The sequence below is a fragment of the Armigeres subalbatus genome, unplaced genomic scaffold (assembly GCF_024139115.2).
Source record: "Armigeres subalbatus isolate Guangzhou_Male unplaced genomic scaffold, GZ_Asu_2 Contig1234, whole genome shotgun sequence".
Taxonomy (NCBI): domain Eukaryota; kingdom Metazoa; phylum Arthropoda; class Insecta; order Diptera; family Culicidae; genus Armigeres; species Armigeres subalbatus.
In genome coordinates, this window is record NW_026941995.1 from 106,275 (window position 1) to 250,453 (window position 144,179).

General features: G+C 42.6%; 2 protein-coding genes across 6 annotated transcripts; both read right to left on the bottom strand.

The window, feature by feature from the left end:
- Positions 1–16,370: 16,370 nt before the first annotated feature.
- LOC134202475 (DDB1- and CUL4-associated factor 5-like) lies at positions 16,371–98,121 on the bottom strand. Its single transcript, XM_062677464.1, is given in 7 exon segments — positions 16,371–17,682; positions 17,685–18,071; positions 31,317–33,034; positions 33,102–33,282; positions 80,500–80,897; positions 81,204–81,869; positions 97,977–98,121. Coding segments are annotated over 5 exon segments (3,048 nt in total). The 5' UTR covers positions 80,714–80,897; positions 81,204–81,869; positions 97,977–98,121; the 3' UTR covers positions 16,371–17,134.
- Positions 98,122–101,789: 3,668 nt separating this feature from the next.
- Positions 101,790–140,551, bottom strand: LOC134202466 (solute carrier family 52, riboflavin transporter, member 3-B-like). Of its 5 annotated transcripts, none has more exons than XM_062677448.1 (6): positions 140,398–140,551; positions 140,070–140,271; positions 138,781–139,164; positions 129,570–130,182; positions 118,058–119,237; positions 101,790–102,394 (listed from the first exon to the last, which is right to left on the bottom strand). In XM_062677448.1, the coding sequence occupies exons 4-6, from the start codon at positions 129,830–129,832 to the stop codon at positions 102,200–102,202; spliced, it is 1,638 nt and encodes a 545-aa protein (XP_062533432.1). In that variant the 5' UTR covers positions 129,833–130,182; positions 138,781–139,164; positions 140,070–140,271; positions 140,398–140,551; the 3' UTR covers positions 101,790–102,199. The 5 variants fall into 5 exon arrangements, with proteins under 5 accessions (XP_062533432.1, XP_062533434.1, XP_062533436.1 ...); XM_062677450.1 differs by having other exon boundaries at positions 140,066–140,271; XM_062677452.1 differs by having other exon boundaries at positions 140,070–140,257; positions 140,398–140,545.
- Positions 140,552–144,179: the final 3,628 nt, after the last annotated feature.

Genomic DNA, 144,179 nt, shown 5'->3' on the forward strand with positions numbered 1-144,179 from the left:
TGAGGAAAAATTAAGTTAGAAAAAAAAAACCTCAGTAATAACTTGTTTTTTTTTTTTAACTTACTAACTATTATCACAGAGTCAACAGATTTTGAATAAGTGGATTTCCTGACATTACACAGGAAGTTTCAAATTTGTTCACATTTTTTTCTATGAATTCATCAATTCTATCAATTTTAGCCAAACGATGGAGCTCGTCTGTAGGAAAGTATGGATTCAGGTTGTGTATCATCTTTAAGATTTTATTCTGCATCCGCTGGATCCGTTTCCGATGACTAGCTGCACAATCACGCCAAGCCGGAGCGCCGTAAACGAGGATAGCCCGAAATATTGTTTTGTATAGTAACATTTTGTTGTTCAATCGCAATCTCGAACGCCGGTTTATCAAGGGATATAAGCATCGAATGAGTTTACCGCATTTTTGAATGCTGTGGTTCACGTGTTTGTCGAATATAAGTTTTTGTCGTAGTTCACTCCGAGGTATTTGACTTCGTTGCTCCAGGAACTAATACTCCTCCGGCAGTTATTTGTCTTGACGGAAGATGTTTTTGTGCTCGTTTCTTGGTGAAGAATATTGCTTGTGTTTTAGTAGGGTTTACCTTAATACGCCATTTTCTTTGGAATTCTTCCAGAGAATTTTCAGCTGCTTGTAGATGAGTGGTTATGATCTCCGGATCTTTATCGACCACCAGGTACCCTGTATCGTCGGCGAAGAAAGTATATACCACTCCATCAATCATAACGATATCCGAAGTAAACACGTTGTACAGGGTTGGACTGAGCACCGACCCTTGCGGCACACCAAAAGGAACGACGTACTCATTGGATAGACTACCATTTACCGATACTTTAAACGTTCTACCTTTGAGGAAGGAGTATAACATCTTGACAAGATATATAGGACATCTGCTCCGATGAAGTTTATACACTAGAGCCTCATGCCACACGGAGTCGTAGGCCTTTTCTATGTCGAGAAGCACCATTCCTGCCGACTTTTGTTCGCAAAAGCATTACGAATGGTTTTGAAACCCTCATCAACTGGTGTGTTGTGGAATGGCCGCTTTTAAATCCAAATTGTTCATTTGGAATCAATCCACTTGTCTCAAGGTGTCGGTTCAATCTGTTGAGGATCACTCGTTCCAAAATTTTGCTCATAGTGTTGAGTAAACTGATAGGCCTATAATTTCCTGGGTCTGTTACGTCTTTGTTGGGCTTTGCTATGGGAATGACAGTAGCACATTTCCAAGCCTCTGGAAAGTACGACAATTTGATACAAGCATTCACTAACCTTGTCAAGAAGACGATTCCCTTGCGTGAGAAGTTCTTGAGCACGATGTTGCGTACACCATCCTTCCCCGGTGATTTCTTCGCTTTTAGCTGGTGGATAATGGTACGAACTTCTTTGGGTTTGGCGTATGTGCTACCATCGTTGTTTAGGTCCTGGTGACGAGAAATCTCCTGTACGGCCTCCTCTACAGCTACATTGGTAGCGTAATCACCTGGCAGTGTACTGCCGTTCTACACATAATTGTCCCATGTTACCTTTGATGAAAAAAAAACAAAGTCGAGTCAAATTGTCCCACTCATTTCAGAATCGAATGGATCTTGAAATTTAACAAATATTTTTGGGATGTTATGAGCGTAGGCAACTATATTTCCAGGGCATAAAACGAATCACTACTTATTTAAACAATTTTAAGTCTCAATTATCATCAAACAACAACTTCATTTGTTCAGTGGGACAAATTGACTCGAGTTTAAGATTTTTCATCAAAGGTAACGTGGGACAATTATGCGTAGAACGGCAGTGTATTCAAGTGAGCGTTGACAAACTTTTCGGCTAGTATACCGGCTTTCCCTACAGGTGAGACGATAAGGGACTCGCCGACTTTGAGGGGAGGATTATATTTACACTTGTTACGCAAAAGTTTGCTGATCTTCCAGAATTTGTTGCTTCCGGATTCTAGGTCTTCAACCATATCGCCGAAATTCCGGAATCTATGTTCTGCTACTTCCTGTTGGATCCTTCGAGTAAGAGCGGATACGATCATACCGATCATCGGGTCTCTTCTTCTGTAATACTGACGTCTTCGAGTATTCCTAAGTTTGATGAGTTGCTTTAGGGATTCTGGTAATGTTGGCTGATGTTGTTGAATGTTAACAAGAGGAACAGCCAAGGCCTCGGCATCAGTGATAGTATCTGTCAAAAACTCGATTGCTTCATTGATTTCAGCAGGACGTCGATGTTAGAGATCATTCCATTTGCAGACAGATCAATCCTATCGTCCATGATTCGCCGAAATCTTGACCAGTCTGCGCGATTATAGCTTCGGTGTTGGTGTACATTAGGGTTGTAAGGTGTTTCAGCGTCAATCGTGAAGGTTACTGGCAGATGGTCTGAAGATAAATCATGCACAACTTTCGGCAACGATATGTTGAATCTGTTGTTGGACAAGGTCAAGTCTAGTGTGGATGGTTTTCCTCTGCCGGTGGGAATAAAGGTGTGTGAGTCGGGAGCGTGGATAGTTGTGCCGGTATTTCGCGCAGATAGGAACAATTCTTTTCCGGCTTTGTTGGCTTTTAAGCAGTTCCAGGCCCGATGACGTGCATTGAAGTCGCCGATGACGTACACTGGATCAGCTGAAAAGAGCAATTTACGTATGTCTTTTCGGAATTGTTCAATTTGTTGTCTACTAGACCCGCCTGGATAGTACGCGGCAATAATATGTATAGGAGTCCTAGATGATTGGACAATGACGCCAACTGCTTCAATAGATTTGACATCCAAGTAATCAATTTGTTCATATGAGATCCCTTTGCGCACCACAATCATCACACCCCCTCCTCGTTCTGCTCTATCTGGGCTTCTATCCAGTCGTATGCAAGAAAATAATCCATGTGAAATAGACATGTTTGATGACAACCAAGTTTCCGTTATTATTGTCAGGTCTATGTGAAATCATGAAGTCGAACAATTCGGGAGCTTTGTTTCGCAGGGACCTCCCATTCCAGTTCAAAACATTGAGTGTAGACAGATTATCCATCGCACACATATTTTGCCATCAGTTCCGAAAGAGCGAGAAATTGCATAGCTTTGCTGCTACATACTGAAAGCCTAGAGTAGAGCTCACGAGCTAGGCTTAGAAATTCGGACAAGGTAAATAGATCCGAGTTTTGACCTTTGGCTTCACCTGCTACCACTTGCGAAAAATAAACACCCGGCTGGACCGTAGCTGGCGAAGGGCGCCCTCGTTGGACGGAAACTGACGAAGCAGTTTGGCGAGCGCGTGCTTGTTGTTTCTTTTCCTCGAGCTGTTTAATGTAGGACAGTCTTACTGGACATCCTCTGAAGCTGGCCGTGTGGTTTCGGCTACAATTCGCGCATTTGATCAAATTACGGTCACCGTTTCCTTGATCCGATGGAGCACATTGTTCTTTCACTTTCTTCAGGATTGTACAGTTCTTCGTGAGATGCAGTTCCCACATTTCACACACTTTGGTTGGAGATTGCAGTGGCTCATTCCATGACCAAACTGCTGGCATCGGAAGCATTGGGCGACGTCAGTAACCTTCTTCGAATACGGCCGCCAGTTGACGATAACGTTGGATAGCGAACGAACTTTTCGTAGGTCCTGAAGCTTGTATGTTCCACGTTTGAATGAAACAACGTACAAGGTATTATTGCCAGATGTTGACGCATGTAGCAATTTGATACTCTCTGGGGCAACGTTGAGGGATTTCAACTCTGTTGTCACCTCTTCGGCGCTGACGATAGCAGGCAGACCAGATAAGACGAATCTGATAGGATTTTCCCTCGGAAGCCTGTGTGTGTAGAAGCGCACGTCTTTTTCCTTGAAGTGTGAGATGAACGAGTCGAAAATGTTTTCGGTATTCACTGTGAGTTGTATCCCTTCACGGCCTACACGTTGCAGGTACTCAATTTTGCTGATGGATAGCGACATAGCAATGGCGTTGATTTCGGTCACACTTATGTCATGTACGTAGATGGGCGGACAGCGTACTTTTTTACCGGTTGGAGGAGATTGGTGGTGCGCTCCAGTTACTTCCATATGCTGACTGCCATTATCCGCCAGCATTTGAAACTCATTATGGGTAGAAATACCTGCAATCGTCGATGTTGTTTCCCCCACATGCACTGCAGGCGAGACATTGTATTGTACGCTTTGTAGAGGTGAAGCTATTCCATTGTTCTCGATCATCGAGTTCAGATGCACGGCAGATTTTGGATTCAATTTTTTAGCTTTGTCGTAATTCTTGCGAATTACTATTTTTGTGGGACCACTCGAACCCGTCGCATCCTTATGGGAAGAGTCAGGGCGCTCGTGCGGTAATTTACCCAGTTTCGGTTGAATTGACTTTGATTTAATAACTTTAAGTAGGATACGATTGCAAACGATGTTGACACGGTGGCAACTTGCAACGAACTCCTCGTGCGCTGGTGAACTGGATACGGTGGATGAAATTGTTTGCAATGGTTTCTGCAAGTCGTCTTTCCACATTATTTATTTATTTATCATCAGACTAAGGCCGGAGTGGCCTGTGCTGCACATAAAAGACTTCTCCATTCAGCTCGGTTCAAGGCTGCACTTCGCCAACCACGCAGTCTGCGGAGGGTCCGCAAGTCGTCCTCCACCTGATCGATCCACCTTGCCCGCTGTGCACCTCGCCTTCTTGTTCCCGTCGGATCGTTGTCGAGAACCATTTTCACCGGATTACTGTCCGACATTCTGGCTACGTGCCCGGCCCACCGCAGTCTTCCGATTTTTGCGGTGTGAACGATGGATGGTTCTCCCAACAGCTGATGCAACTCGTGGTTCATTCGCCTCCTCCACGTACCGTCCGCCATCTGCACCCCACCATAGATGGTACGCAACACTTTCCTTTCGAAAACTCCCAGTGCGCGTTGGTCCTCCACGAGCATCGTCCAGGTCTCGTGTCCGTAGAGAACTACCGGTCTTATAAGCGTTTTGTAGATAGTCAGTTTGGTACGGCGGCGAACTCTATTCGATCGGAGCGTCTTGCGGAGTCCAAAGTACGTACGATTTCCAGCCACTATGCGTCTCCGAATTTCTCTGCTGGTATCGTTATCGGCGGTCACCAGTGAGCCCAAGTACACGAATTCTTCAACCACCTCGATTTCGTCACCACCGATAGAAACTCGTGGTGGGTGGCTCACATTGACCTCTCTTGAGCCTCTTCCTATCATGTACTTCGTCTTCGACGTGTTGATGACTAGTCCAATCCGTTTAGCTTCGATTTTCAGTCTGATGTAGGCTTCCTCCATCCTCTCAAAGTTACGTGCCATGATATCAATGTCGTCGGCGAAGCCAAATAACTGGACGGACTTCGTGAAAATCGTACCACTCGTGTCAATCCCTGCCCTTCGTATTACTCCCTCCAAAGCGATGTTGAATAGCAGACACGAAAGACCATCACCTTGCCGTAACCCTCTACGGGTTTCGAAGGGACTCGAGAATGCCCCAGAAACTCGAACTACGCACATCACCCGATCCATCGTCGCCTTGATCAACCGTATCAGTTTATCCGGAAATCCGTTTTCGTGCATTAGCTGCCATAGCTGGTCCCGATCGATTGTATCATATGCGGCTTTGAAGTCGATAAATAGATGATGTGTGGGCACGTTGTATTCGCGGCATTTCTGCAATACCTGACGTATGGCGAACACCTGGTCTGTGGTAGAGCGTTCACCCATAAATCTCGCCTGGTACTGCCCCACGAGCTCTCTTGCAATCGGTGTTAGTCGGCGGCATAAAATTTGGGAGAGTACCTTGTAGGTGGCGGTCAGCAATGTGATTGCGCGGGAGTTGCTACAATCCAGCTTATCGCCCTTTTGTAGATGGGACACACGACACCTTCCATCCACTCCCGCGACAAAACCTCATCCTCCCAAACCTTGGTAATCACCCAGTGCAGTGCTCTAGCCAGTGCCTCACCACAGTGTTTAAAGAGCTCTCCTGGTAGTTGGTCAACTCCAGGGGCTTTGTTGTTTTCAGCCGGCCGATCTCCTCCTGGATTTCCTGGAGATTCGGAGCCGGAAGTCGCATGTCCTGCGCGCGTGCTCCTAGGTTCATTACCATACCGCCACCGTTGTCTGCCATATCGCCATTCAGGTGCTCTTCATAGTGCTGCCGCCACCTTTGGATCACCTCACGCTCGTTCGTAAGAAGGTTCCCGTTTATGTCCTTACACATATCGGGCTGTGGCACGTGGCCCTTACGTGAACGGTTCAACTTCTCATAAAACTTTCGTGCGTTATTAGCGCGGTACAGTTCCTCCGTCTCTTCACGGTCTCGATCTTCCTGCTGGCGCTTTTCCTCCGGAAAATCGAGTTTTGTCTGTTCCGCGCCCGTTTGTATCGTGCCTCGTTCGCCCTCGTGCGGTGTTGCAGCAATCTCGCCCATGCTGCATTCTTCTCCTCAACTAACTGCTCACATTCGCCGTCATACCAGTCGTTTCTCTGATCCGGAGCCACCGTGCCTAGTGCAGCGGTTGCGGTGCTTCCAATGGCGGATCGAATATCTCCAGCCATCTTCAAGAGATGCTGCGCCTAGCTGCTCTTCCGTTGGGAGTGCCACTTCCAGCTGCTGCGCGTAGTCTTGGGCTAGTCTACCGTCTTGTAGCCGCCCAATGTTTAGCCGCGGCGGACGACTCCGACGCGTGTTGATCACCGTCGAGAGTTTTGAGCGCAGACATACTGCGACGAGGTAGTGGTCGGATTCAATATTCGCACTGCGGTAAGTGCGTACGTTCGTGATGTCGGAGAAGAATTTACCGTCGATTAGAACGTGGTCGATTTGGTTTTCCGTTACTTGATTAGGTGATTTCCATGTGGCCTTGTGGATATTCTTACGGGTGAAGAAAGTGCTTCGGACTACCATTCCGCGGGAGGCTGCAAAGTTTATGCATCGTTGGCCGTTGTCGTTCGATACGGTATGCAGACTATCCGGTCCGATGACCGGTCTATACATTTCCTCCCTTCCTACCTGAGCGTTCATGTCACCGATAACGATTTTGACGTCCCGCAGTGGGCATCCGTCGTATGTCTGCTCCAGCTGCGCATAGAACGCTTCTTTCTCGTCGTCGGATCTCCCTTCGTGTGGGCAGTGCACGTTGATGATGCTATAGTTGAAGAAACGGCCTTTTATCCTCAGCTTGCACATCCTTGCGTTGATTGGCTGCCACCCAATCACGCGTTGGCGCATCTTTCCCAGCACTATGAAGCCGGTTCCCAGCTCGTTGGTGGTGCCACAACTTTGGTAGAAGGTAGCCGCTCGATGCCCGCTTTTCCACACTTTCTGTCCTGTCCAGCAGATTTCCTGCAGCGCTACGACATCGAAGTTGCGGGGATGTAATTCATCGTAGATTATCCTGTCGCAACCTGCGAAGCCAAGCGACTTGCAGTTCCATGTTCCAAGCTTCCAATCGTGATCCTTTATTCGTCGCCTGAGTCGTTGCCGATTGTATCGAGTCGTATTATCTTCTATGTTGTTCGTAATGGTTGTTTTTAAAGGCGGCTTATTGGGCCTACGCAAACCTCCTGTCTCGTCGGAGGGCCGTCGTGTCAGGGCTGTTTAGCGTCCCACCTAACACCAGGACTTGGGCTTGTGCGCTTTGAGCGGCACACGGTCGCTTTGGCGGAGCCTACTTGCAGATTCATGCAGCTTTTTAAAGAGGTTTAACAGGGCCCACTGTCAAACTCCACCACATCCTAGGCAGGCGCCACAACTCGCAGATGGCCTGGGGAGGGATCGTCAAGCCCTTGGACATAGTCCCTGCTGCCCCTCGTCTTTCCACATCAACTGCGTAAATCAATCTGTAACCACCCGTGATGCTATCGCAAACTGCTCTCAACTTTTCTGGATGTGCTGTGCATGCACGAAAATGATGAGTAATGCCAATTTTCGCCAGGCAATATCATCCACTAACAATGCCTTTGAAGCCATTAGTGTTGAGCATAGCAAAGCACTAACCGAGCTAAGACAGGAGCCAAAATAAACACCATTCTACAACAAATCCCAACCGCACTGCACGAACGACCTAGGTCCTAGACGAAAAAGTAGCACTTCAACTTCGAACAATTGCAAACGTTCTTGAATTGAGGAAGAATCGACACTTGTTGTGTTCAACCAAACCATAGGTACCAAAGAACCAGAACCTGATGCTACAATACCACTGGCTAACAGGATTTTAAAGGAAGACATGCTTTGGTTGTACCTATCTGGCTTCGATCCCAACGCTTCGTAGGATGACAAACGAGGCTTAGTGCAACGAAATCTGAACACCACCGAAACTATAGACGTTCGAAAGTTGGCTCCAAAAGGTAAAAATCTTGAAGACCTCTCTTTTGAATCGTTTAAAGTTGGAGTTGGTTTGCAGTTAAGGACTTAGCCCTGCTGCCATCCACATGGCAAAAAGGAATCACTTCCCGCGACTTCGAATTTCATCCCCGACCAACTTTTCAATTTCGACCGTTCCAATAATGATACACCGCGAAACACACTGTTCTTTCCGTCAAACTCTACTTCCTGTTTCCAATCGACACACAATTTAATTAAACCAACCGATCACAGCCTTTCTAATCGCGAATGTACGTACAACCGACCAAATCTTTCAATCACAGTGTACCACTAAAATGTAAGAGGGCTTCGAACCAAAACGAACGAACTGTTCACTGCCCTTTCTGCTTCCGATTACGATATAATCGCCCTCACAGAAACATGGCTCAACGATACAGTGATGAATTTCGAACTAACCGATCAGTATGTGATCTATCGGTGCGATCGAAATCCTACTTCGAGCCAACATCTTCGTGTTACGATATTAATTGTTGGGGATTACAACTTGCCTATTCTTCGATGGTGTTTCGATGACGACGTTGGATGCTTTATTCCAATAAATGCATCCTCCGAGCAAGAGCTATCATTACTCGAAAATATAGTTTCGTCTGGTTTGCAACAGAAAAACTACCTAACTAACGACAACGAAAGGCTACTGGACTGAGCATTTGTAAGCGGATCTGGAAGTTGCGAAATAATTCAACCCCCTCTGCCTCTTATGAATGTAGATCGTCATCACCAGCCGTTTGTGGCGGTTTTTGAAATTGTACACGCTACTTTTGATACTGACGGGTTGAGTGTATCATATGTTTTTGCCCGATGCAATTATGAGGAATTGAATATTGAGATCTCGCAAGTGAATTGGCCCGAGATTTTGAACTTAGATACTTTAGACGAAGCTGTAGATCGATTCTATAGTGAATTAAATTGTATTTTACAACGAAACGTGCAAAGGAAGCGGCAAACGATGAGGCTGAAAAATAAACAACCTTGGTGGAACAGAGAGTTGCGGAATTTGCGGAATCGACTACGAAAGGCGCGCAGGAGATTTTTTCAATCGAGAGATGATGACCGTAAGGCACTGGTGCGGGATTTAGAATGCCGATTTAATTCATTGAACGCATCACGCTTTCGCTCATATATTTCTCGGCTGGAGAGTAACATGAAGGATGACCCGAAGCAGTTTTGGACATACTTGCGAAACCGTACATCCTCAAACAGTGAACTATCTTGGTGAAACGTCTTCAACGCTGATCGAGTCAGCAAGTCTATTCTAGTCGTTCTTTCAAAGCGTGTTAAGTAATAACTCACCACCTTTGGTTGAAGCGTACCTGAACGGACTGCAGACCCACGATCTTAACCTAGCTGCAACAACTTTCACGGAATTAGATGTCCGGAAGAAACTTCGTGATGTCGACGGCTCCAAAGGACCATTTGAAGATGGCATCACCATTATTCATCAAAGAGTGCTCCGATTCACTTGCTCTACCGGCTGCACTGCTTTTCAATCGCTCAATCGTAGAGAAAACTTTCCCTTCGACTTGGAAAAGATCTTCAATAACTTCCATTCATAAATCCGGAAATGTGCACGACGTTCAGAACTATAGGGGAATCTCTATTTTCAGCTGCCTCGCCAAAGTTTTTGAAAGTATGATTCTGGATTTTATTTACCCAGCAGTTCAACACATCATAGTTACCGAACAACATGGATTTATTAAGTAACGGTCGACTACTACGAATCTTATGAGTTATGTGTCTATGCTAATCGATAGTATAAAAAAGCGAAAACAAATCGATTCTGTGTGTGTGGACTTTTCGAAGGCTTTCGATCGAGTTCCTCATCAACTTGCGGTGGAGAAACTCAGAAGAATCGGCTTCCCTGACTGGTTAGTCACTTGGATCGCTTCATACCTCGCCAACCGTTATGCATCTGTAAAACTCGGGACAGTCAGATCGGTTCTTTCCGTATTACGTCCGGAGTGCGGCAAGGAAGCCACCATGGGCCCCTACTTTTTGTGAACGGTTTATGCAATCTTCAAAATTAATGTATGCCGACGACTTGAAAATGTTTCGAGCCGTAACGTCGCTGGTGGATTGTTGCGCATTGCAAGCCGATGTTGATAAACTTTCGGACTGGTGTGACAGAAATGGAATGACGGCGAATGTAAACAAATGTAACAATCACGTTCACACGTCTGCGCTCTCCAATAATTTTCGAATACACTATATTTGAATCGAGTCTCGCTCGTCAAAGATCTTGGTGTTTCACTGGACAGTAAACTTCGTTTTAGTGAGCACATCTCAACCACAATAGCTAAAGCTTTTGTCATATTGGGCCTTATGGAGCGCAACACCCGAAATTTCAGCAATATTTACTGCCTCAGGACGTTGTATACATCGCTGGTTCGCAGTATTCTGGAGTATGGCGTAGTCGTATGGGCACCGTATCACGCAACGCAAATAGCTAGAATCGAACATGTTCAGAGAGCTTTCATCAGATTTGCGCTACGAAGGCTTCCCTTGCGTAGTAGACGTGAGCTGCCTCCATATGAGCACCGCTGCACTGTGGTCGGATATCATGAAATCATGGCATTAATAAATAACTCCTAAGGGTTGCCTCATAGAAGTTTGGTGTCTTCCTCAAAGTTGTTGCATGATAAGTAGGCCTTCATATGGTGATAAAAATATAGTTCGGAACTCTAACGCTAGGGCGGCGCTTCAGCTAACTTTTTATATGAGCATGACAGGATGATGGTGTCTTCAGCAAAAATCAAGAATTCAGTATTTTGAGCAACTCTTGAGAAGGAACTATCTTTGAAAAGGCTTTTGATTCAGAGATACAATGCATTTTATGTAAAAAATGTGAATTTTATTATTTTTAGTTTAATTTTGTATCTATGTGAAATATTTGAGTCTTCCTACATTGAGGAGTAGGAGAATGCTTCTTGGGAAGATCCATTAATTACGTAACGCTAAAATTGGACTTTTTCAACCCCCCCTCCCCCCTATGTCACACTTTTTGTATGAAGCTTCCGAAAATTTTGTATGGATCGTCACACTTCCTTCAACCCCCCCTCCCCCCTCTAAGCGTTACGTAATTTGTGGATGTTCCCCTTCAGAGGCTTTTCGTATTCGACACTCTGCAGAACAACATCGACTGTCCTTATCTCTTGGCGAAACTCCTGCCCCCGAAAGAACAGTAAGGAGAGCAAACTTTTTCCGACGCCCTGCACACCGTACATTGTATGAATGCTTTAATGTCATCAGTCATTTATACGATTTAAATTTAAGTAAACGGATGTTCAAGTCGCGTATTAGTTCTTAAGCTTTTCAGTCTGTACGATGGATAACATAGTCGAAGAATGTAAATAAATATATAAATAAATAAATATAGCGCTCGAGGGAGCGATTAGGAGAGCTGGGGTGCAAAGAGGCGGTACCATTAACACAAGATCCCATATGCTCCTGGGATTTGCGGACGATATCGATATTATCGGGGGCAGCAGGGACTATGTCCAAGGGCTTGACGATCCCTCCCCAGGCCATCTGCGAGTTGTGGGGCTTGCCTAGGATGTGGTGGGGTTTGACAGTGGGCCCTGTTAAACCTCTATAAAAAGCTGCATGTATCCGCAAGTAGGCCCCACCAAAGCGACCGTGTGCCGCTCAAAGCGCACAAGCCCAAGTCCTGGTGTTAGGTGGGACGCTAAACAGCCCTGACACGACGGCCCTCCGACGAGACAGGAGGTTTGCGCTGGCCCAATAAGCCGCCTAGAAAACCAATCATTACGAACAATATAAGAGATAATGCGACTCGATATAATCGGCAAAGACCTGGGCGACGAATACAGGATCACGATTGGAAGCTTGGAACATGGAATTGCAAGTCGCTAGGTTTCGCAGGTTGCGACAGGATGATCTACGATGAATTACATCCCCGCAACTTCGACGTCGTGGCGCTGCAGGAGATTTGCTGGACAGGACAGAAAGTGTGGAAAAGCGGGCATCGAGCGGCTACCTTCTACCAAAGCTGTGGCACCACCAACGAGCTGGGAACCGGCTTCATAGTGCTGGGTAAGATGCGCCAACGCGTGATTGGGTGGCAGCCAATCAACGCAAGGATGTGCAAGCTGAGGATTAAAGGCCGTTTCTTCAACTATAGCATCATCAACGTGCACTGCCCACACGAAGGGAGACCCGACGACGAGAAAGAAGCGTTCTACGCACAGCTGGAGCAGACATACGATGGATGCCCACTGCGGGACGTTAAAATCGTCATCGGTGACATGAACGCACAGGTAGGAAGGGAGGAAATGTATAGACCGGTCATCGGACCGGATAGTCTGCACACCGTATCGAATGACAACGGCCAACGATGCATAAACTTCGCAGCCTCCCGCGGAATGGTAGTCCGAAGCACCTTCTTTCCCCGCAAAAATATCCACAAGGCCACATGGAGATCCCCTAACCAAGAAACGGAAAACCAAATCGACCACGTTCTAATTGACGGTAAATTCTTCTCCGACATCACGAACGTCCGCACTTACCGCAGTGCGAATATTGAATCCGACCACTACCTCGTTGCAGTATGCCTGCGCTCAAAACTCTCGACGGTGTACAACACGCGTCGAAGTCGGACGCCGCGGCTTAACATTGGGCGGCTACAAGATGATAGACTAGCCCAAGAATACGCGCAGCAGCTGGAAGTGGCACTTCCAACGGAAGAGCAGCTAGGCGCAGCGTCTCTTGAAGATGGCTGGAGAGATATTCGATCCGCCATTGGTAGCACCGCAACCGCTGCACTTGGCACGGTGCCCTCGGATCAGAGAAACGACTGGTATGACGGCGAATGTGAGCAGTTAGTGGAAGAGAAGAATGCAGCATGGGCGAGATTGCTGCAACACCGCACGAGGGCGAACGAGGCACGATATAAACAGGCGCGGAACAGACAAAACTCGATTTTCCGGAGGAAAAAGCGCCAGCAGGAAGATCGAGACCGTGAAGAAACGGAGCAACTGTACCGCGCTAATAACACACGAAAGTTCTATGAGAAGTTAAACCGTTCACGTAAGGGCCACGTGCCACAGCCTGATATGTGTAAGGACATAAACGGACACCTTCTTACGAACGAGCGTGAGGTGATCCAAAGGTGGCGGCAGCACTACGAAGAACACCTGAATAGCGATGTGGCAGACGAAGATGGCGGTATGGTGATGGACCTGGGAGAACGCGCGCAGGACATAATTCTACCGGCTCCGGATCTCCAGGAAATCCAGGAGGAGATTGGCCGGCTGAAGAACAACAAAGCCCCTGGGGTTGACCAACTACCAGGAGAGCTATTTAAACACGGTGGTGAGGCACTGGCTAGAGCGCTGCACTGGGTCATTACCAAGATTTGGGAGGAGGAAGTTTTGCCGCAGGAGTGGATGGAAGGTGTCGTGTGTCCCATCTACAAAAGGGCGATAAGCTGGATTGTAGCAACTACCGCGCAATCACATTGCTGAACGCCGCCTACAAGGTACTCTCCCAAATTTTATGCCGTCGACTAGCACCAACTGCAAGGGAGTTCGTGGGGCAGTACCAGGCGGGTTTTATGGGCGAACGCTCCACCACGGACCAGGTGTTCGCCATTCGCCAAGTACTGCAGAAATGCCGCGAATACAACGTGCCCACACATCATCTATTCATCGACTTCAAAGCCGCATATGATACAATCGATCGGGACCAGCTATGGCAGCTAATGCACGAACACGGTTTTCCGGATAAACTGACACGGTTGATCAAAGCGACGATGGATCGGGTGATGTGCGTAGTTCGAGTTTCAGGGGCATTCTCGAGTCCCTTCGAAACCCGCAGGTGACGTCACGCAGGTTACGGCAAGGTGATGGTCTTTCGTGTTTGCTATTCAACATCGCTTTGGAAGGGGTAATACGAAGAGCAGGTATTAACACGAGTGGTACAATTTTCAATAAGTCCGTCCAGCTATTTGGTTTCGCCGACGACATAGATATTATGGCACGTAACTTTGAGAAGATGGAGGAAGCCTACATCAGACTGAAGAGGGAAGCTAAGCGGATCGGATTAGTCATCAACACGTCGAAGACGAAGTACATGATAGGAAGAGGTTCAAGAGAAGACAATGTGAGCCACCCACCGCGAGTTTGCATCGGTGGTGACGAAATCGAGGTGGTAGAAGAATTTGTGTACTTGGGCTCACTGGTGACTGCCGAAAATGACACCAGCAGAGAAATTCGGAGACGCATAGTGGCTGGAAATCGTACGTACTTTGGACTCCGCAAGACGCTCCGATCGAATAGAGTTCGCCGCCGTACCAAACTGACAATCTACAAAACGCTAATTAGACCGGTAGTCCTCTACGGACACGAGACCTGGACGATGCTCGTGGAGGACCAACGCGCACTTGGAGTTTTCGAAAGGAAAGTGCTGCGTACCATCTATGGTGGGGTGCAGATGGCGGACGGTACGTGGAGGAGGCGAATGAACCACGAATTGCATCAGCTGTTGGGAGAACCATCCATCGTTCACACCGCGAAAATCGGACGACTGCGATGGGCCGGGCACGTAGCCAGAATGTCGGACAGTAACCCGGTGAAAATGGTTCTCGACAACGATCCGACGGGCACAAGAAGGCGAGGTGCGCAGCGGGCAAGGTGGATCGATCAGAAGATGACTTGCGGACCCTCCGTAGACTGCGTGGTTGGCGACGTGTAGCCATGGACCGAGCCGAATGGAGAAGACTCTTATATACCGCACAGGCCACTTCGGCCTTAGTCTGATTAAATAATAAATAATCGATATTATCGGGATTGATCGCCGTACCGTAGAAGAGGCTTTTGTGCATTTTAAGAGGGACACAACGAGGATTGGACTCACGATCAATACCAGCAAAGCGAAGTACATGGTCGCTGGCAATCAACGTGGGTTCATTAGTGGTGGTGGAAGCAAAATGGTGCTGGATGGTGAAAAATTTGTAGTGGTAGAAGAATTTGTGTATCTTGGAACATTAGTGACATGCGATAATGATGTTACCCGCGAGGTGAAAAGGCGTATTGCAGCGGCAAATAGGGCTTATTACGGACTTCGTAACCAGCTTAAGTCCCGTAGTCTGCAAACGGAAACAAAACTGTATACTGTATACTACTACGCTGTATACTACTCTGATTCTTCCGGTGGCTTTATACGGCCATGAAACATGGACGTTAAAGAAGGCTGATCGGAGAGCTTTCGAAGTGTTTAAGCGTAAGGAGCTGCGAACAATACTCGGCGGTAAACAGGAGAACGGTATCTGGCGGCGTCGCATGAACCACGAATTGTACCAGGTGTATAAAGGGCTGGATATTATTAAGCTTATTCAACACGGCAGACTACGGTGGGCTGGTCACGTTGTTCGTATGCCGGAAAAACGTCAAGTGAAGATAATATTTAGTAGAGAACCCGGAAGAGGCCGCAGGCTTCGTGGAAGGCCGCGTACACGATGGCTTTTTGCAGTTGAAGAGGACCTGAGGGCGCTCAATGTTCAGGGCGACTGGAAGCGATTGGCCCAGGATCGAGTCCAGTGGAAAAGGATACTCCATTTGCCCATCAAGTATCAAGTAAGTAAGAATAATAAAATAAACTTAAGTCAACTTTAAAGACGCATAATACTATTTCTCAATAAGATCAAGAAAAACAAAGTCCGGTAACAATTTCTAAGATAAAGAGGTGATAAACCTTAAAGTATATTTTTATTTCAATCATTTTTTTTTGTAATATGACGCCGCTCACATCATGTGTGGCTTATCGTCCGTGTGCTGTATAGGATGCTTGCATTGAATACACCTGTTTCATTCACATTTTGTCTCCAGTATTAGTTTATAACTTGTGTTATTTGTTGCTCGGGAATCCGGTTACACACTAAATCGAATAGTTTCGCATTTTGTGTTATTCTGTAAACCACACACATTACACATACAAAGTTTGATTAGCTGTGGTTGATTAATTTACAGCATTGATAGTATGCAGTTTATTTCAGTAATCTAACGCGCAATTGTAGGAATTCAATGTATGTTGGGTTATTCTTTAACCCCGGGGTTATTGCGCGGTTATGAATGTTGGCTATTTAACAGTTCTGCTTATGCTTGCGACGAAATAGTTATGTTTGGAAGTGGGTTGCTATCAAGGTCTATGTGCTGCTGATTAGGTTCCCGATATAGTCTATTGGAGTTTGGTGAACAGTCTATTTCTGCACCTGGTTTCCTAAAGAGTTTATCATATGCTTGAGGATTATCACTTAAAAACACATCGTAAATGTTAGTCTCTTCTTCTTATTATTATTACATTTTCATGATTTCTTAATCATTATGCTCTACTCGGCGAGAAATTGTCCAAAGAATTTTATTCTTATGCAACTTATCGTGAAATGTTCAGTTTTGTAACTTTTCTCATATCGCAGTTATTTGATGGTACTTGCTGAAACAAACATACCTTCGATTGATACACGAAAAATATGAAACAACGAAATTAACGATATATTTTCGGAAATTGAGTTGAAGGCAAGACGCTGAACCAAAATTTAATCTACCAGAGCTTCCTTAACTTACGATATCAAACCGAAATGGGAAGTTTCTTACTATGATAAAACACGAATTCTAACTTAAAAGAGCACTACCACTCTATCTAAATACTTTCGAAACAAAAAAAAATCACGTAACGGCGGTCGTGCGTACGTAGAACAAATCCAGCCAGTACAGTGTCCCCCCTCACTCGCTATCCGAGTCATCACAGAAGTTCTTGCGGTAGCTTTTCCGAACCCGGGCCACCTTTTGCTGGAACAGTTTGGTGCCCAAATCGGTAATTCCGTTGTTGCCGTTGTTGGCCGCTTGGCTGCCACCACTCGTACTGCTGGTGCCGGGCAGGTAATTACCATTACTGCTACCGCTTTCGCCGCCGGGGGTTCCCCCGGGAAGTGATTTCGCCGCCGACGGAAGCCCTCCGTTGGTCGACACGGAACTGCACGGTCCGGTGGCGATTCCACTGTCCGGCGTTTGATTCAGCAGTTCGCGGTTGTAGTCCGGGAATTTTCGAACGCTGCCGGAACCCGATGCTGCTGGCTGGTCCTGATTGAGATTACTAGAACCGGCCATCAGCTTTTTCTTGTTGATGAAATAGTCCATGAAGCTGTCGTTACTCGAAGAACAGTCATAATCGTAACTGCTGGACAGGCGCGAGTTGGACCGACTAGAGTACGTATGATCGTAGCCTTGGTTATACGACGAAGAGGACTCGTTGTGGTCCTGTGTAGTAGGGTGGAGCTTTGCGCATGGTGGGCCTGTTTCTGGCCGGCTCCATTGGAGCCATTCTGGATTGTTGCTGCGTCGGTGCTTACGTTTCTATTGATTAGGATAGTACTTGATCTACTGCTATTGTTATTACTAGTGCGATTAGTATTATTGTTGTTGCTATTATTATTGTGGTTCACGTAACTGGTGTTGTTGTTGCTGTGGTCTAGGATGTTGTTATCGTTGTGATCTACGGCGAGGATCGCAGTCGAGTTCGATGGGACTTCGAAGTGGTTGATTGGAGATGTAATCACTCGAAGCATGTTGTCCGGTGAGGTGGGATGTTCCGGAATCGATGGGTCATCGTCGGAATCGTCATCGTCGTCGTTCGTGGCCGACGCCAGGTGAAACAGCAAGTCTAGAAATGAGAAATATGGAAAATGAAATGGTTACCAACTAAATCAATGTAAACGAATGATCACTGTTCTTTACACTACATAAGTAAAGCAAGCGTGGACAAAATAACCTATTGAAATAGGTAGTTCTATAGAAAATTCTATAGGAACAGCAGGGACTATTTCCAAGGACTGAACGTTCCCTTCGCAGGCCACAGGGCTTGCCAGTAATGTGGTGGGGTTTTACAATTGGCTCTGTTAAACTTCTGCTTAAAAATAACTGCATGTATACGCTCATGTTAAGTCATGCGCACAAGCCCAAGTTAGGTGAGATACTAAACAGACCTGACGCGACGGCCCTTTGGCGAGACAGCAGGTTTGCGCGGCCCCATAAACAACAACGATAATTAGCACTAACTACGTAGGGGTGATCGGGGCAATATGGGCCACCTAAGGAAATCGTTCCGAAAAGCGCCGAAAAACTCAAAAAAACATCGTTTAAATGTAGTTGACTTATACTAGAGAATGTTACCTTTCATATTACTCCGATGAATGACGAAAAATGCGTTTGAAAATTGTTGGAATGCACTTTTGAAAAAGTATTGATTTCAATGTGTGTTCCCGACTATACGGGGCAATATGAGCCACCATTTGGGGCAGTATGGGCCACCCATCCAAAACCTTTATTTAGGTGAAAAAAGTATCGTAATATGGAAGAATATGATATTCCTGCAACAGTTGTGAGTATTCCATACCAAATAAAATTAAAAAATCGCACAACCGCGGACTGAACAGATTTGTCACTCTTCACCGTTTGAACAGCCACATTTCAATTGGTCAATGGTCATTTTTTCTGTTTCAATCGCAGTAATGCGCTGTTGTAATTTTTCCGTAATGAAATTGACATATATGATAATATTCTTGTATTTGACTACTGAAATTTGAACTTGTTCGCATTTTAGGGCCTGATATCTTGCTCTGTGCAGGTATGCCCATATTGCCCCATAGAGACCGGTTTTGGGAAAAAAAAGTTTTATGATAAATTCAGATTTGTATCAATACAAACATGTGTGCACAATATTCAATTTTAATTTATCTTTTGATTGTGGTGTATTTTTGATCTGTATTTTAATCAGTTTTGTGTCAAAACCTTATTTATAAACTTCAAATCTTACAATAATTTTGCCTCTGCAGCGAAAATTTACATTTTCAAGTGTATTTTCATGTTTGAATTGAATTTTAATGCGGTTTTCACGTTGATGCATATGTGGAGCATCCTCTTATAGATCATATAACTTTTACATGATAAAACTTGTCAATAAGCTCAAAATGAGGGTGGCTCATATTGCCCCGTATGTTCATATTGCCCCTACTGCCCCTACTAGCTTATCACCCAAAATGAGCAGTTGAAATGAGGATAATAAAGGTACGTTAAATTATGATCGATTTAAACATATATTAGAATGACTGAATCCCAGATGAAGTGAAATATTTTCAATACAATCTAATTGAATTTTTATTCATCGGAAGTGAACTAGCCTTGGGCTAAAAACCCTTTAATAAAGATTTTAATAATAACAATAATTTTTATTTATCGCTAAAAAGAAATTAACCTGGTCACAATTTGGAACCGAAAAAAAGACCCTTGCAAACATTTCGTATTCTCACTTTTTCACGTAAGAACTAATTCCGCGAACAAGATTATCAAGATTAGCAACTATCTTATTTTCTGGAATGCCAGCAAGTAGACAAAATATCTTCTGTTCATCATTTGACCTCGTTTTAAAAAAAAAACTATGAAACTTGGGTGACTATTTATGAACTGTGCAGTCTGTGCCTCATACTGCACAGGACCATTTAAGCCTGGTTTTGTTACTCTTGTGTTTTAAATGAAGCCGGATTCTTTATTTCCCGAAACTCATAACCAAATTTCCGAGGCGTTATACTACCGTTATCTTGGATTCAGGATCTTACAGTATTGTTACATCCTCAAGAGATTCAGCGTTCTAAGATGTTCCGTAATTTCTTTGAGTGCTTGAATATCATAAAGCAGACTATGACAATATAAGACATAAGCCATGTAGATTCAACTGAAAGGCAATTTTTAGAGTGAAGGTAATATTGAATCTTCCGTTGATGTCTTCTATAACATCATTTTTGATATTATTATTGACGAGGTTCCAAAAAGAAGAAAACGACGAAGCGTAAATTCAAAATATCCAATTTGGTACAATACTGCCGTTATATACATAGATGTCCCATGTATATAGGGAATCCCAGCAAACATTGAACAAATATGTGTATAACGGCAGAATAGGCTAATAAAAAAAAAATTAAAGAATGGCAAACAAAAATTACGTAAAACTTTACCACCTAGACCGAATGAAAATTGCGATCAATTAAAATTAGCAATTGGGTCCTAAAATGAAGAATCGATATTCGATTTTCTATCAGGGAACGATGAAGGTAATCATTCTAAACGTGTCAGTTTTTCTTTAGACTCAAAAATCGAAAAGAACATTGTTTAATTTGAAATTGAAAATTAGATGAAAAATGCTTCCTCGACATTTTCGGTCATGTTTGACGTACGGATTCAAACGCACTAGCAAAACACCGCAGGGCACTTGACTCAACTTTTGACAGTTAATATATGGGGCTGACGTTTTGGGCTGATGGTTCATTCGTTCTGAAATGTTGCACAGGCCAAAATTTGCCTTAAAATGTCTTAAACACAAAAATATTATTTTACTGATTTAGAATTTTACCAGAATTTTTATAACAACGGTACAAGTATTCTTGACCGATGCACTATTGTTTGCAACCATAAACGAGGTAGGGCTTTAGGACCCAATTGATGTAGCATTTGAAGAACATAATACGAAAACAGAGAACGAAATAAAGTCATGTCCAAAGAATTTCTTCAATTTCACTGTTTTTCAACATGGTGAAGTATAGAAAGTATATTTTAAAATGCTTTTAAAATGTTATTAACAGTGATATGTTGAAAAATTTTTAAATACATAGGGTTAGAATTTTGAAAAACTGCATGTTAGGCTCCTTAACTACACATGTTTTTTTAATCAAATTAATTCAACTTTCGTGTTACCTATATAAAAGTATATTAAATTTCTAACCCAAAAAAATGAAAAAAATTCGGCTAAAATGTGTTTTAACGTTTAAATAAGCATTTTAAAATTGACGTCCTATATCCCTTGCTGGGTGAAATAGAAAAGCATCAGCCGACCCCCATTTTGTTTTCTCGCTTTTGTCAGGGCCAATATCACACCACTACATTAAAAACTTTAAAATACAATACAATCACAAATACAATCACAAATACATTAACTATAGTCTATGTGTGTCAATTCTTCTGGTCGGTGAAAAATCAATGAGCATAGATAGAAGGTGAGGAAGAAGACCAAATGCAAGTGTATTAGTGGATACTAGAAAATGTAAACAGCAAATGGTGACGTACATATTTGCACGGCTTCTTATGGGAGCTCGTTCGAATGTAGTAGTGAAAGGTTTTTCGCCATACACGAAAGGCACGCACACAGTGTATGGATTTCCATACCTTAGTATTTATTTTCATTGGTGAAAAATGATGTGAAGAACCGGCGGAGGACATCTCGCGTCAAGTGGAAAAGCTTTTGACTAGCCGAATTATGAAATTCTTGTGTGATTGATAAAGATGTTCTGTACAAATATCAATACGGTTTTCGTGAAGGCTGTGGAACAGCAACTGCTATCACCGAGCTCTTTGATGCGTTGACTGGTGAAACTGATCGGAAAAAGATTGTGGGCGGATTATTCATTGATTTAAAGAAAGCGTTTGACACTACCGTGCGGGACCGAAATCCGTACAGCACCGAAATCCGTCCACCTCATGAGATATCAATAAATCAAAATGGGTTAAAGATAATTAATGTAGAAATAATTTATCTTATCCTGTTCAGATACTTGGCAGTAAGCTTTTAAGAAATTGAAATGGAAAAAAGGCATTGAAATTAAAACAAAAAAAATCAAAAACAAATCTCCACCCACCAAACGCGTTGTTTTGGCCGCCATATTGTTTTCGGGTAGAGCATAATTGCACCAAAAGTAACTGTGATTTAATTGCTAATTGCGAATCATTACATAAGATAAGCGGCATACAAATCGAAGGGATCGCTTCTAATGGTGCGTATCGAACTGTTTACGGTGGTAGTTTAGTCAATCAGACTGCTTCAATTTAAATATTTAGTTAATAAATAGATGTACGGATTTTGATCCTTTGATTCTAAATCCGTCCATGGTGGACGGATTTCGAGTCATGAGTAGTTGATTTTATTCATTATTTTATCATATTTTTCGTAGTTTTTAATGAGTAAATGTGAAACACTTCAAAAGTAGAAGCCTTCATGCTCCTGTGTCAATGACAAACGTTTTATTTACACTCGACTCCTTTTTTCTAATGACTTTTTCATATACTAAGGTGCTTAAGTGTACGGATTTCGATGCCCCACGGTATAGACCATAAAATTTTATTAGATAAACTTGATCGTTATGGAATAAGAGGTGTTTTGCCAACGATTTGATCAAGAGTTATCTATCAGATAGGAAGCAGTTTGTTGTAATAAATGGTGTTCGCAGTAGTTTACGATCAATTGAAATAGGAGTCCCTCAGGGCAGTAATATAGGACCCCTACTTTTCTTGATATTTATCAACGATTTGGGTAATTTAAAACTTCGTGGAATTCCCCGACTTTTTGCTGATGACACGGCATTGTTTTACCCTCATCACAATGTGGAATCAATAGTGGAAGACATTAAATCAGACCTGGGGAGTCTCATAGAGTATTTTAATGGTAATATGCTTTCTTTGAATTTGACAAAGACAAAGTACATGGTTTTCCACTCACCACGGAAAAAATATTGCAGCATTCGGATCCATCCATCGGAAATTTTCGTATAGAAAAAGTTTCATCCTTTCAATACTTGGGGCTTTACTTAGACCAGACCCTTGCCTTTCATGGGACAAGCACATACAACATGTAGCATGTAAAGTATCTTCGCTATGTGGACTTATGAGAAGAGTCCGCTCTTTTGTGCCTCCTGAAGCCCTGTTGCGATTTTATTATGCGTGCATTCATTCTATACTGCAATATCTCATTATTGTTTGGGGTCATGCTGCTAAGTCAAAACTTAAAAAGATTCAAACATTACAAAACAGATGTTGAAAGTGATTTTTAACTTGCCTTTATTATCCTCTACCGTTTCGCTTTATACTAGTTTACGGCACAGAATTATTCCTATCATCGGGTTACGTTATTCTCAAACGATCATATATGTGCATAACGCTTTATACAACTCGAAGTTTCATCACAATATCGTATTTTCGACAGCTTTCAGAGCACTAGAAATGCTAATGGGCTATTGAGAAGCAATGCTTCCACGAACATAGGTCTTGTGCGCATCACATACCACGGTCCATCCAAATATAATGCACTTCCAACAGATTTGAAATCAATAACAAATAACATCATTTTTAAAAACAAGTTGAAGCAGTATGTAATTAGGAATGTAAACGAATTTCTCTTCTAATCGTGTCGACCGTTTGCGAATGCGGGTTTTCTAGCACTTGCTAGTTTTTCCCTGCATCTTATGTTAATTGTAGTTTAATAGTATGTATAATTAAATAAAGCCACATCGTTATCATTTTGTTGTAATATAGTTTTTGATTTTGTTTCGGGAATCCCTTCAAAGGAGCTAAGTTCCACTGGGATTCACCTTAATTCATGATAGTAGTTTCTACCCCGCGTTTTAATTTGTTTGTTAGTAAGTGTCCATTACCAGGGGGCTCAGAATGTGAGCTCTTTGGTATGGGGGTCAAAGGAGGGTATTAAAAAAAACAAAAATAAAGTGGAAATCAAACATCTATTGAAAACACGCTGCAAACCATGGAGAGCACTACGCAGTCCATAGTTTGTGCGACGAAAAGGAAGTCATTAGGTTACTTCGCAGTTGTCGGGGTTGTGCGTTGATGTTTATTTTTCAACTTCAAGTGTTGATATTTCAATGAATTTTTATTGCTGAAAGTTGAAACTCGGTGACATCTAAGAACTCCATAAAATGTAGCATCTGTGAGAAACGTTGATACAGTTGATACACGTTGATACAGTGAGGAGGAACGTGGGGAGGGGAAACTGATTTTTTTACCACGTTGATGGCCGACAGGGTACCCGTGTTCCCATAAATTGATATTTTCATAACTTTAACAATTTTCAACCGATTTAGATAATTTTGACTGTTTTGGAAACAGAAACTCATATACTTTTTACCCATTGTCAAGGTTTACAGCTTTTGTCATGGTTATACAAGAAATCTTTGAAGTAAGTTGAAGTTCACAGTATATATTCTGGGTCTCCAAAAACCCCTGGAGTAAGGCCTCAGTCATCCAAAAAAAATCCTAGGATAAGATCTTATGATCTTCTATGCTAACGTAACCAAAGGTCTATCGTGCAAAATCAAAAACGGTACAAGCTCTTTATGGTGCTTAGCATATAATGCTTTCACAGTATATGTTGCGGGTCATCCAATGACCTCTTCTTAAAACATGTTTGCATTCCAAGTAGTTCTTGTTGCTGTCATTGATTCCAGGTAGTCTACGAACTCCATACAGTCAAGGTCTTCGGATCAATCTCCGTAATGGAGGCAGTTAACGAAGAATAAACAAGTTTTGTGACCCCTTCTTGATATATGTTTGTTTTCCAAGTAGTTCTTGTTGTTGTCGTTGGTTCCAGGTAGTCTACGAACTCAATAGATTCAAGGTCTGTGGATCAACCTCCGTAATGGAGGCAGTTATTGAATAATAAACAAGTTGTGTGACTCCTTCTTGGTATATGTTTGTATTCCATGTGGTTCTTGTTGTTGTCGTGAGTTCCAAGTAGTCTACGAACTCCATACCGTCAAGATCTTCGGATCAATCAGCGTAATGGAGGCAGTTATCGAAGATTAAACAAGTAGCGTGACCCTTTCTTGGTATATGTTTGTATTCCAAGTAGTTCTTGTTGTTGTCGTGGGCTCCAGGTAGTCTACGAACTCCATAGAGTCAAGGTCGGTGGATCAACCTCCGTAACGGATGCAGTTATTGAAGAACAACTGGGAGGGATGGAAGGTAGCGGTTTTCCTCCAATTTTTTTTCCGAACTTAATCTATCACATGTTGTGCATATGCATAATCGAGTTTCAGACATAGTAATTAATTTTTACTCCAGGTGGCTCAATACCCGGAACATAGGCAATTATCTTTGAATGTAATGAAAGGCAATCTCGCTTCGCTTATGTGGTCGGGTTGGGATCTGACGACCAACTGGCACAATCTCACACAACCCTACTTCATCGGGCGCCGTTGGTGATGAAGCACGTGTGTAGGAGCCAGATAATACCAAATACTCATCCTACTTGGTTGGCATTGTACAAAAACATATATGAGAGAGTTAGTTCTGAGAATGTATTGCGAGAGTTCGGCTACATGCCCGGTGCTGTGAATTTGGTTTCATCAGTACCCGCTAAGCTGCGGAGGACGACGGAGGTCCTTCGTAGCTTAGTAGGGAAAGCACCTGTCTAGCGTACTGGTTTCGTGGGATCAAACCCTACCGAAGTTCTGTAGATCAATCTCCGTAATGGAGGCAGTTATCGAAGAATAAACAAGTAGTTCTTGTTGTTGTCTTGAGCTCCAGGTAGTCTATGAAATAGAGTCAAGGTCAGTGGATCAACCTCCTCCACCTCCAACCTGGGAGTGACAAAATCGGGTCAACCTCATCTGAGTGAATGTACGCATTCCTAGTAGTTTTTGTTTTTGCCATGGTACTCCATATAGGAATGATCTGCAGATCAACCCACGAACGGAAGGCTATTGGTATATGTTTGCATTTCAAGTAGGTCAAGTTGTTGTCATTAGCTCTGGGCAGTTATTGAAGAATAAAACCTCATCTTGATATATTAGCATTCCAAGTAGTTATTGTTGTCTTCTTGTTGTTGGTTCCAGGTGGTATACAAACTTCATTCATATAACTAATATGAAGTTGTCTATTCTTTGAGCTTGAGCTTGAGCTTGAGCTTGAGCTTGATTGACTGCTCGTAGTTGCTACTCCATTATGACCAGATCAGCTGTTCTTGCACAAGGAACCAACAGATGTTTGCTTGGGACTAGCACACATCTTCAATGTGCAAGTACTGGTGATCTCATTTGATAGGTCATACTGGCGCCTGCCACGTCAGAATGCAAGTCAATGTAGGGAAGGGGGAGGAAATGATGATGCAATCACTGCCCACTGCAAGCCGAATATACCTCTGCACTTGCCACGAGTTCATGCGGAATTTGTTGGAATTTTTGGGTTAGGTTGGAGAGGCAGAGGTCCGTCTTGGTTAACGAGCTGCCAATGTGATAGATAGGAGAAGGTAACTGATGGAATTTCTAATTGGATGTAGGAAACGAGCTGCATAGTTCATTTCCAATTCTAGCAGATTACTGTTAGAATACTCAAGTTGAAGGTATAGGAATAGTAATGGAAACGGTATGGAAGTCCATTTCCAGTTCTAGCGATTGCTAGAACATGAGAAATACAGAGAAAGATACAAAGTAGGAGAATGGAACGGACCTGGGATTGAACCCACGACCTCCTGCGTATGAGGCAGAAGCAGTAGCCATATGACTACCAAGCCCTCTCTATAACTAATATGAAGTTGTCTATTCTTTGGAAATGCAAAATGTAAATAAATTGGAACGATACTTTACGCCGAGAACGTGAGGGAAAAACGAACTAATATTGCAAAGATCATGTACCATATTAAAATTAGATTAAGGACGCTCCTCACGGAATCCAAGTTTCAAAGTGCTCGCGTTTTCGGGGGCACACCAATTGATACGGAGGCGGCGCACAACTGTCATTTTTGTTGATTTACCTTTGCTGCGTCGCAGCATGTGTGAAATAATAAAAATGACAGTTGTGCATTGCTTCCGTATCGAGTGGTGTGCCCCCGAAAACGCGAGCACTTTGAAACTTGGATTCCGTAAGGAGTGACCTTAAAGACCCTCTAGATATTCGTGTAAGCCTAGAAGTATTACTCCATAAATTTCTAGGATGACCATTGGCATATGCCATTAACGCATTTTATTCATGGACCCCAAAGGCATGTACCATTTTTTTTTTATTCTTTATTTGAGTGATTTTTAAGTAAAGTACAAAGTTCATCACTATGTACCAAATTTAAAACAGGCTGATATATCTCTGGTGTAGATCCTAATGCCTTACTTCAGGGTTTTCTTGGATGACCATGAACATTTGAAATGGGTGCATTCTATTCTACGTACCATAAAGGGCATGCATAACTATTCAAATAGGCCGAGTTCAAGTGTTCTCTTGGATACCCATGAACATATGCAATGAAAGCGGTATATTATATGTACCACAAGGGGCATATACCACTTTTGAAACAATCCGAAAGGTATCTGGTTACGTGTGAAGATCCTGAGGCCTATTATAGCGTTTTCTTGGAAGAACATAAACATATGCAATAGACGTATTCTATTCTATGTACCACAAAGGGCATGTACCACTTTTGAAACAAGCCAAAAGATCTCTGGGTACCCATGCAGATTTAAAGACCTTTTCCAGGGTTTTCTTGGATGACCATGAGCCTATGCAGTGGACGCAATCTATTCTACGTACCACAAAGGGCATGTAACACTTTTGAAAAAATCTGAAAGATCTTTGGTTACGCGTGTAGATCTTAAGGCCTTTTCCAGGGTTTCCTTGGATGACCATGAACATATGCGATGAAGGCGCCAGAGGACTTATCCGAGAGATTTCTTCGATAGCGCAGAACGTAGTGATCACATTTGATTTCAAGATGCGCAAAGAGCATGTACCACTTTTGAGACAAGTCCATAGACCCATGGTTACGAGTGTAGACCTTAAGGCCTTACTCCAGAGATTTCTTGGATGACTCGGAACATATACTGTGGACGCATTCTATGCTAACTACCACAAAGAGCATGTACCGTATATGAATTTGCATAATATGCCTTCGGTTACGCGAGTAGATCTTTAGGCTTTACTCCAGAGATTTCTCGGATGACTAAGACCTGGTTTCAGGGATTTTTGCATTACCCGAAGCATATACTATTAACACCTTCAATTCTAAGAAGCGCAAAGAGCTTGTAGCATATTTGAAACTGGTTGAATGGCCTTTGGTTACGCGTATAGACTCTTAAGCCTTACTTCAAAAATTTCTTGTATAACCATGGGCATAAGCAGTAAACCTTGACAATGGGCAAAAAGTATATGAGTTTCTGGTCGCATAAGGGTTAATCAGATCATGGTGAACGATATTCTAAACGTTTTAAAAAACTTAGATACATCTAAAGGCCCTGGTCCTGACGGTATTCCACCGATATTTATGAAGAGTTTGGCTAAAGAGCTGACGGCGCCTTTGTTTTGGCTAGTCAGATTGTCATTGGAATTCGGAAATTTTCCCAGGGTATGGAAAAGCTCCTATCTTGTGCCCGAGCTTGTGCCCATCTTCAAATCAGGTAAAAAATCTGACATTCGTAATTACCGTGGAATAGCCATTATCACTTGCGTTTCCAAACTTTTTGAATCCATTATCAATGAAAAATTATGTTCACAACTTAAAAACAGAATTACGAATACGCAGCATGGATTTTTCATAGGTCGCTCTACCGCTACAAATTTAATAGAATTTATTGATTATTCTCTCAATCCGATGGAAGCTACATGGAAGCTCTATACACTGACTTTGACAAGGCGTTTGATCGCATTGGCATTCTAATTGCTAAAAAAATGGAATTCAGCCAGGACTCCTTAGATGGCGTGAATCTTATCCTCACAGACCTGCTAGCCTAGGATTTAACCTAATCATACCTGTACCATAAAAATGGAATTGAAATCCTGGGAAGCACAAAGGTTGATGACAGGTTGGTTGCCGAAAAGTGTGCTCAATCAAAGAGATTTATAATTTCCAATGTTAAAGTAACCGAAACGCTCTTGGAGCTCAGCAAGAGAGCTCTTTGCACCTTTACTGGCCTAATAACCGGACACTGCCAGAGCAGATATCACTTGAAAAATATTGGTCCGGTTCAGAATGATATTTGTCGTTTCTGTAACATGGAACGTAAAACCTCGGAACATTTGATTTGCAGTTGTGATGCATTGTACAAGGGTAGATCTAAATTTGTAAATAGTGGCTTTATGCAACCAGGAGATATTTGGACTGCAAATTCTGAAAAGGTAGTGGTATACCGGACTGGGAAAATACGCGTCACCACTGGTAAAACTAGTTAACCACCATCCTCCTCTGCTGGTTCCTCTACACCAAAAGTTAGAAAACTATGTCGATACCTCCTCCGCTGCATTCTTCTATGATTTCAGAAAAGCTGATCATCGCAGTATTTCAAATCTCATATCTAGTTTAGACTGGGGTAATATTCTGGACCATGACGACGTCGACCGCGCAGCTGAAACGTTCTCTCATGTACTGTCATATATCGTTGACAGACATGTTCCCAAAATAGTGAAGCATAACCCTCCCCACGCACCGTGGCAAACAAGTGGTCTGCGACGACTGAAGTCGTATAAAAGAGCAGCGTTAAGAAAGTTCTCAAAGTACCGTACATTGTCACTGAAACGGCACTACGCACAAATCAATCAGGAATACAAACGGACTGCCAAAAGTTGCTTCTCGCAGTATCAGCGTGGACTGCCAAGGAAGCTGAAAACATATCCTAAAAAGTTCTGGAAGTACGTAAAAGAGCAACGTAATGAATCTGGCCTTTCTTCGCGAATGACGCTTAACGGAAGTTTGGCGTCTAATTCTCAGGAGATCAGTAGATTGTTGAAAGACTGTTGATGAAAAATTCGCCAGTGTTTTCAGCAATGAAAGATTATCAGAAGACCAAATACGAAATGCTATGAGCTCCGTTCCTATCTCTGGCCAAGCTACGAACGTGGTTGATATCAATGTTGGAATAGTTCGCGAAGCTGCATTGAAACTGAAAACATCTTACAACCCCGGACCAGATGGAATTCCTTCCGTATTTCTGAAAACGCACATCGATGGCTTTATCACTCCGTTACTCCATGTTTTCCAACTTTCGATTACGTCAGGAATTTTTCCGTCTTGTTGGAAGATAGCGCACATGTTCCCTGTTCATATGAAAGCTAACAGACGGGATGTTGCAAATTACCGTGGTATCACCTCATTGTCTGCTGTTGACAAGTTATTCGAGCTAGCCATCATGGAACCTCACTCGCCTATTGTAAACCATACATTAGTGACGACCAACATGGATTCATGCCCGGTCGTTCCACTGCCACAAATCTTTTGTGCCTTACCTCCTACATCAAGAGCAACATGGTGGATCGCAGTCAAACGGACGTGATCTATACCGACCTAACAGCAGCCTTTGACAAATTGAATCACCACATAGCTATTGCTAAACTGGATCGCCTCGGAATCAATGTTTCTCTCTTGCGATGGTTTCGGTCGTATTTTACCGGTCGCAGCCTTACCGTGGGTATTGGAGATCATCAGTCGAACAATTTTGTCGCTACCTCAGGCATTCCTCAGGGTAGTCACCTGAGACCACTGATATTTCTGATCTATTTCAACGACGCCATTCGGACAATCAAGGGATTCGATTGGTAATAAAATCTCGAAAATCCATCGGAGGCTAAACGAGCTATGAGCGTTTGAAATCTCGCCTAATTTCGTAACGGTCTCGAGTTTGGAAATTTTCATTTTACACCCTGTGTCCGAGTCTTCCCCTTAGACGTAGCTTACGTTAAAATGATTTAAATAACTAGAATACAGTAACATCCTGATTTTATCACCCCTGGTAAATTTTAAATTGATAAAACAGGGTATGTGACAAAATCAGAAAAAAATATTTTAAATTTTTTAATTCATTTCACAAATATGAATCATTTTATGCCTTGGAAAGGCAAAAAGCGTGAACGGTATCCGTTATTTCTTGTAGAAAATGCTTACAGAATGTTTGCGGTATTATTTACAAAAATAAAAAGAATGACCAAAATTTTCAAAAATTTTTGGGGTGACAAAATCGGGGTCGGAAACGTGATAAAATCGGGGAGTGACAAAGTCGGGTCAATACTATATTGGTGGTGACCAGTTTGCCCCGGGTTTTCCTTATGCCCATCTCGTCCCCTATATGTTAAAAACGTTAAAAACACGCAGAATACTCACTTCTTCCATTTCCAGTCAGTCCTGTACTCGTGCTGGGTGTATCCATCCCGGAATAGGTACCGCTATTGCTTGCATGAATGGCCGCACTTCGCCCGGCATTGCACAACCCACTCGGACCAGCTCCGTTATTATACGCACTTCCACTGGTACCCACCGTACTGTTACTACTCGCTCCCGGAAACCCGCGCGACGTTGACGGTAAACTACTCAACGCTTCAATGCTCAACTTAAGCTTTTTAGCCGCCGGATGCTGCTGCTCGCTGTCCTCCGCATCATCATCATCATCCGAGCTCGTTTCCTCTACGCGTGTGCTGGTGTTCGAAGTGGATGACGGCGTTCCTTTCGATTTCCGCCGAAACGTCCGATACACCGCCAAGTTTAGATTTGTGGTCTGGAGTCGACGTTTCTTGGTTGATTTTGGAACTTCAGAATCGCTGGTCTGCTCGTGTGATACCGGGCGTTTATTATACTTGCTGGTACTGAGTCGACGATTCCGTTTGCCGATTCCTTTCCTTGTGGTGCGCAACGCTCCCAAGCCCGGTCGCTTGGGCTGATTCCGTAATCCGTACTTGGCCTTCGTAATCGTACGGCGATTTGGGGTCCGTGTGTTCGCCGTTTTCAACGCCAGTCGTTTCAATCGGTTGCGCTTTGTAGCAATCAGATATGCAATCCTGTTGCGATACTTTGTCCGTTGTGTTACGTCCCCTCTTCTGCTTGTGTGCTGACCCCGTAGTGGAATATAGTTCTGAACCGACTCGGTATCAGACGTCTGCGTTGTATCGGGACGGGACGATTCGTTCTCATCCGAACTGTGCTCCGAGGTTTGGTCCGATGTTTCGGTATTCCACCCCTCGATTTCTTGCTGAACTAAATAGTCAAAAAATGCCATCATTCTAGGATCTTCCATCGTCGATTGATGACTGTAGTCATGAGTCATATTCAGGGAAATGTACTCTTCGTTGGTAAACACCTCCCTCGGATTATCGGGACCAGTGGCTTCCTCGGTCAAATTCCCGCGCCACGCGTTCAACTCAAATGGAGTCCACAACTTAACGATTTTCTCCACCCCGGACGATGCAATCAAGCACTTTTGTGGATTGTACCGCACTTGATTAACGATCGACCGATGTCCATAGAGAACCATCTGATTCTGATCAACCCACTGGTCGGTATCGGTCACATCACAATCTGTAACTCGCCAAACGTACAAATTGAAATCATCCGATCCGGACAGCACGTACTGATCGTTTTCCCCGGCGAAGCAACAACTCTTCATCGTGCAGGAATTATAATAGTCCTGATGGTAAAACTGACAAATCGGTTCCGCTGAACCCGTGGAATACAGAATGGGTGGTAGACGCCTCCTCAGTGCCAACACCTGCGTCCCCAAACTGTTGAACCGAACACTCATGCAGCTCTGGGCGGCATTCTCCCCACCGTACCGAATGGTGGGCAGCTTCGGAGATCGCAAATCCCACAGCGCTGCACCCTCTTTGGCGTTGGCCGTCACGATGAAGCCCGCATCGAAGGGATGGTGCATGACGGCATGGTACGGCGAGCGGCAGCGCGAAACGCACATCACATCCGAACTGTCCCGCAGGTCGAAGATCAGTATCTTGCCGTCCTCGCCGGCCGTGGCAAAGATGTTATCATTAGAGGGATCGATTGATAGGCCGTACACCGGTTTGCTGTGAAGATATACGTCTACGGATTCGCGTCTGAAAATTGAGTTTATCTTTGTTAGCGGATGGATACGTTGACCAATTGAAGGCATGCAATACTAACGTCTGAGTGTCGTGAACGATCACAACGTCATCGTTGCCTCCGGAGAAGATCCGATTGTTGCGAGAATCGAGACCCAGGCAGAATATGTTGCTCAAATGTTGTTTGTTCATAGAAGTTGGAAACTCCTTCTCCAGGATGGCTTTGTCCACGTGCCATAGCAGCACACGTCGGTCGTCCCCACCTGGAATGGAAGAACAAAATGGGATTAGATGTTTTGTAACTTTCATGATTTCAAGGTAGTATGCATGTTTTTCTTCCTTCCCGTTTTTTGTTTTGCTATTCTCGAGGAATACGGGATGGAAAGTACGGTTAGCAAAAATAAATAAAATTCCTACATCATGCTAAAGAGGCTTCATTCTTCGATGCTGGCACAATGCAATATTATTTGCTTGTTAGTTACGCAATACCCGCGGCCATAGCTATCACAATCAGCCTCCTCATTTGAAATTCTCAAAATTTTAAAATTATTAATCTCGAATGTGATACATCTTTTGGTTCAGGTTAGCTGCGTTACCTGCACTGTGATTTTGCAGCACGCTCAAACGCCGGGCACTTCGAACCCCCCATGGGGTGCTTGCTGTTCACAGCTTCGATGAAGCAAATCAAACAATTGGGAGGGTTCGTGCAGCATTGTGCCTTATGTCCCTCCAATCCGCAGCGTCGGCAGAGCTTGCTTCTGTCAGGGCCTTCGCAGTCCCATTGCTTGTGCCCCGATTCCAGGCACTTGAAGCTAACTTCGAGTTTCTCGTATATGCCCACAGGGCACACCGACCATCGCACATTGACGCTCCTTAACTTGACTACCTTGGAGTCGTCCACTGCAGATAGCCGAACCAATGCTACCTGCGTCCCTGCCGGACCTTTCCGTAGTCGTTTCCACTTCCCTCTGTTGCCGTAGTGCCGTGACGAGCTCTTCGACTTCGGTGATCTCGTCCAGGTCTTTAACCCTTAGATTCACCTCCGTCGTGAGTGCCCTCACCTTGACCGTCTCGCCTAGGACTTCCTCCGCCAACTTCTTGTTGGCGGTGCCTTTTGCGAGACGCCCCGTTTCAGCACGAGGATCATCTCGCCCGTCCGGGTACGTCTTATTCGACGTACGCCGGCGCCGAGTTCACCGAGCTTGACGTCACTCTTCATCGCCTTCAAGACGTCCGAATACTTAGCCTCGTCCATCCTGATGACGAGGGCATCGCCCCTGAAGCGATTGGCGCCTACCCTAGACTTCTTGCTACCCTCATACCCCTGGGCCTTCTTTTAGGCCCTTGACATCTTCGGTTTCCTCTTGTTTTTTACCAGGGTCCAGGAGGCGTCATCCCCCTCTATTTCCCTGGTCTGGGCGGCTAAGAGCTCTCAACCTGCCGTAACCCCTTACCACCGTCTTTCCTGGGTGGACGGACCTTTCCAGGTTCTCCCTCCCCCGGTTTTAGAGGTACCTGGCAGGGGTTCAGCTTCCCAGCCCCACTACACTTGTTCGGGGTAGTAACCCTCCGCGTTTTGGAGCGGCCCCCAGGGAGCTCATCCCCTGGAGAATGTCTCCCCCGTTTTTGTGTTTGCTGCGTTGGAGCAGTCACCCCCGACGTGCCCGCGAATACTTGAGCCTCAGTCTGGGTAGAGTTTGGCACCACCGTCTTCGTTGGTACGTCCTCGGTCGATTAGACCTTGACCGAGCTCGCGAATCCTTAGGGCTCAGTCTGGGTAGACCTCGACTCCACGGATTTCACGGGTTCGCACTTGGCCGTCCCGCCGCCCTCTCCAGCTTGGGGTCCGACTTTCTAAGTTTCAGCAGGCTTCTCTTGGAGGTCCTTACTGATATTATGCTTCGATGACGCAAAGTCGATGATGGCGTCCAGCCGTTCCGCCGCCACCTCGAAGGCCGAAATCCCATCGCGTTTGCGGTTCATCTCCCTCACAAGCTATGGGCCGTCTATAACCTCTAACTGCGTAGCCGGGTAGAAGGTTAAGTGGCCCACGCTGGCGCTGCGCACCGAGCTGCTGACTATTGTCTCTGGCCTCCTAGGCGGAGACCTGAACACCCACCTCTTGCGAAGGGGTTGTCGCCTACACTACTACCACTATTTGAAGAATTCACTTGGTTTTCCATTTTGATCCCACGAGTTGCTCGGGAAAAGAGGTCCACCACGCCAGAGCCCAGCATGACGCGGTAAGGGACAATTACTGTGCCCAGGAACCCCACAGGCTCCGTTAAAGGCCTAGCTCATTATTTCACGGGTCGCATAACGCCTTGGGATTATGAGTTAGGGACGATGGTCCCCTTGGTCGTATCCCCTCACTCTAGTTGATGTCAGAAGGACAACAGTGCCCAGGCTGCACTACCAGCTATATACAAAACCCTTAGCTGACGGTCGATTGTTGAAAAAAACGTGTAGTAGGCTCCGCTTTAAACGGAAGCATATTTTCACGAGTGACAGTTTTTTTCAGTGCGCATCTAGAATAAAAAATATCAATTATATGAAGAAACATACATCTGTGTACCACGTGGCTTAAAATCTGAATTATTAACATCTACATGAGTCTCCGGCGTGTCTCCATGTATCGTGTCCATGATGAAGAAACGTCGGAAAACGTCGTGCAAAACTCCAAAAAGAAAGTGAATTAATAGCCCCGTTATGGCTGTTCGACGCTGATTGATATCTGCTGATAAATTACCGAAAATGTGGTATCTTTATGGGTACCACGTGTTTATTAGAATCCTGCAGCTGATTGGTGACGAAGGAAGTTATTGAAGTGGTTTATGCATGTGAATGCACTGCGGAAATGGCAACAGCAGCTCCCATGCACTAACAGAAACTGGAACCTCCACAGCTACGAGCCCCATAAAAAAAATCAGAAGGGTTATATACAAGATACGACCGCCCGACGTAAACTACGTAGAACAGATTATAAGATAATTCATTTGATTGCCTATGTCACTGGTTTGAGCATGAGCTTAGAGTGATTCAAATTTTGACCTTTTTGGCTCCCTTATGCTTGAACGATAACATTTGCTATTCTAATGAACCTCCTAATTTTTTAACTGAATTGGTTGCATGGGCGTAGCCAAGGGGGGGCAGGGGGAGCCGTCGCCCCCCCCCCCCCTAAATAGTGGAAAGATTGCACGGGTACTGTAATGAATTCCCTTAAACATGTGCACTTTACGATCCAATCATATACAGAAATAGGTGGTTGAAATTCAAAAGATTCCCAAAACTTATTAGGGCATCCAGGAGCCATAATATATGAAAGTTCAAAACAACTCGAAACATTTCGGACTCAAAAATTCTCCTTGAAATCCTTCTAGAAGCTCCCCTGGGAACTTCTGAATTCCTCCGGAAAGTAATCCACAAATTCCTCTGAAAATCGTTCGAAAATCCTTCTCATGTAATTGTAATTCCTCCTTATCTAGAAACCCCCACTATTTTTTTTAAGGAAATTCACGAGGAAATTCCTTGAAGATTTGTTTTCTTCTCTCCAATATTTACTTCTAGATATTTCTTCGGTTATTCTCTCTTCAGGAAAAATCCGGCATTTCCTTCAGGCATGCATTCGAGAGTTCCGTCAAGAATACATACGGAATTTCTTCCCAAAATTCTACCAGAAGTTTCTTCAAAAATTTATGACGGAAATCCTCCGATTTATCTCCATAATTTCACTTGTAAATCTATAAGAAATTCCTTCGGAAATTCCTCTAGAAACTTCTCCGGGCATTCCTCTCGGAACTCTTCCTTTAATTCCTCAGGGATTACTTCCAGGAAACTTTCCGGGAATACCTCCATACATTCAATTGCGAAATCATCTAGCATTCCAATCTGGAATTCTTTTCGCAATTACTTCAGAATATTCTTCAAGAAATCCTCTAGAAATATCTTCATGAATTTCTGCTGGAATTCGTCCAAGTATTTCCCCAGAAATTCTTACAGGTATTTTTTCGGGAGTTTCTTCAGGTACTTCTCCAGGAATTTTCTCGGGAGATTTTCGCGGAAGTGTACTGGAATACCTTCCGGACTTCACTCGGAATTTACTCGGATATCTGCCAAGAGTTTCCAGAAATTTCTTCGGAACAATCCGCAGGGATTTTCTTCAGCAATTCATCTGGGAATACTTTCAGGATTTCATCTGGGAATTTCTGCATTAATTCCCCTGGTATTTTTCTGGGATTTCCTTCAGATATTTTTTTGGAAATTCCTTTAGGAACTTCTCTAAGAATTATTTCAGGACTTCCATGTGGGAATTCCTCCGGAAGTGCTTGTGGGAGTTCCTCCGGGAGTTCTTCCAGGAGTTTTTCCAAGAAATTCTCCGGCAATACCTGCAGGAACTTTACAGGGAATTCCTGGACCATATTTGGCAGGAATTTCACGGGAAATGGGATTTCGGAAGTTCCTTCAGAAATATTTTTCCAGTTCCACCAGTAGTTCCTTCGGGAATTCAATCAGGCTTTGTTCCAGGAATGCATTTAGCATTTCTTTAGGCATTTATCTACAAATTCCTCCAAAAGTTCCTCGGAGAATTTCTCTGGGAGTTCTTAGAGGAAGTCCTTCGGGAGGTTCTTTCAAGAATTCTTCCAGGAGTTCCTCCTGGAATTCTTACGTAAGTTCCTTTGGGAGTTCATCCTAGAATTCTTACGAGAGTTCCTCCAGGATTTCCTCCGGAAATTCCTCTGATAATTTCTCCGGAAATTCCTATAGAAAATCCCCCGGGAGTTCCTCCGGAAATTACTCTGGGAGTTCCTCCGGGAGTTCTTTTTCAGAGAAACACCCGGAGAAACTGCAGGTGAAACTCCCGGAGGGATTCTCGTAGAAACTGCTGGTGGATCTCCCGGAGGAATTCCCGAAGGAACTGCCGGAGGAGCTCCCGTAAGAACTCCCGGAGGAATTTCAGGAGGAACTCCTAGAAGAATTCCTAGAGGACCTCCCGGATGAGCTCCCAGAGAAACTATCGGAAGAACTTCTGGAGGAATTTCCAGCTTAATTTCTGAAGAAAGCCTAAATGATTTCCTGAAAAAAGCCTGAATAATTTCCTGGAATAGCTTCTGGTGGAACTCCCGGAGGAATTTCCGGAGAAACTCCCGGATGAATTGCTGGTGGAATTCCCGGAGGAACTCTCGAAGGAATTTTCAGGAAGAATTTCTGAAGAAACTCCCGGGAGAATTTTCAAAGGAACCCCGGGGAAACTACCAGAAGCATTCTCGGAAACAAGAGAATTCATCTTATAGACAAATCTCGTCTAGCTGAAACCTTTGTTGGGGTTTGTTGCTGGACCATTATCATCATCAGAGGACCTCCCGGAGAATTCCCGGAGGAGCTCGCAAAGAAATTCTCAGAGGAGCTTCTGGTGGAAAATCTATATAAATTCCTGAAGAAGCCTAAATAAATTCCAATTCTGCCGAAATTCCGGGAAGAATTTTCAGAGGAACTGCCGATAGAACTACCGGAATTATTTCTCGAAGGAAATCCTAGCGAAATTGGAAATGCCGGTGGAACTCCTGGAAGAATTCCAGGAGGAATTTTCGGAGAAACTCCTGGAGGATCTCCCAGTGGAAATCTTGAAGTTTCCACCGGAATTCTTTCAGGATTTCATTGCGGTATAATTCCTGTATAAATTTCCGGTGGAATTCCTGGAGAAATTCTTTGAAATTTTCACAAGAAATTATTCGAAACAATTCACGGAAAATTTTATGGAATTTACAAAAGAAATTCGAAGATTTTTCGTGAAATTCTCAGGAATGTTTACTGGCAATTCTGCGGAATTTCCACGGAATATTCTTATTCTTAAAAATTATGGGAAACAGCACGAAATTATTTGAATTATTGCAGAGAATTCTGCAGAACTTATAAAGAAGTTCGTGAAGATTTTCTTGGAGTAAATAATGGTGGAATTTACGGATCAATTCCCGGCAAAATTTATGGTGGAATTCCTGAAGACTTTGCCGAATAAGTTGCTGGAGGCATTCCTAAAGAATCCCTGATAGAATTTCGGATAGAATGCCAGGAGCAATTGTCGAAGGAATTCCTGGAGAAAGCTTGCATATTGATTTTTCTGCCTATTTTATAATAAATATTATTTCAGAGAGGATTTGTTTAGAAATTCAGATGTATGGTTCTTGTTTTCTTAAACTTATTGAAGAATGCAGGGATTTTATAATAATTGTTATAGCCGATTTTATATTCTTTCTGAATACTAAGTTCGTTATTATTTTTCTCACTTTATTTAAAAATATCTGATGAGCAATAAATCCGCATTTTTAAATCCATTATTGTTTCGATTTGGTTTGGATTTGGTTTCATGTGTTAATATTCATGTGTTTTTATAAAACTACAGTAACCGGTCGCTAACTGGGCTAAAAGCACAGTCCAGTTAGCGAATGCTGCTCGCTAACTGGGCTGACCTGTCAAATGCTGATGGACACCGAGGGTGATGTCGATGCAATGTTATGAATTGCTTTTTCAAAACAATAAAAATATGCAACACGAATCATTTGTCAATTGGGCTAATCTAACCAAATGCAAACAATAATAATTTAATGTAATACTGCCCTTATTCGCATAAACGTCCCATGTCAGTTTTTTTCAACTTGAGAAATATGACATTGAATTTTATAAACTCGTTTTACATGGAGAAATACAAAAAAAATTTATAAATTGGTAAAACCATCAATCTTTCTGAAAATTTGGCATAATACTCTTCATCTGTATACATTGATATGGAACTATTAAATGGACTATAGCTATATTTATTTTATGTGCAAAAGTGTGTCAAAGTCTGGGATGTGACTGTTATGCGAATAGATAGTACATACTAAAAGACCTCACGCCTTGTTTGTTATGTTGCTTTAAGGTCACTCCTGACGGAATCCAAGTTCCAAAGTGCTCGCGTTTTCGGGGGCACACCACTCGATTCAGAGGCGGCGCACAACTGTCATTTTTGTTGATTTAGCTTTGCTGCGTCGCAGCATGCATGAAATAATAAAAATGACAGTTGTGCGTTGCTTCCGTATCGAGTGGTGTGCCCCCGAAAACGCGAGCACTTTTAAACTTGGATTCCGTCAGGAGTGACCTTAAAATTATTCATGTAAAAGACGATGAGTTAGTCTATCTCGATTTTATTCAAACAACTAGTTAAGTCAGCAATTGGGCATTTTGAGTGATTTTTCTAGATTAGTTTTAAACAGCTCCCGCGTACCAAAATTCTTTAAATTTTGAATTGAAAATGTCATTTATAACCACAGAAAAATATTGTAGATCCAGTTGATAACCGAACATTTCCGAATGTTGCAACTGCATCGCGAGTAGTGCGAATCTATGCCATAGTCGTGCCCCATCATGCGCACCACTCGCTATGCAGTTGCGACGTCCGGAAATAATGAGAGAAAATGCGATTAAAGTAAAAAAAAAGTTAATGAATCAGTGGAATGGTTCACATTCTGAATTTTAATTGTGACCATGTTCAGTCAAATTTCAACTACCGAGATTATTGATACAACTGATCCGGGTTTAATATGTGGGTACTTCTTATAGTTTGAAAGATTTAACGGTAGATAATGAAGTGGGTGCGATTTATTACGATGCCATCGTAAATTACTCTGCTTTTAAAAGGTCTTCCATATTTCTGAAGATTATTATTATGAACAATATTATTTGAAATAACTGAATTAAAATAATAATTGGTTTACGCCCAATTCCCATGTTAGTCGAGAATCAATTATATTCACTCGTCTCCCTTTTGCATGCCCCTTGTTAGTTTTGACAATTAAATGTCAAACTACTTTTGACGTCTACTTTTGACGGTTGGCTGCTTTTTAACTGGGCTGTAGCCCAGTTAGCGAACGCCCAGTTAAAAAGCAGCCCAGTTAAAGAGCGCCCAGTTAGCGAATGGTTACTGTACTATAAAACTACGATTTAGAAAAAAGTTGGCCCCCCCCTTCTCGAAATCCTGGCTACGCCTATGATTGGTTGTAATTTGACTGAGCACGAGCTGTTGATACTTGAATGGAAATTACTATAGAAATAGCCCCTTATATGATCATTTTGTGTGGCGGCCCAACCCGAAGACTTCATAGAATATTTCCTAATATGTAAGACAGTCATTTTTCCGAAGCGATCGGATTGTTGCTCATTATTAATATTTATGTAATCCTTTTACGTGTTAAATTGATTTTCCCACGATTCAGTATTTCGCGAGTATGTTCTGCACCGATCGCGCACCAATTACCGTCGACACTCTACATCTCGATATATCTCCCTATGTCCCTTTTCTCCGTCCCTACGAACTACATACATTTTTGCTTTTTGCATCTCGATAACCTCCCTATCTTGGTATCTCTATCTCGATGTGTTCTGATGTTGTTTTATTCAGGATTCACTCTCTCTATGTCGATATATTCAAGTTTCTAGGCTACTAGACAACCTTGGGGCAATGATAAACACATCAAACAGAAGAAATGACATTTGGTGTTTTACCGTTTTTCATAGCAACGAGCTTTTTTCCATCTACTACCCTTTTTAATTCCTCAATCTCTCCTTATCACGATGGTCCCTTCAATATAGATATGTGGAGAGGCGACTGTAATTAACTTTTTGCAATTCCTGATCATAATATCTGGTTTACAGTTCATTGTTGAGTCATAAAACGGCCTACTTTTCCATACCAACGAAATGGGTGCTTTAAGGTCACTCCTGACGGAATCCAAGTTTCAAAGTGCTCGCGCTTTCGGTGGCACACCACTCGATACGGAAGCAACGCACAACTGACGCAGCAAAGCGAAATCAACAAAAATGACAGTTGTGCGCCACCTCCGTATCGAGTGGTGTGCCCCCGAAAACGCGAGTACTTTGAATCTTGGATTCCGTCAGGAGTGACCTTAATGAACGTTATCAAATCAAATGGGTTGCATAATATTCATTATAACACTCATTTGGCTAACATCAGAACAGTACTTGTCATAAGACGAGTTTATACAATCCCATTGAATTCCACCACTTAATTGTATCTTGACAGATACGTATTTCGACCTCAACAGTAAGGCCGTCTTCAGTGTCTCGTACTTGACTCGACTTGAAGAAAATGATCGCAGCTTACACTATTTATACTATGCGTAGGTATAATAATTTATCTATTTCCAAGCTCTCAGCAACATCAAGTTTCCACGGAGAAGACACATTTCTTAAAATTTTAATGTTTGATGTCGTAATTGAATGATTTTCCTGATATACATGTTTAGCTACCTTAGACCTAAACTCATAATGTTTTATAATGTTAGTCTAGGATTGCCTTTTAACATAAACCTGTTTATGCATTTAGAGGGATTACAATGAAAATTGGAAGTATAATTATGTCCATCAGTGTAAGCTTTAAATCAAGACAAAATTTTCAAAACGACTTATCTGCTTTTGTAAACAAAGATTCAAACGACGATTTGACGAATCTGATAGCTCTCCCACGCAAAGCAACACCACCATTAGGTAGGTGAAGGTTTCCGCTACCTGTTGATGGTGTTGTTTTGTGTGGGAGAGCTATCAGATTCGTCAAATCGTCGTTTGAATCTTTGTTTACAAAAGCAGATAAGTCGTTTTGAAAATTTTGTCTTGAAATAATTATTAGCAAGGGCGAGCATGTCCAGCACCTAAAGCACTTTTTCATAAATATTACTCTTTTGCTTCGACCGCGGTCATGGCTTTGGTTCTCTTGTTCTAGTTTTTTTGCGAATCACCACACAAAAGTAGAGCGCAAGAACCAACCGCACCATATGGCGGCAGTAACGAAACCCTAAATTTTTAATGGGTTTCTGAAGAATTGGGATTTTCAATGTTTTCACGTTAATATTCAATAGTTCCAATGGGCATAAAAAATTGCTGGAGAATTTCCGATTCGATTGATAATAAAATCTCGAAAATCCATCGAAAGATAAAGGAGCTATTAGCGTTTGAAATCTATCCTAATTTCGTGACGGTCTCGAATTTGGAAATTTCCGTTTTACACCCTGTATCCGAGTCTTCCCCTTAGACGTAGTTTACGTCAAAAATCACAGTCGACAAACATTGGCCGTAGTTGGGCATTGCGATAACGGTGTCAAATGAAGCAAAGGTGGATGAGAAATCGTAAAACTCCAGAATATTTTTGATCTTTTGCATATCCCTGGCCCTTCCTATTCAACATCGGAGATCTTCAGATAGTGGACGAACAAAATTGGTGAGCTCGTTCCAGTTCTTTGTCATTTTGTCTCTCAATCCTTCAACAATTTATGAACGCTCAAAATTTAATACTAAATACGTACAGGGCATCGTTTACTGCTTTTGCCGCGGATATTGTTGGAGTCCCAGATATCCGGTTCAAGCTTTAGTTAGTAACGGTGTTTATACCGTGAAACCCGATGGTTTTCTTCTCGCGATCCTCTACATAAGAGGAATAAAACGCGTAGAGAGTAGTGATTAAAACTATATTTCGCGACACATTAAAACGGTACAAAACTAACTTATGTACGAGACGTAAGGATCTGTTCAAATATTACGTAACGCAATAGGGGGTGGGGGGTTGTTTGATTTTTGTTACGATTTGTTACACAAAATATGGGGGGTGGGTGTCCTTCGGAATATTGTTACGTAACAAATTAATTGCACAGAGAAAAAAAAAATAAAAATGTTAAAAAATGTCTATTTTCTTTAAAGTATAGAATAAAATGTTTTATGCATATGATAAATTATTGTAACGTGTTTTAAATCCTACCGAAAATCTTTTTTTTTTCAAAAATCTATTTGTTACGCGTTACGCATAGGGGGGGTAGTTCTGAAAATTGTTACAGATTGTTACGAGGGGGTGGGGGGTTCTCAAAAACGACGTTTTTCGCGTTACGTAATATTTGAACAGACCCTAAACAAAACTGAAACTACATACAAAACAAATACAACGACAACCACATTGAAATCTCATTGATGCGCATCTCCAGCATCACACAGTGACAGCTACCCGAGCAAAAATGAATAACTAATTGATAACAACTTCTATTATCCGGTTATTAGACATTTTGATAACTGAACTTGTTATCATTTTGGCTGAATTAACAGCCAACATAACAAAAATGATACCAGAATTTTGTTCCTTGATTAACTGAATGAAAACAAATTAAGTTATCACTGATACCAAGTTGATAACACATTTTGTTATACATGTTATTTACTCAAATAACAAATTTTGTTACCATTTAGTTATCAGCCATCACTGTTTTATCGACCAAAATAGTTAAATCTTCTTTGCCGACTTCGTTACGCATTGAAAAAAAATGTTGGCATGTACTGGGCTCGAACTTGAATCGAGTGATTGTACGGCGTCGTCTCTTGGCACTCATCCAATTACGCTTTCTTGAGGAGCAGAAGAGATGATCACTACGCTTTCTACAATCTTGCATTTACTGAAGACTATTTATAATCAAATCATAATGCCATGACTATTTTATGTAAATAACAGTCGGCTGGACATATGCTGCCTAGTGAGAGCACAGCGGCGTGCAGGGTACCGAATGGTTCGCTGCGATAAGGTTGTCTGCAACATCTCCCCTCTCAATACAGGTGGTAGGGATCGAACCTATTTGGCGGTCTTCGTACTCGAGAAGAGCGCCTTGGAGGATCTACCACCGGTTCCATTTCCATAGCAGATTCGAATCGACCGATGTTGACGTTGCTTATGATGTTGACGGCTCGTTTCGTGGCGTGGACGAAACACAAGCCGGCAAGGGACTTGAGACTGACACCGATGATGGAGCAGAGGCGTTCCGAACAGGCGAAGATGCCAGAGTGCCGGCTGATTCATTTGGAAGATTCCAAGCACCAAATAGGATATCGAGCGGCAATAAATACTGGCGAGAACTGGCTTGATTAGTGGATTGGTTTTGCGTCGTTTCAGCGTCAAGACGACTCCGTAGCTGATTGATATGGCAGTGCAGCATTCGTTGATTAACAATCCACACGTTGTACATCACGTCTCCGATTCTCTCAACTACTTTACCGGCAACCCACTTCCAACCGTTACGACCATGTAGCTTGGCGTAGAAGAGGTCATTCCGGCTGAAGAATCTGAGTTGCTTACGGTCGGCTGGCATTTGCACTGATGTTCGTACCGACGGAGGACGCAGAAGTTCGAGACACGTGCGGATTTTTCGTCCAAACATGACCTCGGATGGCGACTTCTGGTCGGGTAGTCCCCGATTAGGCGTGCTCTGGTACGTCAGCAAGAAAATGTCCAGTGCTTGCTGTATCGATCCTCTTCCCTCTCGAATTTTCTTCACAGATCTCTTGAAAGTGTCCACGAACCGCTCCGCTTGGCCATTCGATTGTGGATGGAAAGGAGCCGTTGTCAGGTGTTCGATGCCGTTAGAGGCGCAGAAATCGGCGAATTCGGCACTAGTGAACTGGGTACCGTTGTCACTGACCAGTGTTGTTGGCATACCCAGTCTAGCAAACAATCCGCGAAGGATATTAATGGTCACTGCCGATGTGATACGGTTGGTTTGAACGATCTCTGGCCACTTTGAGAACGAGTCTACAGCGATGAGGTAGTACTCGCCTTCGATCGGACCGGCGTAGTCAATGTGGACACGTTGCCACGGAACTGTTGGATTTGGCCATGGCACCGGTAGAGAATGAGGAGGTGATTTGGCCACTGATGCACATTATTTACATGTCTTCACGAAGTTCACGATGTCAGCATCAAAACTGGGCTAGTAGACATAACTCCTGGCAAGGGCTTTCATTCGCTGCATGCCGGGATGACCACGATGAAGTTGCTCAAGGCATCGCTTGCGGTGTAGCGATGAAATGACGAGCCGTTCGGCAAACAAGATGCACCCATCTACAACGGAGAGCGATTCCTGTCTGGATTGGAACCGTTTGATGTCGGACCCCGGAAGTTTGGACTGGGGCCAACCGTGTTAAACGTGGTGGAAGACAGTTCGGAGCAGAGGATCTGCTTGGGTGCTTTGCGCGACGGCTCTGAAATTGAGAGGCAAAACTTTAACCGTATTAGACACTACTGACCTAAGGCCCTCTTCCAAGTTGAGGCTCGCGATGACGTAATCCTCGTCGGGCTTGACATGTTGGTTAATCAATCGCGAGAGCAGGTCTGCATTTCCAAACTTGTGAGTTGGCACATACTCGATATCGAAGTCGTAGAGAAGCAAGTTCAAAGCGAAGCGTTGGAGGCGATTGGCAGTATACACTGGTATTTCCTTCTTGGAACTGAAAATTCGTAGCAGAGGCTGATGGTCGGTTTGCAGTCGGAAGTGCCGCTTGTGAAAGTGAAAGTGAAAGTCGGAAGTGCCGGAAGTGAAACTTCGTTTACAGCGAAGACGATGGCCAAACCTTCTCGATCCGGCTGACTATACCCTTGCTCGGCTTTCGTGAGTGCTCTAGACGCATGCTGGACGACCTTGACTGTGCCGTCGGGGAACTTGTGACTGATCGTTGCTCCGAGCCCGACAGAAGAAGCGTCGGCGGACACTATGATCTCCCGCTTAGGATCGTAATGAGTAAGGAGTAGATCCGAGGAAAGAATTCGCTTGAATTGCTCAAACGCTGTTTGGCACTCTGCAGTCCATTGGAATTTCGCTTCAGCTTTGAGGAGATTGTCGAGCGGATACCGTAGCTTGCGCATATTGGGGACGAACTTGCCATAATAGTTGATGGCCCCCAAAAACGAACGCGTTTCAGACACATTTGTGGGAGGTGGCAGCTTCATAATTGCCTCGATCTTAGACGTAACCCGCGAGCATCGATGACGTGGCCTACGTACTTCACTTATTGCTTGCGAAATGTGCACTTTTCAGAACGAATTGTGAAGCCGAAACCTTGAATTCGCTTCAGAGCAGCCCGTAGATTGCGATCGTGTTCTTCCTCCGTTCTTCCGCCGATTATGACATCATCCAAATAGCCGGAAGTGCACTCTAAGCCGGCTAGCATCGTGTCGATGACTTGCTGAAACGCCCCAGGAGCGATCTTCACACCGGGAGGCAGACGATTGTAGAAATAGAGACCCCGATGCGTGTTGATCGTGAGCAACCTACGGTGCTGCTTATCAACCTCCACTTGCAAGAAGGCATCAGACAAATCAATCTTGCTGAAAACCTTACAATTAGCCAGCTTGGCGAAAATATCATCCGGAAGGGGAAGCGGATACTGGTTTGGCTGAAGCGCTGCATTCAACCCTGTGGAATAGTCTCCGCAAATTCGAATGGAACCATTGGCTTTACGGACGACAACGATTGGAGCGGCCCACTCTGAATATTCGACCGGGGTGATGATATTTAGCTTCTCTAGGCGGTCGAGCTCAAGATCTACGGCGTCGTACATAGCGTATGCAACCGGACGTTTCGGGACGAAAACGGGTCGAATGTTTTCTTTCAGCTCTAACTTCACTTTCGTTTTGCTGCACAAGCCGAGTTGCTCGCTGAACACGTTGGGGAAAGTCGACTTGAGAGCAGCGGTAGGCAACGAAGATCCGGTCACTTGACAGCAGAAGGTGTCCATGGGTACGGACCAGAGGTTGAAAACATCGACTAAATCAGCACCGAGTAGATGCAACTGGTTCTCAGTAACACGTATTCGTTCACGTCGCGTAATTTCTCCGATGGTAACGTTGCACTCGAATTCCCCAGCGAGCAACAAGACATTTCCGGAAGCAGTCTTGGCTTTTACTGTTGCCGGCGTTAGGGCAGGACTCCCTATTTTCTGCCAACTCTCCCTGCTGATGACAGTGATGGCGGAAGCGGTGTCGAGTTGCAGCCGAATTTTTAAATCCGAAAAGACCAACGGAGACGAATCTACGTCGCTGCTGCACACTGCACATGTCGACCATAACCACCTTGGTTGATATTACCCGTTTCCTGCGTTTGTTTCCTGGTTTCCGGGACTTAGCACTATCACAGTATCCTTCGCGGTGTCCAAATTGGCCGCAATCGGAGCATTTGTGGTTTTTATAACTGCAGTCCCGAATATAATGCAATGCACCGCAGAGCCAACACGGATAACTAGGCTTCTTGGCGGCGGCACCGGAAGAACGCTTTGGTCGTACGGAGATGGAGATTCAATCATCGCGCTGTCGTGCTTGAGGTTGAAAAGGCGCTGACACTCCTCGGAGAGCTGTTCTAATGTGACGTCATTGTTGTCCTCTATTTTAGTGAGGAGTCGGGTACGGATCTCGACGTCATTCTCCGATTTTAGGCCGCACACGTAGACCAAGCACTTGAACTGCTCTTCTGTGAGCTTCCCCAGTTCGAACTCGACGCAAGCTTTGTTCACTCTGCAGGCGAACGCTACATGATCCTCGGTAGGATTCTTCGCAATTTGCAGACATCTGTATCGGCGGCTGATCACCGATTCTTTAGCTCCGAACAAGCTTTTCAGCTTGTCCACTATCTGCATGAAAGTAAACTCCTTTGGGAATTTAAGAAGAATGTAGCTCACGTACCTTTCATGCTCCGATAAGCCCAGTTTGCGCATGAGCAGACGAACTTTTGCCTCGCCGTCCAGCCTTGCAGCATCCTTTTCGAAAAGGTCGTCGTATCGCGAGTACCAAGCTGCGAAAGTGGAATTACTTTCGGCTTCATACCGAAATTCCTTGATATTGCTGGCCAAAGAGTCAAGGATCTGTTCCGGGTTGGGTGGCACTTGCACTTTTATCGACGATGAAATACTCCGAAGAAACTGTTGCTGCTGTTCTTCGGCCTGCTGCTGCCTCTGTACAAGCTGTACCATCAGCTGTTGATGTTGCAACGGACTTTGTGCTTGTGACTGTTGGCTCTGGGCAATCGTCTGTTGCACCATTTGCATTAACTGCTGCATAAACATCTCGGTACTAACCTGGGCTTGCGGTTCGTGGGGTGGGGTGTATGAGTTGTGAGAAAAATCCAACTTCGTTAGCGGCTATAATTCGGATTTGCACTGAATTGATAATATATCCCATTCCCTGCACTTTCTGGAGAAGACTTTCTTACTTCAGATGTGAATCCTTTTTGTGGTACTGGTCTTCGTAACAAAAAAGGCACCATTACAGAGCATGAGATTTGATCAAATTATTCGTAGTACTACTTGATCAACACCCCCAGCTGGGTGAGGGATAGAGGATGACGCACACACACACACTTAGCTGGCGGTCGATTGTCATCGGGAGACCCGTGGAAGCGTGAGATTGGAACTTGTGAGGACCAGAGCCGTGTAGGTCGTTCCTTCCCAGATGTCATCTCACCATTTCGCAGCCCGTGTGTGTATGTGTGTGCGCAAACTAATCTCTCTAATTTTTCAGGCACTTATCCTTAACCGATTTGCTAGCAACAAGTTGCATTTTTTACAAAAAAAAATTCACTCATTTTTAGGCACTTACTCCCAACCGATTTGCCGACCGCAACAAGTTGCATTCGACGCAGCATCCTGTCCCATTGTTTCCTATTGACTGTTGATAACAATAATTTTTCTAATATGCTACGTTGAGACAAGGCAAGACTACCATTCCGAGGGAGGCTGCAAAGTTTATGCATCGTTGGCCGTTGTCGTTCGATACGGTATGCAGACTATCCGGTCCGATGACCGGTCTATACATTTCCTCCCTTCCTACCTAAGCGTTCATGTCACCGATGACCATCATGATGTCCCGCAGTGGGCATCCATCGTATGTCTGCACCAGCTGTGCATAGAACGCTTCTTTCTCGTCGTCGGGTCTCCCTTCGTGTGGGCAGTGCACGTTGATGATGCTATAGTTGAAGAAACGGCCTTTTATCCTCAGCTTGCACATCCTTGCGTTGATTGGCTGCTACCCAATCACACGTTGGCGCATCTTACGCAGCACTATGAAGCCGGTTCCCAGCTCGTTTGTGGTGCCAAAAGAATCTACGTGTCTTGGAGGGACTCGAACCCTCAACCTCTTACTCTCTAGAAAGACGTGATAACCCCTACACAACAAGACCGCATTTGCCGTGCCAAGGCAACACGAAGAGAGTGTGATAGCTGGAGCGCAGGAGAACATGGATAGAAACGATATGCGGAGGTTTTAGGCAACTGTCAATGGCGCGCGGCATAAGACTGTGCCAGTGCCCGCCATGTGCAATGATCGTGGGTGACTATGATGGCAGCCAGGTGGAAGGAGCATCTCAAAAAATGGTTGAACGGTGTGAATGAAGGTGTATTAAGAAGCAGGATGGACATAGTCGGCGACGGTCAAGCTGTGGAATCACCAACGCTGGACGAGGTTATGAAACGAGCTGAAAAACAGTAAAGCTGCTGGGAAGGACGAGATCCCGGTCGAGCTTCTCAAACACGGAAGTGAGCAGCTGCATCGATCAATCCACCACATTATCCAGAAAATATGGGAGGATGAAGAACTGCCTGCCGGCTGGTTGGATGGCCTCATATGCCCAATCTATAAGAAAGGGCATAGACTATGCCAATTACAGAGGGATCACTTCTCTGAACACGGCGTTCAAAATTCAGTCGCCCATCCTGTTTAACAGGGCTGCAAAATGGTGGGTTGACATCAAGGAAGGAGCGCCCAACAGAGCTCTGGTCCCCACAAGTCCCTATCTCACGCTTCCACGGGTCGTCCGATGACAAAAGACAGCCAGCTAAGGGTTGTGTACTTAGCTGGTAGTGCAGCCTGGGCACTGTTGGCCTTCTGACATCAGCTAGAGTGAGAAGGTACGCCTCGAGCGTCTGTTCACCAGGAGGTGCGGCTCAAACATCGTCTGCCTGGTACCCAGCGGCTGATTAACGAAATGCTGTATCGCGTCAGCTATACCTAAGGTGGCAGCCCCATCATCGCGATGTAGGTAACGCGACCCCGGTAAGGTAGCTTACTGAAGCCTCTCAAATACCACAAAAAATGGAGATAGAAGAAAAAGAGAACGTTATTTTTGGCAACCGACCCGGCAACGAAATAAGGACTATGATTGGAAACTCGGTACCTGGAATGTCAGGACCCTAAATGAACCTGGACGAGTGAGCCTTCTGGCTCGCGAACTGCAGAAGGTTGGAGTGAACGTGGCCGCTATTCAAGAAGTCCGATGGCCCAGATCCGGAGAACGTGAATTCCGATCCGTGGACCACACGACCAACACTGCATGCAGGTATAACATCTATCACAGCGGCGGCGGAAAAGCAGAGCATGGAGTTGGTTTCGTAGTGATGGGCAAGCAGATGAAGCGAGTGATGCGGTGGAAACTCATTAGCGAACGAATCTGTGTGTTGAGGATACGGGGCAAATTCTTCAATTACAGTCTAATCAACGTTTACGCACCGACAAACGATAAATCCGACGACGTGAAGGACACGTTTTATGAATGTCTTGATAAAGCCTATGGAGAGTGCCCAAAGCATGACGTGAAAACTGTTATCGGAGACGCTAACGCTCAGGTCGGTAGAGAGGACTTTTTTCGTCCCATAATCGGTAGGGAGAGCCTTCACTCCGCTACCAATGACAACGGCCTACGGCTAGTAAATTTTGCTGCTGCCAGAGGGATGGCCATCAGTAGCACCTACTTTGCACGAAAGAACATCCGAAAGCACACCTGGAGACACCCAAATGGTGAAACTTGCAACCAGATAGACCATGTTCTGGTGGATGGGCGCCATTTCTCGGATGTCATCGATGTGCGGACATTCAGAGGGCCGAACATTGACTCTGATCACTACCTCGTAGTCAGTAAAATTCGATCACGGTTGTCAACTGTATCGAACGAAAGATCACAGCGAACGATGCGTTACAATATCCAGCGATTGTCGGCGGAAGGAGTATCGGCTGAGTACCGCCAGAAGCTCGACGAACGGATAAGTGCAATCAACGTTAGCGACAACATCAACGATCTATGGGAGTCGATCCATGGAGCGGTGAGCACAACAGCACGAGAAGTGGTAGGCACTGCACAGAGGCGACCCAGGACGGGTTGGTTCGATGTGGAGTGTAAGAGAGTGACAGACGAGAAGAACGTTGCCAGAAGCCGGATGTTGGTGTCAGGTACCCGATCGAATAGAGATCGGTACAAGGAAGCAAGAGCAGCCGAAAAACGAACCCACCGCAGGAAGAAAAAAGAGTACGAAGAACAAGTGATTAGTGAGGCACAGGAAAAAATGGAGCAGAACGATATGCGGAGGATTTATGAGTCTGTCAATGGCGTGCGGAGAAAGACAGCGCCATCTCCCGTCATGTGCAACGACCAACAAGGGAATTTGCTGACAGATAAAACTGAAGTGGCTGCCAGGTGGAAGCAACACTTCGAGACTTTGTTGAATGGAGGAAGTGAGGGTGCATCGGTGAACAGAATAAATATTAGCGACGATGGACAAGCTGTGGAGTCACCTACACTAGATGAGGTTAAAAAAGCTGTCAAAGAGCTGAAAAACAATAAGGCTGCGGGGAAGGACCAGCTCCCGGCTGAACTTCTCAAACATGGCAGTGAGCAGCTTTATGAAGTTCTGCACCATATTATGTCGAAAATATGGGAAGACGAGGAAATTCCTGCTAGCTGGTTGGACGGCCTCATTTGCCCTCTCTTGAAGAAAGGGCACAGACTGGAGTGCGCCAATTACCGAGGAATAACCCTCCTTAATTCGGCGTACAAAATTATATCCCGTATTCTGTTCAACAGATTGAGACCGCTTGAAGAGGCCTTCGTCGGCGAATACCAAGCAGGTTTTCGTGAGGGCCGATCAACGACGGATCAAATGTTTACCCTGAGACAAATCCTTGATAAATTCCGGGAGTACAACTTGCAGACACATCATCTGTTTATTGATTTCAAGGCGGCATACGATTCAGTGAAACGGAATGAATTATGGCAAATTATGCTTGAACATGGTTTTCCGGCGAAACTGATACGGCTGATTCGTATAACGTTGGACGGATCGAAATCAAGTGTAAGGGTTGCGGATGAAATATCGACGTCATTTGTTACCTTAGATGGATTAAAGCAGGGTGATGCATGTGGTGGATGTGATTTAGATTGTAAAAAAATTAGAACAGTAATTTGAATTTCTTATCGTTCTCTTATATTTGGTACAGTTTTGATAAATTATAAGTATATTTTGTTTTAAGTGTAGTCGATCAAACAGTTTCATCGAATGTTGTAAAAAATGACAGCTTGAACCGTTTGTTCGTTTTGCCGAGAGCTTCGACGAAAACGAAGGAGGCCGACGAGAGCGTGCGCAGTGTTGCCACATGTACAGATTTATCTGGAAAGGTACAGATTTTTAGGCAAATTTTGGTACAGATTCTGTACGGTACAGATTACAGATTTTCTCCAATAAGTACAGATTGGTACAGATTTTTTTACAAACCAAGCCTTAGAAAAAAAGTATTTCACTGCATTTTTCTTCAAACAGTTGCTTCTGCTATAAAAAAATATTTAATTAATGGAAATCAAAACGAAGAGTTCGTATTCTATTTTGTTTTACAGTTTCAATAGTATCGTGACAACGTATTTCATACTACAGTCAAACATAAATATTTTTTTTTTTTAGATTTTATGCACATATAAACACTACGGAGACAAGAATTAATTCTTGAAAATCGGATCATCCTCTAGATAGTTAATTCCTGATAAATGAAATGTCAACTCATCGTTATTTATTCAGGCGAACATCCTAACCCAAATTTGTTAATATTTAAATTCCAACGACATTTCAGTATTGATTATTCGAAGGCTCGATTATCCGTAAAAAATGCTTGGCTATATCGCTTGTATATTACATTCACAAAACAACCATTCCATATTCCTAAATCTACATTTATATTTGATTATATATGAGGAGATGACAATCAGAAACAGATGGAAATTAACATGTTTTACTTATAATTTAAATCTCCGGATAATTGAGTCCGACTTACATAATACTTTACTCATTCAAACCTTTGCAAATTTTTTCAGAGGTATTTGCTCCAAATAATTATTTTATTATTATTATTATTGTTTTTATTAGAGAGACTTGCAGCCCTCGGCTGGTTCATATCTGAAACAATATTGCAAATAAGAAATTAACCAAATTAATTATCCATTTTTAGATGTTGTGAAAAAAAACTTGGAGATAAATTAACCAAAATTTTTCATCTACGCTCTCAAAGAAAATCACCCAAATTTAAAAAAAACTTTTTTCAATAATAATTTGGTTTGCATTGCTTATTTTGTCCTATAATTTTTAGATATTTACTCACAAATTATTCATACTGCCTGGTACAGATTATGGTACAGATTTTTGAAGATTTCGGTACAGATGAAAAAGATTTTTGAGCCCATGGTACAGATAAAAATGTGGCAACACTGAGCGTGCGAGAAAGCTTTCATCGTTCTTCTTGCGACAGATCTTGGCGACGATAGACGCACGTGTGCTGAGTGGTTTCCACTCAGCATAGTTTTTAGTTCGGCCGATTCAATTCGTTGTTTCGGCTGGTTTCAAATTTTAGTTTGGTTACCACATGGCGCAGTTGGTAAGTATGAAAAAAAGTTACAGAAAACTGAAATTCTTATTCCGGAGCGACAGGTCTCCGTGGTGTGTTTTTTTTTTAATTTATCATAGAGCGACAGGACTCTAGAAATAATACCGGAGCGACAGGTCTCCGATGGTTAGTGCCAGAGCGACAGGTCTCTGAGGCAACATTTTTGTTCGATGGGAGCGATGGCTCTTCATGATGTTTTTTGGTTTATGCCGGAGCGACAGGTCTCTGAGGATGAATTTCGGAGCGGCAGGTCTCTGAAGAAATTTAGTTGTTCGATTGGAGCGACAGGTTTCAATTTCCGTTTACGGATGGTTAGAATTCATTGTTGAAGCGACAGTTTTCCGGGGAATAATACCGAGTGAAGTTATAGGCAAATCAATGAACTTTCTTATACGTACATACATCGAGGCGACAGATTTGCAGGGTTGTTTTCAAAGCGCCAGGTATCTGATGTTTGAATATGTTTGAGCTCATATATTGGATTGGATTGATTTTGAATTGGATTGGATTCGAATTCAGATTGGATTGGATTTGGATTGGTTTTAGAACTGAATATGGATTTGATTGGATTTGTATTGTATATGGATTTAGATTAAATATGAATTAGATTTGGACTGAATTTGGAGTCGTATTGGATTTGGATAGATTTCAGATATGGTTTGGATTCGGATTGGTTTTTTAAATACATTTGGACTGAATTTGGATTCGTATTCGATTTGGATTGGATTCGTATATAATTTGGATTGAATTCGGATTGGGTTTTCGAATGAATTTGGATTGATTTTGAATTAGATCTGGATTGTTTTTTGGACTGGATTGGATTTGAAATGAGTTACATTTGGATTTGTTTTTGGAATATCATTAGATTGGATTTGCAGTGGATTTGAATTAGATTTTGGACTGGATTCAGATTTAATTTGGGTTGTAAACGGACTCTAGGAATTCATTGTTGAAGTGATAGTTTTTCGGTGAATAATACCGAGTGAAGCTATATGCAAATCAATAAACTTTATTATGTGTACATATATAGAGGCGACAGATTTGCAGGGCTGTTTTCAAAGCGCCAGATATCTCGAACCTACTGTTCAATATAGCGCTCGAGGGAGCGATTAGGAGAGCTGGTGTGCAAAGAAGTGGTACCATTATCACAAAATCGCATATGCTCCTGGGATTTGCGGACGATATCGATATTATCGGAATTGATCGCCGTGCCGTGGAAGAGGCTTTTGCGCCTTTTAAGAGAGAGACAGCGAGGATTGGACTCACGATCAATACCAGCAAAACGAAGTACATGGTCGCTGGCAATCAACGTGGGTTCATTAGTGGTGGTGGTAGCGAAATGATGCTGGATGGTGAAAAATTTGAAGTGGTAGAAGAATTTGTGTATCTTGGAACATTAGTGACGTGCGATAATGATGTTACCCGCGAGGTAAAAAGGCGTATTGCAGCTGCAAATAGGGCTTATTACGGACTTCGTAACCAGCTTAAGTCCCGTAGTCTGCAAACGAAAACAAAACTCGCGCTGTATACTACTCTGATTCTTCCGGTGGCTTTATACGGCCATGAGACATGGACGTTAAAGGAGGCTGATCGGAGAGCTCTCGGAGTGTTTGAGCGTAAGGTGCTGCGGACGTTGTCACGTTGTTCGTATGCCGGAAGAACGTCAAGCGAAGATAATATTTAGTAGAGATCCCGGAAAAGGCCGCGTACACGATGGCTTTTTGCAGTTGAAGAGGACCTGAGGGCGCTCAATGTTCAGGGCGACTGGAAGCGATTGGCCCAGGATCGAGTCCAGTGGAGAAGGATACTCCATTCGGCGTAGGTTCATCGAAGAGCTGTAGCCCATCAAGTATCAAGTAAGTATCCTGTTTAACAGACTGAGACCGCTTGAGGAGTCCTTCGTCTGCGAATACCAGGCAGGTTTTCGTGAGGGCCGATCAACGACGGATCAGATGTTTAGCCTGCGGATGATCCTTGATAAATTCCGGGAGTACAACTGGCAGACTCACCATCTGTTCATTGATTTCAAAGCAGCGTACGTGAGAAGATTCAGATTCAGTGAGAAGAAATTAGCTATGGGAGATAAAGTCTGAACATGGGTTTCCGGCGAAACTGATTAGACTGATACGTGCAACGCTAGATGCCTCGAAATCAAGTATTCGGATTGCAGACGAAGTGTCAACCTCGTTTGTGACCTTAGACGTATTGGAATCGATCGCAGAGCAGTAGTGAAGGCTTTTGTGCCGCTGAAGAAGTTGATGGCGAGGATAGGCTTAACCATTAACTCTACCAAGACAAAGTACATGGTGGCAGGTAGAGATAGAGAAAGACCTAGTGGTGTTGGTGCAGAGGTAGTGCTTGATGGGGATGTGTTTGAATTTGTTGAAGAATTTGTTTACCTTGGAACACTTGTGACATGTGACAATGACGTTTCCCGTGAAGTAACATGGACGTTAAAAGAGGCAGACAAGAGAGCTTTCGGGGTTTTGGAGTGGAAAGTCCTGCGTACAATACTCGGAGGGAAATTAGAAAATAATGTGTGGCGCAGGCGCATGAATCATGAGCTGTATCACGTATACAAAGAAGAAAATATTGTAAATCGTATAAAATACGGCAGACTTCAGTAGGCTGGTCACTTAGTGTGAATGTCGGAAGAAAGAATAGCGAAAACAATAGCACGCAGTGGAATCGGACCCTGAACTTTTGGTGAAACTGGAGGAACATTGCCCAAGACCGACGATTATGGAGCTCTACAATACGCCAGGCATAGGTACATTGACGCTTGACGGTATCCAGGTAGATACTTGGAATACCGCCGGGCGAAATTAATGATCGATTAGTAATAAATGTATCCAAGAATTCAAACAGATTCTTTCGAGTAACTCTTTTTTCACATCCACGTCTTTTCTAGATCACTTTTATCACTTCTAATTCCTGGAATTTCTTGGAAATTTCCTTCATAGGCTTCATCGGAAATTCCTCCAGAAATTTCTTGGGATATTCATCCAGATTTTATTTAAAAAATAAGGCCAGATTTTTTTTCTTTGGAAAATCTTTCAGGCATTTTTTTTTATAAATACCTTAAAAATTCTTTAGAAAACACATAAAAGAAAGTATTCCTTCGAAATTTCATCCAGAAATACTTTCAGGAATTCCTTTAAAAAAAATCTTCGGGAATTTCAAAAATTTCTTCAGAAATTTCTCGGAAACACCTAATTCCTTCCAAAAATGGGCCGATTTCATTTCGAAATTATTGAAAAATCATTGTTTTTCCCAAGTGTCCCGCCTTGAAAAAAAATATCCAAAACCAAAAACAACTTGGCTTAGCAACCTCGCAGTTGAAAACTGTGGAAGCGCTTAATGAAAACCTAGTTGCGAGGCGGCAATGTCCCTGTGGGGATGTACTGCCAATAAGAAGAAAAAACCTCCAGAAATTCCTTTGAACATTCATTTAGTAAAATCATGCAATTCTATAGGAATTTTTGGAAGGATTCCCAAAGGAATCTACGAAGAAATTCCTTTTTAGTCCTATGTCATAAGACGAGTTAATACAATCCCATTGAATTCCACCACTTAATTGTATCTTGACAGATACGTATTTCGACCTCAACAGTAAGGCCGTCTTCAGTGTCTTGTACTTGACTCGACTCGAGTCGAGTCAAGTACAAGACACTGAAGACGGCCTTACTGTTGAGGTCGAAATACGTATCTGTCAAGATACAATTAATGAATTCAATATTGTATTAACTCGTCTTATGACAAGTGAAACATTCCACTAAAAAGCTCAAAATAATTTTCTTATCCTTTTAGTATTCTATCGAAAATTCCACCAATTTTTTTTTTCGAAGGTTTCTCGAGGGATCCCTTCCAAAGATTCTTCAGGATTTATGAAAAATGTAGAAAATCAGTTTGACAACTAAAGTAAAATTGTTCTAAACATTTTTCTTTAGTTGTCAAACTATTTAAGTTGGATTCCAAATATGATCTTTACTGATTCTGAACTACCAAACTATTTTCATTCTTCAGGAGGGGACATTTCAAATGGGTTCTATACAGGACTCCACGAAACATGACAGCGTATAGCCTTGATTAAAACATTTGTTTAGTTTGATTGATTATTCTATATCAGTTCAATTTAGAGATGGGCACAACGAATCACATCGTTGATCTGGATCATTCAGTCTAAGATCTTTGGATCACGTAAGAAGATCATGCAAAATTATGAAACGATTGTCATTCCAGACTACACTTTTGACCCGTACATTCAATAATTTCACCCTTCTTGCGCTTAAATATAGGGGGAATGACGGCTTTGTTCTACATATTATTGTCAGGGGGTTATCTATAACTAATTATACTCAAAATTGGCCTAAACATTCTTTACATATCAAAGAATATTGTGGCCAATTTTCATGTAATTAGTCAACAAAACCCCCCTGACAATAATAGACCAAACCTGCCAAAGCCGTCATTTCCCCTACTTGTAACATATAAAAAAAAATCATTTCCTTACAAATGATTAAATAATTTACTGATCTGGTGAATCGAATCTTTGAAAAAGTGAGCTACGAATCATTCACTGTATTCAAAGATCCGGATCATTTTAACGGTTCCGGATCTGAACGCCCATCTCTAGTTCAATAGAATAGTTTTGAGGGGGAAAACAGGAGCATTTTATACCTTATATATAAGTAAAATCTAGAATAAAACTATTTAGCCTTTTGACAGACAATTTTACTAACATAAAACTTCCTTTTCAACATAAAACTTCCTGCAATGTACACGCAATTTGAAGTTGTTTTGCTCTCGTTATTCATAGTAGCAAACTCTTAATAACCAATTATTGTATCAATATTTGTTTTATTTCTCGAAATCTACCTTTTCGTTGGTACCGAGATTGGTACAACTCTATCTGTGTCATTGGTGTAGAACCAGTCAACGTGCAGCGATAAGCAGACCCCACACGACGGAAAAAGTTTGACAAACTCTTGATTATTGAAGAAAAAGATTGATCGTGTGAGTGCGAACCCAAAATATTGAAGTAAATATTGAGGGAAATCAGAAAAGTTTGATATTCTTTTCAATATTTCCCCTAATCTCCCCCCGCAGTTTGCCCACAGGAGTCGATGACGGTTGAGTGTGTGCGTGTTTTGTGCGTTATACCGCTATTTGATTTAATTAGTTCAAGAAAAAATTGAGTTTTTCTTCAGCTACGGCCATGCCGGCTAATCAGTGAAAATATTGAAGAAAAGTTTGATGAAAAGTTTGACGAAAAAAGTATTGTCAATATATGCCTCGTGTGGGGTCTGCTATAAGCAAGCAGATATTCCTACTCACAAAGGTGTTTGTTTTTACACCAGTCCAAAACCAGAAACTGTAATCAGTGATGATGATATCAGATTGTTTTACGGAATTTCGTTTGACTAACAAACTTGTACAATATTGAAAAGTTTTTGATTTGTAATCAATATGCACTTTCTATATCACATCTTTGAAAACTTTATCCTCAAGTTTCCATACAACATTGAAATCGAATATTCCTGCTTACGACCGATTCTTGGAAAAATCTGGAAAATTTGCATCCCGGAAAATTTATTCCATCATAGAAAGGGGTTTCTAACTTTTATAAACAGGGCTCCTGATCTATAAGTTTCAGAGTGTTGCATCCGTTGCATGCGTATCAAACCGTGGTGTGAGCGCTTCTCCAGCCTCCCAAGCAATTCAACATCCAGAATCGATTCACACACCAGCTAAAGGCCATTTTGTTAGATTTTTGCCTTTCTTTCTACACTTGTGATATCTGGCACCAAGTCGCTGGGGCTGGCTTTGCTTGCGTGTGCCGATTGTCGTCGTGCTTCATTCCCGTGCCGTCGTATCATCACCATACGAACGAACGACGGACGGGGCTTTTGCCAAAAAATAATACACACGAGCATATCGTCATTAGGGTGACACAAGTAAATTTTTGTTCGAATAGTTTTGATATGAGATAAATGAATAACAGTTTGATGCAACTTTTAAATGCAGTAGGGACAATGTATGGGTACCTGACAAATTTCCTTCTTGGAGTTGCGTGGCATACATATGATGATCAGCAGGTAAAGCCTTCTGAATTTCCAATAGAAAATTTTCTGAATATTCAAGGGAAATTCTTCTGGATGCTAGGATCGAAGCAATTCAACACAAAATCGTCAGATTTGCTTTACGTTACGATATGAAGATCGCTGTAGACTACTGGAAATCAAAACCCTTGACCAAATAGAAAATGCTCACAAGCTGTATTCGATGCAAAAAATACTGTTAGGAGAGATCGATTCGATAAAGTCGAGTCAAGTACACTGAAAACGGCCTTACTGTCAAGGTTGAAATACGTAATTGTTAAATGTACAATAATGTGGTGGAATTGAATGGGATAGTACAAACTCGTCTTAAGACTTGATGCCAGGAACACCGAATTGGCTTTACATGACCCAATTAAATAGGTTTATCTCCAGTATACCGTGATGAACTTATGTCAAACCTTAAAAAATCACGTTAATAAAGAAATTAAAAAAAAATCCAGGAGCTTCAACGAATCAACCTCCATTCAAACTTCAACGAATCAAGACTTCATGTCTATCGACAAGGACCAGAAGCATACTACCGTTGGGCATCGAAATCCGTACACTTAAGCACCTTAGTATATGAAAAAGTCATTAGAAAATAGGAATCGAATGTAAATAAAACATTTGGCATCGACACAGGAGCATGAAGGCTTCTACTTTTTAACTGTTTCACATTTACTAATTAAAAACTACGAAAAACATGATAAAATAATGAATTAAATCAACTACTTCTGACTCGAAATCCGTCCACCGTGGACGGATTTCGAATCAAAGGATCAAAATCCGTACAGCTATTTGTTAACTAAATATTTAAATTGAAACAGTCTGATTGACCGAACTACCACTGTGAATAGTTCGATACACACCTTGAGAAGCGATCCCTTTGATTTGTATTCCGCTTATCTTATGTAATGATTCGCAATTAGCAATTAAAACACAGTTACTTTTGGTGCAATTATGCTCTACCCGAAAACAAAATGGCGGCACAAACTCCGCGTTTGGTGGGTGGAGATTTGTTTTTGATTTTTGTTGTTTTAATTTCAAATCCTTCTTTCCAATTCTATGCCCTAAAACAGTGATCCCCAAAGTGCGGCCCGCGGGCCACATGCGGCCCTCGAAGCCTTTTCCTGCGGCCCGCGAAGGGTTTCAGAATATACACTACATGTGGCCCATTGACAAACATCACATGCATGAAAAGCTTTCATCGTGTCCAGTTTTTCGTTGTGCTCTGGCTGGGCATACACATTTATTTTCTTTTACCGGGATCTCAGCAATTTGTTCAACTTTTATCGAGATTCGCACAGCCGAGCCCCAGCAAACATGTTTTTCGCCGAGATATCTGTCAAAGTTGCTGAAAATCAGCAAATAGTTTGCCGAAACCCAGCTGACAAACCTCATTTTTGACGGGATATCAGTTTTTTATTTTGCTGGGCACACGGCTGTGCGGATTTTACCGAGCTGCAGAAATAAAAACTGAGTGTATATGTCAAGTTCACATCATTATGATGTTCAAGAAACATATCAACCAAGAATCTTTTTATCATCATGATTAAAATAAATTACTCACTTCATATTTACGGCAACATACTTTGATGGTATTTAATATATAACGTTCTTAGGTAAAAATAATGTTGTCATACATTGCACCCTAATATGAATTCTTTCCTTCTTCAAAATAAGTTAAGTTGCGGCAAAATTCAATTGAAAATTGCTTTATTTATAATTCCTGAAAATGCGTCATGTTAACGTAATTCACTAAGAAAAATGTTCAACGAGATCAAGATTTTGCCATGCTGCGATTAGCTGGGATGATGAAGAAAAGGTTTCCGGAAAATTCAATTACTTGGAAATAATGGAAACACGATTAACAGTTCAGAGTTCAGATTTACTCAATTTTCTATTCAATACTGCTGGTAAGTGTTTGTAGTTCGACTGGGATAATTGTTCATATTTTCTGAATTTGTTAGTTTGAGATATTCAAACGGGTTCACATTTGCAGAGTCCGACATTTCGGTCCGTTATTGAGTCTTTTTCCTGATGAGCATTTTCCTTGAAAAAAGATCAAATAAACGAGTCGACACGTTGGGCAATGCAGGTATAATCCCGTTTGAATATCTCAGATCGAAAAAATCAGAAAATAAGTACTGCTGGTAAGTTCACCTGACTTCAAAGACACGTTTCAAACATGCTGTTATTTGCAACAACTTTCATTGAATAATAATCATCGAGGATAAAAACAGTTCAAACTCTTAGAATCGGTCGAAAGATGTTTATTTGGTAAAATAGTTTTGCCAACTAAGCCGAGGAGATTTTGTTGCAAAAGTAAAATTTTACGCTAAGTCTGCTATCGCAGAAGTGTGTAATAATATAAACTAAAACTCAGCTACGCTGTAGAATGTAATGCCCCTACAAATATGTTTTTTAAACAGATTCTTTGATTACTTTGTATTATCACAGACAAACAGACGTAACTCTTCATACAAACTGTTCGAAAAATTATCTTCATTCGCTTTTCGGAAAACACTACTGCCATCTGTTATCAGAATCGCGAGAAACACAACCGGCCATGATTATTTCCCATTCGACGTTTGCTCCTAATGGAACGTACACACGGTCAAGCAGTTTGACCAACATTGACTCCACCTCCCGTTTATTCAAACATCCATCAAGTTTTACCAACAGCGGCACGAACAATCAATTTATTCGACCAACAATATCACACACGAACGACCGAAGCAACAACTTGAGTACCAACCATCAAAAAATATATGAGAGTTTGTGCAACTTCACTACAAATGCTCAAACATGTTCGGCGAACCTTGACTCCCTCCCCGACAACTCAAACCAAAATCAAACCGTTTTAATTTTTTCCAACCGAGCCGCCAACTGTCAAATGGTTGTTCAAACAACTTCACGCACGTTCAAACAAAGCAGCAACCGAAGCGTTTTCTTGGGGGCGGAGTCAATGTTCGTCGAACTGCTTGACTGGTGTGTACGTTGCATAACGCATACATCTATATCCATCATCATCATCGTCATCAACACCGAAAACATTCAGCAGCATATACACTAATCAAATGTCAAAGCGATTGAACACTAGCGCCTCGTCATAAGACGAGTTTATACAATCCCATTGAATTCCACCACTTAATTGTATCTTGACAGATACGTATTTCGACCTCAACAGTAAGGCCGTCTTCAGTGTCTCGTACTTGACTCGACGTCTCGACTCGTCTTGACTCGAAGTCGAGTCAAGTACGAGACACTGAAGACGGCCTTACTGTTGAGGTCGAAATACGTATCTGTCAAGATACAATAAAGTGGTGGAATTCAATGGGATTGTATTAACTCGTCTTATGACAAGTGAAGACATTCCACTAAAAAGCTCAAAATAATTTTCTTATCAACTAGCGCCTCTCTTGGCACAATCGCGTAGCACAGGTGTATTTCAAATCAACCGTTGAACACGTGAACGATGTTGAAATAAAAAGTGTTACGTCTGTTTGTCTGTGGTATTATACTTCAAAATTCAATTCGAAATGATAAACAAATATTGCAAATATACCGCGGCCCGCTTCAACAGTTCAAAATTGCTGTGTGGCCCTCTATAGTAAGTAGGCTGGGGACCACTGCCCTAAAAGCTTACTGCCAAGAATCTGAACAGGATAAGATTAATTATTTCTACATTAATTACCTTTAACCCTCTTTAATTTATTGATATCTCATGAGGTGAACTGATTTCGGTGCTGTACGGATTTCGGTCCCGCACGGTATTCAAACTAAAACTATCAACAGTAGCACTAGCATCCCAGATTAGACGTACTTTGTTGGGCTTCTTAGGGTTTACCACGACTCCCAATGGCAGCAACCACATTCGTTTTGGTTACTTTTTTCCACTGCAGCTGATGAAGCTTTGTGCGCATATCCCTTACGCTGATACTCCAACATTTGATTTCGAACGTTGTTGTAGAGATTCTCATCTTTGCTCAATTTTCTTTCCAGGCACTGCAATCTACGGAGAGCCATTTCGAAACTATTTGGAAACTCGAACTCGTCGTAGAGCCATAGTAGACCGGTTTCGTAACGGTTGGATACCCGCACGGTTGTAGCTTCCAAATTACCTTTAGCACGCTTTTCCTCATCTAATTCAGGGCGACAGATTTCAGTGCCAACAGCGTCCACAGCCAGTTGGTGCAAATCCTCGTCGGCTTGACAATTACATAACGATTCTGAGTGACAATTTACGAAATACCGATCCTTGGTGCCGCCTCCAAATATGGACCATCCAAGACGACACTTAACAGCAACAGGTTCTCCAATCTGGTCTTCTCTACTTCTCAAAGACACCAATAGATGAGCGTTATTAGAACCTATCAAGATTCGAGGAACAACATCCGTGTAATCCATGATTGGAAATCCTTCCAAATGATATAACTGTTTTGTCAAATAATTTGTTTGAAGTGTTTGATTAGGAAATGCCAATTCATCCACCGTGCGGACGTCGAACAGTGGGTATCTGTCTGTCATACGACAACCTGATACCTCAAGGTTTACACGTTTGGACCTCGACATTTGAGCTGTCCAAACCAAGCATAGCGGATCAAGCTCACCTGTAGCACCAAGCTGGACAGCCAAATCCTCTTCGATTAACGTTGCTGATGATCCGTCGTCTAACATGGCATATGTGTCAATAGCAGTACTAGTGCCATGTAGTCTTATTGGCAAGATCCGGAAAAAGGTAGTATTCAACGATCGGTGAAGGTTGACCAACGCAGTTGTTTCACGTGCTGCTGATTTATTGGCTGACGATGCATGTAACAACTCATGATGTGCTTTCGAACAATCGTCTACGCCACAAATATTACCACTGGGACAGGTCCAATGGCCATCAATTTTACCATGACGGCCCAAGCATTGGCGGCACAGTTTCAGTTTGTGCACCATCCTCCAACGGTCTTGAATAATCAACTTCTGGAATAATTCACAATTTGCAACGCCATGTTTTCCATTCTTGCACCCGCTGCATGATAAAAAAGGCTTTTGCTGCAACATCATCATCTTGCGTTTGCCAGTTAGGTTTCACATCGTGCACATTCTTGTACGGCCTGTATTTCTGAACTGGATGCTCTCGCATTACTTTAAGTTCAGGAAATACTTGATTCGTGACAGAATTTGCTTCAAGAACTAGCACCTCTATGAGGTCACCGAACATCCGGAGTTTAATGTTCGAATATTGTTTCGGGTACCTCGCCCAATCCATCTTATATCCAGCTGGTAGTTTGTCGATTAGTTCTTGCAGCTATATTGGATTACTCATGTGCGACGACATCTCTGCTGCTTCAAGGTGATCGCAAAAATTCTGTACGGCCATTCCGAATGTAATCAGCATATCCAATCGTTCGGGTTTAGGAGCTGTAACCTATCGTACTCTCTTAAGCATCATGTTCACAACAAGTTCAGGTTTCCCAAATATGATTTGCTATGTTTTTATTACGGATGGTACAGCAGACGGGATCAACAGTCGATTGCGGACTGCCTCTAATGCAGATCCCGAAGGCTTCGTTGCAATCGCATGAGTTTTTGCACATCGGAAAAACCACCGCCTCTGTTGTCATTTTGTAGCAGCTCAGGAAAATGGGCCAATATTCCGGGTTACCACCGAATGAAGGCAGTTCCTTTGGCATAACTTGTTGTGCTGCGATTTTATCTCGAGTCAAGTCTACCGAAAGTGCTTGAATAACTTGCTCAGAGAATGGTCTTTCCTCAGTAGGATGTAATGTGCGAGTACTATCTACACCTTGCTAAGTCACATAATCGGGATCACCGATCCGACAGGCTAGGCTCAGTTTCGACGCACATTCGACATTAGTGTGGAAATCCTGTTGCACAAGCTTCTCGCCTGCTGCGCGATTTTTGTTAGCAAAAGCACTTGCGTTGCAATACGAGTTCAGTGCGTGTTGGCTCTTGTTTCGGACGGCAGAACGATCGCGCGGTTTGCCGAAATTTTGTGTTTTGCATTGCGCGGCCGGTAATGAAGTTAATTAGTTCAGTGCGTGTTGGCTCTTGTTTCGGACGGCAGAACGATCGCGTGATTTGCCGAAATTTTGTGTTTTGCATTGCGCGGGCGGTAATAAAGTTGAACGGTTCAGTGCGTGTTGGCTCTTGTAAAACGGGCTTGGTAGTCATATGGCTACTGCTTCTGCCTCATACGCAGGAGGTCGTGGGTTCAATCCCAGGTCCGTTCCCTTCTCCTATTTTGTATCTTTCTTGTATATAATAAATATATCATGTTCTAGCAATCGCTAGAACTGGAAATGGACTTCCAAACCGTTTCCATTGATATTCCTATACCTTCAACTTGAGTATTCTAACAGTAATCTGCTAGAATTGGAAATGAACTATAGAGCTCGTTTCCTACATCCAATTAGAAATTCCATCAGTTGTTTTCTCCTATCTATCACATTGGCAGCTCGTTAACCAAGACGGACCTCTGCCTCTCGAACCTAACCCAAAAATTCCAACAAATTCCGCATGAACTCGTGGCAAGTGCAGAGGTATATTCGGCTTGCAGTGGGCGAGTGATTGCATCATCATTTCCTCCCCTTCCCTACATTGACTTGTATTCTGACGTGGCAGGCGCCAGTATGACCTAACAAATGAGATCACCAGTACTTGTACATTGAAGATGTGTGCTAGTCCCAAGCAAACATCTGTTGATTCCCTGTGCAAGAACAGCTGATCTGGTTATAATGGAGTAGCAACTACGAGCAGTCAATCAAGCTCAAGCTCAAGCTCAAAAGCACTTGCGTTGCAATACGGATTAAATATATTCAATCTTGGTACACAACTGACATTTGATGGAATATTGTTATTAGTAATGGCTACTGTCCTATGAGGCTCAAAACTCCTATCTGCTAGGCTCAACTTCGACACACTATTGGCGTTCGTGTGGAAGTCCTGTTGCACTAGCTTACCTCCGAATGGCGGCAACGACAAATATTTTGTACGACCACTAGCACTACTCAGTACTCAAAGACGGTTGATTATCTAACCCCTTGGAAGCCTGACATACTTACTGATCTAATTGCTTATCTATTTTTACTATCCCAGTGCACCCCATTACTTTTTTCATATATCTGATGATGGGCTGACTTCGAAGACTCACTGGATTCTTGTTGACACGCCACCTGGTGTTCAGTGTCAATGGGATCCAAACAACAAAACTCCTCCAACGTTGCATCCAGCTTAGCGGCCGACTGATTCTCCAAACCAGCTCCTACTCCACTGAACTGACTTTGCTTGTTGATCCATTCTTCGACCTTATTTTTACCGCACTGTATGCTGACACGGCTTCGGATTCCGGCTTCATCCAATTTCTCGATCTGAGCTAGCTCCAGTTCATGTTTTTGGGACAGATACGCTTCTTCTTCTTGAATGCTACGAAAGTCATGCTTTAACGGCATTGATTTCGCTTCTTCCAACTGCTGCAGTTTCAGAGCTAGCACTTCTGACCTTGTCGATGATGAGGAGCTTTTCACACTGCTTCCCCGCTTGCTCCCAGGACCAACTACTTTGAGCTTGCAGGGTTCATATACGAACTCCTTGGACTGTATTGTCGCCGCATTGACTGGTGCACATGGATCTTCTTCTTCTTCTTCATTGGCATTACATCCCCCACTGGGACATTGCCGCCTCGCAGCTTCATTAAGCACTTCCACAATTATTAACTGCGAGGTTTCTAAGCCAAGTTACCATTTCCGCATTCGTATATCATGGGGCTAACACGATGATAGTTTTATACCCAGGGAAGTCGAGACAATTTCCAATCCGAAAATTATCTAGACCGGCACCGGGAATCGAACCCAGCCACCCTCAGCATGGTCTTGCTTTGTGCTGACATTTCATAGGAGGAGTTTAAGGCCCGTTTTGATGACTGTTTCTTCATGTCTTCAACCTGCTGTACACATCCGATTTCTTCAATTTTTTCGATGCGTTTCGATTTTTCCCAACAAGGCGACCAGCACTGGTTCGCACGCTCTGGTGATCGCTAATCCTTTTTTGTCACCGCTTTTTGGTCACCAAAGCTACTGAGAATATTATGTCAATGTTTTTGAAAAATTGCAGCATTTATTTATTTATCAGATTTTTTTGTATTATTCCATGTAAAACGAGTTTGAAGACTTCATCAGCAAATTCCTCAACATGGGGAAAACTGAAAGTTATGAACTGTAGTTAGTCACTGACGGCAGAAGATCATACACACATCTTCTTCTTATTGGCATTGCTTTCACCTGCTTAGTGTTCATTCAGCACTTCCACAGTTGTTAACCGTGAGGTTTCAAAGCCAAGTTACCATTTTTGTATTCGTATATCATGAGACTAACACGATGCCCAGGGAAGTCGAGACAATTTCCGAAGCCGAAAAACATATACAATAGACCGGCACCGGGAATCTAACCCAGCTACCCTCAGCATGGTCTTGCTTTTTAGCCGCGCATCTTACCGCTAGGTTAAGGAGGGTCAAATTATACACTCATACTGCCGTTAATTCAGTACCCCAGTAAACGTGGATTACGAATTTATTATTGCCGGGCCTATCTTACAAAATGGTGTTTCAAATTTTAGAAAAAGTAATAATTTAAGATAAAGTGCGTAGCCAACGGTAGTCAAATACTAGAGGGAGTTGGACAAATCGACTAAGGGTTGGTGGACCGCTGGACCCAAATGTGTTGGCTTGGATTAGGAGGCCACATGAAGAGCTAACCTTTGGCTTGAGCCAGTTCTTAACAGATCGCGGATTCTTCAGGTAGTACAATCATACACACTTAGTTTTTATTTCTGCAGCTCGGCAAAAATCCGCAAAGCCGCGCGCCAGCAAAATAAATAACTGATAATCCGGCAAAAATTACATTTGTTAGCTGATTTTCGGCAAATTATTTGCTGATTTTCAGCAACTTTGACAGAAATCTCGGCAAAAAACATGTTTGCTGGGGCACGGCTGTGCGAATCTCGGTAAAAGTTCAACATTTTGCTGAGATCCCGGTAAAAAAATTAAGTGTGTAGGTTCGGACATGCATGTCCGTGATGTCCAGACATGACACAAACGGCATTCTGTTCACATACTCCCGGTTCGAATAAGAATGGATGTTGGAGGCATGCGGAATGGACACTACCACCGATAACAACGTCAGAAGAATGTGCCGGAACGCGCAGTACATTGATGTTCGTAGCCGCCGAGCGTGGAGCGTGGAGCACCCGCTATCGGGGAGCTTCTCGTCGGAGTAGAACAGGTCCGCCGTCGGAGACTATCTGAGTCGTTCCCGATCGCGATCGAGGTGGAGTTGAATTGCTCAACAACCAAGGGCATTAAAATCGTTTTTCGGAGTAGACTAGATCCACCGCTGGGGATTAGTTGACTAGATCGTAGCGTGCGACCGCTCCGGATTAGGGTTGTCAGGGCAACATTAGACCGGAAGCTATCCCTACCAGAAATCAACCTCGGTACTCGTCCGGTAACTCGTTGAAGAACGAAATTGCTTAGGACTTGAGCTGATCTATGAATATGCTGACCAGATTTGAGGGCACAGAAATCAAGCAAAATATCAAAGTAATACTGAAAGGCAGTCCCGAGGGGAATCATGGTTGGAGCCTATGGTGGATTTAGTGGCTATGGCCAGTCACAGCTGGAACAGTCCTACACTCTGGCACGCTTTCGTGCGGTAGGTCGGCAACTACCATAGCACGTGTGCTGTTTCAAGTGCATAAAGTATTACTTTCTTATAAAAAAAATAAAGAATGAAAAAAAATGCCTCCAGTTGAACTGCTGTTGTCTATTTTCCGTAAGCATTTGACACCATTGGTCACAAAACAATTCGAAGAAAACTCACTCGAAAGGTTCTTTTGTGTTATTATTCAATGCATCTTACAGTAAACTCTCTCTAATATGGGGGACACACTTGTGGTATTCGTACCATGGTACAAAATAAATCGTGAAAATGAGTACCATACCAATTATTGTCTTCATTAAAGATAGCCTTTAAATTATTTTCTTGTCGCCTTGTACCATGGTACGAATAGCACAAGTGTGTGCCCCATATAACTCGATGTTCTGGAGCTCGATATTATCACTTACTCGATGAAATTGGAAGTTCTTTGAATCTAGCAAACTGCGTTCCCTCCGTAAGTCGATATCTCTCTTACTTGATATTCTCTAAGTCGAAGTTTTTTTCCAATGCATTTTCACCTCGCTAACTCGACGTTGTCAGAAACAGTTGAGTAGTGGGAAGTGAGTAATGAGAAGTAAAAAATTTGAAGTGCGAAGTGAATAGTGAGAACTCAAAAGTAATAAGTGAAAAGTTAAAAGTTAGAAGTGAAATATGGGTCTGTCCAACCACGTGGTCATATATAGGGGGGGAAGGTGGGGGGGGGGGTTGGAAAATGACCACGATAAGCCACATGGGGGGAGGGGGGTGTTGCTCTCGAACCACGTGGTCTTTTTTTATACGAAAAGCTTTTGGTGAATAACAATAGCGGTGTAAAAATACAAATCATTAAACGCAAATCGCATCTTAGGACCGATGCCCACGTAGCGTCTTTTCAACTCAGCGTTGACAAGACGTAGGTGTGCATCGAAGATAACCGGTAACGCAGCGTCGGTCGCAACGCCGATGCATATCTTCTTTATTTGACCATCTTAGCCTTAGCCTATTTCCATAAAAAAAATAAACGAAAAAACAGGTTGCGATTCAGTCTCAATTTCCACAAAAAAAATTGGAAAGGAAAAATGGAAAAATATTTTTAAAAAATCCGCCATGCCACGCAGATGGTTTTTGGCATCACGCCGCCGACACTTTTGCATTAGCGGACTGCGGCTACAATTCGAAAAAATGTTCAATGTACAATAATCCAAGAAACAAACTTCAAAAGAATTTCTTGTGGATATGCAGGAAAAATCCAGTAAAGAAATTTCCTGTAAAAACTTTGACATTACTTCATACAATCCTTATAAAGTGCTGGCATTCCGAATGATTTTTGAACAATTCTCTTTGAAAAATTTTGCTTGAAATTTTGCTACAAATTGTTAATGAAAAAAACCCAGATTAATCCACCTACAGTGAGATTTTGACCCTTCCTTAGTTATAAGGAATTTTTTTTCCAGACTCCAGTATTTAAAACGAGATAAAACTACTCAGCTTCCCACGGCGATTTACCGTGAAAGTGACAAAATAATTGCCTACCCAAAGGCGGATGTCTTGGGTTGAGTGACAACTTAACGAATGATAACGTCTGTACTTCATGCTGCCTATCTATAAGGCGCTCGTCGGATTGAATAACTATTGTAACATGGTTAGCAACTATCGTAACGCTGGTTGCATATATTGTACTCGTAATTTCCAGAGACCTCGATATTAATTAATCCAAAACTAACTAAATCAGTCATTGATCTGAGTGAAACTCAATAGCGTTCAATAATACCATATATTTCACCTTATGGATGCCTAATTTGGTAGAACAAAGCTTGTTCAATTCCTTAAAAATGAGCGAGATTTTTATGGTAGTAAATTTCAGAATTTGCACACATACGCACACAAACATGCATACAAGTGATCTATTAGTGTCTCAAAACATGCTCACATTTGCTATCTAGCTTCTACTGAAGAAATCCCTTTCAATTTTTACGTTTTTGCTTTTCTGAGAAGATTTTTTTGTACATGCTTCTATATGTTCCCAATAAAAATCATTTGTTTCTTTGAAACAAATCAGAAAAATAGGCATAATTCCATATCATATCATTTGTTATAATTATATTTTCAATGTCAAAGTGAATTTGTTTCAAATACCATACATTTTATTTAATAATTAACGAGATTTCTTGATAGATTAATACGTAACACACCTGCGTAACGCATACAAAGTGAAATTATAGACACTTCCGAAGGAAGGGTCAAAAAAACAAAACATCTCCAGCGTAAATTCCGAAAATTTTACAACAATAATAAATTAGCACTTGTATAAGCAAAAATTGCAATTGTGAAATAAGAATTTTCCATAAAGAAATCAAAATGTTCCACGAAAAAAATACAAAATTTTCATGAATAAATCAATATTAGCAATGAGCAATTAAAATTTTTTTCACAAAATAAATATTTTTTTCGCCACATAATTTCTATTATAATAAAAATGAGTTGAGATTTCCTTCTTGACAATTTAACTCACGAACGGGTTGTCCGATTTGCAAGATTTTTCCCTAATCGATTCGTTTTGGGATCCGTAAGGTTTGTAGATATATACAAAAAGTTGGTGAATTTAACGGGGAAATGTAAAAGTCATTAAAATACAATTTTGGGTCAGCTGTTCAGGAAAACAAAACAAACGCACGGAAATTGATCTAGAGTGCGGTGCTGCCAATAGTTCATTTTGACATTTGCAACACCTGGGCAATGCTGAGCAATAAAAAATAAGAAAATAAGAAAGAAAAGCAATCAAATTGATAAAAAATTGTCCATCAACTTCAAACGCTTTTAAAGAACGGGTAATCTATGGAAAAACGCTTAACTTTATTGCTTTTTTATATTCTTTAATAGAAAATTTCCTTTTTTTTTCAATGCTCTTTATTGATTTTTTTGTGGAAAGGTTTTAATTTTTGGTTAAAAATATTTATTTTGTTGAAAATTTTGTAATTTTTTTTTCTAATATTGATTTATTTATGGAATGTTTGTATTTTTTTCGTGGAACATTCTGATTTCTTTATGGAAAATTCTTCTTTTATGTTTGCAATTTTTGGTTAATTGTTTGGTGTTAATTTATTTTTGTTTTGTGGAAAATTCTTAATTGTTTATGGAAATTTTGCATTATTTGTAGAAAATTTAATATTTTTTTATTGCTGAATTTCTTTATATAATTTTATTCCAATGATTTCTTTATTGGAAATTTCCTAATTGTTATGGAACATTTTTAAAATTGTTTAGGCTGAGTTTTCATTTCAGTCGATATCGTATCTTAGAACATCGACTCATGGAAGGTCTATTGTAGCTTGTGAAAGTAATAAATGAAATCGCATCGGCTCAATGGACCTGCTTGGATGCTTAGCGATGCACGGATACATCGTTCAGGACTTGGTTGATCGGGTCGTTTCAAAACTCCGTAATATCATGTCTTAGGACATTTTGTTTCTTGACATGATTTTTGATACTTTCGAGGATATGTACTTCAGAGCAGTTTGGCCTATGACACCCGAAAAAAGTACGACTTTTTAGTTCTTTCTATACTAGTTTTGGCAAGATCGAGTGGAAAACCCTAAATATGTACGTTAAATCCATGTAAAAAAATCGTCCTGAGAGGGTTAAATACCAAAATATAACAATAAATTCTAGAATACCAAAAGGAACCCAAAGATATTAAAGACTGTAGATTTAAAATGATAACTTGCATTTTAAGCCAAAACTGTATAATTCAAGCAAAGGAATATTAAGGACATTGTGTTAATGTTCTGATTAGAATCATAGAATCTTGGCATAATAAAGAGAGTTTTGAGATTCTGAAAAACCTTCAGTTCAGATGCTTCGCTGAGGTTAATATATCTTAAGAATTTCCAGTACCTTCAGAGCTACGGAATGTCCCAAATACTCTTAGGAATCTATAGGGATATTCAGTAATGTACTTCACAACTATTTAAAAAAAAAATCACCAATAAAGAAATAAAAAAAATATATAGGGTAGAATACGGCATTGGCAGGGTGCGACAGTTGTTGGCACCCTCAACAATATTTGCATTTTCCAGCAAACATACACTATTTATGAACATAATTTTGATTCAATCACACAATTTCAAGTCTAAGCTTTCATTTAAATAAGTTGTTTGTGTAAAAGTAGCAAGATTTGATGAGTTAATCATCGAAACAAATTTGCACCTTCGAAATCCTTGCCATTATTGCATTGCCAAAGAAAGCAGCGCACGAATAGCAAACTGGTACTTACTTTTTTGGATCGCCTGTTTCTCCTCTTTATTGCGTTTGACACGACAAATTAAGTACGTATGTAATCCACTTTTTACACTTTATCATCACTTGATTATCACTACAAAGAACAAATTTATGCAACATTTGCTCTATGTTTCACTAAATAAAATTGGGACTGTTCGTTTTCCTTTACAGCAGCACACTTCGGAGTAGAGCGAGAAAATGTGTTTGTGAGCATATCAAACACACGCTAAAAAGATATCACGCACAATTATATGTGATTTGGTTTTAGCGAAACTACGAACAAAATATCCGGCGTTGGCATTTATTTTAAAATTGTGTTAAAGACCATGAATTATATCAAAAGTGATAGCCACACCGTAGTATTTTAACCCTTATGTGGCTGACAGGACCGCTTTCCTTTTGCAACTTCAATACTTTCCAAGCTCATCAAAAAAATTATAATCATTCCCGTTCCTACATAGCGCATTTCAACCATAAATAATTGCCTACTTTTAGGGTATTATCTATTATTCAACTGTGAAACGTAGTGTAAGAATGGGGTGGCTCCAGCGGCTGGATAGGACAGTGCTGTCCATTATTCAACATATGAAGACTCACGAGGTGGAATATATTGTTAATATACTATACTACCAGAATCGACGAGCTTCGTTTTACCTAAAATTGATTAAATATATATTTTTTACATTATTTAAATTATTTTATTACTTAACGTCTTAAGTATTCGAAATTTGCAAATTTTGGATTCCATTTTTTAGATTAATTTTCGATTAAAGCAGAAATGTGTACTTCATTTGTATGAGAGTCCCTCTTTCAGAAGAGGAGGGGTCTAATATCATCATAAGAATCTTCATCGTTCGCTAAAACCTCTACATACAAATGTTCATGCCGTTTCCTAGTATATAAGGGCAGACAGAAAAATATTCATTCTTATGTGTATGGATTTGGTTTCACGTAGTTTACGTCAAGCGGTCGTGTCTTGTACACAACAACCATGATTTTTGTTATGAAACACACATATCATGTAAGGAACGCAAAGAGCAAGTTGTATATTTGAAACAGGTTGATAGACTTTTGCTTACGTGACTCTAAGGCATTACAAAAGACAAAAGATGTAAATCTTGGCAGCGGACAAAAAGCATATAAGTTCCCTTCTCCTAAATGGCAAACATTATTCAAATAGGTTGAAAATGGTAAAAGTAATGAAAATTTCAATATCTGGGTACACGGGTACCCTATCTGCCATCCATGTCTGATTTTGTTGGCTTCATAAGGGTTAAATTTGTTTTACAATGTGTTTAAATGCTTTTGCCTATCTGTGTACATGACATAAAATTTATGCCAAGGCTAAAATTAATGTTTTGTGTTAAGCCAGTTTTGATAAACAATAAAGTTTGTTCCAAAATTGAGTGAAGCGAGATGAGCGTGCGGCCGATTAATATGAATGAATTTTACTACTGGAGGATATAAACAACCAGCATTTGGCACCAATACATTACCAGTTTTCACTTCCATGTCTAGTTGCTAAAGGGAGCAAATCCATTGCTGATAATAGAAATTGCTATGCCAATAGAAGAAACGTTGACCTGTTACTTTATAATAAATTTACTGAGTTTGTGGTAAAAGCTGTTATATTTGGTGAACACCAATCATCGAAGGGAGAGCATACAAATGTATACCAGTTAAACTGTACCTGTGTTTTAGTGTAATTATTAATTATTTTTACCATTCAATTTGGCGAATGTCTTAGACTGCCAAGAATAGGTATTTTCCCCTAGGTATATTTTGGAACATTTCTAAACCATTACAATTTTTTCTCGAAATTTTTATAACATATTCGCGAGTCCACATTTTTTTGTATCCTCTTGATGCATCGAAGGTGTACGAGTTCTAGATATACTAATACATGATACACATTACAACTTGATAACATAATCAAAATGTTCCATTTCATAAAAAAATTATAATTTCTATGCTGGGTTAAGTTTGATTTTGAATCAGTTAAAATTGTCCATCTTCAAAATTGATCGGATTAACCATATGTTTTAGTTATATAAGGATTTTAAATTAAATTGTACTTGAAAAAAACCATGTGGTCAAAGTGCGGGGAGGGGGGGTCTACCAAATGACCACGTTAAACCACATGGGGGGAAGGGGGTTGAAAATCTTCAAAAATATGACCACGTGGTTTCTGGATGGCCCCTATAAGAAGTTATAAGTGAGAAGTGAAAAGTGAAAAATGAGAAGTGAGAAATAAATAGAGCAAAATGAGAAATGAGAAATGATAAATGAGAAACTCGAAGTGCGAAGTGAATAGTGAGAAGTGAAAAGTTAGTAGTGAAAAGTTAGAAGTGAAAAGTGATAACTGAGAAATGAGAAGTCAGAAGTGAGATATAGGAAGTTATAAGTGAGAAGGGAGTAGTGAGATATGAGTAGTGAGAAGTGAAAAGTAATAAGAGAAAAATGAGAAGTGAATAGTTATAAGTTATAAGTGGAAAGTAATGAGTGAGGAATGAGATATCAGAACTGCGATGTTATGTTATGTTATGAGTGAAAAGTGAAAAATGAGAAATAAATCAGGAGAAGTTAAAAGTGAGAAATTCGAAGCGTGAAGTGAAAAGTGAGAAATGAGAAATTCAAAGTAAGAAGTAAGTAGTAGGAAGTGCCCAATGAAAAGTAAGAAGTGAGATATTCGAAGTTCGAAGTAGTATTGAAAAGTGAAAAGTTAGAAATTAAAAGTGATAAACGAGAAATGAGAAGTCAGAAGTGAGCTATAAGAAGTTGTAAGTGAGTAGGGAGAAGGGATATGTGTGTATTGAGAAAAGAATAGTGAGAAATAAGAAAAGAGAGTAGTGGAAAGATGGAGGTAAGAAGCGAGATGTGCGAAGAGAAAAGTAAGTAGTGAGAAGTAAGAAATGAGGAGTGAGAAGTGATTTGTAAGAAGGGAATAGGAAGAAGTGTGGACCGAGGAGTGAGAAGTAAAAACGAGATTCTCTTTCCTCCTTTCTTTTTTCTTCTTCCATCTTCTAGAAGAATTCTTTCTGTCTTATATTTCTCCCTTCACTTCTCACTAGTTAACATCTCGCTTCTCACTTCCCAACTATCATCTCTCATTTCTCACTCCTTCCTTTGGTTTATGTCACTACTCACATTCGGTTGTAGGACAAAAGGTCGAAGGTCAAAAGGTCGAAGGCCAAAGGTCGAAGATCAAAAGGTCGAAGGGACAAACGGTCGAAACAAAAAAACTGCGTCGAAAGGTCGAAGGACAAAAGGTCGAAAGGAAGAAAGGTGCTTCGTTCTTATTTTTTCTCCCTTTTACCTTCTTTATTTTTTCTTCCTCGTTCTTCCTTCTTAATTCATTTCATTTCCTTCCTTCCATTATCCTTGCTTCTTTCCTATTTCTTGCTTTTTTCTTCCTTCTTCCTTCCATATTTCACTTTTCTTTTTTCTAACTTCTTTCTTCTTTTTTCCTTCTTCTTTTTTCCTTCTTCTCTTTTCCTTCTTTCCACCTTCTTCCTTCCTTATTTCTTTCTTTCGTCTTTCTTACGTCTTTCTTCCTTCTTTTTTTTTCTTCTTTTCATACTTTCTTCCTTCTTCTTTTCCTTTTTCTTCTTTTTTCCCATTTTCTTCTTGTTTCCTGTTTCTTTTCTTTCTTTTTTCTTGGTTTTCTTCCCTCTTTCTGTTTTCTTTCTTCATTTTTCTTCTTTTTTCCTTCTTTCTTCTCTTTTTCTTCTTTCTTTCTACCTTTTTTCTTTCTTACTTATTGTTTCCTGTTCTTCTTCCTTCCTTTTTTCTATCTTTCTTTCTTTCATAATTGAAACAGATTTTACGACCGTGATTGTGGTGAATGATTTGTTTATCGGCTTTATCGGTCATTTCTACTCAAAGTATGAGGGAGTAGATAATCGAAAGATAATTGAAAATCATTAGATTAAAAGCCATTCGCTAGGGCGCGAACAAGTATGAAGCGATAGAGGGTGAAAGGGAGAAAGGAAGACCATCTATTGAACAGCACACAATCGAAGCGTGAATCTTCTTGCCTAACGCCCTGGTTGTGGACGGCTTGGTTAGTGGTATGGAAACCACCGTGCCAAGACAGGCACGGTGGCACGGTGGTTGTTTTTTCCTTCTTTCCTATTTCTTTCTTTCTTAACTATTTCTTATTTCTTCCATCTTTCTTCTTTTTCCCTTCCCTGTTACTTGCTTCTTTCTTCTTTTTCCTTTCATTGTATCTTCTCTTCTTTTTCTTCTTTCTTCCTTCTTTTTTTCTTTATTCTTTCTCTCTCCCATCTTCCTTCTTTATTCCTCATTTTTTTTTTCGGTTCATAGTTGTACTTCATCTTTATCCCATTTCTTATTTCTCTCTTCCTTACTTCTCACATCACCCTTCTCACATGTCACTTTTTATTTCTCATTTCTACCTTCATACTTCTCATTTCTCATTTCTCACTACTTACTACTCACTTCTCATTTCTCACTTATCAATTCTCACTTCCCACTTCTCACTTCTCATTTATCTATGCTCATTACTCCCTTCTCACATCTTACTTTTCACTACTCATGTCTTGTGTTTTTGTCTTTCGACCTTTTGTCCTTCAACCTTTTGACCTTCGACGTTATGACACATATTCGACCTTTTGACCTTTCGACCTTTTGTCCATTCGACCTTTTGTCCTTTCGACCTTTTGACCCTTCGGCCTTTTGTCCTTCGACCTTTTGACCTTCGACCTGCTCAGAGGTGAGCCAGCCTTGGGCTGCAAGCCTCTTTAATAAAGAAATAAAAAAAAACCTTCTACCTTTTGACACAGATTCTCACATTCTACTTCTCACTTCGCAACTATCACTTCTCACTTTTCACCACTGACTTATCACTTCTCATTTCTCACTTTCCACTACTCACATGTTACTGCACACATCTCACTAATCAGTACCCACTTGATTAGTGAGATGTGTGCTATTTGCTATTTTGAAACTATTTTGATAGGAAACCATCTTTAAAATTGAATAATTTTAATTTCATGATTCTTGGGGAAAAAATTAAAACTCAAACTATTTAAAAGTATTGTTTGCTTCTTTTCGTAGCCTGTGATTTCATTCTAGCCGAATCTTCAACCTGTGTTAAATTGGGATAGAAAAGCAAAAGCTTCCCATCTACATCATTGTTTAGTTTCAATTTTAAAAGTTTTCTCAAATGAGTCTCTCCTCAAACACAAATTTGCTGTTCAACGCGACATAGTACGGTCTCGTATAGAAAATTGTTCTTCATGAAAATTCGAAAATGTCCCCTGTAAATTTTGAAGAATTTCTCTTGGAAATTCAGATAAATTTCTACAGAAAATTGAAAAGAATTTCCCCTGGAAATTAAAAAAAAAATCTTTGGACATTCAGAATTTTATATAATATAATATTCTTACTAAAAACAGGCCTTCCAAATTATATTCACTAAATATTATTCACTAAATTGATGTTTATGAAAAAAACTAATTTAAAATAACATAATAATGAGCTTACCGTAAATAAATCTTGTTGGCACACCCTAAGCAATATTCAACATCCCCTGTTCCCATCATCACCCGTTCTTTCCAACAACCGCATCAGAATCGCCCTCTAAACACAATCAATGCTAAATGAAGAAAACGGAATACAGAAATTTGTTCACCTTCACGAAAATCACACAAAACGTAAACATAATTGATACTGGTCCTTCCTTGTCCATCCCTCTCCCACCCAATGAGATGATAGGATCGAATTGATTTTAAGCACCCGGTTCAAAGATGGAACGAATGGAAGCAAAGAAGAATCAAATTCGGAACCTCGGTGAACTTCTTGATTTATTGATAAAGAGTAATGCCTACTCACCGGAGACGAGCAGTTCACCCTCCTGGCTGAACTCGATGGCATTGACACAGCCGTAGTGCGACACCAGGTCCTTTTTGTAGAGGTTCCGAGCGATCCGGAGTCGCTCGTTGAAAAGATTGCTGCGGAAGTTGACGACGTTGTCGCCCAGCTGCCGGCTGACCAACTGGCCGAGGATATTCGCCTCGGAATGGTTATTATTCCGATAGTGAGCCATCGTATGGGAACCGGAAACTCAGAAGCTACCGAACGGATCAATGTCCTCTGCTTTGCTTCACCCGCCCTTCCCCCAACGAACACAGTTTGCGTTTCTAGCCCCTCACTTTCGTTGCGAATATTCAATGATTCTAATTGGTGCGCCTGGATTTTCAAGTTCACAAAAGGTTTTTTCTTCGAATTTCCTAATACGTAGCAAGAACTCGTTTGTAGTCGATAGAATCACGTTATTTATTAATCAATTTCAGTGGAATGAAACCGAAAGTGTATCACTCTTGACACTTGGTTCACAATATGTCCATTTTCAAAACACTCAATTCGATGGCACAGAACGATGCAAGATTGGCTAAAACCAGTACGTAGGAGGGTACCCTTAAATACGCTATACTTTCTGTCGTCGACGACCCTCTTGCTCATCCACCTTCACTCGATATCTTCACTGTTATTGTCACCCTCCACTCTTTCCTTCTCTTCGTCATGTACTGACTCACCTTTCTATTCCCTATTTTCCTTTCTTCGATCCACCAACACAACATGTCTGGTCAGTCACCATTTTTATGAATACACTTTTCAATATAGAAGAATTTAATTCAATTTCCTGCAGCTGTCTGCAATCCAGTATGTCTTCTACTGACTAAGATTCACTATACTAAATTTTCACAACACTAAGATTACATCCTTCTTAGGCTTCTGGCCTATCTCTATCCCTTCGCAGTTTCTTAACATAAATTATCTACACTCTACACTTGCGTTCAGAACTAGATGAAAAATCAGCCACCAGAGTTAATCCACCCTACTGGAAAGTATTTTTCCCTTTCAAATTTTCCTCGCCACAAAACCGTTTTGACATTTTCCCATCCACTCGTTTTGATTGACCAGTTTTCTTCGTCTATCTACATGTTCGCGTATCTTCAGCGTATGAATATGGGCCTATGTTCGTGTCTGCACTACTGTTGCCCCTGCAGGGTCCACAGCACCTTGAATCAAACTTGCACAAAGTTGCGAGCACGTCTAGGGTCTGCATAGATTGTTGCTTTCGTTGCTTTTATGTGCACTCTTCACCGATGATGGCGATTTTTGCTGAATTAAGATGAACCGTCCCCATCACTTCACTGACTGTGTTGCAGTATGGACTCACTCAATAAAACACCGAGCCACTGAAAAAGAGCAATGAGAATAACAACATCAAGATTGTGTTCAATAAGAAAGCAAAAATAACAAACAGAAAATAAAATAATGTTGTATGTATACGACCAAACAACGAACACCAAGAGCGTGATAGTATTGTGATAAATGTTGTTTGGGTAGGTTGGATGATGTTGTTGGTGTTCTTGGTGCTATGTACTTGATACCGTAGCTACTACTAATATATGAGTGCATTTAACAGGGAAACACGCCTTTTCATGAGGGAGAGCTTTTCGCTAATATGTTAAATCTGCTTATAGTTGGACATGTTAAACTTTATTTCAATTATAATGAGTCGAGTGGGTGTTATTACGTCCAATCTCGAAAATCTGGTATGGGTTATCCGTCACACTTCTGCATCAATATCCCTCCTCTCTCTGAGCGTTCCGTAATTTATATATGCTTCCAAACTAATCCGAACAATAACGAAGTTCTACAGATTTATGTTCTACTGTGTCCCCAATTTGGGACTATCACCGCTTTCCCAGGAAGCTTGGAAAGGCTTCCCCAGGAAGCTTGGAAAGGCTTCACCAGGAAGCTTGTAAAGGCTTCCCCGGGAAGCTTGGAAAGGCTTCCCGAGGAAGCTTGGAAAGGATTTCCCAGGAAGCTTGAAAACGCTTAACCAGGAAGCTTGGAAAGGCTTCCCCAGGAAGCTTGAAAAGGCTTCCCCAGGAAGCTTAGAAAGGCTTCCCCAGGAAGCTTGGAAAGGCCTCCCCCGGAAGCTTGGAAAGGCTTCCCCAGGAAGCTTGGAAAGGCATCACCAGGAAGCTTGGTAAGGCATACCCAGGAAGCTTGGAAAGGCTCCCCCAGAAAGCTTGGAAAGGCTTCCCCAGGAAGCTTGGAAAGGCTTCCCCAGGAAGCTTGGAAAGGCTTCCCCAGGAAGCTTGGAAAGGCTTCCCCAGGAAGCTTGGAAAGCCTCCCCCAGGAAGCTTGGAAAGGCTTCCTCAGAAAGCTTGGAAAGGCTTCCCCAGGAAGCTTGGAAAGGCTTCCCCAGGAAGATTGGAAAGGCATACCCAGTAAGCTTGGAAAGGCTACCCCAGAAAGCTCGGAAACGCTACCCCAGGAAACTTGAAAAGGCTTCCCAGAAACTTGAAAGGCTTCCCAGAAAGCTTGGAAGGCTTCCCAGGAAGCTTGGAAGGCTTCCCAGGAAGCTTGGAAGGCTTCCCCAGGAAGCTTGGAAGGCTTCCCCAGGAAGCTTGGAAGGCTTCCCAGGAAGCTTGGAAGGCTTCCCCAGGAAGCTTGGAAGGCTTCCCAGGAAGCTTGGAAGGCTTCCCCAGGAAGCTTGGAAAGGCTTCCCCAGGAAGCTTGGAAGGCTTCCCAGGAAGCTTGGAAGGCTTCCCCAGGAAGATTGGAAAGGCTTCCCCAGGAAGCTTGGAAGGCTACCCCAGAAGCTTGGAGGCTTCCCAGGAAGCAGGAGCTTGGAAGGCTTCCCAGGAAGCTTGGAAGGCTTCCCCAGGAAGCTTGGAAGGCTTCCCAGGAAGCTTGGAAGGCTTCCCCAGGAAGCTTGGAAGGCTTCCCCAGGAAGCTTGGAAGGCTTCCCCAGGAAGCTTGGAAGGCTTCCCAGGAAGCTTGGAAGGCTTCCCCAGGAAGCTGGAAGGCTTCCCAGGAAGTTTGGAAGGCTTCCCAGGAAGCTTGAAGGCTTCCCAGGAAGCTTGGAAGGCTTCCCCAGGAAGCTTGGAAGGCTTCCCCAGGAAGCTTGGAAGGCTTCCCCAGGAAGCTTGGAAGGCTTCCCAGGAAGCTTGGAAGGCTTCCCAGGAAGCTTGGAAAGGCTTCCCCAGGAAGCTTGGAAAGGCTTCCCCAGGAAGCTTGGAAAGGCTTCCCCAGGAAGCTTGGAAAGGCTTTCCCAGGAAGCTTGGAAAGGCTTCCCCAAGAAGCTTGGAAAGGCGTCCCCAGGAAGCTTGGAAAGACATACCCAGGAAGCTTGGAAAGGCTCCCACAGAAAGCTTGGAAAGGCTTCCCCAGGAAACTTGGAAAGGCTTCCCCAGAAAGCTTGGAAAGGCTTCCCCAGGAAGTTTGGAAAGGCTTCCCCAGGAAGCTTGGAAAGGCTTCCCCAGGAAGCTTGGAAAGGCTTCCCCAGGAAGCTTGGAAAGGCCTCCCCTAGAAGCTTGGAAAGGCTTCCCCAGGAAGCTTGGAAAGGCGTCCCCAGGAAGCTTGGAAAGGCATACCCAGGAAGCTTAGAAAGGCTTCTCCAGGAAGCTTAGAAAGGCTTCCCCAGAAAGCATGGAAAGGCTTCCCCAGAAAGCTTGGAAAGGCTTCCCCAGGAAGCTTGAAAAGGCTTCCCCAGGAAGCTTGGAAAGGCTTCCCCAGGAAGCTTGGAAAGGCTTCCCCAGGAAGCTTGGAAAGGCTTCCCCAGGAAGCTTGGAAGGCTTCCCCAGGAAGCTTGGAAGGCTTCCCAGGAAGCTTGGAAAGGCTTCCCCAGGAAGCTTGGAAAGGCTTCCCAGGAAGCTTGGAAGGCTTCCCAGGAAGCTTGGAAGGCTTCCCCAGGAAGCTTGGAAGGCTTCCCCAGGAAGCTTGAAAAGGCTTCCCCAGGAAGCTTGGAAAGGCTTCCCCAGGAAGCTTGGAAAGGCTTCCCCAGGAAGCTTGGAAAGGCTTCCCCAGGAAGCTTGGAAAGGCTTCCCCAGGAAGCTTGGAAAGGCTTCCCCAGGAAGCTTGGAAAGGCTTCCCCAAGAAGCTTGGAAAGGTTTCCCCAGGAAGCTTGGAAAGGCTTCTCCAGGAAGCTTGAAACCCCTCCTCAACAAACTTCGAAAGCGGACTAAAAGCGGCTTCCTCAACGAGTACGTGGCCGCTTGAAACCGACCTATTTGTAGACTTGCGTTCATGGTTCCTGTATTTCCCATACAAAATCTCTGCCACCGATCTTCAAAGTGCCTCTGTATTATCTCCTCTTCGAAAACGTTGCGCTACGGAGCTGTTTATGGTGGCTAAGCTCTACACTCCATGCCAGTAGCCAAGCCACTGAGCGAAGATCGACGATCGGAGTCATCGCAAGTCCTACGTGTTTTTTTTTCTTCCTAAGCAATGGAGGGGGAATCTGCTCAACAGACATCCTGGGTTGTCCAGGAAGTGCAGGGTTAGGGACAAACCTCAAACAGCAAACGAGGGAGGCAGGACTACATCCCCGACCCGCTAAACCGTTTCCATTGCCGCCAAGCCCATCGTCCCTTCGGTACAACCAGAAAGTAATGCTTCAAAGGGGGCCAGTGCACAACGCACCCTCGAGGTTAGCTGCGTGTCCTTGCAGCATCGAACATCGTGACTCGCTTTTTTAGAAGAACACCATGGTATCGTGCCAGCGCATTGCCGGCTTTCCAGGTGGCCTTACCACGCCCTATGTCCTCGAAAGGTGGGTCGACTTCCCGCCTGCTTCCCTTCGCACGACTGGTATCAAGAATGATGATGCCGCGTGCACCCTAAATCGACCTCTCTGCGATAGGGTCTATACGCCAACACACAGAGGGACTTGCCGACGCGGTGCCTACGCCTGCCCCAGCCTTGACGAGGACCCCTTTCCGTTCTCGGGCTCGGAACCCGCCCGGTTGACCGACGCCGCGAAACCAACGATACCATGTTGTTCTTCGCGCGGCCATTTGTTCGATAAAAGGATCGAGTTCGACCACAGGGCATGACCACCGGTATGACCCATGAAGCCGACTCCGATCCCTTGGTTAGACCACCTCTTATTTGCGCCTGAACTAGCCATCCTTGAGTCCACGCGCCAACTTCTGTGTAACTCTGAGACGCCGGGCACTTCGAACCCCCCATGGGGTGCTTGCTGTTCGCATCTTTGCTTATTCGGAGTCCAGACAATAGAAGCTGTTCCACGATAGGTCGCACCAGCGCACAGTACAAGGACTTCAAGCAGTGTGGATCAGTGAAGTCCTTCGCAATTTTCGATATGAAACCCAGCTGGCGGTTTGCCTTAGCAATTATCGACGTATAATGGGTGTTGAACGTCAGTTTTGGATCCAACACAACTCCAAGGTCAGTAACCTCCGTAACTCTTTGAAGTGTGGTTCCATCAATACGATAATCAAACAATAATGGGTGTTTTGAACGATGGAAGGTCATAACAGAGCACTTTGGAACACTGACAGTCAATTTGTTCTGATAGCAACAGGAAATGAACACGTTCAACAAACTTTGCATATGATGACAGTCATCAACTGATCGTACTATTAGATATATTTTCAGGTCGTCTGCATAGATAATTCTGCAATCCAAACCCAATTTCGATGCAACGTCGTTGAAGTAGAGTGTAAACAGCAGAGGTCCCAAGTTGCTTCCTTGTGGCACGCCAGATAAGTTGCAGAAAGGGGACGAAACGCACGAGTCAATTTTCACACGGAGTGTTCTGCCAGTTAGGTAAGAGGCGCGATAGTTTGGACAACATGATGTTGTGGTCGATCTTGTCGAAAACAGCCTTCAAATCGGTGTAGATAACATCTACTTGAGCCTTATTCTCCATAGCACTAATATAAGTGTGAGTGAAGTTGAGCAGGTTTGTAGTGACTAATCTACCCGGCATAAAACCATGCTGATCGGTAGAGATGTAGTTCTTTGATTGGCTAAAATTGCATAAATAAACGATTTTTAACGCCAGGACGTGAGAATTGTCCAACAATGAGATAACGTTGAAATTTTGCATTTTAGTGTACTTAAGGCGGTGTGTGGCCGGCTGGGTAGCCGGGTACCTTTTCGGAATTCAATTCACGATATCTGAATGATTTTTCATAGCAAGACGTTGAAACTCTGTCAGATCCACAATAATGACGATTAAAATCGATTGTAGGGGTTAACGGAAGTTTTGATCAAGGAGGGGTGGAGGAAGGGGTCATGACTTTTGTTTACCCTTTAAATGACCAGCAGGGTACCCGGGTACCCACGAAACTGAAATGCTTGTTTCTTATTGAATAATCAACCGATTTCAACAGTTTTGGGTTCATTCTATTCCGAGTTTTTTTCTTTATCGTGCTATTGTTGGGTTCGATCGGTCCAGTCACGCTGATAGCATAGCATAGCATATGTGATTGTACAAATTGTGGGTGGCTATACAATGCTCAATTGAGCAATCTACTGTATATTGTCGCAAATTGGTGCTTGGGATTAGTACCTTTTCCTATACAGTAGCAGTTGTATACCTGGCCACGTCCTTACAATCACGGAAGGAAGGGAAGGAATGTTATTTCAACATCTACTAGTGAAGATGCAGGGAACTCATACTACCTTCATAGATGTCTCGGGAAGGAAAATTTGTGTTAGTGGGTAAGGTGAATAATAGGGAGCTCTATTCGACAATATAGAGCGTTTGTCAATAACAGTACCTGGATTTTACAAATGTTTCGCATTATATACAAAACACGTTCAACCGCATTATTCACCGAACATTAATATCAGAACCAAAAACTCGGATTTTACGAATGTTCTAAATCCTACCTGAAACACGTCCGATCACGCACCAATTGTTTACTCACTCGGCCGCGCGAACTATCTGCTTACTCAGCAGAAACACCACAAAACAGGCACTGACGGCCGCGCAATGCAGAACACAATATTTCGGCAAATCGCGAGATCGTTCTGCTGTCCGAAACAAGAGCCAACACGCACTGAACTAATTAACTTTATTACCGACCGCGCAATGCAAAACACAAAATTTCGACAAATCGGGTGATCGTTCTGCCGTCCGAAACAAGAGCCAACTCGCCAATCGGTCCAGTCACGCTGATGTCCGGGAAATCCGGATTTCCAGGGACGTGTCCTGTTTCGGTAATACTGACTTTGGATTTCGGTATCAAACTTCTTTAAATTTCCACAGCAGCTCATGTTATGATTATATTAGGCCCATCAGACGCGTGAATATTCGAGTGGCCATTTCAGAACAGGTTCCCAAAGGGGTCGAGAGAGGTCATAAGCATTTTTCAATGGAACCCCAACAATATGGGTATCGAACTTCTAGAAATTGCATCACCAGATTGGTTCTTACTGTTTTAGGGCCAGCAGACGAACTGACCTCAAAGATTCCGTTCCAGGACGAGTTCCCCGTGGGGCAAACACTTTTCAATAGATTCCTCCAAGCATAATTGGTATCATTTATTTTAATTTCTCAGACTAAGGCCGGAGTAGCCTGTGCAGTACATAAGAGTCTTCTCCATTCAGCTCGGTCCATGGCTGCATGTCGCCGTAAATCGTCCTCCACGTGATCGATCCACCTTCCTCGCTGTGCACCTCGCCTTCTTGTGTCCGTCGGAACAGGTTCCCAGAGGGGTCGAGAGAGATCATAAGCATTTTTCAATGGAACTCTAACAATATGGGAATTAATCTTCTTGAAATGATCTAAGGGCCTTGTTTCAAATCTTATTTTTTTCCTCTATCTTAACACTCATTGATCTCTGTAACCCCAGCTTCCGGACGTTGCGGAGCACCCGAAAAACTGGTCGATTCTTCCCATTTGCTTCAGTAATATGCGACTATTTCTAATCACTCACTCATTGATCCCAGATGGCCACTAACAGGTCCTCCGGGAGGACTTCCGGAACATTCGGAGCAGTGTTCAGTTTTTGAATAGCAATATGAGGGCAAAATCATTTTCAAGGACCACCCATTGACCCCGGAAGATCAGCAAGTGATCATACGGAAGCGTCCTAGAAATCACGACTTCAAAGATCCCTTATTGCAACATTGTGAGAGCAGAATCATTGCAAGGACAACAAATTGAACCCGAATAGTCATCAAGTAATTCTAGGAAGCTCCGGAGCACCCGGAGTAGTGACCAAATCGAAATTGGTCTAGACTTCTGTGACTTTTATACACCATTTGATCTAGCAACGTGAGAGCCAAATTCCACTAACTGGTCCTCCAGGAACTCTGGAACATCCAGAGTAAAAGACAAAATTTGAAATTCGTGCTCAAAAAGTAGCGACTGGTTCAACTGGTATAAAAATGAGAGTAACCATTGGCGTAACTACCTCCGATGTCTAGGGGGGGCTATAGCCCCTTTACATTTTTTCTCGAAATTGACCCTGTTTCAAAAATTCTCGAACATTTTAACACCTCATCAAATTATCAGCGGTTATGTGACAAATGCAGTCCAACCACCTAAGGGGCCGTACACATATTACGTAAGCACTAATTGGGGGAGGGGGGTCGGTCAATATCTTACGCTTCATATAACTAAAAAATCTTACAAGGGGGGTGGGGGGGTCGAAAAACCCAGAAAAATTGCCGATCAATCACACTCATTCATATTATTCTCTTTTCTCAAGCAAGTGCACGTGTGCACGTGTGAGCAACAACTCACAGTCTATGATTAATTGCGCTCGACTAGCGTCAGGCAGTGGATATATTTGCATACTTCATAAATATTCTATCTATCTCAAATGAAAAAAACCCAGATTAATCCACCTAACGTTGGTGGTGCCTTTCTCGAATTTAGTTAAGACACCAACCTCATATGGGTTTTATATGGTCCGATGTACCATTTTCTTCATAACTTTTAAACGCAATGACCAATCGTTATCAAATTCAATAGTGATCAACAAGGCTTTGTCCCCTGTCGAATAAAACTTGTTGCGAGCAAGGATTACTATACGAAAAGTTGTCTAATGTTTTTTATAGCTTTTGTGCACACACATACACACACATACACACATACATACACACGGACAGACAAACATGTGCTCAGTTTGTAGAGCTGAGTCGATTGATATATAACACTATGGGTCTCAGAGGCTGCTATTAAAAGTTCGTTTTCGTAGTGAAATTATAGCCTTTCGGTACAACTTCGTTGTACGAGAAAGGCAAAAAATAGTGCAACTTTCCATGGATTCCGCCGAGAATCTTCCAAGAATTCTGATGAGAATCCTTTAGTGATCCTGACTGGAATGTTCCAGGGACTCCGATGGGATTCTCTAGATATTTCGACAGGAATCCTTCAAGAATACCGATGGGAGCCTCCAGGGATCATGAAGGGAATCCACCAGGAATTTCAACGGGAATATTTCAGGAATTTGAAGGGGAATATTCCAGGGATTTCGTCGAAAACCCTCCAGGAATTTCAATATGATGGTTCCAGGTATTTCATGAGCAATGTTCCAGGGATGAAGACGCATATCGTCGAAGGATTCCGAAGCAATCCGTCGAAGGACTTCGAAGCAAATCGTCGAGCGACTCCGAATTAATCCTTCAGTTATTTCGAAAAGAATCCTCCAGCGATCCCGAAGGAAATCCCCCAAGGATGTTGAAGCAAATCTTTGAGGGATTCCGAGGCCAGGGCTGGTAGCGATCAATCCCACTCAAAAAAGTGACTTTAGTGACCAACACTGCCGAAAAAAGGGACCAAAAAGTGACTTTCAGCTGCAGAAAAAGTGACCAAATAGTGACTTTTAATTTCATTTGCAGTGACTTTTATATGAAGTTCAATAAAAGTTAATTGCCTATGTTCCGGGTATTAAACCACCCGACTTGAACATTAATTTACAATGTTCTGAAAACTCAGATGTGAATATGTAGGGTTGGTGTACCGGTAAGAGTTGTATCAGTTACAGGTCTAAATTGTTTAATTCATAACAATTGAAAGGAATATATTTCCTGTGATGTAAATAAATTGACAGAAAGCTGTTCTCCTCTACTTTACTGGAAAAATATTGTGATACTTCAAAATATTCTTTTCTTTTCAAAATCGCTTCCTCCATTAACTAGTACATGGACAAGTAGTAGTGGTGCTAGCAAACTTCTGTTCCTTCTGTTCTGTTCCATTGGTTTCTTATGGGATTCACTATTATAGGAACGCCTCACTAGTAAAGGAATTAAATGGAATAATTCGTCTTATGACAAGTGAAATCCGATGATTTTGTTTTATTTTATTCTTCTTAGTACTGGGATAGCTCTACTTTGAGGCAAGTCAAACAGAATAATGTGCAATAATATTTAATATGAATTCGAATTAATAATTATTTTCGAGAGTTTCGAGCGAAAAATGTTAATTAGTGGAAGGAAAAGGAAAACCATAAATTCGAACTTATTTGGAAAATCTTCGCTTGTGTGTGAAAATTGCACTTTTTTATGAAAGAAATTTATATAATGAATTTTAAGACATAGATTTATTTCGAAACACAAAGTTCATAAAGTTGAAACCCAAGAATAATTTTGAAACCTATAGATTTTTTTCGGGACTTTAAAAAGCCTAAATAAGAAGATCGAACTACGAACCAACACATTCACTATTTTTCTGGATGGAATATCCAAACATTATGCAGCTTCAAATGTCTAAGTTGTCATCGGGATATATTTTGCAAAATTCTTAAGTATTTATCGGATCAGATGTCGAGAGACCGTTTATTTCGCTTCTTACGAAAACATTATGAAAAATAATCTTTCTATGGGGGATCCCTTACACACTTAGTTTTTATGGATGCAAATCATCAAAGGATTTCGAAGCAAATCGTCGAATGGTTCCAAAAAAATCGTTAAGGGACTCTGAACGGAATCTATGAGAAATTCTGAAGCAATCCGTCGTTGTATTCCGAAACGAAACGTCGAATGATTCTGAAGCAATTCTTCGCGGGATTCCGAAGCTAATCGTCAGCCGGATTCCTTATCGTCTAGAGATCCCAGCGCAGATCATTTGCAAAACGTCGAGAGACTCCTAATTAAATCTTCAAAGGATTACGAAGCAAATCGCCGAAGGATTCTGATTTGTCAAGGAATTCCTAAACCAATCTTAAATCGAATCTTGAGATATTCCGGAGCAAATCAACGAGAGATTCTAAAGAAAATCCTCCATGAATTTTAAAGGGTACAGTCCCTTCCCGATTTTGGCAACACGACCGGATTTTAATGTTGCCAAAAACGGGAAAAAAATATCATACAAAATTTCATTTTTTTTTGTTTGCATGATTGAAGCCGAATACTTAGAATATGTACTACAAAGTATGTGGAGTGTGTTTAAGTGATGAACGTGCATCATAATTGTTATTTTTGCGTTATTATTCATAACTCGGAGATTGTAGCTCAAACAAAATTGAAGATTGTAATCAAACGATAATGTAACTAATTAGTCAATTTCATATTACAAATTTAATAATAAATAATATTTGAAATTAACAATAGCGTCGGCCATGTCCTTACAAAAAAAAATAGTAATAAAAAAAACTTTTCTATAGTAGTCCATTGAATCTGACATCTCATATGCATTTGTGGACTAAAATGCTTGTTTTTATCATAATTCACTATATAAATCAAATGATCCGACGGATACAAGATGACTAAATGTGCTACAAATTTTGGATTCTTATATAATAGAAATTGATGAAAAGAAACTTTCTTGTGGTCAGTGTGATTAAGAGTAAAGTTCTGTGCACAATTTTCGCTGACAACGAACGCAAGACATAAGACGTTGTTTTAGAAAATTGGTCAAGCGTATCCAATGTAGTGTGAGTATGGGTTAACTACACTCGACTCACTAAAACCAAATCCCTTTGCACTAGTCGGTCTCCTAGCACTCAACCCAGGAATATTTTAGGCGGCAATGATAGATCCATGAGCACTATATGCACCTCGCACTACGCTTGATAGTGATAGTGTGGCCAAGTGGAAGCTGGGACCATTTGCGGCATGCCACCTCTGACACTCGATAGCAGTCAACCTACTGGTGCTCGCTGCAGGTCATTGCACTCCAGTTCTCCATGCACTACTTTCATTATTATAACTTTGAAAAGATGGAAGAATCCTACATCAGACTAAAGAGGGAAGCAAAGCAGAGGAATAGTGATTAACACGTTGAAAAGAAGACAACGGCTATTCGACAAAATCAAGGTGGTTGAAGAATTCGTATTCTTGGGCTCACTTGACCTCCGATAACGATATCAGCAGACAAATTCGGAGACGCAACGTGGCAGAAAAGCGTACGTACGAGATCTGGACAATGTTTGTGGAGGACCAACGCGCAACTTGGAGTAAAAATGGTTCTCTACAACGATCCGACAGGCACAAGAAGGCGAGGTGTGCAGCGATCAAGGTGGATCGATCAGGTGGAAGACTATTTACGGACCCTCCGTAGACTGCGTGATGCGTGACTGGTAACGTACAGCAGTGGGCGGAGACGACTGTTATGTAGCGCAGAGATAACTCCTAACTTAGGCTGAATAAATAATAATAAGGAGGTACTGGAGGTACTCCACTTCTGATACTTCGCCATCACAAACAGAACACTCGAGAGCAGGCATTCGAATTGTGAGTGAGCATGGTGAGCATTGATCTATTGAAATCGTAACATCCATAGCCAATGAATGAACTGCCTCACTCAGATGGATGCCAAACAACGAGTAGGAGTGATCGTTGCTGTGATAAACAATGAACAACACCGTCTAACAAGCCAAGCCGTGGTGAGGTATCCATGTAAGCAACAATTTTTGCATTCGTACCCCGCTTGCTAGTACAATGAAACCAAACAATCAAACCACATCATGTGTTCTCCTTTATTCACCCTTCGTTCAAGGTGATAAGATAGTCGAGAGAAAGTATCAACGCCTCCCATTCAGTGTACTAGAGTTCCAGACTCATAGAGGTCTTCATTTTTACGATGCTTGAATGGCTTCTTTTATCAGCGCACCGGAACGACGCTCATTGTTGTATTACCAAGTGATTCGCTTCACGCAATCGGCATCTACTGGTGAGCGTTGATGATCATTAAACGGTGAATCATCGATCGTTCAATTTCAAAGATCTTAGGAAGCCCATAACTTGCCCCGGGGCAGAGCATCAAGTAGGCTTAGATTGACGTGATTTTTTCTCTTGATCTGATTTAAGTCAATAATGCCTGCTCGAGAGCCTCACGATTACATGTTACCAAACTCTTACCATTACTGTTGAACTATTGGCAAACATGCTGGAATCAAAAGGCTCGTTATGCAATTGACACATCAGGAAAATGGAAAAGCTGATATTAATCGCCAGACAAATTTGCCTAAAATTTGAATAATAAGACTCTTTGAAATAAAATTGTTGCTTATTTTCTATACGGGAATTCAGCAGAAAGACGGATAAAATGATAAAATGACAGTTTCTCGGCTGATACCAGAAAAGAGGCGCGTAATGAGCAAAACGACTTGATGGCTAGACAGCGCATTTAGAAAATCACTAGCAATCAAACCTACGGGGGTTGCTTGTTCCTGGATCACTCATGCAGTATCAGTTGCATTGTGATGTAAACAGCGGGCTCCGCTTAATAGGTGTTGTACTATGTACAACGATGTGAGTCATCTTATCGACGACAAAATCAGTGAGATGCCAAAAAATATGACATTCTACGGTGGGCTGGTTAGATTAGGGTAGTGTGAGTAGGAACATGGAAAACGTGAATAAAAAGAGCAGAAAAGTTTCAATAGATATTGTTTGCAATGAGCGGTAATACGAGTGGTGGTTCATTAATTCAGTGAAAATATTCGTACAGAGCTCATAATACGCATATAAACCTTAATGACATTCACTTTTGGTTTTGTTTATCCTTTTACATATTAATAAAAAGCTTTAGCTCTAAAAAGTAATAAAAAAAAAATTTTCGAGGTTGTTGCCAAAATCGGGAAGAAAATATTGCCAAAAACGGGTGTTGCCAAAATCGGGGGTAGACAAAAACGGGTGTTGCCAAAATCGGGATGGGACTGTATTTCTCACAGATTCCCAAGGGTATTGCTTAACAATACTGGAAAGAATCCAGTAGGAATTCTTCTGGATTAAGATTGGATGATTCCGAAAAGAATTCTTTAGAGATTGAAGTGAGAATTCTTCTCGGATTCTGATGAGAATCCTTCTCGGATGCTGATGGGAATCCTTTTCAGAATTCAGAAACAAGCTAATTTTTCTTCCACTCATTTCATTAAGTATGATAGAGTGAATATTAGAGATAACTCTTTTGTCTTCAAACTTTTTCGATAATTCATTATGCTATATGTTGAAAACTAATAGATATCACTGCTAACTAACTTATCAAATCCTAGGGGGGGGGCTAATTTTTTTCTAAGGAGGGCTAAGACCCCCCTAGCCCCCCCATATTTACGCCAATGAGAGTAACATCTTGGCAAAAACCATCCATTGACCTCGGGAGACCACTAAGTGGTGCTTCAGAAACTCTGGAACATCTGCAAATGTAATCAATTCTAGAAATTCCTCCTAGAAAGTTGCGACTTTTTCAACGTACTAAAAGCTGTCAGTCAATATTGAAATAGAAATGAAAAAAACCCTATTAGATAAGCCAGTTTCTCCATCGAGTGAGGGGGAGGAACTTCTGGAGGAATTCCTGGAGGAACTCCCGGAGAAATTCCTGGAGAAGCTCCCGGAGGAACTCCCGGAGGAATTCCTGGAGGAACTCCCGGAGAAATTCCTGGAGGAATTCCTGGAATAATTCCCGGAGGAATTCCTGGGGGAACTCCTGAAGAAACTCCTGGAGGAACTTCCGGAGAAATTCCTGGAGGAACTAACGGAGAAATTCCTGGAAGAATTCGTGGAGGAGCTCCCGAAGGAATTCCTGGACGAACTCCTGGAGAAACTCCTAGAGGAACTCCTGGAGGAATTCCTGAAAGAACTCCTGGAGGAGCTTTTGGAGGAATTCCTGGAGGAACTTCTGGAGGAAATCCTGGAGGAACTTCTGGAGGAAATCCTGGAGGAGCTCCTGGAGGAACTCCTGGAAGACTTCCTGGAGGAATTTTTGGAGGAACTCCTGGAGGAATTCTTGGAGGGACTCCTGGAGGAATCCTCCTGGAGGAACTGCTGAAGGAATTCCTGGAGGAAATCCTGGAGGAATTCCTGGAGAAACTCCTGGAAGAATTCTCGGAGGAACTCCTGGAGGAATTCCTGGAGGAACTCCTGGAGGAATTCTTGGAGGAACTCCTGGAGGAATTCCTGGAGGAGCTCCTAGAGGAATTCCTGGAGGAACTCCTGGAGGAATCCCTGGAGAAACTCTTGGAGGAATTCCTGGACGAACTCCCGGAGGAATTCCTGGAGGAACTCTCAAAGGAATTCCTGGAGAAACTCCCCTAGGAATTCTGGGAGGAACTTCCAGAGGAATTCTTGGAGGAACTTCCAGAAGAATTCCTGGAGGAACTCCCTGAGGAATTCCTGGAGGACCTTCCTGAGGAATTCCTTTGAGGAACTCCCTGAGGAATTCTTGGATGAGCTCCCAGAGGAAATCCTGGAGGAACTTCCGGAGGAATTCTTGAAGAAACTCCCGGAGGAATTCTTGGAGGAACTCTAGGAGGAAATCTTGGAGGAACTCCCGGAGAAAATCCTGGAGGAATTTTTGGGGAATTCCTGGAGGAACTCCCGGAGGAATCCCTGGAGGAAATCCTAGTGGCACTACCGGAGAAATTCTTGGAGGAACTCCCGAAGAAATTTCTGGAGGAACTCCCAGAGGAATTCTTGGAGGAACTCCCAGAGGAATTCTTGGAGGAACTTTCGGAGGAATTCCTGGAAGAACTACCAGAGGAAGTTCTTAAGGAACTCCCTGAGGAATTCCTGGAGGAACTTAAGGAGCAATGCCTGAATGAACTCCCAAAGGAATTCCTGGAGAAACTCCCTGAGAAATTCCTGGTGGTACTTAGGGAGGAATTCCTGGATGAACTCCCGAAGGAATTCCTGGAGAAACTCCTTAAAAAATTCTTGGAGGAACTCCCGGAGGAACTCGCGACCAAAATACTGCCATACTTTTGTCTTTGCTCTGTCCAAACTCGCGAACAAAGCAAGCACCAGAAAAATGCAAACAGGAGGTTCACGCGAATGCAGCGTTTTTAGTAGGCGAAATCACACTCTTTTCTTACTCATGAAGCGAGTATTTCCACCACTCTGTGGTACACAGTTCTATTCCGGTGCACAACTTAGTGGCTATCTAAGGCCGAAGAGTAGTGCATGCATTGATTCTGCTCTCAGAATGCTTAAACAAACCATTCAAGAAAAGTCAAAGCTGCCTAGGACGAATTTCCGGAATTGATCATTTCTCCGAATGTCCTGAATCTTTTGGTAGACCACTTGGTGACCACTAGGGGGTCCATGAGTAGCCCTTGTATTGATTATGCATTTATCTTGCTAAAAAATCGAAATTCAAGAAAAATTTCAGCTTTCTGAACCAATAAAAAAAATTGGTTAGAACGACGTATGACCCATCATGGAACCTATTCTGGAATGGGCACTCCAAAGTTAACATAACTGGTGAACACAGGAGCATAAAGAACATGCGCTCGAGATTATTTGTAGAAGTTTGATATCCATATTGATGATGGTGGATGATGTTTCATTGAAAAATGTTTAGGCCACCTATCTATGACCCCTCGAGGAACCGGTTCTGGAATCGCCAATAGAAGGTTTGCACTTCTGATGGACCCAAAACAAAAAAGATCAATCTGCTGATGAAATTTCAAAAAGTTTGATACCCATATTGCGGAATTCCTACCGAAATCAACATACAATAGCATCTAAGTAGGACATGTCCCTGGAATTCCGGATCCATTCCGATAACAGCTTGATAGAAGAAGGAGTATTAAATCGAACGAGCCCAAAATTATGTAGATCGGTTGAAAATTCTCTCAGATATAAGCATTTTAGTTTTGTGGGTACCCTTCCAACCTGTAAAGGGTGTGTTTTTTGCCGGCCACACAACAGTTAAGTGATCGGAATATGAACCAAAACGGTACTATTATGCACGGGCATTTTTTTAAAGACTGGAGACGCATTTGATATGGCTCTTTAGGATTAAGCGTTTGTTTTGAACTGCCAAATGTTTCTGACCTAACTTTGTCATTTGTTGGTACTGTTATTAAAGTATCTGTACTTAAGACTAGATAGCCTTGCCCGGCCCTATTTAAGTCCACGTTAAAACCCTGCTCGGAAAGCACCACTCTGATAGACTCGAGAGTCGAGATATGAATTGTACTCAAGGTTGTGTGCAATTGCAATGCAGCATCAACATTCAACACGAATGTTGAAGCTTTTCGTTTACATGTATTTCTTTATTACTCATAAAGACAATTTGGAATGGGATACTTGCCCATAATCGAGCTACTTCACATCACAATACCAATAATTACATAAATACTTACACCAGAATACACTTAATTATGATTTATTAGTATTAATATGATCAGATTACAAGATTATTCACCGCAGTAAATTGAACTTTTCTACGCACTTGATCGCCGTCATGAAACAACACATCGATAAGCTGGCTGAGACACTGACACTTGCACAATTGCCTCGACAGAACCCGGAATACGCCGCATGCGCCCACACACTCAACTCAGCTGCGGTTGACCCCCAACACAAGCAAGCTGCGATCAGCTGTTTTGCGTGGAAAGACAGGCGCGTGGCAGCCAGTGCATCGGTATTGGTTTTGTTTACGTTTTGCTTTCCATGGGTGTGCGTAATTTGACCGGTTGTTGAACGCAACCGATGGGTAGCACCAGCCACGTTGCATACAACGGACAGCTAGCACAAACCACAGTTAGATACGACAAATGCATGTCAGATTTCTTTGGGTTCAACTCGACATCAAAAGAAGGACCTATCGTGGTTTGAAATCGATGCATTAGAAATCCGAGGTTGTTAAAACCGAACCGAATTACAGCAGCAGTTTATTATTCTACTTTGCTTTTTGTCGAATGGCCAAGTTTGTCATGACGAGAGGATTGCAAAGGGGAAAACTAGAACTGCGAAATAAAATCCAATTCGACTAGATGCTAATGTCATCAGAGAACTTTTACATTATGCTAATTTCGAGCTTGTATTGTCGGATAGTGCATTGTCTGACAGAATTAGCGAATATGTAAACTGGCCTTTACATTATACATTATGCTAATGATAGAAACCCTTCCCGCACGTGACGGTATTTGAGGAGCAAATCGGACAAGGACAAGTGAAAAGAGATCAGTTTACACGCTGATGCTCTTCCTTCCCTCTTCGGATAGAAGCTTGTCAGAAAGAAGGTCACATTTATTATATCGTCACCAAAATTACCTTCCGCTCATTGAAAAAGAAGGTCGCATCAAAGATACGACCCCAAATTGAACGTATAATTACGTTTATTGCGATAGTGGATGCGAAATTCAATCATCAACATTTTGTGCACGCTGCGCTGGCTAATAGACGAAATGTAGACAATCTTCTTCTTCTTCTTCTTCTTTTCTTTATATATATAAAACAAAGTTGGCATTTGTACGACCGCGCATCACACAGGAATAGACAGCCCAATTTTTGCTAATTTATATTCGTTTTCTTCTTCTTTTTACGAGGAAAAACGTTATGATGAAATTGGAATGCTTTCAAAATCAAAACACAATCTTTTCGACAAAATGGGTTTTCATTCAATTTGCATGGAATTTTAAAATTTTGATCATATAAACAAAGTTGGCATTTGTACGACCGCGCATCACATAGCAATAGAGAGCCCAATTTTTGCTAATTAATATTCGTTTTCTTTTTTTATTGGGAAAAACGTTATGATGAAATTGGAATACTTTAAAACTCAATCTTTTCGACGAAATGGTTTTTCATACAATTTGCATGGAATTTTAAAATTTTGATCTTATAAATATATAAAACAAAGTTGGCATTTGTACGACCGCGTATCACACAGCAATAAACAGCCCAATTTAGCTAATTTATATTCGTTTTCTTCTTCTCTTTACGAGGAAAAACGTTATAATGAAATTGGAATGCTTTCAAAATCAAAACTCAATATTTTCAATTAAATGATTTTTTGTACAATTTGCATGAAGGTTTAAATCATCTATTATAATATGTACTTTACTTCCTGACCTCTATTCGTGAATCCAAAATTTGAATTGAATCTTACTGAAAGACGTTATTTTTCGTCAAAAAATCCATTTCCAATCCAATTCACCGAAACTATCAGATCTACCGTGCTGTGTGATAAATAATAAAGAGTTTTTGTCTAAAAACAACAGAAAAACATCCTTGTACTTTTCTATGGTTATGTATGCATGAAATGAAATGAAAACCAGCGTCATTTTTAGTGATTAATAGTGAAAATTTAAACAAAATTTGTTGGTCGCCACTACGAGCGCCATTTTGACTGTTTTCATTAACCCACTTGCTAAGAACGTCTGTCATAATATTTAAGCATTTTAAAGTGAAAATTTGCCCTGGATTTCAAACACAGCAGCATAACAAGACAAAACAGGTAACATTATAGCGTATTACCAAATTGTTGCCTGTATTTTCCCGATAGAAAATGCTGAAAAGTGAAAAATATCTTGACCGGAATAAGGGCATATCTAAATCTACTCGTTCCTTATTCCGTTCATTGGGTTTAGAGGATGGATTCCGAAAATTTGAGAATATAATCTATGAGCAAGAAAAGGTACATCGTACATGAAGCCATATGAATGGTGAACATTTGAAATTCTATCCCGCAAGCAGGCAGACCGAAAGGAATTCCGTTAACGACTCTACTCGAGACCTTTTTCAACTCGTGCCGGGAAAATACAGTTTTTTCAGTTAATGATTTAATGATGATTTATAAAGTGAATGCTGGACAATGTTAAGAAAGGGTTTCCGGAGAATACGGACAGTTTGAAACAGCACAATCCATAATTGCGGCATTCTTGTTTAAAAGCTTTATCTGGAAATTTCTTGGCGAATTTCTATTAAAAAACACTGCCCTCTCTGAGCTGCAAATAAGGTTATGTTTTTCCGAAATCCGTAAATACTTCGTAGAAGTAGGGTTATCCGGTACTTAAAAGAACCGGAAGTTTAAAGAATATTCAAATTGAATTACGAAACAGTGGTACGAACAATTCCAAACAAACAAAGACATTGTTTTGGAAGCTTCAGGTCAGAATTAAAGGCCTAGTATCCAGGCTCTAGTCAAAACTACGTTGAGGATAAGGTGTAAAACTCCGATAAGGTATTGTATCTGTCCTTTTCTGTGGTACCTAATGCAACTGGGCAGCTAGCATCAATGTTCATGTTGAATATATCTCGAATGGTAAGTGAAACAAACGAAAAAACAGTCAACTTGGCTATACTAAGGAAATATCATTCATTGTATTTTAAATTTGGAAGGAAATTACATTTTAAGCTTTTTATTTGCAATATGATAATAATTAAAAAGATGGATAAAGGAGAAAAATGATGCCTGGTATTAGCATCTCCAAGAAATCAAATGTTTTTCGGGTGATTGGAATTAGGAACACGAATGAACGGAATTAGGAACAATGCCATTTCAGATGATTGGAATTAGGACCACATAATTGGTCAATTTTGTTTTCACTAGTGGAGCCTAAGTCTATGGATGCATCCCAACATATTTTATTTTCAATTGTATATAGAAAATGAAACTATGTAGCGAAATTGCAGCCTCAAAATACTAAACGGCTATTTTTTAGAGCTTTTAGACATAGTGCACTGTCTTAGGTGAACGGAATAAGGGCACAGCACGGTATAGTACTTTCGCCTCTGTAGTCTGAAGTCTGTGTTTGGAAGATAATGCGTTCAACTTCACATTTATCATTAGTGCTGTCCAATGAGAGCTTGAAGTAGCTCGAAGTTTCTCCTCGTCCTGCTCATGCCCATTTGTTGACAAAAAAGAACGAGCAGGACGGGAACAACTTCGAGCTACTTCGAGTTGCTCATTGGACAGCACTATTGCGTATTGCATCCACTGGTATGTTTGTTTCCGTTTTTCTCATGAAATCAATAATCCCTATTTATATTTATATATTCAAAATACATTTCAGATTGTTTATACCTACTGCTTATTTATTTAGTGTGGACTTTCGGACAGAGATGGTTTTAAATACTACTTTTAGATATAGTATAATCTGGACAGAGCTCACACTTAATTTATCATTTTATGCTTGTCATCATGAATACCTAATTAAAGAACATTGCAATTTCCAGTCAAAATAGTAAAAAATTCTAAATGCCTTTAATCATATTGTAATAAGATAATAACCCGTTATCTATTAACAATGTGTGAACTCTCATGATCCAATTTAAACTACAACAGGACAAATACCGTGTAAAGTTGTTCATAAATATGTTATAAACTATTTCAGACAATAAAATCGCTTCCGCTGGGGATATGAAATTTTCACACCGACTATGAACTAATCAGAACTAACAAACTAATAACGCAGTCAATTGCTTACAATTAACAATTTTGTTCTCAACGCCATCGAGAGTACGGCCGCAGCACATTTCCCTACACACTGCGGTGCGCTTGCAGACAAAGTTTACTAAAAAACTTTCAAACTGCCAATCGCATAACTCCACTAACAAAGTCAATTGACGCAACGGTCGATCAACACGGATAGTACTGCTGGAAGAGCTCGGTAAAGTTGACCAGTGAGAACGAGAGGACCGATCCGAGCAGCGACCCAATCTGGGTGACGGCCCCCACCCAGACCAGCGCTTTGCCGCCCTGGTACCGAAACACGGTGGTGATCGAGAGCCGTACGTAGCTCACCAGTCCGATCAGGATGGTCCACGTGGCAATCTGTGAATTTGAAAAAAAAAAAATTAAGAATTATTAATAATTTCAGCCTTAGTACTACATATGTATCAATTTAATCGATTGAATCGATAATGGAATACGGGATTTGGTGGGACAAGTAGGACATTGTCCTTCGCATAAATGCTCATGGGTGGAACAGTCAAAGCATCGTCCTACCCATGATTCGGGTAAGAACCTATGAAGTTAGCTGGCAGGAATACGTATGTTAACAAGAGCAAATCTACGGTTACGGCAATAATGATTACCGAAGTTGAATCTGATTACAAGTGAATGACAAGTTAACATCACCAGTAGCGCCGGGAGTGGGTGGAACAAGTAGGACATGTCCTACGTATTAAAATACCTGGGAGTCAAACGATTGTCCTACTCATGATTACGGTAGGCCATAACATATGGACACTTAAAGGATCTAATACTATCAATACTGGTTCAATTTCTGGATATGAAAAAAAATCCTTCAAATATTTTAAAGTTTATCAGAGATTTGAATCTGGCAATCGTGGAGGTTTCCGGGGCTAAGAAGAAACCATCTTTTCCGAAAAGGCTAATCAGTCCTCAGTATCCGCGAAGAATTCTTTCTATTCCAAAAAGTGATCAATGATGTAGTGAGATTTTCCACGAAGTCTTGAAATTTTTAATATTTTCTAATCTTCCACAAAATTATTAAAGTTTTTTCAAGGCACGCAATTATTTTTGCTAGCTCAGGAAGGCACAGAAAATTTCTGAAATTTCATAAACATTGACAGAACGGCAGGTGAATTAAACCACGACCTCCTGTCTATAAGACAGAAGCGATAGTCACTAGGCTACCGAACTCCTCTCGAAGAGTTGAAAATTGTTACAAGGATACGAGAGAAAAATCGTAGGAATATGTAAATATGAAGTAGTTTATTATAATTGTAGCACATTCGGACATGTGATAGCAAGCCTATATGAGAAGAAGAATTGTGGAAGCTTCTAAAAGTTTATTGAAATCAATCATGCAATCTCAAAAGTTAAAAAGAAATAAGTCTAAAATTCGGGGTAACATAATTCTTGATATTTCTGAAAACCCCTGAAAAAGTACTGAACATCTTGAAAGATTCTTGGACGATCATAAGCATTCTTGGTAGATCGTAGCGATATTTCTGAAGGAGTGAATTGCTAAAAGTTAGTAATTAAAACCATTGATTCCAGTGATTTTTTTAAAATAATTATGAAGTTCATCACTGAATATCCCTATAGATTCCTAAGAGTATTAGGGACATTCCGTAGCTATGGAGGTACTGGAAATTCTTAAGATATATTAACCTCAGCGAAGCATCTGAACTGAACTGAAGGTATTTCTAAGGGCATTTTTTTAAATTTTCCATAACAATTAGGAAATTTCTAATAAAGATCATGGTATTAGCAATAAAAAAATTGTACAAGTAATGCAAAATTTCCATAAACAATTAGGAATTTAAAAAAAAATTAAAACCAAAAATTGCAAACATATAAGAATTTTCCATGAAGAAATCAAAATTTTCCACGGAAAAATACAAACATTCCATAAATAAATCAATATTAGAAATAAATAATTACAAAATTTTCATCAAAACAAATATTTTTTTAACGAAAAATTGAAACCTTTCCACAAAAAAAAGGAAATTTTCCATTAAAGAATATAAAAAAGCAATAAAATTAAGCATTTTTCCATAGATTACCCCTTCGCGTATGAAGTTCATGGAAAATTTTATTAATTCGATTGCTTTTCTTTCTTATTTTCTTATTTTTTAGTGCTCTTTATTGATGTGAAAGAAACCCAGCATTGCCCAGGTGTTGCAAATGTCACAATGAACTATTTGCAGCACCGCACTCTATCAATTTCAGTGCGTTTGTTTTGTTTTCTTCAACAGCTGACCCAAAATTGTATTTTAATGACTTTGAACATTTTCCCGACATGACATACAAATTCATCAACTTTTTGTATATACAAACCTTGCCGATCCCAAAACGAATCGATTAGGGGAAAATCTTGCAAATCGGTCAACCCGTTCGCGAGTTAAATCGTCAGGAAGGAAATCTCAACTCATTTTTATTATATAGAGTTTTGTGGAGAAAAAATATTTATTTTGTGAAAAATTTTGTAATTGTTTATTGTTAATATTGATTTATTCATGAAAATTTTGTATTTTTTTCGTGGAACATTTTGATTTCTTTATGGAAAATTCTTATTTCACAATTGCAATTTTTGCTTTTACAAGTGCTAATTTATTATTGTTGAAATTTTTTTTCGGAATTTACGCTGGAGATGTTTTTTTTTCATAAACAATTTGTAGCAAAATTTCCAAACAAAATTTTCCAGAGAGAATTGTTCAAAAATCATTCGAAATGCCAGCACTTTATCAGGATTATCAGATAGTTTTTACAGGAAATTTCTTTGCTGGATTTTTCCTGAATATCCACAAGAAATTCCTTTGAATTTTTTTCCTTGGATAATTTTAAAAACATGAACATTTTTCAAAATTGTAGCTGCAGTCCGCTAATGCAAAAGTGTCGGCGGCGTGATGCCAAAAACGATCTGCGGCGGTGCTGTGACGCGGCGAATTTTTTAAAAATATTTTCCCATTTTTTCCAAAAAAGACCACGTGGTTCGAGAGCAACAACCCCTCCCCCCATGTGGCTTATCGTGGTCATTTTCCAAACCCCCCCTCCCCCCATATATGATCACGTGGTTTCTGGACGGCCCCTAGGGAGTATCATAACTTATCTAAGGATGTCCGAGAAAATCTCTTGAATTTCAAAAGGATCTGCGGAAAGTTCATGAAATTCCTTAAAAGTATTCTATACATTTGATACTCCAGCAATAGATAGAACATGCACACTGCCCAGCTTCGCCTTCATTTTTCTTTATGTAAATTCAAGTAAATTCAAGTTTCAACGTTCCAAAATATTATTTGGGCCTAGAAAATGTATTTTAGAGTTGAGTCCTACCCACGTCTCGGGACGTGGCCGCGCCTCTAAACATCACGTACCACCTGCATGCTGCATATAGTGCCATTCTTTCGAGTTCTTCTTGAAAAGAGCCCGATTACCCAATCTTACTAATGGAAGTTGCTTTGCAGAACGATCGTAATATTGCTTTTGCAAGTTCCGCTTCCGGCCAACGATGCATAAACTTTGCAGCCGAGGAATGGTAATCCGAAGCACTTTCTTCCCCCGCAAGAATATCCACAAAGCCACATGGAAATCACCTAAGGAAAAAACGGAAAACCAAATCGACCACGTTCTAATCGATGGTAAATTATTTTCCGACATCACGAATGTACGCACTTACTGCAGTGCGAATATTGAGTCGTCCGCCGCGGCTAAACATTGGGCGGCTTCAAGACGGTAAACTAGCCCAGGACTACACGCAGCAGCTGGAAGTGGCACTCCCAACGGAAGAGCAGCTAGGCGCAGCGTCTCTTGAAGATGGCTGGAGAGATATTCGATCCGCCGGATCAGAGAAACGACTGGTATGACGACGAATGTGAGTAGTTAGTTGAGGAGAAGAATGCAGCATGGGCGAGATTGCTGCAACACCGCACGAGGGCGAACAAGGCACAATACAAACGGGCGAGGAATAGACAAACTCGATTTTTCGAAGGAAAAAGCGATAGCAGAAAGATCGAGACCGTGAAGAGACGGAGCAACTGTACCGCGCTAATAACACACAAAAGTTCTATGAGAAGTTAAACCGTTCACGTAAGGGCCACGTGCCACAGCCCGATATGTGTAAATACATAAACGGGAACCTTCTTACGAACGAGCGTAAGATGATTCTAAGGTAGCGACAGCACTACGAAGAGCACCTGACAACGGTGGCGGTATGGTAATGAACCTGGGAGCACGCGCGCAGGACATACGACTTCCGGCTTCGAATCTCCAGGAAATCCAGGAGGAGATCGGTCAGCTGAAAAACAACAAAGCCCCTAGTTGACCAACTACCAGCAGAGCTGTTTAAACACGGTGGTGAAGCACTGGCTAGAGCGTTGCACTGGGTAATTACCAAGGTTTGGAAGGATGAGGTTCTGCCGCAGGAATGGAATGAAGGTGTCGTGTGCCCCATCCACAAAAAGGGCGATAAGCTGGATTGCAGCAACTACCGAGCAATCACATTGCTGAACGCCGCCTACAAGGTACTCTCCCAAATTTTATGCCGCCGACTAACACCATTTGCAAGAGAATTCGTGGGGCAAGCGGGATTTATGGGTGAACGTTCTACCACGGACCAGGTGTTCGCCGTACGACAGGTATTGCAGAAATGCCGCGAATACAACGTTCCCGCACATAATTTATTTATCGACCTCAAACCCGCACATGATACAATCGATCGGGACCAGCTACGGCAGCTAATGCACGAAAACGGATTTCCAGATTAACTAATACGGTTGATCATGGCGACGATGGATCGGGTGATGTGTTTAGTTCGAGTTCCAGGGGCATTCTCGAGTCCCTTCGAAACGCGCAGAGACGACAAGGTGATGGTCTTTCGTGTCAGTTATTCAACATCGCTTTGGAGGGGGTAATACGAAGGTCAGTGATCGACACGAGTGGTACGATTTTCACGAAGTCCATCCAGTTATTTGGTTTCGCCGACGACATAGATATTATGGCACGTAACTTTGAGAAGATGGAGGAAGCCTACATCAGGCTGAAAAGCGAAGCTAAACGGATTAGACTAGTCATCAACACGTCGAAGAAGAAGTACATGATAGGAAGGGGCTCAAGAGAGGACAACGCAAGCCATTCACCACGAGTTTGTGTTGGTGGTGACGAAATCGAGGTGGTTGAAGAATTTGTGTACTTGGGCCTCACTGGTGACCTCCGACAACAATACTTTGTACTCCGCAAAACGCTCTGATCGAGTAGAATTCGCCGCCAAACTGACAATCTACAAAACGGTTATTAGACCGGTAGCTCTCTAAGGACACGAGACCCGGACGATGCTCGTGGAGGAAAAACGCGCAATGGGAGATTCCGAAAAGAAAGTGCTGCGTACCATCTGTGGTGAGGTGCAGATGGCGGACGGTACGTAGCTTTCTCGCTGTTCACCTCGCCTTCTTGTTCCCGTCGGATCGTTGACGAGAACCATTTTCACCGAATTACTGTCCGACATTCTGGCTAGGTGCCCGGTCACCGCATTCTTCCTATTTTCGCGGTGTGAACGATGGATGGTTCTCCCAACAGCTGATGCAACTCGTGGTTCATTCGCCTCTTCCACGTACCGCCCGCCATCTGCACCCCAGCATAGATTGTACGCAGCACTTTCCTTTCGAAAACTCCCAGTGCGCGTTGGTCCTCCACGAGCATCGTCTGGGTCTCGTGTCCATAGAGGACTACCAGTCTAATGAGCGATTTGTAGATGGTCAGTTTGGTACGGCGGCGAACTCTATTCGTCTTGCGGAGTCCAAAGTACGTACGATTTCCAGTCACTATGCGTCTCCGAATTTCTCTACTGGTATCATTTTCGGCAGTCACCAGTGAGCCCAAGTACACAAATTCTTCTACCACCTCGATTTCGTCACCACCGATGCCAACTCGCGGTGGGTGGCTCACATTGTCTTCTCTTGAACCTCTTCCTATCATGTACTTCGACGTGTTGATGACTAGTCCGATCCGCTTGGCTTCCCTCTTCAGTCTGATGTAGGCTTTCTCCATCTTCTCAAAGTTACGTGCCATAATATCTATGTCGTCGGCGAAGCCAAATTGCTGGACGGTCTTATTGAAAATTGTATTACTCGTGTTAATCCCTGCTCTTCGTATTACCTCTTCCAAATCGACGTTGAATAGCAGACACGAAAGACCATCACCTTGCCGTAACCCTCAGCGGGTTTCGAAGGGACTCGAGAATGCCCCTGAAACTCGAACTACACACATCACCCGATCCATCGTCGCTTTGATCAACCGTGTCAGTTTATCCGGAAATTCGTGTTCGTGCATTAGCTGCCATAGCCATCGATTGTATCATATGCGGCTTTGAAGTCGTTTAATAGATGATGAGTGGGCACGTTGTATTCGCGGCATTTCTGCAGTACTTGGTGAATGGCGAACACCTGGTCCATGGTGGAGCGTTCGCCCATAAAACTTGCCTGGTACTGCTCCACGAACTCCCTTCCAATTGATGCTACGACGGCAGATACCTTGTAGACGGACGGCGTTCAGCAATGTGATTGCGCGGTAGTTGCTACAATCCAGCTTATCGCCCTTTTCGTAGATGGGACATACGACACCTTCCATCTACTCCTGCGGCAAAACTACCTCCTAGCAAATCTTGGTAATGACCCAGTGCAGCGCTCTAGCCAGTGCCTCACCACCGTGTTGAAATAGCTCTCCTGATAGTTGGGGCAAGGGGCTTTGTTGTTCTTCAGCCGGTCAATCTCCTCCTGGATTTCCTGGAGATCTGGAGGCGGTAAAAGTATGTCCTGCGCGCATTCTCCCAGGTCCATCACCATACCGCCATTTTCATCTGCCACATCGCCATTCAGGTGTTCTTCGTAGTGCTGCCTCCACCTTTGGATCACCCCACGCTCGTTCGTAAGAAGGTTCCCGTTTATGTCCTTACACATATCAGGCTGTGGCACGTGGCCCTTACGTGAACGGTTCAACTTCTCATAGAACTTTCGTGTGTTATTAGCCCGATACAGTTGCTCCGTCTCTTCACGGTCTCGATCTTCCTGCTGGCGCCTTTTCCTCCGGAAAATCGAGTTTTGTCTGTTTCGCGCCCGTTTATATCGTGCCTCGTTCGCCCTCGTGCGGTGTTGCAGCAATCTCGCCCATGCTGCATTCGCCTCTTCTACTAACTGCTCACATTCCCCGTCATACCAGTCGTTTCTCTGATCCGGAGGCACCGTTCCAAGTGCAGCGGTTGCGGTGCTACCAATGGCGGATCGAATATCTCTCCAGCCATCTTCAAGAGATGCTGCGCCTAGCATGATGTCGGAGAAGAATTTACCGTAGATTGGAACGTGGTCGATTTGGTTTTCCGTTTCTTGGTTAGGTGATCTCCATGTGGCCTTGTGGATATTTTTGCGGGGAAAGAAGGTGCTTCGGACTACCATTCCGCAGTCATAGCTTGCTGCCCACCTGTTACACGCTGAGGTGATAATATATAATCACACGCTGATGGTAACTTACTCAACCCCACAGCTGTATTGCCCCATATGGCGATCTTGCCCCACTTTCCCCTACATGCGTTCCTTGTTAACGAATGCACGACACTTTGAACTCGTCAACATCTGGCCGTTACGATGCATCCCATGGGATATATATACTCTGTAGTAGTGTGTAACGGCGTATATCTGGTCACTGAAGCTGACAATATGACGTCCCACTCCGGGAGCGCTGAAAAGCGCCTTTGAAACTGCTGCCAGTTAAGTTTCAATTATGGTTCTGGCAGCGCACGTAACCCTTTCAGGCTCAAATTTTTCTAAGCGGTATAACGCAGTAAACTTGATATGTTCCATTTGTTTTCGTGATTAATAATGGAAAACTGACAAAATAAGTTGAAAAATATTTTTTCGGGATGTACTAGACTATCCAAACTGTCCTTGAGCCCGAAACTTGCTATCTACAGTTACCATGCAATCTTTTTTCGTCACTTTAAGCTTGGATGTGTATTCAACGATATTCATAACATATTCCTAAAGATCAAGAGACATGGTCAGATGATTTTGAGATATCCTGGATCATCCGAACTGTCTTTGAGTTCAGAACTTGCGATGTACAACCACGACATTATATTTTTTTGGACACTAAGAGCTTGGATATGTATTCAATCATGTCCATAACATAATTTAGAAGACAATGAAACATGGTAAGATGGTTTTGGGATATCCCGGGTCATCCAAACCGTCCTTGACTTCAGAACTAGCGATCTACAGCCAACATTCTAGCTTTTTTCGTCGATTCAAGCTTGAATATGTATTCAACTATATCCAAGATATATTTGTGAAGATCAGGAGACATGGTTAGATGGTTTTGGGATATCCTTGGTCATCCAAACTGTCCTTAAGTTCATAACTAGCGATTTACAACCACAATTACAGGCTTGGATATGTACACACTTAATTTTTTTCGCCGAGGCCGGCAAAAAAATTACCGAGAATCCAACAGCTGAGATGTCGGTAAAAATCTCGGTAAAAGTTCAAATTATCGACTGGTCGTAAAATGTTTGAAAACATCCTGCTGTCAAAATTTGCCGTGCCGTTCGGCAATAGGTTGCCGAAGTACTCGGTAAAGTGCTTTACCGAAATATTGTAAATTATTGTTTTCATTTGTTTATTTTTTCAATGAAACATATTACAAACCAAAGCGTAATGCAACATAAAATATTTATTTATAGATAATAGAATAAGTTTATCAAAAAATTGTACATTTTTTTTACAAAGTGTCACTATAAAGTTCTATGTTTTATTTCATAATAATGCCCGAAAGGTTCAATCACGATGTCGAGGAATGTTTGATCCTCTGGACACAAAAGCAATATATTCGGAAACTTCTCTGGCTGCAGTTAAAAGATGGCGAGCTGGAAAACCTCTTCCACGACGATGAATACATATCACGAAAATCGTTGAAAATTCCATTGCTTCTTACAATAAATTGAGTAGGACCAATCATTATGATGGTATGTACTGAAAAAATGAAAATTTTGGCACGAGATAAAGTAAATTTGGAGATATGTTTTAAGCAGCCGTTGTCGGAAATCGATTCAAGTTTTTCCTTTCTTTTTTATTCAACACGTGCTTTTGCGGTGTTTTGACGTTTGTCAAATCTATGGATGGTTTACCGACGAAGATCGCAAAACATTCCGCCGAATTTTAGTAGAACATTTAATGAGCTGATTTTCCGTAATTAACTTTAAAATATTTCGGTGAAACAATATGTTTTGACGAAATTCGTTAAATGATTTTACCGAAATGAAATTTGGCTTTTAAGTGTGCAGGCACAGCAGTAGATTTTCCAGGTAACCGTAAGCATTTAAAAAATCCGTACGCTCGACTTTAACGCTGTCACAGTGCAAACATGCTTTAAACTGGCTTATATAGCTTTATATTGCCGAAAAGGCAAAATATAGTGCTAATGGTTACTTTGGGTTTCCGTCACTCAAAGCTCCAATATATCGGCACCAACATTTCAAAATTTCTCAATGTGATTATTACAGTTGAATATATAAGCATCAATATTTCAAAAGGGCGAAACTACTTTTATAAACAAGAGCTGCTTACGTCGCTCTTGGGCTAACGCAATCCAACATCACTGATGGAAGCAGCGAACCCCCTTCTGTCATTAAATTGCGCTGCATTACGTGGGTGGGCACAGCGACGTGAGAAGCTCTTGTTTGCAAAAGCAGTTTCGCAGCGGATGTAATGAACTAGTTTGACAAGACATTGAAAGACAAGAAACGCTACTTTGGAAGCTTAAGATCGTAGATTCTATGCTAAAAGACAGTATTAATGACCTATAATATTCCAAAACTGTGTCTGTTAACATTCCAGGAAATGTTATACTCATAGTTGAATACATACAAAAATATATGTTACGAAAAATGCTTTTAAGTTGCAGTTGATCTGAAGTCTCGAACTCAAGGACAGTTCTGGTGACATATTTAAAAACTATCCTACAATGTCTTTTGGTCTCACAGGACATGTAACGCACATTGTTAGATACATGTCGAAACTTTAAGCAACAGAAGAAGCCTTCAAAGCAGCTAAAGCCCTTGAAAGTTCAGATGATGCAGAAAATATAAATACTATCTGAAGGAGCTGTACTCTGCCGTTATACGCATAACTGTCCCATGTACATAGTAAATCCCAGCAAACATGGGACAAATATGCATATGACGGCAGTACTGCACATGGTTAAATACATTTGAACCATTTGTTTGAGAATCTGCATATGTTACATTTTTAGCCAAAATGTGATTTTTGTATATTCTGAATCTCCGTCCAAAAATACGTATTCTGGCGTTCCTGCGTTGAACTTAATCCTAGAATTAAATTAACACATTGATAAAGATAAAAAAAAAAACAAAAAAATACGAAAAAAAAACAATTTTTTGTTCAGAAATTTATGATTTTTTTTTTTCGTTTGTTTGAGAAATTACATACGTGTACGCACTTTAAAGAGCTATTATGGAGTACTGCTTACAGTGTTCGCGCGTTGGAAGTGCCCCAGGATGTTGGGTTTTACCAAAAACTTTTGATCTGTATCGAAGAAAACGAAATATTCGGTGCCAATTTGCTCAAGAACAGTTTATTGTTGTTTTCTCGAAATTGTGTGAAATGGTCTTACGATATCCGTAGGCTCTTCAGAATGTGTAATGGATATAATTGAATGCATATTAGACCTCTTCATGTTTTCAAAAAGTATCAAAAATTCAACCGGTCAGCCCAAAATCATAATTCTTATGCTAAAATAAACCTCCTGTCAAATTTTCAGCTAATTCGGATAAAATTTCGAGGTGGCTCAAGTCGATTTAGTGTTTTTGGGATATTTTCAATTTTGAAAAAAATCTAACAAGAGATATAAACGCCGAAAACCATCGCAACAACCTCTATACGGAAGCTTTTGGTGTGCTCTACAAGTCTTGTGAACATTGCGATTCGTTTCGTCCACGTTTTGACCATGTTAAAGTGATTTTTGTGCTTTTAAGTGCATAAAAACACTGTTTCCCCTGAAAGTCGTTGTTCTACAAAATTCTTTAATTTATAACAAATTATTGTTAATTTATTATATTATTATTCCTCTATTTTCAGTGGATATTTCAGTAATATAATTGCCAATGTACGATTTACCGTTAAATTCTTAAAAATAAGAGTGACGAAAAGCGCTTCTAAGCAGCTGTAGATCTCAAGTCTCGAACTCAAGAACAGTTAGGATTGCCCAGAATATCTCAAAACTATCTTACCTTACCATATCCGTTGACCTTCCGGGAGGTGTAATAGATATAATTGAATGCTTATTGAAGCTTTGAGTATCGAAAAGAGCTTCTGAGCAGCTGTAGATCTCAAGTCTCGAACTCAAGGACAGTTTGGATTGACCAGAATATCTCAAAACTATCTTACCATATCCGTTGACCTCCCGAGAGTTGTAGAGGATATAATTGAATGCATACTGAAGCTTTGAGTACCGAAAAGGTTTTGTAATCAGCTGTAGATCTCAAGTCCCGATCTCAAGGACAGAGTTTTGATTACCAAGAATATCTAAAAACTATACTACTATACTACGATATCCGTTGACCTACTGGGAGGTGTAATGGATACAATGGAATTTATATTGCAGCTTTGAGTACCGAAAAAAGCTTCTATGCAGCTGTAGATCTGAAACGCAAAGGACAGTTTGGATTTCCCAGAATATCTCATAACTATCTTAGCATATCCGTTGTCCTCCCGGGAGATGCAATGGACATAATTGAACGGATATTGAAGCTTTGAGTACCGAAATAAGCTTCTAAGTAGCTGTAGACCTCAAGGACAGTTTGGGTTGCCCAGAATATCTCAAAACTATCTTACCATATCCATTGAAATCCCGGGAGGTGTAATGGATATAATTGAATGCATATTGATGCTTTCAGTACTGAAAAACGATTTTCGTGCAGCTGTATTTTTCAAGTCCTCAACTCAAGAAATGTTTGGATAGCCTAGGACAGCGGTTCTCAACCTTTTTCTTGAGAGGTACCCCTTCGAACTTTTGCATGATTTGAGGTACCCCCTCTCGAAAGTAGGCTTCCACTCCTCTTGAAAACATAATTTCGAGCCCTTTTGAAGGGAAGCTCCTTTAAGCTTTTGAGTCCCTTTAGAGTAGGCTTCCGCACCTCTTTATTAGAGGCTTCTGAGCCTCTTGGAGAGAGGCTTCCGAGCCTCTTGGAGAGAGGCTTCCGAGCCTCTTGAAGGCGGTTTTCGAGCCACTTAAAAGAAAGCTTCCGTTGCATCTTGAAAGAACGCTTCTGAGCCTCTTGATAGAAGCCTATTGAAGGAAGAATTCTGAGCTTCTTGAAGCGAGGCTTCCAAGCCTCTTGAAAGGAGGCTGCCGAGAATCTTGAAAGAAGGCTTCCGAACCACTTGAAAGTAGACTTCCGAGCCTCTTGAAAGAAGGCAACCTAACCACTTGAAAGGAGGCTTCCGAACCTCTTGAAAAGCCTTGACGAGCCTCTCGAAAGAAGGCTTCCGAACCTCCTGAAAGGAGGCTTCCGAGCCTCTTGAAAGCAGGCTTCCGAGCCTCTTGAAAGCAGGCTTACGAGCCTCTTGAAAGAAGGCAACCTAACCACTTGATAGGAGGCTTCCGAACCTCTTGAAAAGAGGCTTCCGAGCCTCTCGAAAGGAGCCTTCCGATCCTCTTGGAAAAAGGCTTCAGAACCTCTTGAACGGAGGCTTTTGAGCCTCTTGAAATAAGGCTTCCGATCCTCTTGAAAGAAGGCTTCCGAGCCTCTTGAAAGAAGACTTTTGAGCCTCTTGAAAAGAGGCTTTCGAGGAGGCTTCCGAGCCTCTTGAGAGGAGGCTTCCGAGCCTCTTGAGAGGAGGCTTCCGAGCCTCTTGAGAGGAGGCTTCCGAGCCTCTTGAGAGGAGGCTTCCGAGCCTCTTGAGAGGAGGCTTCCAGGCCTCTTGAGAGGAGGCTTCAGGCCTCTTGAGAGGAGGCTTGAGGCCTCTTCAGAGGAGGCTTCCGAGCCTCTTGAGAGGAGGCTCCTCTTGAGAGGAGGCTTCCGAGCCTCTTGAGAGGAGGCTTCCGAGCCTCTTGAGAGGAGGCTTCCGAGCCTCTTGAGAGGAGGCTTCCGAGCCTCTTGAGGGGAGGCTTCCGAGCCTCTTGAGGGGAGGCTTCCGAGCCTCTTGAGGGGAGGCTTCCGAGCCTCTTGAGAGGAGGCTTCCGAGCCTCTTGAGAGGAGGCTTCCGAGCCTCTTGAGAGGAGGCTTCCGAGCCTCTTGAGAGGAGGCTTCCGAGCCTCTTGAGAGGAGGCTTCCGAGCCTCTTGAGAGGAGGCTTCCGAGCCTCTTGAAAGGAGCCTTCCGAGCCTCTTGAAAGGAGGCTTCCGAGCCTCTTGAAAGGAGGCTTCCGAGCCTATGAAAGGAGGCTTCCGAGCATCTTGAAAGGAGGCTTCCGAGCCTCTTGAAAGGAGGCTTCCGGGCCTTTTGAAAGGAGGCTTCTGAGCCTCTTGAAAGGAGGCTTCTGAGCCTCTTGAAAGGAGGCTTCCGAGCCTCTTGAAAGGAGGCTTCCGAGCCTCTTGAAAGGAGGCTTCCGAGCCTCTTGAAAGGAGGCTTCCGAGCCTCTTGAAAGGAGGCTTCCGAGCCTCTTGAAAGGAGGCTTCCGAGCCTCTTGAAAGGAGACTTGAAAGAAGGCTTCCGAGCCTCTTGAAAGGAGGCTTGAAAGAAGGCTTCCGAGCCTCTTGAAAGGAGGCTTCCGAGCCTCTTGAAAGGAGGCTTCCGAGCCTCTTGAAAGGAGGCTTCCGAGCCTCTTGGAAGGAGGCTTCCGAGCCTCTTGGAAGGAGGCCTCCGAGCCTCTTGGAAGGAGGCTTCCGAGCCTCTTGGAAGGAGGCTTCCGAGCCTCTTGGAAGGAGGCTTTCCGAGCCTCTTGGAAGGAGGCTTTCCGAGCCTCTTGGAAGGAGGCTTTCCGAGCCTCTTGAAAGGAGGCTTTCCGAGCCTCTTGGAAGGAGGCTTCCGAGCCTCTTGGAAGGAGGCTTCCGAGCCTCTTGGAAGGAGGCTTCCGAGCCTCTTGAAAGGAGGCTTCCGAGCCTCTTGAAAGGAGGCTTCCGAGCCTCTTGAAAGGAGGCTTCCGAGCCTCTTGAAAGGAGGCTTCCGAGCCTCCTGAAAGGAGGCTTCCGAGCCTCCTGAAAGGAGGCTTCCGAGCCTCCTGAAAGGAGGCTTCCGAGCCTCTTGAAAGGAGGCTTCCGAGCCTCTTGAAAGGAGGCTTCCGAGCCTCTTGAAAGGAGGCTTCCGAGCCTCTTGAAAGGAGGCTTCCGAGCCTCTTGAAAGGAGGCTTCCGAGCCTCTTGAAAGGAGGCTTCCGAGCCTCTTGAAAGGAGGCTTCCGAGCCTCTTGAGAGGAGGCTTCTGAGCCTCTTGAAAGGAGGCTTCCGGGCCTCTTGCAAGGAGGCTTCCGAGCCTCTTGAAAGGCGGCTTCCGAGCCTCTTGAAAGGAGGCTTCCGAGCCTCTTGAAAGGAGGCTTCCGAGCCTCTTGAAAGGAGGCTTCCGAGCCTCTTGAAAGGAGGCTCTGAGCCTCTGAAAGGTGGCTTCGAGCCTCTTGAAAGGAGGCTTCCGAGCCTCTTGAAAGGAGGCTTCCGAGCCTCTTGAAAGGAGGCTTCCGAGCCTCTTGAAAGGAGGCTTCCGAGCCTCTTGAAAGGAGGCTTCCGAGCCTCTTGAAAGGAGGCTTCCGAGCCTCTTGAAAGGAGGCTTCCGAGCCTCTTTAAAGGAGGATTCCGAGCCTCTTGAAAGAAGGCAGCCACTTGACCACTTGAAATAAGCCACTTCAACCACATATAATAAGGCTTACGAGCCTCTTGAGAGGAAGCCTTCGAGCTGTTTGGAAGAAAGCTTCCGAGAGGCGTAAAATGATGCTTCTAATCCTCTTGCAACGAAGCAACCGAGTTTTTGTGAAAAAAAAAATCATTTGTTCCGCAGCCCTTCATACATTGTGCTGGTTGTGTCAATTGGGATTTATTGATCGCATTACATATTATGTACAATGTAAATTTTTAAAATAAAAAATAACCAATTATCAAAACTTTATCAATGAATTTTGATTAAAATTGTAATATGTCCGCCATTATGCATTTTTGTCCGAGGTATCCCCTAGGACTACCCCCAGGTACCCCCAGGGGTACATGTACTCCAGGTTGAGAACCGCTGGCCTAGGACATCCAAGGAAGTTGAAAAATAGTTTATTGTGCGTCAAAGTAATTCTACGAATACGTTTGAATAAAAATCTTATTTTGAAACAATACAATGCGCTGCCAATACACCTATTTTTTTTTTCTTTCGTAACTTCACCGTGTTCATGACGTTCTAGGTTGTCGTAGGGCCTTGATCGCCCATTACTGATATTTTTCCCTGATAGGGGAGTTGATTTCAAGCAATTCTGCTGAAGATTGTGATCACTTTTATCCATCGTGCGATTTTATACATCCATTTTTCTGTTAGGGTCATATATGACCCCGTGGGCCTGACTGAGGAAACCAGCTGGCGGAGCGCCAGACTGCAGAACTCCGAAGACGCATGGCCGTCACTGGTTCAACTCATAAGGTCAGTAAGGTCAAGTTGGAATCCGATCTGAAAGGAGCTAGTGCCACCAGAGGAAGGATACGGTCAAACGTCGGGAGCAGGAAAACGGCTGACCCTAAGGACCCTAAGTGTCTCCACCAAAAAAGTGTGCTAAAGTTCGCATAGAGGAAGACCTTCCATGGAGGGAGTCACAACGGCTGAGATAGAGAGAGAAAAGGGCGGTTACCAAGAAGGGTGCGAAAGGCGCACCTTCCAATGGCCGCAATCGAAGGGACAGAGGCGAGCCAATTATTGTCACAATTTTATAATCAACATGCGTTCAATAAGAAAAACAAATGAAAATTACAATCTTTCTCTGTACTTTATAGCCTCTTTTGTGGAGCTGTCTAAATGATTTAGATAGTTTCTAATAGGTATACAGAAAATTGTCTACTTACCACTAACACGTCCCCGATCGCTTGACCCATCAATGGCGGCGAAGGACTCATGAACGCCGTCGTCAGTGCGTACGCCGCAAACACGACCGACGCCAACGATATCGACGTAATTGCCCGTATTGATGTGTGAGGCAGAAAAACTGCCAGGAAGCACGCCACCGGATTGGCCATCGTGCTCAATGTGACCGTCAGATGGTACGCCACATTTCCGTACGGTAGACACGAGTACGATTGTATACTAGGAAAGATTCCGTTCCCGAACATGCACAAGATGCCCAGCAGAACCATGAGATAGGTATAGTTACGATTCGAGAGGATTTTGCTCTTCTCGAGCTTTGTTTGTTCGGTCGTCGAAACCGAATCTGCTGACGATTGACCGGTTTCGTATGTGTAATCGTTGCCGTGATTGATAACCACCGCTGCGTACTCCTTTCGGCAACGCGGATGACTATCGAGTATCGTGAAAGCAACCGTACTGATGATCAGCACCACAAACACAAAGATGAAGTACTCCATCGATCCAAACCGTGGAGGTGGCGTGTAGCTAATAAACGAGGGCGCATCTTCATCCGTTGAATTATTCGGTATGCACTCAGCGTTACCTCCAACGCCCTGGATCAGTGCAACAATACTCGGTAGAAACCCACTGAGCCCCTCCCCAATCAAATAGGTTATTAAATAGATTGTCCGGAATCGTCCCATGTAAGGCATGAACAGCACCGAGCTTGTGCAACCGACCAGTGCCAGTGCAAAAACACACACAAATATCGCCACAGATCGATCGGCACCGAACACGTACGCCGTCACTTCGTACAGGAATGCCATACAAATGGCACCCACCGTACCGATCACCAACACCGCGTAGATCATGTACGAATCCTTGAAAGCCCGGACCTTCTGCAGCCCGGTGTAGATGAGCGGGCCCACATTTCCGAGCTGGGTGATGACCACCATATACGACGGCAGATTCCATCCTTCCGGAGCGTTAGCCACCAGCAGCGGAAGCTGCACGTAGCTCGAGTTCACTCCGATCCACGCTCCGACACCGAAGAGTATCGCCAGCAAGTCCACCAGCAGACTGCGGCCCTGGAGCGTTTCCCGCATGCCAGTTAGTTTACTCTTCATTGTCTGCGGTTTGCGCAGCAGGCAGCAACTTTCTGTCAGCACGGACGACGACGGACTGCAACGAAACGGGAATGGGATAGAGTTATTGCGGTCGTTAGCAAAATTGAACAAGGGTAGAACGATAAAGACCTTGTGATATGGTCTATACAGGTTAATAATGAAGCGATTAGATAACAACCGATACCTGCACCGGCTGAGTCTGGATTCAATAATAGGATTGGGTCTGAGTGATTTTTGACAATGGTTGACAATGGTACCGTTGCCGCGCCGGATACAGGGAATATTTAATTATTATGATGACAATATTTTATTGTTTTATTTCTATCTATGGAGTTTCGACGTCAAGACCACCCCGCTAGATACCAACATATCTGCATTTATGAAATATTAACGAAGGTTTTTAAATAGGAACTATTGACGTATTAGGATTAGAAATCATGCAAACTACTATGGCAACACACTAACGTAATGTAAGGCCACTTTAGATTGAGGTTTCGTCATTAATGTTCTTTAATAAATGACTCAAGCCATTGCGCATCTGTAATAAAGCTCCGGCGTTATAAACCTAAAGTTTGGAACTTGAGATTTGCTTTTTAAGAGAAAAGAATACTCTCTTAACTACAAGTTTATGTATTAACAGAAATAGTTAGAACTAAACTACAGTGTACTAGATCTTGCCTTGTAACATACTTAAAGGATTTTATAATCTAAGGATATTTGCCCAAGTTACCCATATAATTTGCCAAAGTCCGAATCCAGATACCTACCGCTTATTAAGTCTAGACTAATACGCGCCGCAATCAAATCGGAAAATCCGCAGTCGAATTTTATTTGCTGTCGTCAGTAATATTCAATGCACTCCATATAATGCAGCTCGTTGGGCATTGTTAAAGTCGAGAAATAGTCATGATAACCTCGCTAATTACACCCATTTAAATCGTTTACTCTGGTAGCAGATAAGATTAGCAACAATGTTGGGAATGAATGCTGTCCAGGAGCGTAATTTCAAGCCCTAATGAGTTTCGGTGTACTTATCATGAAACAGTTCAAAGGTGATGATAAGTTCGGACCGAACATTGATCGTCATTTTTTTCAAGAGTTTAAATTAAACTTTGATGATACAGTGTCCAGAAAAAAACATCAAACATTTATTTGTAATTCGAATGAGCATCACAAGCAATGTAAGAAAATTCTAATGGAATCCTACTTGTTAGTAATGACGTATTTCCGCTGAATTTTTCATATGGTCTATTTATATTCAGTTTCTTTCAATAAATCATAATACGACCAATGTTGAATCAAAGCGCAAATCTCAGATCGACAGTAGTGTGACCTCCTGATCTTGCGATTGCAAAATGATCGCTACTTTACTATTACATATTACCGTTGAGGAAACTTCGCTATTTAATTCAGAAGCGGCTTCATGTTACTTTGTTGTGATTTTCCGTAAACAATTTGTAAAACTATTTCAATATTGTTTCCGATAAGGAGGTTTTACAATCGAATGTAAACCGCTGAGATCAGACGTTTATCTGTTTTCAAATCTCTGGTTTACAATGAATTACATCCCCGCAACTACCACGTCGTAGCGCTTCAATAAATCTTCTGAACAGGACAGGAAGTGTAAAAAAGCGGGCATCAAGCTGCTATTTTCTTCCAAAGTTGTGGCACTACCAACGAGCTAGGAACCGGCTTCAAAGTGCTGGGCAAGATGCGCCATCACGTGAATGGATGGCAGCCAACGACATTGATATAACAGCCCGTAACTTTGCTGACCGGACTTGTCATCACTGCGTCGAAGAAGAAGTACATGATAGGAAGAGGCTCAAGAGAGGACAATGTTAGTGACAATGTTAGCGAGTTTGAATCGGTGATGACGAAATCGAGGTGGTTGGCGAATTCGTGTATGTACTTGGGCTCCCTGGTGACCTCAGATGGGGCTACCTTAAATGGCATAATGCCATTTGGCATAACGATTTGAATACCCCACGAGTTATTTGGCAAAAGGACTATTTGGCATAACAACCGTTTGGCATAAAAACAAGAAATCTCACAATGATTTTAGGGCCATTTGGCATAACGACCATTTGGCATAATAATTATAAGAGCTTATTGAAGCTCCAGGCAAATGCGTACTTTACATGCCTCTTGTATTATTGTTGATGATGATCGTACACTCGGTTGTGTTCAGAGCGAAACCAAATGTAATGGGCATGCGTGTTTTAATGAGGAATTCACCCTTTCGTAAATTCGTGATTTTTTTTTGAGGAATGATGAACATGAAGACTTAACTTTTTTGTGTGCGCATTATGCCAAATGTACTGTGTTTGACACATTTTTTCATGGGAGCAGCAGGGACTATTTCCAAGGGCTTTATGACCCCTCCCCATGGCCTCTGCGAGTTAGAGGGCCTGCCTAGGACGTGGTGGGACTTGGCAACGGGCTCTGTTAAACCTCTACAAAAAGCTGCATGTGATCGCAAGCAGGCCGTGTGTCGTTATCGAAGCGACCGTGTGCCGCTCAAAGTGCGGAGCCCAGGGAGTGCCGATTGGCACATCAGGATCAGTGCCAGTGAGATCCTGATTATGGCATGATGCCCGCGTGTTGAAGGACCTTGTCTTGAATATCGTAATATTGTAAAAGCGAGGGCTGGCAGTCTGCCATTCTACCCTCTTAGTAGAGCCGAGTGACACTGACTCGAAACTGCGAGTGGGCTAATGGCTAGGTTGTCTTCCGTCCCCTTAAACCGTGGCGGGCCTTGTAGCATTCTGCCACCAAGCTTTATCTGCTGGGTGGGATTATGCTCAGATGCCCTTTCCTGACTTGCGCTGATCTGGCTCTGAACATGTAACGCAGTGCTAGTCAATGATCGTTCGCTAGCATGTTCAGAATCAGAAGGAACGGGGTGGAGTCAGGGATTGGCGTACGTTTGTCATCCTAGTGGGTGGAGGATGACCAATCACTTCGACAGCGAAGTTTTCACCGCAGCCCTGGGACTGGAAGCCAACACTGAAGGTCTAAGTGGGGATGCGTTGGTAGCTGTCCTATCACGCGCGTGCGACGCCACCATGCCGAGGAAAGCCCTGCCGAGAAATGACAGACGCCCGGTATACTGGTGGAGTCCCGAGATTGCGACCCTTCGATCAACCTGCCTCAAGGCTAGACGAAGGATGCAACGTGCCCGCACCGAGGATGAAAGAGCGGACCGCCGTGAAGTGTTTCGAGCTGCGAACTGCGAAACGAAAAAAAAAACTTTAACAAGGCCATCAAGAGCAGTAAGCAGGGTTTGCAGAAATCGCTCTCAATAGATAACGAACAACGATAAAAGAAAGGCAAAAATTGTTCCGAATCATAACAAGCCATGATAACAAATTTATCAAACTTGTATACAAGTGCGAAAAAACAGAATCGGATAGGCAGCTCTCACAGAGAAGTGATGATTCTTGCATTGTTCTCGTTCATTTTGTGTTGAGAACCACACATCTGTGTAGAACTAGTAAAAATGCATAATCAGAACCAGTGATACCCGCGTTTGGAGCTTTTTAAAAGAAATTTATCATGAGGTATAGCCTCCCGAATCAGTTCTTTATCATGACAGCTTGCGAGAAAGATCTCTTGCGGTATGCTACATATCGTATATGTATACAGAGATGATAAGTGCAAGACCATTTCATTTTTTTTTGTATTCAATCCATGGCAGTAAAAGAGCGTGTTTCGACAACCTATGCGAAGGAGCCACCGCTAATTCTGATTCACCCCCCGAACGGTCCCCGGATAAGTTGGCGAGGATTATCGAGGTACTATTCCCATTCCGGGCCACAAGTCCCCGGCCTCCTGCACCGCAAGGCAATATGGGTGCGGCCGAAATGGTGGCTCCGGTGACGAACGAAGAGTTACTCGCGGTGGCCAAATACCTGGTAACGAACAAAGCTCCAGGGCCTGAGACCTGGTGCTCAGTCAACATAAGGCGGAGGTGGTTATCGTCAACAACCACAAGTCAGTTCAACATGCAGTGATTCACGTGGGAAAAGTCGCGATCGCATCAAAGCGGAGTTTGAAACTTCAGTTCCGAGGTGTGTGCCAGTATACGTAGGCTACTATTATTAGGTACCGCGGTCCAACCTGGGTGAGAGCTCTGGAGGTAACCAGTTAGCTGCGGAAGCTGTAGAGCACGTACCGCTCGATGTGTCTCAGAGTGATTTCTGCCTACCACACGATATCACATGATGCAGCCTGCGTCATTACAAGCATGATGCCAGTCAGGCTGGTCATCCGGGAAGACGAGGAGTATTTCGAGCTACGTGGCACCAGAGGAGCCCACGACCGCATCAGGGCAACTTCGGTTGCCAGATGGCAGCGCGAGTGGGATAACTCTTCTAAAGGTAGGTGGATCCACCGACTGATACCTAACATATCGAGCTGGGTGGGGAGACCCAATGGGGAAGTTCACTTCCATATAGCACAATTCCTGTCAGGCCATGGCTGCTTCCGGCAGTACCTCCACAGGTTTGGGCACGCGGAGAGCCCCGTCTGCCCTGACTGCCCAGGTGTTAAGGAAACTGCACATACTGTTCGTAAGTCCTCGTTTCGACGTCGATAGAAGAGCTATGCTAGTCGGGACACAATCCCGAATACCCTTATCCAGAGTGTACCAATCAGGAATATTGTAAATAAATTTGTATATAGTTTTTACTAATAAGCCAAGCTCTCCAAGGTCAGGGCCATTTGTTTTTCGGATAAGGTGGGAGAGGGAAAGCAGCACAACTATTGTGTCAGATTTTCCATCGTACAAATAAGGTCACGATCATACACGAAGGGAGTCGGGAAATGACGTACTTCCGGTTGTGTCCGAGCCCACCTTCCTTAATCTGAGGATTCACAGACTCGATCATTTCGTCCGTGATTCTCCAAGGAGTTGGAAGTACGGGTTTGTTGCTAGTGTTTCGTGTGTTAGTAGGATAATTTAAAGTGGCGTTAAATATAGTTAGTTAATAAATTATTTGTTCGTTCTCTAGTTGCTGTAGGCAAATCAAGTGTGCGTGTTATTCGTGTGCGGTTGTAGGAATTAAAGTGAAACAATCAGGTAAAAATGTGCTCTAGATGTGCGAAACGGTGCTTGTGCTCATTATGTGTTGTTCTGCCAGATTGGCTTTATATTTCACCCACAGCGAATTCCGCGCATCCAAGCGCGCGCTTCATCCCCTACGGACGAAAGATTCCTGGCAGCCGCCAATCGGCCAGAAGCGGACGATCCGTCACTATATCGGTCCGAGGAGGCCGGGGACCTCTAAGTGAACGGAATCCACCAGCCGGTCCGTCAAGCTACCGGCAATCAAGTGACCCAGTCAGCAAACCATTTTTGATTGGAGTGCGGCGTCCGAGGAGGGCGCCGCGGAGGAAACGTTTTTTGTGCCAGTCTTAGACTGAAGAGCCATCGAAAGTGCTAATAGAAAGCCAAACAATTTTCGCGAGTCGTAATCCACCGACGACCGCGAGGGTCCGCCATCACGGACCCGTGAAAATATGCGTGCGTGAGCCGTTTTTCGCCACCACCTGAATTCCCGTCAGATGCCAGGAGCGCAGACTTGATAGAAGCTGAGCACCCTTCAAATCCGTGACGTCACGTTAGAACGAAAAGCACAGAGCACAGAGAGAGCTAGGGAAGAGAAACCGCACACAAGATAGGAGATAGAAAAGATGAACGAACACGAACACTAAAACCGATATGCGAATCCCGGAACAAACATGAAACCCTGTTAGTATTAAGTTAATAAATATGCTATGTGTTTGCCTCAATAAAATGTTTCTCTGTAGTCCCCCTAGCCATGCGACTTTAATTGATTAATGTGTTCGCAGCGCGAATTGTTTGTTGTTTATCGAGTTCCGTCCTCTTTGCGAGTTTGAATGTTGTTTGTTATGGGGCGATTCAAGTATGACGTCCTCTACTTTTTGGGATTTCTAGACCCCCTCCCCCCCCCATCTGTCACACTTTTTTGTATACCTAGTATATGTACTGTCACAAAGTATCAGACCCCCTCCCCCCCTTAAACCTGTGACATCATTATTGAACGACCCCTATGTTGCTTCCAGCTCATTCATCAACCATCAATGAGAGGAGAGAGACCGCCGATGATGAGAGCGTCACTTGTATTAGGTACTGGTGTGCTCACATCACACACTCAAAGAATCGATGAGAGGTGACTATAAAGTATAGATGGAAGATAGGGTGGACCCAATTTGGCACATTTCGTTGTTGCTGGCTGGACCGATCCATAAATCCTTATCGGTAAAATTTAAATGGACTCGCCTTGAGAGAATCTCATCCGGGCGAATTAACTTGGGCCGTGGTCTCCCTTGAGGAGTGGCGCTTAAGCCACGTGCTTTTAGAAACGGATCGTTTCATGTCGACTACAAGAGGATGTGCCAAGCGGTGGAGAAGGGAAACGCAAACGCATGCCAGGAGCGCAGACTTGATAGAAGCTGAGCACCCTTCAAATCCGTGACGTCACGTTAGAACGAAAAGCACAGAGCACAGAGAGAGCTATGAAAGAGAAACCGCACACAAGATAGGAGATAGAAAAGATGAACGAACACGAACACTAAAACAGATAAGCGAATCCCGGATCAATCATGCAACCCTGTTATTATTAGGTTAATAAATATGCTATGTGTTTGCCTCAATAAAATGTTTCTCTGTAGTCCCCCTAGCCATGCTAATTTAATTGATTAATGTGTTTAACGTCACAGCGCGATTTGTTTGTTGTTTAACGAGTTCCTGTTGTTTGTTATGTTGCTTCCAGCTCATTCATCAACCATCAATGAGAGGAGAGAGACCGCCGATGATGAGAGCGTCACTTGTATTAGGTACTGGTGTGCTCACATCACACACTCAAAGAATCGATGAGAGGTGACTATAAAGTATAGATGGAAGATAGGGTGGACCCAATTTGGCACATTTCGTTGTTGCTGGCTGGACCGATCCATAAATCCTTATCGGGAAAATTTAAATGGACTCGCCTTGAGAGAATCTCATCCGGGCAAATTAACTTGGGCCGTGGTCTCCCTTGAGGAGTGGCGCTTAAGCCACGTGCTTTCAGAAACGGATCGTTTCATGTCGGCTACAAGAGGATGTGCCAAGCGGTGGAGAAGGGGAACACAACCACTGCAACCACTTAGATTGCCTGCAGCTTGCATAGAATCGGGCGCGCCGAGCAGCAGTCAACAAGCATGACTAACTTATGTGATTGGTTAGTTAGAGCGAAAACAGGTTGAGCGCGGCAAAGTGAATGAGAGGTTTGCACATGCCGAGATAGGAGGTCGTAGCGTAGAACTGTTGGTACCTATCGCTATCGACAGCTCGAGGCATGGCAGAGGAAAGAAGAGCGAGCATCCAAGTCAGCCTCGCAGCCTACTTTCAAAGTATAGGAATCACTTCCACCATTGCCGTTATCTATAAGAGTGACACCACCCAAGTTTCAACCCTGCACCCTGAACAGTAGAAGATAACCAAAACAACACGATCTCGTTGATCCGGTTGGGCGAGCCGTATATCGTACTTATACGGTGGTGATTTTGATTACCGATATTGCGATGAGAGAGCAATATGTATGTAGCTGACTCTCATTTCGCGCTGCGCGCCAAATTATTTTCATCCGTTTTGTGTTTATGATTAAGGTGAAGGTGGGTTGAGTACCAAAACAAAGCTTTGAGAGTATTGGTACAATAAAAACTGTCATATACTGTAGTAGTATCGGTGTCGTATTTGTAAAAAAACAAAGAATTTTAGTAGGGTGGTTCAAAAAACGACCCAGCTCCGTCCCATTCTTCGAGTTTCCTCCAAAAACCGATTTGAACAAAAACTGGTTGAACACTAGCCGGTTCAAGTTTGTATGAAAACTAGTATGAGAAACTAAACTTTTCATTACACTGGCTACAGCGCCTTTCCTCCAAACGCGTGCGAAAAGAGAATCCACATAGCTTAAAGCAACATTCCGGAGACTTCACTGAACGAAAACCGCACCGCAGGAAAGATCCATTGATTATGTAACGCAAAAAATAAGCCTAATTATCATGCTTATTATCAAGCCTATTATCAAATATTCGCAACCTCGATTAAAATCGACTCCCAACCATTGAAACCACCATTCAATGTCCATTGTCTATGGAATTAAAGCTCTTGAATATTTCATCCAGTCATATGGTCTCCCCCCTCGCCAGCGCCCAATGACGGAGTGCCACAATCAAAATAATGTAAAATTCAACCTCGCCATATCAACTGTCATACAAACCTGATACGACCTGTGCACGGTAAGCCTCTATTCAAACCAACCCAAACCATCGGATGACACCCAAATTATGAATCATAATCGATTGAGCGCGGCGGAGCAAAATCATTTTTTGAACCACCCTATGTATTAGTTTGCTGCTGCCGCTGCCGGTGTTTACATTCGCTCCGCGGTCAGTTTTTAATCGTTTTTTTCGGGCAAAAATGGCAGTTTATATTAGGTTTTAGGTTCAAACGAGTGACTGATTTCAAAAAGTGATGTTTAATTTGCATTGTGCGGAGAAGTGAGTAAAAATTTGATTTTCCTATGCCCTTTGAGAAGAAGTGAAGTGCAGTGATAAGCCCACCGAATCGCAAACAACTATCAAATTGGCACGAAACTGCTGATTTACGATAAAATTCGAGCCGAAATTCATAGGAATCTTTGAATAAACATGTTCATTATCACGGGAAGTGAATAAATATGCTGTGAACAGGTTAGTAATTTGAATATTGTACTTTTGTTCGATGCTGTTCGATGCATTCGAATGTTGGTGGGAGAGGAGTGCGGGAGGTGTGGGGTTGACCCGTGGAAGGTCCGGTGCCATATTGACTGCCATCGGGGTACTCCTCCAACTATGTCCTTAAGTGTAAATGTTAGATAATAAGTCAAAATAAATTTGTTAAATGTTAATACATAAATGTATAGTGTTTGCCTAGAACATCGAGTGTGATTATTTATGACTGAAGAAATAGCTGTTAAATAGTCGTTTCCTGCTATAGTCGATTGTGCTATAGATCGAAATTAATTTATTGGCTTTTTCCGGTGATAATTATACTACTGAAAGCGAAAGGTAGTAGATGAAAGTAATGAAGATACAGATTCGATTGCCACCGCAAACGAACGGCAAGTGTGACTGATGATTAGCAGAGGTCCATATGAGAGAACAAGCATTGCTGAAATCGCTGTTATTCTGCCTAACGTCCACCCAGGAACGGCTTGGATAGTGATGTGGTGATCGTCACTATCCAAGCCGTTCCTGGGTGGACGTTAGGCAGAATCACATCGATTTCAACAATGCTTGGGAGTGTAATAGGTCCATCAGTCTAAATCCGCGATGGTACGCAGCACTTTCCTTTCGAAAACTCCACTCCCCTCCAAGCTAAGCGTTGCGTAATTTATGGATATTCATCTTTGTTCAAATAAAATTATCATTTCGATGAAAGTGTGCTCCCTTAGAATTCCTCTTAATGCATGACATATTTCAATAGAGTTTTAAGTTCGAATTCAGATGAACAAGCCCTCCTATTAGATTCAAGTGTGGTATGAACAGCATCACTTTCATCAGTAGTACGGTCTTTCATGGGTAATGTGACCATTTTGGATGACGATATGGTACATACCGAAAATTTGCGCATATTAGCGCTTTGTTCTTTATGTCCTTTCATACACCAAAGGGTTTCAGATTATCCTTAAAAGACGAACTTGTGATAATTTTCGATGTTTGTTTCTTTATTCTTTCTTTGCTGTGGATGCTTTGAAAGTAGTCTTAATTCGGCCAGAGATATTGGTTTGTCTTCAGAATTTAAAGGTTCACTTGCTCCCTCTTGCCCCATCTGTTCCTGCGTACTTTTACCTCATATCCTTCAAATTTATTTTCCTTTGACCTTGATCAAAAATTGAAAACGTACTTTTACCCCACGCGCACTCTTGTCCTACTCTACTTTAACAATTAGCATTGCAGAAAGCAGACTATGTGGTTGGCGACGTGCAGCCATTGGCCGAGCTCAATGAAGAACACCTTTATGCACTACACAGGCCACTCCTGCCTTAGTTTGAGAAAAAAAAATTATCTAAAACACGATCGTTCTATGTAATCTCGAAGGATGCTTTACTGACCGCCCCAAAAAAAGGAAATTGGTCTTTGAGATCTAATTGTTGGATCTCCCCTAAGAAGTGTTGCATGACTGTGCTGTAATTGCAGCTAGATATTAAAAATATTTAAAAATCATTCTCATCAGTGGGCCAGTGGCCTTATCTAAGATAGGTACAATTTAACTGCAATCGCAAACCGAACTGGAATTGAAATTCTTCTCCACCCCATCCAACCTCCATTAGCTTACCTCACAATCAGACAATCACCATCGGCAGCGGCTGGCGCGTTATTCAGCGGACTGCGACTACAGTTGGCACTAGACGAGCAATCGATGATGTTCGCACTTTTGGAACGTCGCGAATCAACTGAAAGGCCGGACTCCTCATCGAGAACGGCGGCGACGCCACCGTTGGCGAAACGCCCGTCAAGGTCCGTCCCGCCATAATGGTGGTCGTGATCGCGTGCTCCAGTTACAACCGCCGAAGTCCTATCAGCGGTACCAGTTCGCATGCTTCTCTACGCTGTTTGAGATTTTCGCTGAGCAAATATGTACAATGTACATCTACCTCCCTGTGCAACCGGCAGCGTGGTGTTTTATATAAAACAATCGTACGTAGTTGCTGAGTCGATGGGATTTTCGTAGACGGTCTGATACCGGCAATCGTAATTGAATGCCTATTAACGAGCAGATAAGAAGCAAGATGCTCGTTTCTTTCTATGGTGACAATATATGCTTATCACATGAACTTGTAGAGGGTTCTCTCCGTTCAAGTTTAGTATGTCTCAGATTAAATATTTTAGATATAACGATGAGAAAAGTTCAAGGATGACATCTAATTACTGTGATCGTGCTGTTGTATCTGTAAACAAAAAGAGATTTAATATCTTAATTATTATAAATAATATAGATTTAACTGCAGACGGTAAAAGCCATCAATTTCCACTTATCACTTCTGGAGGTAATAGAGCAAGATACTTCTGTGAATTGGGATGGATATAAATCTTTTCATATAGGTAGGAGCATAGGCAGCAGATCATTTGCAGAAGCTTAACGAATCTACCCCTCTCCGCTGCGAGTTGCAGAGCTTATCTAAAAAAGAGTAGGATAAAAAAAAGTTAAGACAAAACGAAGCCTGTACCCAATAAAGCATGGTTTGGGGGCAGCAGGGACTATGCCCAAGGACTTGACGATCCCTCCCCAGGCCATCTGCGAGTTGTGGGGCTCGCCTAGGATGTGGTGGGGTTTGACAGTGGGCCCTGTTAAATTCCTATAAAAAGCTGCATGTATCCGCAAGTAGGCCCCACCAAAGCGACCGTGTGCCGCTTAAAGCGCACAAGCCCAAGTCCTGGTGTCAGGTGGGACACAAAACAGACCTGACACGACGGTCTTTCGACGAGACAGGAGGTTTGCGCAGGCCCAATAAGCCGCCTGGAATGACCAATAATTACGAGTAATATAAGAGATAATGCGACTCGATATAATCGGCAAAGACCTAGGCGACAAATAAAGGATTACGATTGGAAGCTTGGAACATGGAGCTGCAAGTCGCTAGGTTTCGCAGGTTGCGACAGGATGATCTTCGACGAATTACATCTCCGCAACTTCGACGTCGTGGCGCTGCAGATTTGCTGGACAAGACAGATAGTGTGGAAAAGCGGCATTGAGTGGCTACCTTCTACCAAAGCTGTGACACCACCAACGAGCTGGGAACCGGCTTCATAGTGCTGGGTAAGGCGTAACTAGAGTCCCGGTCTAGGGGGGGCCGTGGCCTCAGCTGGTGAGAGATAATATTCTTAGGCGATAGAGACCACTGCTTGCACGGGTTGCCAAGAGTTTTTTATGCCTTTGCCGCTAATTTTTATTGTTGTTAACATTCACTATTTTTCATATTCATTGTACTAATTATAGATAAATGTGTGGTGGGGATTCTGAATCGTGATGTCCTTTAATTCACCACATGCTTTCCTATTCCCATTTCCAAAAACCCAAATCTGACGTTACAATGTGTGTACAGTGTTAACAATAAAGTGGATTGTTCAGCATAAGTAAGCAAATGATCTACCAGTGTTTCGCCCTTATGCGCTTCATGGCTCTCTCAGCTCTTGCTCTTGAAAAATTACCGTAAAAAGCACGTGGCTTCCAAAATGGACGATATGTGGCTTTGTTGTATAACCATGTTAATCACATTTTCATTAACAAATTATGCAAAAGGTTTTCTTAATAAGCTTTGCAGTTTTTGGATCTCTTTATTTACGTTTGCATGAAAACGTTTAAATAAAAGGGTCGTACTTTCATCCCAACTTAATGATAATTGTATGATATTCTGATTTTTAAAAGTACTTTGAAGGTAAGGGCTTTGAAGGCAATGGAAAGGAGGAAGTCGGTTATTTTCTCACACTCCATATAAAGAAACTGTGAGACGGTGAGATTGAACGCCTATTGACCTATAGTTAAATTCCTCATTTTTAGGATTTTTGAAAAAATGTAATTTAAGAATTGAATGAAAAACACTTCAAAACCGTATTTTGAGATTTCGTTAATAAACTTCATACTGGGGGCGAAAATACGGCTTTCGCCCGAGCTCACTTCGGCTTTCAACAGGAACTACAATATATTTACTGCGAAAAATTATTGAAAGTTTTGTGAGTTAGTTAGTTAGTAATTTGAAAAGACCCTAAAATGAAAAAAAACTCGCACTTAAAAAAATAATACAGTATTTATCGATTTCCCCTAATCGATTTTATATTTTGCTAATTACTCAATTGTTTCAAAAGCTACAACCGGTGCAAGATGCAATCAACCTATATCACAACATACAATAAAATCTTTGGAAAATTATTGCAATTTGCCACATTAATAAAAAGAAAACATCGAAGAAGAGAAATCGATTAATGCAGTTTCTCCCTTATGATTTTAACCACGAGAAATATTGGAATCATTCAACTTTTTTTTTTTAATTTTAGAGTTATTTTATTTTTTATTGTTGTATAAGTTTGGTACTACTCATTCGGTCCACGAAAGAACTTTTCTCCGATCTCAACAATAAGACTAGAAAAATATCTGTTAAGTTACAAGAGACCGAGTTTTGTTAAACAGTGAAAACTATTCATCTGGACTTGTAAGGACATTCTACTAAAAATGATTAGATCAACTGTTTTGCGGTATACTTGAATAATATCCAATTTCTTTTTTCGAAAAGCTTACAAAAGAATTATCATTTGAACTCTCATCGACTGGATTTAAGAGCATACAAGTATGGGATCAATAATATACGTCAACAGTCACATTTATTGTTTTTTTTTAAATTCTGGTCGAACAGGGATATATTTTTTTAAACAATCTTGTTTTTTTACTTTTTAAACGCTTTGTAAACACTTAATTAATTAATGGCAATGGAAGTGATTGGCATTAAAATTCTGAAAAATCCATATTATTTGGACATGGCATTTTGCAACGGCAAGTTTTATACTTTGCCGAAAAATTTATCAAAGAAGACATATGATGCAAGGCGGCATGAGGAACATGTGGGTACATAAAACTTTAGTATTTTGGGATCCGATTTTAAAATTTTCTGGGGGGGGGGGGCACAAGTGGGTCTGGGGGGGCCAGCCCCCCCCCCCTTATTTACGCCAATGGGTAAGATGCGCCAACGTGTGGTTGGGTGGCAGCCGATCAACGCAAGGATGTGCAAGCTGAGGATAAAAGGCCGTAAGGCCGTTTCTTCAACTATAGCATCATCAACGTGCACTGCCCACACGAAGGGAGACCCGACGTCGAGAAAGAAGCGTTCTACGCACAGCTGGAGCAAACATACGATGGATGCCTACTGCGGGACGTCAAAATCGTGTACACGGTTAGAAAAAAGTACCTAATTTTAGGTACTTTTTTTCTCTTGCATCTCCCTCCCTCTTCCTTTTGTTGTCATAAAATGAAGAGCAAAACCACTCAACAAGGGCATTAAAGTGTGGGAACCCAACGTTGAGTAATCTCACGTTTACAAAAGTTGAGTGAAATTTACATAACTTCTGGTTAGTTTCTATTTAAAATTAAGTATATTTTACTTAATATTAGGTGAATTTTACTTGATTTCAAGAAAAAATTACTTAATTTTGGGTTCCCACACTGAACCCTCGATTTGAGTGAAAAGTACCTAATATTAGGTACTTTTTTCTAACCTTGTACGGTGTACAACACGCGTCGAAGTCGGACGCCGCGGCTAAACATTGAGCGGCTACAAGACGGTAGACTAGCCCAAGACTACGCGCAGCAGCTGGAAGTGGCACTCCCAACGGAAGAGCAGCTAGGCGCAGCGTCTCTTGAAGATGGCTGTGTGTGGCAGTGAAACAGTACTTGCCATTTACTACATAAATCATATATTCAATTGCTTTGAAACCATCGAAGTAGGCCTAATGTAAACCACTACATTTTAGAGTCACATCATCAGCAATCACAGCAATCGGGGATTGTGTCGTCCGTCATATTCAGTGAACAAACAGTGCGATAAGACGTTCCAAGTGGCTCCCGCTTGCCAACAGTCAGGATGAACTCCACAGGCTGGAGAGATATCCGATCCGCCATTGGTAGCACAGCAACCGCTGCACTTGGCACGGTGCCTCCGGATCAAAGAAACGACTGGTATGACGGCGGATGTGAGCAGTTAGTGGAAGAGAAGAATGCAGCATGGGCGAGATTGCTGCAACACTGCACGAGGGCGAACGAGGCACGATATAAACGGGCGCGGAACAGACAAAACTCGATTTTCCGGAGGAAAAAGCGCCAGCGACCGTTAAGAGACGGAGCAACTGTATCGCGCTAATAACACACGAAAGTTCTATGAGAAGTTGAACCGTTCACCTGGGCCACGTGCCACAGCCTGATATGTGTAAGGACATAAACGGGAACCTTCTTACGAACGAGCGTGAGGTGATCCAAAGGTAGCGGCAGCACTACGAAGAACACCTGAATGGCGATGTGGCAGACGAAGATGGCGGTATGATGATGGACCTGGGAGAACGCGCGAAGGACATAATTTTACCGGCTCCGGATCTCCAGGAAATCCAGGAGGAGATTGGCCGGCTGAAGAACAACAAAGCCCCTGGGATTGACCAACTACCAGGAGAGCTTTTTAAACACGGTGGTAAGGCACTGTGTCTGTGCACTGTGATGCACTGCGTGTCATCTACAAAAAGGGCGATAAGCTGGATTGTAGCAACTACCGCGCAATCACATTGCTGAACACCGCCTACAAGGTACTCTCCCAAATTTTATGCCGTCGACTAGCACCAATTGCAAGGGAGTTCGTGGGGCAGTACCAGGCGGGTTTTATGGGCGAACGCTCCACCACGACCAGGTGTTCGCCATTCGCCAAGTACTGCAGAAATGCCGCGAATACAACGTGCCCACACATCATCTATTCATCGACTTCAAAGCCGCATATAATTCCCATCGTTCGGGACCAGCTATGGCAGCTAATGTACAAACGCGGATTTCCGGATAAACTGACACGGTTGATCAAAGCGACGATGGATCGGGTGATGTGCGTAGTTCGAGTTGAAGGGACATTTTCGAATCCCTTGGAAACGCGCAGAGGGTTACGGCAAGGTGATGGTCTTTCGTGTTTGCTATTCAACTTCGCTTTTGAAGGGGTAATACGAAGAGCAGGGATTAACACAAGTGGTAAAATTTTCAACAAGTCCGTCCAGCTATTTGGCTTCGCCGACGACATAGATATTATGGCATGTAACTTTGAGAGGATGGAGGAAGCCTACATCAGACTGAAGAGGGAAGCCAAGCGGATCGGACTAGTCATCAACACGTCGAAGACGAAGTACATGATAGGAGGAGGTTCAAGAGAAGACAATGTGAGCCACCACTCGCGAGTTTGTATCGGTGGTGACAAATCGAGGTGTTAGAAGAATTTGTGTACTTGGGCTCACTGGTGACTGCCTAAAATGATACTAGCAAAGAAATTCGGAGACGCATAGTGGCTGGAAATCGTACGTACTTTTGACTCCGCGAGACGCTCCGATCGAATAGAGTTCGCCGCCGTACCAAACTGACAATCTACAAAACGCTCATTAAACCGGTAGTCCTCTACGGACACGAGACCTGGACGATGAACCACGAGTTGCATGAGCTGCTGGGAGAACCATCCTTCGTTCACACGAGGAAGTAGGGATAGGAGTTGCTGGGTAAAAGGCTAAGGACCTCTTTCTTAAATTTTCACCAACTTGTGCTAATTTTTCTGTATTTTAGATTCAGTTTATGTTCATAATATTTGTCTAGTGTCAAATCTTTTATTGGACTCTAGTTTCACATGTTTGCGTTTTTTTAAAGGCATAATAGCGGTTAAATAGCGGTTAAATTCTACCGTTAAAACCCATTCGTATGTCTTCCTCTTGTTGCTGTCTCCCAAAAAAATGTTTGTCTCGTTACAGATGTGAAACATTGCCAAGGATTTCAACTGTGTGGACATCAGCTTTGTAATTAATTAAGCATCCTATATTCCCTTCCTTTCCTATTGTATAATTGTATTCCCTAACCTCGACCAAACCGCGAGTCTTTCGGTTCCCCAAAACTAACATTAGAGTATAAGAAACATAAAAAATTGTTATTCTTGTTATTCTTGTTATACTCAACGTATCCCCGGGCCGTGGCCAATCTACGTTGTATGACATTAGGCAATACGTTTACACTGCTGGCTTAAATTTTCAACGTGACGATTAATTTATAGAACTCATGAAATCAATGTGAACTCGACTCGTGGAAAACTTATTCCAGGTTATCCGAGGCTTGTGATAGACCCTTTATCACAACGGACCTTTCCATCCACTGACTGGTAGGCTCGAGTGTCCCGTCCTCTGCTTCAGACCCATAAGGGGTCCGAAACAGTTCAGTTTCAGGGTAGTAAAATTGTGAGATAATAGAAGATAGAGGAGGAGAGTATGGAGCGGCTTGTTGACCGCTTCCGGCTCTAGCGACTGCTATGGAACCTTTTTATTAGAGAAATGTTTGTAGAGATAGAAACGGTTGTGTTTATGTTCATAATAGACAGTGTTTAGATGTTTAGACAGTTCGGGATCGCTACGATGGAGTTTATTATAGCTTAGATGATTTATACTTCTGGTGAAAGGGAAATGATTGAAATCCGTTTTCTGGTGATTGTCGCTTCTTGTATGTAGATTCGTATGTAGATTGATATGATAGAGGTACGTGCAGTTTGGGATTAGTGTGATCACGTTGGTTTAAGTTTGGAAACATAAAATAGAAAAGGAGGGAACAGAAGGGGTGGGGGGACAAATACCTAACCATTTGACGCAGAAAGATTAAAATAATTAAACTGAATTAAAATAAATCAATTAAATTTTACAATTTTGGTCGAACTTGAGTTAAAAATGTGTTCCAAGCGTGCCCACCGAATTAAGTATATTACGAGTACTGATAACCTATGCTACTAAATAAAGCTCGTGATTAAAAAATGGAGGTTGGCTCATCAAAATATAATATTATTCTAGATATTCTCTTAAGTATGAAAACTGAATCCTAACTATCCCGAAACTGCTTTCACCATGCTGCCGCCCAGAGCACAGCCGCCTCTGCCACTCATAGGCAATGTCCCTCCCACCGCCTTGACAGCCTCCAGAAGTATCTACCAAAATATTTGAGAACTAGAATGAATTATTAACATGTCCCGCCATTACATAAAATGATTTGTTCAAGCAAAGGCGTCATAGATGCGGGAACGACATCGCCATAAACGACACGGGACAACCATGCCCCACACGACAGTGCAACATTGCACCGAATCGGGGACCTCCTAACTTTTCTATGCAACGCAGAGTTTTACCCTCTCTTGCGTTATGTGATGTTGAAAATAAGCTCCTAATCATTTGATGGCAAAAAAAAAATAAAAATAAAAAAAAATAAAAAAATAATTAAACAAAATTAAAATATTCTAGCTAAATTTTACTATTTTGGTCGAGCATGGGTCAGCCGCCTGACACCCGCGTTGAAAAATATGTTCCATGCGTGCCCCCACATAAAATAATAACGCGTGCTAATCACTAATGATACTAAAAGATTTAAATGGAATTAGGTATTGTTCCCGCTTATCATTTTAGCACCGCCAGGGGGAACTTGGCCGATACCCACTGCACTTTTCTTTCCCTTAGCACAAACAATTAACCATCATTTGTGATATTTAAACGGAATATTATTGGGAATTCTGAAAAGGCAGACAATCAATGCAGTTAGATTGCCAGGTAATACGTGCACATCGTAGCACTGGTGATGCATCACAATCGTATATATACAAGAGTATATGCACTATATGATGACATTGACCGGAAGATTAGATAAGCATTTCCCCCCAATAAGAAACATAAAAAATTGTATTCAAAAACATGATTCCGGCTCCGTAACGCCTTACAGCAAATGAGCCTTTCAAATAAACGATAGTTGAAAAAAAAAAATAGCGGTTAAATAAAGGTGTGCTCATCCTGCCCCAGGTGGCGATCCTTGCCCCGTTCTCTTCTATTGTAAAAAATCTGCAATATCTCTAGAATGGTGCAGGCCTGAGAGTGCAGGCATATATCATGATGCATTCTTCTCCCTTCTTCATTCTTATTTCTTCCTTCTCGCTTCTTTCTTCTTTTTCCTTCGTCCCTTTTCCTTTTTCTTCCTTGATTCTTCCTTCTCTATTCTTCTTCATTGATTCTTTCTTCTTATTCCTTCCTTCTTCTTTGTTCATTCGGAGATAATCTTATTTCGTATTGCTTGCTACTCGCTGTCTCACTTTTCACTTCTCACTTCTTGCTTCCCACTACAAGTCCTTCTTACTTCTCACTACTCACTTCAATCACACACTCAATAAGGAAACGTATTATTTTCAACTATTCATTCAACTTTGGCCAACGGTGTTCGGCCAAATTACCCTTTCGGCCAAACGACCCTAAACCGTTAATATTTGTCCAGAATAGAGCAGTCAATTTTGAAACACTTTGATCAAGAAAACAATTTTGAATCGGTTTAAGAACTAGTGCTCTGGTCAAGCGATCAGTAGTACCCTGCGCTAGACCTTGAATCATGAGGAGACATAATTCATCTTAACTCTAAAGTGATTCAAACAAACTGCCGTTCAAAAGTTTTATCGAATTAAGATGTGCAATGAAACCCCGGTCATCTGCGCCAGATCATCGGGTGACCATCGACGACAAGTCTACGAAGAAACGAAAAGATCATCAAATCTCCTTGAAATTAGGTCTAGCTACAGTGCGTCTATGGAATAACTTTATTTAAACTCCATTACAATGAAAAACTATTGTATGTAAGAGATAATAATAGCCCGTTACACAACATATTACAAAGTTACATCAGCATAGTACACCAGTCCATTAACCATAAACCCCATCACATTTTACGTTGAAAATGTGTCGTGTACGTAAATTTGTTTACTCACCAGCGTTATTTGATAATCGTTAATCCCTTCGTCATCAGCTCAAGGTTGGAGATTCCTTATCGCACCCCTAAAAATTATGTAGTTCTTCATGCGCGCACCTTTATCGAGATAATTTAGGACTTATCACCCGGCACTACAGATGGCAAACCTGTTAAACTTTCTTGCAACACGAGCTTGGAAGCACTAAACCAGACCGCCAGCAGCGAACACCAATACTAACTATTCTCACTTGCTGCTGCCACAGTTAGAGGTAGCATGGATGGATATGCGCGATGCGTTCCATTATTCACTAAATTGCAGCCGGGTGTCGTCACTTAGCGAAGTTTTCCTCTACATCAGCGTTTCATTTTACAGTCAGCAGCAGTCACAACCACCGGTAGCGCACTGAAAAGTACGAAAAATAAATTACATCACACGGTTTTCACTCGAAGAACGAAGTGCTGCTAATGAAATGACTACTCAGGAGTTACTAGCATAGAACAAGCTGCGAAGTAATTTTAATCAGTCACGTTTTTCGTTAGCCTGATTTATCAATTTGTTCCATTCATAATGCATTCAACTCTTCTGGTTCTTATCACCTTTTGTTCTAATCACAAAGAAAGTCACATTTTTAGAAATGCTTCGCCTACATACCAATGGCACCAGACACAAGTCATAGATGTTGTTATGTCACCCAAGCGGCTAATGGGTAATCGAACTTTGTTATGATAACTAGTTTCACTTTCCAGGCAATACTTTACTATTTCTTGTCGCACCAGTCACACACTTTGGAAATCCTTTGTGATGTTGATGAACAGACGCATCTACACGGTCTGGAGTTGATTCTATTTCCGAATCATCAATATTGGTACACTTGTTCGTCGGGTTCACATAATAGGACCATCATGTCTCCGATCTGTGGAATCATGGGGCTATTTCTTCCAACAACTTTTCCGTTTCAATTGGAGCCAACTGAATTGATCCGAGCAAATTGACCTTGTTGGGGCGATTTCACACTGCACACAGCCATGTATCGGGTGGCGAAGTGATATTTAGTTAGCTTCAACTAACCGAACGTGATTGTTTCTTTTTGACGATTCACTATGAATTAACTGATAGTAGCTCTGAGAGTCATTAGAATAGTCACTCAAGAGTAGCATACGTGCATTATCTTAACATTTTATTAAAGCTTCCAAGTATGCAGCAAAAACTACCCTACTTCAGCAATACAACAGATCAAAATTCTTCTTCTATCTGCCGTTCTGGTTCTACACCTGGCTCGCCAACAATGACGCGACATACTTACATACCGGCGTTTTGAGTCGACGTCAGTGTTCGGGTTCAAAGTTAATTTTTCCATGCTTGAAGAAGACGCTGCTGAACGCTGGACTTGTTTTGCCAGGCTCGACTGATTTCTATGACGTTTTTCTCTACTACTGCTGATCGGGTCCACTGATAAAGTACGATGTGGTATTCGATCGATAAGAACACATCAAATCTATGATAGAGTGACTAGGAATGAGACAACAAATTTGACTTGAGTTACGTAATAACAACCACCTTTTGAAATGGGACTTCTGAACATATACTCGCCATAATGAAACATAGTTTTTTATAGTTTTGGTGACTTACACTTACCTTTTTTTTGGACTTTGGTAGAATGTTCACGTTCTGTTTACAATCGAACTTCCAACGTGCACACTGCGTTGATACCGATGGATGGGTGATTTAACGGTCGATAGGGGGTGGCACCCAAGTATGAATGGACTTCCCAGAATGTTGTTTATTTACTCTAGCTTATTCACCATCAGAAATCGACGCAAACATCTGTGAACCAGTGAGAGCATGAGGGTGAAGTGAGAAATGAGCACGAGCTTGCGCTAGACATGTTATATAGTTGGACACTGAACAGTGGGCCCACATGACAATATACATAATTTATATAAATTATTAATTATTATATGACCACATATGACATTTGATATATTAATTAATATTAACAATTCTGAAATTTCTATTGATTTAATCCACATGAATATAAGTAAATTCGATATGTATGAATATATGTTACAAATAAGTTTATATTCTGATGGTTTTGAATATGAAGTAAGTGTCGAACAGGTATTATTTTATTTATTTATTCAGACTAAGGCCGAAGTGGCCTGTGCGGTATATAAGAGTCTTCTCCATTCGACTCGGTCCATGGCTACACGTCGCCAACCACGCAGTCTACGGAGGGTCCGCAAGTCATCTTCCACCTGATCGATCCACCTTGCCCGCTGCGCACCTCGCCTTCTTGTGCCCGTCGGATCGTTATCGAGAACCATTTTCACCGGGTTATTGTCCGACATTCTGGCTACGTGCCCGGCCCACCGCAGTCGTCCGATTTTCGCGATGTGAACGATGGATGGTTCTCCCAACAGCCGATGCAACTCGTGGTTTATTCGCCTCCTCCACGTACCGTCCGCCATCTGCACCCCACCATAGATGGTACGAGGCACTTTCCTTTCGAAAACTCCGAGTGCGCGTTGGTCCTCCACGAGCATCGTCCAGGTCTCGTGTCCGTAGAGGACTACCGGTCTAATGAGCGTTTTGTAGATTGTCAGTTTGGTACGGCGGCGAACTCTATTCGATCGGAGCGTCTTGCGGAGTCCAAAGTATGTAGGGTTTCCAGCCACTATGCGTCTCCGAATTTCTCTGCTGATATCATTTTCGGCAGTCACCAGTGAGCCCAAGTACACAAGTTCTTCTACCACCTCGATTTCGTCACCACCGATGCCAACTCGCGGTGGGTGGCTCACATTGTCTTCTCTTGAACCTCTTCCTATCATGTACTTCGTCTTCGACATGTTGATGACTAGTCCGATCCGCTTGGCTTTCCTCTTCAGTCTGATGTAGGCTTCCTCCATCTTCTCAAAGTTACGTGCCATAATATCTATGTCGTCGGCGAAGCCAAATAGCTGGACGGACTTATTGAAAATTGTACCACTCGTGTTAATCCCTGCTCTTCGTATTACCCCTTCCAAAGCGATGTTGAATAGCAGACACGAAAGACCATCACCTTGCCATAATCCTCTGCGGGTTTCGAAGGGACTCGAGAATGCCCCTGAAACTCGAGCTACGCACATCACCCGATCCATAGTCGCTTTGATCAACCGTGTCAGTTTATCCGGAAATCCGTTTTCGTGCATTAGCTGCCATAGCTGGTCCCGATCGATTGTATCATATGCGGCTTTGAAGTCGATGAATAGATGATGTGTGGGCACGTTGTATTCGCGGCATTTCTGCAGTACTTGGCGAATGGCGAACACCTGGTCCGTGGTGGAGCGTTCGCCCATAAAACCCGCCTGGTACTGCCCCACGAAATCCTTTGCAATTGGTGCTAGTCGACGGCATAAAATTTGGGAGAGTACCTTGTAGGCGGCGTTCAAAAATGTGATTGCGCGATAGTTGCTACAATCCAGCTTATCGCCCTTTTAGTAGATGGGACACACAACACCTTCCATCCACTCCTGCGGCAAAACTTCCTCCTCCTAAACCTTGGTAATGACCCAGTGCAGCGCTCTAGCCAGTGCCTCACCACCGTGTTTAAATAGCTCTCCTGGTAGTTGGTCAACCCCAGGGGCTTTGTTGTTCTTCAGCCGGCCAATCTTCTCCTGGATTTCCTGGAGATCCGGGTCCGGTAGAATTATGTCCTGCGCGCGTTCCCCCAGGTCCATCACCATACGCCATCTTCGTCTGCCTCATCGCCATTCAGGTGCTCTTCGTAGTGCTGCCGCCACCTTTGGATCACCTCACGCTCGTTCGTAAGAAGGTTCCCGTTTATGTCCTTACACATATCAGGCTGTGGCACGTGGCCCTTACGTGAACGGTTCAACTTCTCGTAGAACTTTCGTGTGTTATTAGCGCGGTACAGTTGCTCCGTCTCTTCACGAGACCGTGATCTTCCTGCTGACGCTTTTTCCTCCGGAAAATCAAGTTTTGTCTGTTCCGCGCCTGTTTATATCGTTTATATCGCGCCTGTTTATATATTATTAGTGGGCTCTGCTAAAATCCCTCCCAAAAAAACCACAAGTGCCCGTAATCAAACTCTATCAAAGCGACTGTGTGCCGCTTCAAAAGCACAAGCCCAGGGAGTGCCAATTGGCATGGGGAGTGTCCCTACTTCGGTAGGGTAGCGCGTGAGCTGCTTCGGCAGGGAGTGAGTGATCTGTTTGTGCTGAGGCAGGAGTGTCATAGCGCGTCGCCGCTATTGTCACCTCGAAGCGCAGCAGAAGTCTGAGTATGGACTGCACATGCTGAGGTAGGAGTGTCGTAGCGTAGTATCGTTGATTGGTCACTACATACCGCTATCGACACCGAGATCGACACCTCGAGGCATGGCAGTGGAGTGTTAGAGTGAGCACCCGAATAAGGGTCACATGGAGCGAATGGTCTTTGGAGAAGCTGCTTCGGCGGCAGGGTAGCAGTGGGTTGTACCCACACACCTACAGTTGTGCACATGTGGTGCATGGGGAGTGTCCCTGCTTCGGCAGGGTAGCGTGTGGTCTGCTTCGGCAGTGGTGTGATTGATCTGCTCGTGCTGAGGCAGGAGTGTCGTAGCGTAATATCTGTAGGCCCAGGCAGTTACCGCTATTGACACCTCGAGGCATGGCAGCGGAGCGCCCGGGAGAGCATCCAAGTAAGACTCAAATGGTGTGAATGGTGTGCGAGCACCCAAGTCAGTCTAGCATGGGACGGGTGCCTGTGTGAGCGATAATGAGCGAGTACGTTTAAGTACTGAAGTAGTAGTACTGAAGAAGTAGTACTGGGAGGTAGTTCCTGGGGGAAACGATGGTGGAGCCCAAGGGAGTTTAGTCGGTATTACCGGTATGGTCGATTCCGACACTCCAGTACACTTCCGTGTGGTAGTTTGGCAACTACAATGCACGTGTACTGGGTTAGTGTGTAAATGCATTCTCCTTGCAAAAAAAACCGTTTCCATTGCCGCCAAGCCCATAGTCCCTTCGGTACAACCAGAAAGTAATGCTTCAAAGGGGGGCCAGTGCACAACGCACCCTCGAGGTTAGCTGCGTGTCCTTGCAACACCGAACATCGTGACTCGCTTTTTTAGAAGAACACCATGGTACCGTGCCAGCACATTGCCGGCTTTCCAGGTGGCCTTACCACGCCCTCGCCTTACCATGTCCTCGGAAGGTGGGAAGGGTCGACTTCGCGCCTGCTTCCCTCTGCACGACTGGTATCAAGAACGATGATGCCGCGTGCGCCCCAATTGACCTCTCTGCGATAGGGTCTATTCGCCAACTCACAGAGGGACTTGCCGACGCGGTGCCAACGCCTGCCCCAGCCTTGACGAGGACCCCTTTCCGTCCTCGGGCTCGGAACCCGCCCGGTTGACCGACGCCGCGAAAGCGACGATA

Bases quoted from the DNA above. Each gene is read 5' to 3' on its own strand.
- LOC134202466 (XM_062677448.1), bottom strand. From the start codon at position 129,832: ATGCGAACTGGTACCGCTGATAGGACTTCGGCGGTTGTAACTGGAGCA. The intron at 119,238-129,569 runs GTAAGCTAATGG...GTTTCGTTGCAG, and splicing joins GGTGATTGTCTGATTGTGAG to TCCGTCGTCGTCCGTGCTGA. The intron at 102,395-118,057 runs GTAAGTAGACAA...TCAAATTCACAG, and splicing joins CGATCGGGGACGTGTTAGTG to ATTGCCACGTGGACCATCCT.